Source organism: Cornus florida, unplaced genomic scaffold (genome assembly GCF_030987335.1).
Source record: "Cornus florida cultivar Cherokee Brave unplaced genomic scaffold, ASM3098733v1 CherokeeBrave_3.0.0_Hap2_Chr02, whole genome shotgun sequence".
Taxonomy (NCBI): domain Eukaryota; kingdom Viridiplantae; phylum Streptophyta; class Magnoliopsida; order Cornales; family Cornaceae; genus Cornus; species Cornus florida.
Window position 1 is genome coordinate 75,264,876 of NW_026775572.1, and position 144,179 is coordinate 75,409,054.

At 34.6% G+C, this 144,179-nt stretch overlaps 6 protein-coding genes and 1 pseudogene across 12 annotated transcripts in view; 3 read left to right on the plus strand and 4 right to left on the minus strand.

Moving 5' to 3' along the window:
* LOC132295327 (putative clathrin assembly protein At2g01600) overlaps window positions 1-7,976 on the minus strand; it is a 10,839-nt gene extending 2,863 nt beyond the window's left edge. The window contains exons 1-10 of the mRNA XM_059793543.1: window positions 7,590-7,976; window positions 7,429-7,498; window positions 7,229-7,326; window positions 5,731-5,869; window positions 5,430-5,557; window positions 2,056-2,148; window positions 1,842-1,892; window positions 428-493; window positions 265-330; window positions 1-54 (exon numbers count right to left, since the gene is read on the minus strand). The exon at window positions 1-54 is cut by the window's left edge and continues 27 nt beyond it. Coding sequence (XP_059649526.1) covers window positions 1-54; window positions 265-330; window positions 428-493; window positions 1,842-1,892; window positions 2,056-2,148; window positions 5,430-5,557; window positions 5,731-5,869; window positions 7,229-7,326; window positions 7,429-7,498; window positions 7,590-7,679 — 855 coding nt within the window. The 5' untranslated portion in view covers window positions 7,680-7,976. The remainder of the gene's footprint in view (window positions 55-264; window positions 331-427; window positions 494-1,841; window positions 1,893-2,055; window positions 2,149-5,429; window positions 5,558-5,730; window positions 5,870-7,228; window positions 7,327-7,428; window positions 7,499-7,589) is intronic.
* Window positions 7,977-13,076: 5,100 nt separating this feature from the next.
* LOC132295329 (probable NAD(P)H dehydrogenase subunit CRR3, chloroplastic) lies at window positions 13,077-17,867 on the minus strand. Its single transcript, XM_059793546.1, has 3 exons — window positions 17,605-17,867; window positions 17,276-17,415; window positions 13,077-13,554 (listed from the first exon to the last, which is right to left on the minus strand). The coding sequence occupies exons 1-3, from the start codon at window positions 17,820-17,822 to the stop codon at window positions 13,430-13,432; spliced, it is 483 nt and encodes a 160-aa protein (XP_059649529.1). The 5' UTR covers window positions 17,823-17,867; the 3' UTR covers window positions 13,077-13,429.
* A 7,243-nt stretch (window positions 17,868-25,110) lies between these two features.
* LOC132295328 (uncharacterized) lies at window positions 25,111-52,593 on the minus strand. 2 transcript variants are annotated; one of them, XM_059793544.1, is made up of 9 exons: window positions 52,000-52,591; window positions 50,147-50,497; window positions 49,842-50,057; window positions 46,580-47,229; window positions 46,315-46,411; window positions 46,170-46,223; window positions 45,968-46,071; window positions 38,017-38,225; window positions 25,111-25,965 (listed from the first exon to the last, which is right to left on the minus strand). In XM_059793544.1, the coding sequence occupies exons 1-9, from the start codon at window positions 52,279-52,281 to the stop codon at window positions 25,328-25,330; spliced, it is 2,601 nt and encodes an 866-aa protein (XP_059649527.1). In that variant the 5' UTR covers window positions 52,282-52,591; the 3' UTR covers window positions 25,111-25,327. The 2 variants fall into 2 exon arrangements, with proteins under 2 accessions (XP_059649527.1, XP_059649528.1); XM_059793545.1 differs by lacking the exon at window positions 25,111-25,965 and adding an exon at window positions 27,070-27,264 and having other exon boundaries at window positions 52,000-52,593.
* A 3,843-nt stretch (window positions 52,594-56,436) lies between these two features.
* Window positions 56,437-59,414, plus strand: LOC132295331 (NAD(P)H-quinone oxidoreductase subunit L, chloroplastic). Its single transcript, XM_059793549.1, has 5 exons — window positions 56,437-56,671; window positions 56,800-56,889; window positions 56,987-57,094; window positions 57,252-57,346; window positions 59,093-59,414. The coding sequence occupies exons 1-5, from the start codon at window positions 56,546-56,548 to the stop codon at window positions 59,238-59,240; spliced, it is 567 nt and encodes a 188-aa protein (XP_059649532.1). The 5' UTR covers window positions 56,437-56,545; the 3' UTR covers window positions 59,241-59,414.
* Window positions 59,415-59,743: 329 nt separating this feature from the next.
* Window positions 59,744-72,359, minus strand: LOC132295330 (uncharacterized). Its single transcript, XM_059793548.1, has 10 exons — window positions 71,584-72,359; window positions 71,323-71,460; window positions 67,315-67,503; window positions 62,237-62,374; window positions 61,929-62,050; window positions 61,704-61,836; window positions 61,405-61,534; window positions 61,213-61,292; window positions 60,957-61,091; window positions 59,744-60,479 (listed from the first exon to the last, which is right to left on the minus strand). Exons 1-10 carry the CDS (start codon window positions 72,043-72,045, stop codon window positions 60,246-60,248), a joined length of 1,761 nt encoding a protein of 586 aa, XP_059649531.1. The 5' UTR covers window positions 72,046-72,359; the 3' UTR covers window positions 59,744-60,245.
* A 31,887-nt stretch (window positions 72,360-104,246) lies between these two features.
* On the plus strand, window positions 104,247-104,345 carry LOC132297768 (small nucleolar RNA R71; annotated as a pseudogene).
* An 18,995-nt stretch (window positions 104,346-123,340) lies between these two features.
* LOC132295332 (protein BCCIP homolog) lies at window positions 123,341-133,842 on the plus strand. Of its 6 annotated transcripts, XM_059793550.1 has the most exons (13): window positions 123,341-123,528; window positions 123,700-123,750; window positions 123,997-124,064; window positions 124,274-124,364; window positions 130,671-130,857; window positions 131,032-131,105; window positions 131,192-131,416; window positions 131,764-131,973; window positions 132,088-132,153; window positions 132,251-132,343; window positions 132,458-132,514; window positions 133,282-133,392; window positions 133,487-133,842. In XM_059793550.1, the coding sequence occupies exons 5-12, from the start codon at window positions 130,698-130,700 to the stop codon at window positions 133,378-133,380; spliced, it is 984 nt and encodes a 327-aa protein (XP_059649533.1). In that variant the 5' UTR covers window positions 123,341-123,528; window positions 123,700-123,750; window positions 123,997-124,064; window positions 124,274-124,364; window positions 130,671-130,697; the 3' UTR covers window positions 133,381-133,392; window positions 133,487-133,842. The 6 variants fall into 6 exon arrangements, with proteins under 6 accessions (XP_059649533.1, XP_059649535.1, XP_059649534.1 ...); XM_059793552.1 differs by lacking the exon at window positions 123,997-124,064 and having other exon boundaries at window positions 124,271-124,364; XM_059793551.1 differs by lacking the exon at window positions 123,997-124,064.
* Window positions 133,843-144,179: the final 10,337 nt, after the last annotated feature.

Consider the following 144,179-nt stretch of genomic DNA (forward strand, 5'->3'; position numbering starts at 1 on the left):
TCTAGCAAGTTCCAATCCTCTGCAAACTTCATAAAAATCAGAAAGGTTCCCAGCCTGCAGTAAAAACCCATTTCTTGAGTAATACACCATAAAACTGAAATGCTGACAACCACTATAAAGGCTAGACTTCAAGCCACCACGCTTTCAATTAATTCATATCGCAAGTAATTTTGAAAAAACATAATAGCAGTCAATCAAGAAGATTCACAATGAATCAACAAACTAGATACAAACCCTACCTACCCAAAAAAAAAAAGGTATTACCTGCTGGCCAGCTCTTTTATAGATATCTAGGGCTTTAATAGCTTCATGTCTTGGCATCTCAAAAAACTGAAATAAAAATTGGCAAAACAAGTAGAAGTGTCAGGTAATACTTTGTAAAGTAATTTCGTAAAAATAAATAAATAGAAAAATAAATCCAATGTACCTTGTCAACAAGATTAATAATTCCATCATTAATAGCACAATAAATTTTAAAACTCTCCTTGAGTACCTGAAATTACAATAGTGACAAGGTAATATGATAAGTTATTATTGGAGGATACTATTCTTGACAGCTACAGGATATGAGCCATTGAGGAAGTATAAAACCAAAGTTTAAAAATAAAAAACAAAAAAAATTTGTTTGTCGCTATACATTTTTACAAGCCTGCACACAGAAATATGGCATTATCAGTTACGCATGAGCATTTTTAAACCATGTGGCAAGCACAAACGATAAGTTCTCACCTAGAGCAAGTGGGGGAAAAATATCAGGGCATATTTATAATGTTCAATCTCAAGCATGAAATGCAAGAACAGATTTCACTTATGTCTTTTCCTATTTGGTATACCCAACTTGATTATTTTTTTCCCTTTTTTCTTCAGTACTCACAACTGTCAATCTAACGTTTTCAGCAAGAAAACATAAACCACAATTTTAAAAACATATAAATGGAAAGATTGAAAAAGAAAATTTCTTCCTAGATATATAATTTCATAAACATGCACTCGAGCAAAAAAAAGAAGACGTGTTTATCAATTCCGCATCAGCATGTTAAAACCATGTGGCAAGAACGAAAAATATGTTCCCACCTAGACCAAATAAACAAATAACAAAAAAAATAAATAAATAAATATAAAAAACATCAGAAGGGAATACATATATCGTTAACTCCAAAGTATGAAAACCAAAAGAACATATTATGCTCGTGTCATTTTGAGTTTGGTAGATCCAGTTCTTGGTACATATTATTCTCACAACTGTCAATCTAACGTTTTCAGCGAGAAAACATAAACCACAATTTTAAAAACATATAAATAGAAAGATTGAAAAAGAAAATTTCTTCCTAGACATATAATTTCGTAAACATGCACTTGAGCACAAAAAAAGGAGAGGTGTTTATCAATTCCGCATGAGCATGTTAAAACCATGTGGCAAGAACGAAAAATATGTTCCCACCTAGAGCGAATAAACAAATTAAAAAATAAATAAAAAAATAAAAAAAACATCAGAAGGGAATATATATATCGTTAACTCCGAAGTATGAAGAGCAAAAGAACATATTATGCTCATGTCATTTCGAGTTTGGTAGATCCAGTTCTTGATTTTTTATTTTAATTTTTCTATTTACTTTTCAGCACTCATAATTGGCAATCTAACTTTATCATGGGCTATAAACTGGTGCTTACTTTACACATTCCTCACAAAATTTTGAGTGTCTTAGATCAGAAGACCATCTTAAAACTATTTGTAAAATCAAAACCCACACACTTTTCTATTCAAGTTAGGCATGAGTACGACAAAGCAAACAAAAACATTAAAAATAAAAAAATAAATAAAAAAAAAAAGGTGCACATACCAGAGCAAGAGCATACTGTATTACATAATTGCCAATGGCTGCACCTTCAGGCTGTAAAGTCAAAATACAATATCAATTTTCATTCATGGACGTTAATACATAATAAATAATTTAGGAATCTCCATACAAAGATCATTATAGCAAAAATACTTAAATGAATGTCTCAGTGGTGAAGGTCCTGAAGGATATAAGTTTTGGATTCAAAAAATAGTACCCGGCATCCAATGAGACGATACAGCAGCTGCTGCAGAGCAGGCAACTGCTCCAATAGTTCTTCACTGTCCAAATCCCTAGTTCTACCATAGCCCTGTTAGAAGAAAACCACGATTGACAAATGTCAGAAATCCAGAGCGATCACAAACAATGGCCCCATATATCTTCAAAACACCATAAAGCCCAATCACCATAACTCAATATATCAGTACATTATCTGCTCAATTTATCATTATCTATATACGAGATAAAAGTAGATAAATTAAACAAGTAAAACCAAAAAATTAAATTTATAAAAGAAAAGATAGTCCTGTGCATCGTTTTAAATGCTTACTTGAGGCTCACCTAAAGGCAAACCAGTTCTATAAACATCAATGCTTAAAGAATCACGCAAAAGACTAAGTTTGCATACATCTGCCAGTCAAGGCTAAACAAAAGGACATCAATGCTTAAAGAATGACACAAATTACTCAGTTTGAGTACATCTGCAAGCCAAGGCTAAACAAAAGGTCGCCTTCTGCACAGTTATTACGCCTCATTTAGTATCTTACTTTTTTTATTATTTCTTAATTTTTAAAGTCACCAACAATGTTTTCCCCTATTTATTGCACTTGTAAATAAAAATATATTAGCATCACCAATGGGACAGTGGCCAAGTGGTACCAAGCCCCTACTTCCTAAAGGGAGGCCAGGGGTTCAAGCCTCAGTGAAGGCATGTGTGTGAATAGTACCAACTACGAAGAAACAATAAATAAATAAAAATATATTAGCATCTATATTTTTCCATTATCTATTTATCATTCATAATGAAGTTCCTTAATTGAACCATGATTGACAGCTTCCGTGACGTCCCACATCGCTCACGGTGGGGCGGGCCGGAGTTCCTGTAATTTATATGCGTAGACACCCCTAAACCATTTAGACGCATTTTGAAGAAAACCATGAGCACCATGAGGAGAGTGTGCAAAGTGAACAATATTTACACGGTTTGGAGCAAGTCATGACAAAATTACAAATGCTATCAGAGGCAATCCCTAGCCAACAATGGGGGGCGTGCACAACCCATGCGTGTCAAGCCAGTGAGGACGCTAGGTCCCAAATTCGGGGTAATTGTGACGTCCCACTTCGCGCGGGGGGTTGGGGAGATTTTGTCCCCTCCGGGGGGGGGGGGGTGGGGTTGGGAAACCCCTTAATCATGTAAACGCATTTTGAGGAAAACGTTGAGCACTGAGAGGCAAGTGTGCAAAGCAGATGATATCTACACGGTTTGGGGCAGTCATGACAACTCCTACAATATCTAGAATATTTGTAAAACCAACAGCTGATGAAACTCTTTCTTCTTCTTCCCTTTTTTTTTTTCTGAAAAGTAAGTATTATAGACAGCACACACAAGGGCCAAATAGGGCCCTTAGACACTCGTAGTATCCACAAAGTCCACTATCTCCCCTATAGATTTACAAAATCTCCTCCTAATAAAAAATATTAAAGTATTAAGAATAGAGAACTTAAGCACACTAATAGGGGTTTCCTCTCCCTCAAAGGACCTCATTTTATTTAACTCTCTTTAAGGTATTCTAGAATGCTTTCAAAAAGTTCATTTAAAAGAGTTGAGCATTTTGTTTTTACGTGTTATATACTTCCCCTTTTCTAATTAAATCAAAATAAAGGGGAAGTATATAAGAGAGAGATGAAAATCCATTGTTTCTAGATCAAGCGCTGAATCAGAATATAGGGCATTAGCACACACAACAGCTGATATGCAGCGACTTAAATACCTTCTTCGAGAGTTGAAAATCCCATTACACCATCCTCCAATCCTTCACTGTGACAATATCAGTGCTACATACTTAGCCTCCAACCCAGTTCCTTATGCCAGAACCAAACATATTGAGATTGACTATCACTTCTTAAGGGAATGTGTTTTAAGTGGCTCTCTAAAAATCGTGTTTGTTCCTAGTGCTGACCAGCCAGCAGATTTCTTCAACAAAGCTCTATCGGTACCCCATTTTCAACTACTAAGAGACAAGTTGGTTCATCCTTGCTCCACCATCATCTTGAAGGGGGGTGTTAAGAGATTAGCTAATGATATATTGGATCAACCAGAAAATCAGGTGAAAGGGAAATCCAGATAGGTTTGTTGAGATAAGTTTGTTGAGACTTGAATCTCAAATAAGTTTGTTGAGAGAATCTCTCCATCGCTCTCTTATTGTTGTAACTATAAAAACACAATAGGACACCATCATTTTAGTGTGGTGAAAATTTCCCAAATTACTATCGTCTTCTCTCATCTATTCTCAAACTGCTTTATTCCATCATCGTCTTGAGGAAATACCTCTCTTGTGCAGGTGAAATGCCTCACCCTGCTTCCAACATAAATTACAAAAAGAAAAGAAAATAAAAGAAAAAGAAACTACTAAACCACATATAAAAGATCGACTTCATCAATCAATTACTACATTTAACCTAAACTTTCAATGGCCTCCTATAATGAAGGGTCGTGGGCAATAAACACCCCTATAGTATGCATATAGGGTATATAACCCCCTATATGTTCTTAAAAGCCCCTATGCTTTACTTTTGGTGCGAACAAGGGCCTATTGTCAGTAAAACAACTAAAAGACTAAAATGCCCTTATGTAACTGCACAAAAAATAAAAAATAAAAAATAAAAAAGTGAAAATCTAAATAAATGTAAAAAGACTAAACTGCCCTATGGGTTTGCAAAAAGAGTGGGAAATGTTATTTATATATAAAATGGTATAAGGGTCATTTTTGAGAGATCAAAAGGGTGTTTCAGGGATTTTATAACGTAAAATAGTTATGTAAGGATGCACATGACTTCTTAAAGGTCATTTTTTGATAAAATATAGATATTAAGCCCTTCTTTGCCACGTTTTTCAAACTCAACGGACTTGTATACCCAAAATAAAGGATAGGGGTATTATTTCCTCAAAATGTAAACATTAGGGGTGTTTTTCTCACTTTGCCCTATAATGAATCTAGAGGTTCTTCAAAGCATAAACTCCCAACGGCAAGATAAACATCCTATACTGAATCTAGAGCTTCTTCAAAGACATTCAACATCCATATACTTTACTTATATGTTATATGAACAAGAAAACCTCTAGTTTATCTTGAGAATTTTAATCAAATCTAATTGTTTAATGGCCTTACAAAGAAAAAGAAACACAGATAATACAAAGATACTGATTGACAACAAAAAAGAACACATAAGTTCAAGAAATAAATGCATTAATCCAAAATCAAAAGCTCATTCTAGTTGAGGAAACTTTATCATTAATGCCTTTGCCTTGTCCTCTAGTAAAAATATATACAGAACTAATTTTACATAAACATGTATATATTTGAGGTATACCTTCTCCTGCCCCTGGGCAGGTCTAGGAAGACGCTCAGCTTCAATATCATACTTCAGAACCCTAAAGCATTCAAGTCGTTCCTCCAAAAACAGTGCATATGTACGTACCCAGGCAGAACAGTCCCAAGCTGGAATAAAATGAAATAAAGAATTTCAATAACAGGTAATTAAAAAAAAAATCAGAAGCATCAATTTTTTTTTTCCTACTATAAAATTAAGGTGGTCAGTTCAACTAAGACCAGATAAAAGCCAGTAATGATGAAAAGGAAACAAAGAACAAGCGTAGGGTAACAAAACTGACCAATGGGGCTTGAATCATCCTTGAAATTAGACAATTGGAGAATGCGTCCCCTCTGTTGGAAATTCAGAAGTTCTTCTCTAAAAGTAGGGTCACCCTCCCTCAACGTCCTATGGATAACTATCAGAGTCTTCAATGCCACCTGTTGAACAATAAGAATGATTTCACAGATATAGGCACAATCACACGCAAGATGAGCTAGACTTCTGTTATAAATAAGCCATGTAACTGAAATTGTCAAACATTTTTTGTAGCTCTATCACCGACAATGTTAGCGGTAATTATGTATCAGTAGCAATGTTGATTGATAGGAATTTGATGCTATTTAAAGCAATATTAAATTGGTCAAATTACACAGAAAAAAAATAAATAAATAAATAAATAATAATAATAAAAAATAAAAAATGTACAGTAGGAGTTTGAATCAGGAGGACGTGGTGGTGGATAATAAAGATAATATCACATATCCATACAAATATACAATCATTTGTATTTCAGGGAAAATATAATGTATAGTAAAGAAAGAAAGAAAAAAAGGAAAAAAAAAAAAAATATATATATATATATAGACATCAAATAGAAATATACAAGCTATGGTGTTGAAGTTGGATCAGCAGATGCCAAAAAGTTGATCCTTGGATTGCGATGAAGGATGCAGCAACTGAAACACCTTTTTTTATATAATAAATAAATTTTCTTAGAGAGGGAGAAGATATACAAAAGGAGGAGGATTTCTTCATATTAACAAGTTCTTCAAAAACAAGGACCTCGATCCCCTCCTTTAATAAAATTAAAAATCATCCGAGAAAAACTTATAGTTTTAAAAACTGAATTTTTTAAATACTAAATTAATAGTACTGTAAACTTTTAATACTAATTAAAAAGGAAAACATTGCTGCGTTGAACAAATATTCTATTCAAGTTTCTTCAATATGAAGAATCAACCCAGTAATGAATCCACATAACTATTCTGAACTAAGTACTGATTTATTTTTCCTTCTAGAAGTGTTGATTTGGTGCCCAGTCCATGAAAGATGCTGAGAAAGAAGGTGGAAGCGACGAAGGTGGATTAGATTTGGAGCTCCAGCTTGGTCATGATCCGTAGAACTCTATTACATCAATACAAATTAGAGTATTGTATATCATAAGTTTGTGTGACACTTTGCAGATATAAATTCATCAGAAACTTGCAGCATTTCCTTGTGCAAGAACACCATTCTATAAATTATGTCGCTTAAGATTCAGGCAGTACTAAACAGATTTTCACATTTCAAACTATCAACTAAAAATAGGATGCAACATAGTATTTATATGCAGATACACAGAGTGATAAATTGTTTATTTAGAAAAGAAAAAAGAAAAAAAAAAAAATTGATGAGTAAACCCCAATTCATTTCCACAAACAAGAACCAAAAAAAAGTTCAATTGGGACAAACATCAAATCTAAACAATTGGCGCAAAATACAAACTAATTTTGATCTGAAAACAGTAATATACATACCGTCCAATTATGTGTCTTCACCAATCGTCTTGCAAGAGCGGTAATACAGTATGCAACATCGGCACGAGGCCGAATCGCAGACGTGGCGGCCAAAATTTCTGCAAGAAATAAACCATAAAATCAAATTTTCACATGAAATTTTATCCAGAAATTGAAAACCCACAAAACAAAATTTTGGATCTATGAATAAGAAAACTGACTTCTGAGATGCCTATCTTTGGGTGGACACTCAACGTGATTCGTAGCTTTAACGATCGCCACATCAACATCCTAATTATAGAATACAATCAAATCAACATAATCTACAAGAATCGCGCATATATATGTATATATAGAGAGAGAGAGACGGGGGATAGGCGACCTTGAAATCGCTATTAACATGGGCAAGGCCGACTTTGGTGTGATCTTTGATAGCGCCGTAGGCCTTTCGCCATGTCTGGAGAGTGCCCATTTGGTTGTCAGTGAAGCAGCGGCTGTTTCTCTCTCTAGTCCGTTGCCGTTGCGATCGGCCGCTTTCTCTGCCCTCAGGCGACGGTGCTTTCTCTCTCTAGACGTGTTCTTCAGGCCTTCTTTTTCTCTCTCTAATCTGTCTCCTACAAATTGACAAATATGCAGCAAATGAAGAAAATGGTTTACTATTCTCTCTCTCTCTCTCTCTCTCTCTCTCTCTCTCACACACACACACACACACACACACACACTTTTCTGTGTGTTTGTGAAAGAAGAAAGTCTTATTCCGACTTAGTTGGCTTTGGCTGACTGACCCCTCGTTCGGTATGTGGCATCATTATATTCTAATGTCTCTCCGTTCAGATCTACCCTTGTTTTTGTCATAATTGTGCTTATTCGGTTATTTTCTTCTTCTTCTTTTTAATTAATCTTATTATATTTGGATTGGGTGGGTCAATTGATTTGAATTGTTTAATTAAATCATGTTAAAAGAAAATTTAAATTAAATTAAATTATATATATATAATTAGTATTATAAGATAGTTGGACCATTAGTTGATGATGTGACTTATTTTGATCAAATGAAAATGATAGTAATTCCAGAATTTTTAGTTAAATATTTTACTGTTTTTTTTTTGTCTTATATTTGTATTTATAATTAAGTAAAATATTGAATGAATTATTAAACGAGTTATATGGTGTTACAAGTTATATGACGAGTCTTATATCTATTTAGATTAATTCATATAATATAATATTTTATTTGTTTTCCACTCAAAGATAATCAAATGTTACTCTAACTTGAACTAGTTTTCAATTAACATTGTATTTAAGTTGAAAACCTTAAGCCAAATTTAATTTGCATTATGGTTGGGTTGAAGTGTTTGACAACCTTTGTCATCCCGACTTTTTATAAGTAAGTTGGATTATACATACGTTCCTATCAAATATCGAACTCTCAATCTTCCTTTTGAAGTTTGGAGGACATACCATTTCAAGTTAAGGCTTTATTGGATTTTAAATATATATATATTAAATCATTTGAAATTTTAATTAATTGAGATTTTGTTAATAATTTTATTATATATTTACATCTATTTTAAACATATTTTTAAGTTGGAGTTAAGTCGCACCAAGTTCAACTCACACCCACATATATATGTATGCAATGTTCACTTTAATTTTGTACGTGTGTTTTAAAGTGAAGTGTGCATATCAATTTCTCTTTATATAATAATTGTCAAAAATATTGTTGCGAAAATGTTTTTTTTTAAAGAAAAAGAGGAAAAGCTTAATGAAATGAAATTAGCGCTTGAATTTTATTTAATGTTTGAATCTCATAAAGCACTAGAAGAATCATGAAGCTAATTAGTAACACAAATTATATAAAAATATAATACTTCTTTACCATATGCTCAACTTAATGCCTATACGAATTTTAATATAATAAGTGCTAATTTTTTATTTTATTTTTTCATTGACAAAATACAATCACCTACTTTTTGACGATGGTGAAATTATATCATTGGCTTAGATGACATGTTAAAAATATTTCCGCGTCTCATAATTTTATTACAAATAGGGCAAATTGCATAAAACACTCTCATTTCGTTTTTTGGCAAAAAAAAAAAAATCCCTCCAAAATTTTTTTGACATAAAACCACCCCAAGTTCCTTGTTTGCTGCAATACTACCCCTAATGATGAAAATGCCCATTAATATAATATAAATATATTTTAAGAAAATGGTGCCACTTAATTGAAGATTAAAGTTAATACAAATGACTCAATCAACATAGTGTTATTTAAAATTATTTATGAAAAATAAAAATAATTAATGGTGCATCTACAAAATATATATATATATATATATACTTTGGATTTTTAAAATTTTCTTATATTTTTATTTTTTAAAAAATAAAAGGAAAAGAAAACCTAAAACGAACATTATTTTAAAGAAAACCTAAATTTTCATATATTTATATAAAGGTGTATTTTGTCATTATTACATCACTTTAATGGCATGTAGTTTTCAAAATTGTCTGAAGTTCTATTTTTAAAAATTAAAAAAGAAAAAAAAATCTAAAATGAAAATCATTTTTGAAAAACTCTAGGGGACATCTTCATCATTAAGGTGCCAGGTTGCAACAATAAAAATTGTTAGGGAGTTTTATGTTAAAAAAAATTATGCCAAAAATAGGAAGTGGAGGGGGTTTCATGCAATTTGCCCTTGCAAATAATTAAAACTTTTTACCATATGCTCAACTTAATACCCAAATAAAGTCCAATACAATACGTGTTAAAATCTTTCTAGATGTCATAAATTAATTAAAAAGTAACTATAAACATTTAAAATGTGATGATCTGGACAACCAAACATTCCTATCAATGATCTCAATTAAGTTTTTTTTTTTAGTAAATGACAAGAAATTTCAGGACATGGAATGAATTAGAACTTGGTAACCATGATAACAGACTCAATTTAATTAATTAGAATCTAACCAACATAAAAAGATTTCATACCAAACAAACAAATATGAATCGTTTTACAACCATGAATCTGTTTCATTACTCTTTTGATTTAATATTGAGATATAATTGAAAACATAATAAAGTCGTATAAAAATAAGAATGAATAATAAAGTTGTATAAAAATATTAATTATTGTATTATATAAATGCTCTCACTTCATGTGATCAAGTGCTATGTTTATGTATTGGTGCGCCATGATATGAGATTAAGGACTGAATTTAGACTTAATTTGTTTCTTTAACAAGTCAGTTGTTTATCATTAAGTTATTGGGTAGTTTTGCATATTCCACGTAGGTGGAGTCTGAATCTTAATTTAGGGGTGAAGTGTAATATATATATATATATATATAATTTAAATAAGAAGACTAAAAAAAAAAAATTTAATACTATTGTTGACGCTAATATCGGTCTGTTAGAGTCGATCTTAGATTGATGTATAACAGGCGTGGCAGAACCAATTGTATGATTCGATTGTAAATAGTCAACTATAGTCTCTTTGGAAGATTGACTTTTAGACGATGTGAGAATAAAGAAAACAGTGATACTCCTCTTTGAGTTCAAGAATTGCCTTAGTTAAAAGGAACTGAGAAACAGATATAGAAAAAAATATAGAAAGAAAAATTGAGAAAGAAAGAGAGAGAAATAGATAGAGCCAGAGATTGAGAGAGATAGATAGAGAGAAATAAGAAATAGGAAGGATGCTATTCTTAGGAAGGCTTGAGAAAGCAAACAAATAAGTTAAAGGATTCTGAGGGTGATGGACTTCTAGTACAGCATGCCTCCTTGTTTATTTATAGAAAAGTACGTAAACCAACTTTCTACATACAAGCATTCTAATTGTTTTATAACACTATAATACAACTGAATAATTATTCAAATAAAATCTAAATTAACCTACCGATAACCCAACTAACTATAAATTCAAACTAAATTAACCTATTGGTAACCTTAATATTTAATTGCACCTCACTAAAAAATAAATACTGAAATTACAATCCATATCTATCATTTAAATTCAAAATATGTTTTTGCATGCAATTTGTATTACATGTGGAATTGCCCAACGCTTCCTTCAGTCAAAAGCCCAACCCTACAATTGGCCCATATACTAAGCCGAACTTCTTCTCAGCATCCAAACCCTTACCATGTCGCTACACTTCCAGCCCACTTACAGCATTCTTCAGCTCAATTGCAATCCAAGCCCAACTACCAAAATGAGTGTCAACAACAATATGCATCATTTTTAATTGCAAAAAGAAGAATTTATGAAGTTAAAAAAAAAAAAAAAAAAAACAAAGGAAGAAAAATGAGAACTTTGAAAGAAAAGAAAAAAATTAGAATTTGAGTAAAGAAGGAAATTTTAACTTTTCTTTAAATCAAAGAAATATTAAGAGCAAAAAAAAAAAAAAATGGAAGAAAAATTTAGAAGATAATTTTAGAAATTAAAAATTTTAGGGGGAGCATTATATAAAAGTTTTCCTATAGATATAAAAATAAAATAAAAAATTACTATATTTTATAGTGAGCGGAACCAGGCAGGGAGAAAAACTTAATTGCACTGGTTGTAGTAATGACAATGTATCACCAGCTTATTAAATATCGTGATGTAATGATAGAACTCAGTAAAATAAAGCACTTTTACTTATGTCAGAATACAATTGGTTGATGACACAATCGAAAATGAATAAACTTTTGTTAGCCACAAGATCTGAATCCGAAGAGGGGTCCTCCAACCCCATCAACGAGCCTTTATGTATTCTTCCTCCCTCCCAAAACGAATCCTGAGAAGTAATAAATGTGCAGAGAAATCTTTCTTCAAGCAGGGGCATGTGCCCCTTAGGCACACTAGCTTCTCCCAGCGCACATATACCCATTTCACTTCCATGGAACACACCTCTAACAGCTTATCAATCGGCTCTAACCTAGATGGTACAAACTCTTCTCTCTCTTGGGATGGTTCAGGGTTTGAGATTAAGTAGAGACACAAATAGTGAGTGTGTGCTTGCTTGAACTTTTGAGATAAAAAATAAAAAATATTATTTTCAAAAAAAAAAAAAAAAAAGTCTTCTGTTAGTACTTCAATAATCTTCTAATGATGAATCTTCTGTTAGTACTTAACTTCTAAAGGTAAGTCTTCTTGCAGGTTATTGGCATATGTTTTTTTGAGAAGGGCAACCCATTGATGACAATAGAAAAGTTGTCTTTGGAGTTGCAATTTTTTGAACATGCCAGAGGAGGGAACGAACAAAATGCAGAGTAACATTTTAGATTGTAATGTCTCGATCGGAAGTTCTTTACATAGGGTCACGAAGCAATATGAAAAATCCGATCTAAGAGACTAACCCCGGAAAAATGTAGAACTCGATATGTGGTTTTAGATATGAACACTACTTGTCTCCTCACCGGTGAAGAAGAACCTCCTCCACACACGAAATGACCAATGACCAATTTTGTATCCGAGATACGTAAAGACAACAAGCATGTTTGGTTTGTAAGCGTGAAAATAATTCTCAGAAACTCATAAAACAGATAACAGTTTCAGAGAATAATAAAAGACTGTTATCTAAAAACATGCCTTTTTATAACTGAATTTTCAAAAAATTGTTTCTATAGTTACAAATCAAGTAGGCCTTCAACTTTTCCTACGTTAATTGTATCATCGCACCTGAGAGTGTAGAGGAAGTGCCTCCTCACACAAGTACTCGCATGTAACGTTATGTGTTTTTGACTTTTTGCTCTCCATCATAAGCGTGTTATATCATGAATTGCATAAAGAATATATAAAAGAATGTCTAACAAACATTAACATTTATTTCCAAGAGGCTGTAAATGAGTGTTTTTTTCTTTTTCTTCGTAATGACACGAATATAACCAAAACCATGTCCTTGCCATTAAACTTTTCAAAAAAAGAAGAAGATGTCCTTGTCATGAAACAAACTTGGACTTAAAACTGTCAAAAATTACATATAAAGTTTACCCATGAACTGTTAATTACATCAGTGAACTGGCTATACATATAGATGCAACATATGAACATATTTTTAACATTCAATATGTTCAATCCTACCAGAGACTTCATATTTGATGTGAGATTGAAATTGGTAAACAAGTCTAAATCGATACATCACACTAACCTGCATGGCATGAAAATATATTATAGTACAACCATAATTAGCGGTAACAGTGAAAACTTAGCTCGAACCGACACAAGATTTTGTCGTTCACATAATCAGGTCATCAAGGAACGGTGTGCTGAATGGTAGCTTTACGATCCCAGAAGCCACTAGGAATGCCAAAAGCCACATTGGAAGAATCCACTGAAACACAACCACCAAAATTCTCTTTCCTGCCACCACCAAAAAAAAAAAACAGAGAGAGAGAGAGAGATGCTTAGCCAAAAAAATAAATAAAAGCCTAACCACAAGAAAGAATATTTAAAGAATGAAATGCAACATGACATTATAGCATCAATAACAGAAAATTAGATACAGTCGAATATTCAGATGACACCAGCAATTTATACCACAGATTACCCATTAGTTTGTTTATGAAAGGGTTTGAGGCTTGACTCGATTCTGAATGATTCGTGGCATTCAGCTATTAGCATACTGGTTGGGCTAGTAATATTAGGTATTTGAGCAGACACTACCATTTTAGTTAGTACAAAGTAGAGTCGGTATTCTCAAAGGAGACCTCCCCGAGAATAAAGTATGGGTGGAGAAAAGCCACCACAAAGATCGCTAACTAGAAGATGGGATACCTGCAATCAAAGTGAAAGAAGCTACCAAGGATGATGTCTAGAGAAGGCTGAAAGTGTGTTGGTCTGCCACTTTGTCATGTTCCAGCCTTTTAGGGCTCCGGTATTATGGTTAGGATATTATTATTATTACTGAGCAAAGACTAGCAGCTATTAATTTTACCACATAAAATATTTTTTAAAAAAAATTGTTTCGTCCAGTAATTATACAGTAAAATGCAATTACACAAATTTGATCCATAAACAAAAATGCATGTTATCCAAGAGACATACTGTAGAAAGTAGATTATGCTCAGTTATTCCTTCTCTCTTTGAAAATGACAATTTGTAATGCACTTTCTTGTTTACACTTTCACATTGTTCATCTACGTGGACGCGTTTGTTTACCACGTGCCAGTATGATCAAGACAAGGAAAAGTGTGTCATGCAGACACAAGAACCATGTGTCTTCAACAGTAAGCCAGGAAAAAAAAAAAAAAAATACGCCTTGAGAAAAGGATAAACTTGCCAAGAATAAGAAAACTCAAAAACGAAAATGAGAAAACTCACTTAAAACTAAGAATAAATTTCCTACCTTTTTAATGCGCACCACATAAAATTTGACCTGTGTTTCAGAGAAAAAAAAAAATGCCCCAAAGGGTCCAAACAATGATTTTTTTTATATTCCATGTGTATCAATAGACTAGAGTAGGCCTTGAAATTCTGATCTTTTAGCAGTAGATATTATTACAATTTTTACCAGTTCTTAGTAGTTGTAGAGGTTTACAATAGAAGCCTGTAAATATGCAAGGATAAACTAAAGTCAGTCCACAATGCAAATAATCGCAACTGGCAATAGCTTTAGACATTATCACAAGAGTATTCTGCATTGTGGGATAGAGGTCCCTCTAAGGATTAAGCGATCAAGTATCTTTTCACGACAGCCTAAACATATAACCTCTTGTCCTTATGGGATACATATGGTTTCTATGAAGCCCCAGTTATAGTCCCACAAAAGAAAACAGTGGCTTTAAAGATAATAAAAGGAGGGTTAAATAACAAAGAAATTCGTTCTATTGATGTTGAGCTTCGACAAAAGATATGTTCATTGTCAACCCTGCTATTAAGCTAAGGCTACAACCTAGTGCAACTCATGGCTTTTTGTGATGCTCAAAAGGACATTCACCACTTGAAAGGATGAATGCCATGGATTACTCAATTGAATTTTTTTTTATAAGTATGGATTACTCATTGAACTTAAGTTTCCAAGTATTATTTCAACAATCAGTTCACAAAGTTGGCTCTTTTCATCATGTAAGCTCAAGTTTCTGCAACCTAAAACTATTTTGATCTTTGCGAAGATTGGTTTAAAAATAAAATAAAATAAAAAATTACTAAATTACTTGTTCTGGTTCCTCCAACATGGGATGCAGGGAAGAGTAGACTAGGTAAAGGCCTATGCTTGGACATAATTTTTACAAGTTTGCCATCACATATTGGACCTTATGATATGGAACTAAAAAGTGCTCTAATACGAAACTAATGCAGGACTGGAAAGAAAGAAAGAAAGTGATGAAAAGTTAATTTTTACAAGTTCTTTTTTTTCTTTTTCTTTTTTTTTTATAAGTAGTTCTTTATTCCTTTTGGTACATGGAATATATTGTAAATCTGTGGCAGATATAGTGTGTTTTGTGGATACTTTGTCAGAATAGCTGGGCCCTCTTGGACCGTTTTGTTCCTCAGGATGCACTCACCTTTTGAGCATTCTTTAATGAAATCTTACTTATCAAAAAAAGAAAAAGAAAAGCAAAATGACAACATGATTAAGTGCCTCCTTTTAAACCAAATCTCGATGTAAATTGATTCCCAAAAGAGTGATAGTCATGGTCAAAGAATAATTCACGTCCGTCCAAGGTCTACAACTTTATTATTCACGACAAATTTATAGAAATGAACCACTATAGAAAAAGGCAACTCCGTAGAAGGCAATTCTGTCACACTTTCTTAGGTCTCTTCAGATTTCTCAATAGATAAAAATCATGCCACCATCTGTTCAGGATCCTCATTTGAAGAGGCAAAATGCTTTGTTTTTCATCAACTAATACTGTAGTCAACCCATCTTCAATCAGAATTTCTTCTTTTGAAGAGGTTCTAATCAATTTCACTTTCATTATGCTCAAGAGAATTGTTGCTAATTGGATTTTTATTATTTTTTATTTTTTATTTTTTTTTTTTGAGATTTTGATCAACTAGGACACATGATTTGTCCATTCAGTACGAAATTCCTTATGGAATTGGTCCACAATTTTCTTCAAGCTGCCACCTTCCTCTCAAGGGTTTGGACTCTATGTTTTCTGTTTTGGACCCTACGTTTTAATATAGGGCAGGAGTTGCACATATTGTATGAATCATATAGTTCTTATGAATCATACAACGGCTAAGAAGTATTCGAATCCTACAAATTAAACAAAATTAACCACAAGAAGGATAAAATAAATACAAATTGTATGAATTATACAAACCATATAAATGACACAGTCACAGGAACCACTAGAAGGATAAAATGTGTACAAATTGTATGTATATTATACAAACCATACAAATTACACATAGTCCTAGTAAAGAATCTCTCTCTCTCTCTCTCTCAGGATCTAGGTTAATTAAGTCCATAAAGATTAGGAGTTGTGGTTCACAATGAGCTTGGGTAGATTTGGGTTATGACTTTGGGCTAGGGGCAGGTCTATGCAGATCAAAATGGATTTGTGGGCCAACAAAATCACAAAAATACCACAAGACTCTTCGCATTTCCTCAACCAACATATTGTAATTTCTTTTATATTCATTTTAAACCATAAAGAACTTCCATACGTTTTTTTTGAAAAAAAAAAGGGGGGTGGGGAGCGAACCCTCAACAACAAAATCAAAAGACACCATAGGCCCCCCTACAAATACAAGTTGTCCATGAACTCCAACAGGCTAACAGTAGATGAACAACTTTTCCCGTTCACCCAAAAATAAAGAGAGCACAAAATATTCGATTTGAGTCCATGGGAAGCCACTTTGTGCAAATAACATCAAAGGTTCCATTTAACTTGCCCTTTTTAGCACCCTAGGCTAACAAGGACAAAAATGGGTAATGACATTTTAGTTTCATTCTGAAAATCAATTTTGCAACAAGTTCCAAAGATAATATCAAATCATAATTAAAGGAAACCAGCTAATAAGTAAAATCAACATCTCCAAGTAAACAATTTCTCATCTCAAACATTAAGATTCTCAAAATAAACAAAATTCGAATAGATCAGAGAGAAAGCAGAGGAAATAGAATTACCTGCAGAGTGAGTAACGCTCTCGCTTTTATCAATGATCCACTCTCCAGTCTCCCGAAGCTTCTTCTCGGCCGGTCCTTCAGTTTTGCCAATTGTATTTGACAAAATTGCATCAAACAGAGTCTCACTCTGTTTCGAGTCCCTGAAATTGGAAATAGAAACAAACCCAAATTCAGAAATTCACAATCAACAATGCCAATCAGTTCAAAACTTCAGAAATTCACAATCAACAATGACCATCAGTTCACAATTAGACATGATTCATAGTTATGGTAATTATAAATTCAAGAAAGAAAGTGAGAGTGTAGTGAGAGAAAGAATTAGGGTTTGCCTGTCGTCCGTGTCTCTGTCTCGGAAAACGCCGGTGCCGATGGCTCGTTCGATTTCGGCAACTGAGGGCTGTTTTTGTTGTTGGATAGTTGGTGGTGGTGTGGTGGAAGTTTTTATCCTGCGCACTGGAGGCGTACGCTTAGTTTGAGGACGAGGGTTGTTGGGTAGAGAGGCGAATACGAGAGCTTTGGTGGATGAAAGGCAGTTTAAACAAGCCATGTCTCTCTCTCTTGAATGGAAAAACTACCAAGCAAGTGAGAGCAACTGTAAAAGTTTGTAATGTGGGGCAAAATATCTTCTTTTCAGATATTTAATCCGAATGTGGGCTTTGGATATTTTTTCTTTTTTTTTTTAATTTTTATTTTTTATTTTTTATTTTTGTCTAATGTGGATTTGGATTGGACCGGCTTGATATGCAACTGATTCATTGATTATAGTATAATTCCAGATTTTTTTAATTTTATAATTATTATATTAGTATTATTTAAAGATGAAAAAGTTATACCATTAGAATAAAAATATATTGGTATAATTTTAATTTAAAATAATGATAACAAGTCTAAAAGTAAATATACTATAAGTAATTCAAAAGTGGATTTATTCCAGTGGGCTTTGGATTGGACCGGCTTAATATGCACCAAATTCATGGATTATAGTATAATTTAGGTTTTTTTTTTTAATTTTATTATTATTATATTATTATTTTTAGCTTTATTTATTTATTTTTTATGAACGATAAAGCAACCACACACTTTTATAGGTTTAAATCATTTTTTCCTTTTTGAAGATGAAGAAATTATAACATTGGAATAATTTCTTGGTACAATTTAAATTTTACAATAATGTTAAGTAGTCTAAAAATGAATACATTGAAATGTTTTATGTGAATGAGGATGACATTATAATGAATCGTGAAATTATTAAATATGATGATATTATTATAATGTCATCTCTTACACGATTTTAGTAAAATGATCAAAATCATTGCTATTATTATAAGTATAAATTATTATTATTATTATTATCATTATTAATACGATTAAGCACAAAAAAAAAAAAAAAAAAACACATTGCCAGTTACTTTGTTGGTATCTTTCCAACCCACCACTCAATTCTTTTGTGCAAGAGCTAATTATACCACACAAATCCACTTTGTAACGTGGGTATGCATTTGACTGTTGCATGCATTCAAATTTTCGTTAATACTTAGATGCTCCATTTATATTTTTAGTTAATTAAAAGGAAAAACCTTCTCTATTTTCCTCTTTTCGCTTCGTCCTCTTGAAGGCCAAACATGTCTTAAATTAAGAGAAATATTTGATAGTCTTAGACCATTAACACTAAATATATCAGTTAAATACAGATTTTCGGATTGAGAAAATGACCACAAGAATGTATTAATAGATTACAAAGTTTCATAATCGAAGGGTTTTCATTGAATTAGTCCACCAAATGTGAAATAGATCAAAATCATTTAATAATTTTTTCTTAAATCATGATCTTTTCTCTTTCATCACCAAATTAATTCTTCTCCAATTCATTTACCCAGATTGATAGTTTAAATCTCAATAACAAAATCAAGTGAATCACGTATGAAATTGCAAAATAAAGGTGAATGAAAAACTTCTATAAAGTAAATTTTTTATTCATTCATTGTGTATTTTTTAAATACGAGTTTTGCATACCGTTAGTGTGAAGTGTGAAGCTGTGATGACTTTGGGTTATAAAATTTTGACACTATTGTGGCCAAAGGAAGCTAGTTTGTTCACCTCATATTTCTCGGGCATCCAGTCAATTAATCCCCTCTTCCTTAGCCTCCTTTAATACGCATATGGAATGAGCCTTCAAAAAAACATCAAAACCCCCTTTGAACTAAATCAATATGGATTTGTTATGCAAATTGAAATACTGGAGAAAACTAAACAAAAAAATTTCTAATAAATAATAAAGATTGTACACAGAAACACGGAGGAGGTAATCCCTTGAGATTGAGATATAAATTATAAGTAATATTGAGAAGATTTCGTACGATAATCGAATTGGCTTCAATCATTTGTGATTGAGATGAAAATAAGAAATATAGATGAAATGTGTAAGTATAATGGAGTTGTATATATCTCATTTTTAAATTGACTATTATGTGTTAGATAGTGTTTGGGGTAACCGGTTGATAGCTCTTATAATGCCAAAGACTAATTAACTCCCTCTATATATATATCCTCCGTGTATTACAAATTACAGTTAATGGCTAATCTACCCTCTAGCACAGCTTCACTTAAATTCCCCATCTCTCTTGGCACTTAAATCTCACACGTGCTCACTTATTTTCAGTTTTTTAGATGATAATTAACAATATATATAATATATAAAAAGTAACTTGATAAAATTAGCGTACTCAATTTGAGAGCTTGACTATCATTATATACAAGAGAAAAATTACAAATATGGAAAAATTAAATCAGAATAAAGAGAATAAAATAAAATTAGAATAAAAATAAAATCCCTAAACATTAGCCTATAATAAAGACCCAATAAATCTGTCACAATCATTGAGTCAACTTATAAATATGATTTCCAACACTCCCCCTCAAGCTGGAGCAAATATGTTGACCAAACCCAGCTTGACTATGGAAGACCGGAGAAGAGAAGGACCAACAAACTTTGTGAACACATCTGTAATCTATTCTGAAGAGGGAACAAAAATATGATTAATGATACCTGATCGAACCTTCTCTCGAATAAAGTGAATGTCTACCTCAATATGTTTCGACCTTTCATGTAAGACAAAATCGGAAGCAAGCATACTGGCTAATTTATTGTCACAAAATAGCCTTGAAGAACCTTTCTCTATAACACCCAACTCTCTTAAAATTGATTGAAACCAAAGGAGCTCATAAGTACCTTGAGCCATAGCTCGGTATTCAGCTTCAGCAGAGGATCTGGAGACAACAACTTGCTTCTTACTCTTCCATAATATGAGATGATTACCATAGAAAGTACAGAAGACAGAGGTAGAACATCTCTCTCTTACATCTAGCATAGTCTGCATCAGTAAAGCATGAGAGTCCAAACTGATTTCCTGAGGCATAGAACAGACCAAGACCAGGGCACGACTTAAGATACCTCAAAATATGGTAGATTGTATCCATATGAGCTGAGCGAGGGGCATGCATGAATTGACTAACCACACTAACAGCAAATGTCAAATCGGGCCTTATACTAGTTAAGTAGATAAAACGACCTACCAAACGTTGATACACAGACTGATCTGGAAGTAATTCCCCTGACTCAACAGAAAGTTTGAGATTGGAGTCCATAGGAGTGGAAGCGGGTCGACACCCACGCATGCCAGTATCTTGAAGAAGATCCAAAACATATTTCCTTTGAGATAAAGAAATTTCACGACGGGATCTAGCAACCTCAATTCCAAGAAAATATCGAAGAGGACCTAAGTCCTTCACATCAAAGGACTTTTAAAGATGACGTTTCGCCTGAGCAATCCCTGAAGCATCATCACCTGTGATAATGATATCTTCCACATATACCAATAACATAATGCAACGACCATCATAGCGACGTCAAATAAAGCAAGTATGGTCTGAGTGCCAGCACACAAAGCCCATGGATAAAACAACATCACTTAAACGACTAAACCAAGCTCTAGGAGATTGCTTCAAACCATCAAGAGACTTCTGTAGCCAACAGACTTTCCCAGCATACTCCCCCTCAGCTCGAAATTCAGGGGGTGGATCCATATATATAATCTTATATATATAATCCATATATATAATCTAACAGATGTAGAGGCCAAGAATGGGCAGCAGACAAGGAGATAAGCAGTCGCAACTTTGCCATAGGAGCAAAGGTAGCACCAAAGTCTTTGCCCGGAATCTGAGTAAAGCCTTTTGCCACCAACCGAGCCTTATACTGATCAATAGAACCATCGGCTAAGTACTTCACATTAAAGACCCATTTGCAGCCAACCATTTTCTCCCCATCAGGTAAAGCAACAAGTTCCCATGTATTATTATATTGTAAAGCATCCATTTTTGTTGTCATGACAAATACCCAATTGGGATCCTGGAGGGCCTCTGACACTGATCGAGGAATAGAAACGGTCCCAATCTTGCCCAGGAAAGATTTATATGTACCTGAAAGACCATCATAGGAGACATACTGGGAAATAGGGTGATTAGTGCTACTAGAGAAACCATACTAATTAGGAGAGTGACGATCAAGGGTCGGATAACGGGATGTATGCTCAGGAATGGTAGGAGCCACAAGAGAAGGAGAGTTATGATTCTGGCAGGGTGAGTGCGATGGTGATCAGAGTAGACCTGCTAAGGTGGAAGGGAACCCCGCATGGATTGGACTGGCTTGATATGCAACTGATTCATGGATTATGGTAAGGCAAGCGCACACTTTATTATTATTATTATTATTATAGTGTGTAATTCCAAATTTTTTTAATTTTATTATTATTATATTAGTATTAGTTTTAGTCTTTTTTTTGTGAACGGTAAGGCAAGCATACACTTTTACGTCATTCACTCCACTTTGAAGATGAAAAGGTTATACTATTAGACTAAAAATATATTGGTACAATTTAAATTTTAAAATAATGATAAGTAGTCTAAAAATAGATGCATGATAAGTAATTCAAAAGTGGATTTATTCCACAGTGGGTTTTGGATTGGACTGGCTTAATATGCAACAGATTCATGGATTATGGTATAATTTAGGTTTTTTTGAATTTTATTATTATTACATTATTATTTTTAATTTTATTTATTTATTTTTAATGAACGATAAAGCAAGTACACACTTTTATGGGTTTAAATCATTTCCTCCGCTTTGAAGATGAAGAAATTTTAATATTGGAATAATCCCTTTATACAGTTTAGATTTTACAATAATGTTAAGTAGTTCAAAAATGATACATTCAGAATGTTTTATGTGAAGGAAGATGATACCACAGTGAGTCGTGACAGTATTAAAAATGATGATACTATTATAACGTCATCTCTTACGTAGTTTTAGTGACATGCATCAAAATCATTGTTAATATGATCGAACTCGAAAAGAAAAAAACATTGCCATTGCTTTGTTGGTATCTTTCCAACCCACCACTCTACCAGAGACTCTGTTTTTGAATTCTTTTGTACAAGAGCTAATTATACCACACAAATCCACTTTGTAACGTCGGTGTACATTTGACTGTTGCATGCATTCAAATTTTCATTAAAAGATGCTCCTTCTCTACTTTCCTCGGGAAGCCAAACATCTTCCCAAACATGTCTTAAACCATTATCTTTTCTCTTTCATCGCCAAATTCGTTTACCAAGTAATTCTTCTCCAATTCGTTTACCCAGATTGATAGTTTAAATACAATAACAAACTCAAGTGAATCACGTATGAAATCGCAAAATAAAGTTGTATGAAAAACTTCTATAAAGTAAAAATTTTATTCATTCATTGTGTATTTTTTAAAAACTACTTTTGCATACCGTTGGTGTGAAGTGTGGAGCTTGCATGGCAGGACTCTGGCTTATAAAATTTTGATACTATTGTGGCCAGAGGAAGCTAGTTTGTTCGCCTCATCTTTCTCTGGCATCCAATCAATTGATCCCCCTCCTCCTTTGCTATGTTAGCATCCTTTAATACTCATGTTGAACGAGCCTTCAAAAAGCATCAAACAACCCTTTTGGACTAAATCAATGGGTTTGTTATGCAACTTGAAATACTGGAGAAAACTAACAAAAAAAAATTTCTTCCAGAAGATAAATTTTGGACCATTTCATTATCTAATAATACGATCTGTTTCTATTAAAAACAACAAAAATCTTACACATAAAGACGGATGAGGTGATCATGAGATATAAATTATAACCACGAAGATTTCGCAGGTCAGATAAACAAATTTGGTTTCAGTCACTTGAGATTGAGATGAAAATAAGAAAATAGGGAAAGTATTTTTTTCCTTTTAAATTGACTTTTATGTCTTAGATAGTGTTTGGGATAAATAGTTCTTTGTAATGTCAGACTCACAAATTACATTTAAAATTCCCCAACTCTCGTAACACTTAAATCTCACATGTCCATAAAGCTCATTTATTTCCTAGATGATAATTAACAATATATATATATATATATGCATCAACTTCCACAGCTGCCACCATTTTTACGTAGAGTTCCCAAATCACCATTGTTGATTGCAACATGAAAGTCAGGAACGATCTTCTGTCAAATTGGAGCAAAGCACAATCTTCGTCCGTCAGATTGGTTGGGCGTGACATAGTGCCCACTAAATAGTATTTTCTAGTATAAATGCATCAACTTCCACAATTGTCAGGTGACACACCATGGTAGATGCAGAGATTGAGAAAAAATAATAGATAAAAATAAATTTAAGCTAAGAGGGAAGTGCAAAGTACTCTCCTATCTTGAAAGCAAAAAATAAATACATAAATAATAAATGATTTTTTTTTTTTTTTTTTTTTTTTTTTCCGGAAGATAAGGACTAATAATAAATGAATATTGAGAGAGCAAATTGGTGACCTTGTGTGTTTTATGTGTCAATAACATTTATAAGTATAGTTCTCTTTAGAAATATCACAAATTCAAGTTCGAATTAAATCCTAGACTTTCAATTCCAAAGACGTCAGCCCCGTTTGGGGAGCTTTCTTTTGCCTCTTCACGTACTTCCAATTTTCAAAAGTCCTTTTTTAAAAAAACAAAAATTGACATTTGGTTACTATGAAGGCCTTTTTCAAAAAGCTGATGGTCAAAAAGTCCATTTTAAAAAGTGAAAAAAATTATGTACCGCTTTTAGAACTTTTGTAAATATATAAGACTAATAACTTGCTATTATAACGAAATAGAAAGAGTATATCCAAGAGAGATTTGGAGTCTTCATATATATATATATATACACACACACACAGATGTCTAACCATCTAAGTAGTGCATAATTACAATTGTCTGCCACCTTTGATTTCGGCATTCACCACTCATTACATCACTACACCAATCTTATTTCACAGCGTCTATCATAGAGATACAATATTACATAATATTTCTCTTTGGGTCCACTATATTACACTATGAATATGCTTTGTTAAAAATGTGATACCCCAATTTTTGAGCATGGATTGATCAAGTCCATACTAAAAAAACAAAAAAAAACAAAAGATATCAAATAATTAATAATAGAAAAGCACATAATACAAATGGATAAATAAATATAAACAATAATCTAATAACCCCTGAAGAGTACACCTCGAAAATTCATCTCTAAAATTTTTTCCGTTTTAAATTTTAAATTAATCCAACCAAACACTAAATGATTATTATCATTCCATTCCTTCACATTTCCTATTTACAATCAAACTAGAATGAAAACGGCCATTCCATTCCATTCTCATTCTCACTTGCATTCCATTTCATTCATGCACACCAAACGCAGCATAAGCATAATTGATTCAAGGACTAGAGAGATTTATTCAAATAAGGCAACAGAAAATATATATATATATATATATTACTCAACATAAAGCTCAACTGTTTGAGGACATCAACAATAAACTTTTGTTTCCTCAAAAGAATTTATATTTGCTTTGAAGGCTAGAAGTTTATTGAAGTGCAGCATGAAAATGAAAATTGATACAGAAATAATTCTCTTTACATTTTTTCAGCATAACCATTGATTCAGTAGCTTTATCCCATCAGGTGGGTAAAGTCCTCAGCAGACGAAGAGCTCGCATCCACTGCGGTCTTTGTGAAAGAACAATTCTCCTCAACGCCGGCAGTGCTCCTGCAGCTACAATTGCTGAATGGTTCTCACTGTCCATGCTTAAATTATATAGTATTGCTAAACTGGCTTCTACAGCCCTCCCGCTCCCTTCTTCAATCAGCTTTACCAACGGGAATATTCCCCCCTGGGCAGCTACAGCTCTAGTGGAATCCACCACCTCTTCGGAAATTATTCTGTTGAGTTCCACAACAGCAGCTTCTCGCGCTTCTGCAGAAAAAGAGGTTCTGATTTGTTCAATGAGTCTTGGGATTGTCTCGTAAAGAGTTACCTCCATATTGATTGGATTCTCAAAACCTAGGTTGGCACCAGACATAGAGCTGAGTTTAACTAGACAAGCAGCCACCCAATCTTTGTTGTGAACAGGGATACTTGACATGAGGGTTTTACGGAGCAACTTCGTGAAATGGGTGGAATTTATGGTGCTGCGGAACTGCTCAAAATCGAGCAGTCTTGTAAGTAATCGGGAAGCTGCAGATATTGCACGACCGGCTTCTTCCACTTCTAGGGTATGTAGTTCTGGCTGCTGATAATCTATATCAGATTCTGTTTCTGCCATATATCAAATTTGACGTAAAAATTCGTTAATTAGAAACCATATAACCAATAGGAGAAATATATATATATATATATATATAAATTTTCATTTGGCATTCTGAATGTCTAATCAATTGCAAGAATGTACCACTTTCCGGAACTCAAACATGGACTTTGTTTTGACTTTCAAGTCCTCCATTTTTCAGTTTAGCGATTTACAATGCCTATTATGAAGGATGGATTATTTTCTAGAATTCTATGGGAAAAACTAGGATCTCAAGTCCATGCAGTATCAAAATGTTATTTAAAATCAACATGTTCATGTAAATAAATGAGGGTCAAGCTTGGTGCAACGATAAGGTTGCTCCATTGTGACTTGGAGGTCACTGGTTCGAAACAAGGAAACAACCTCTCCGTATTTAGAGGCAAAGCTGCATGTAACTGACCCTCCCCAAACCCTACAAGGGCGGGAGCCTCATGCACTAGGTTTGCTTGTTTACTTCTTAATTAGAAAATAATATCAGTGAAAAGTACCAGAAAGCTCCTAGAAAGCATTTGTCCATTTGAAAAACCCAAAACATGTATTCTTCATAAAGGAAACCTAACTTGTACCTTCTCAATTCGTGGTGTTACAAATAGATTTAGGACTAATATGTTATGTCACATGGGAACATGTGGCTGGAAACAATCCTTATGGTTTTTATATAAAGCAGGAATACTAAGAATCAAAGTCCAGGTTGATTGGTGAGCCTAGTTATAAGAGACTAGCTTGGTTTGAAGAGCATTTGTTGGCTTAAAATATTTTTTTGTTGCTAAATATTATGGCCTAAATGAATGGTCATTAAGCACTTCCAAAATTTGCTGGCCACAACCACTAATGAAAGTACCCGACCAAAACCAAAAGAGAGAAAGAAGAACAGAGAAAAGGGAAGAAGAGCTTTGAGGGAGAAAATCTGTATCTCAATAATTAATAATGTCAATCAATCATAAAATGAAATAATCACAATGTTTCAAGCTATATAAATAGGCAACAAAAATAAACCTTAATCAAACACTACCAAAAATAACAAGCCTAAAGATAAGGCAACTAAAAAGAAAATTTACAAAAGAAATACTGAAATCATTCTCTACACCTACGTTGGCACATGAAGCATGAGGCCCATCATGATATCCATCCGCACCACTACTCCAATTACCATTGCAACATCTAAATAACTGCCGAACATCAATTCCTGTTCCCGTCTAAAGGCAACATGACCATCACACAAGCCCAAACCAATTTCAAAGGAACAATCACACCATCATTCTTTTTTCCTGATAAATACATCGCACCATCAAAAATTTATGGTACACTTGCATTCTTGTTTAGGCTGTAAAATTTTAAACACATATTACATATTCATAGTTTTGTTCCTGCTTTCCAATTACAATGCAGCAGTGGGTTCCTGATCTTATTAGAGGAGTAGGCTTCCCCTTTAATAATTTAATAAATATTCAGACAACAATGTGCACGCGTGTGTGAGAGAGAGAGAGGTGGCCCAAGATAGATGGATACTATATCATTCTGTTTAACAGTAAGTTTGAAGGATGAAGATGGGTACTTAGGGCTTTGGTAAAGGAATAAATTAATTTTGATTTGAGATCATTCCTTTCACTGATAAAGAGATGCTTAGTGGTAATTTAGGTGCAAGAGATCTTCTTTAGTCGTAAGCAATGTTATCAAGGCCCAAGGCAAACTAAGGTGCTAAAGGTCCTTTGGAGCCTAGAGGCGAAAGGCGAGGTGCACAATTAAAAAAAATTTTTTTTTTTTTTTTTTGATAAGTAATAATAAATTAAAAAAGACGTTCAATAGGGGAAATAGACATAAGAGAAACCGGGAACTAAGGCCCCAAGGAATCCAAAAAAGAAATTAAATCATCAGAAGAGGAACAAGAACTTCTGTTCACATAACTGAAGAGAGAACGACTAATAAAAAGTTTCAGTGTCGTTGTAGACGACTCCTTTCCTTCAAACATTCTACTATTTCTCTCCCTCCAAATGCACCACCAAATGCAATGTGGTACAAATCTCCAATAATCACGAACACTTTTACTCACACGACAACCTCTCCAAGCATGAATCAGCTCCTTAGTAGAACGTGGCATTACCCAATACATGCCAAAAAGCCCAAGAATAAGATTTCAGCAGTCGTGCACTACAGAACAATGCATTAGGAGATGATCGACTGACTCCCCATTCTACTTACATAAGCAACACCAATAAACAAAATAATTTCCCCTTTTCCACAAATTATCGATCATCAGAATCTTACCCCAAACGGCGGTCCATACAAAAAAAGCCACCCTAGTAGGAGCCATAGAGCGCCATATAGTCTTCCATGGAAAATCATAGGGTGCAAAATTTGACAAACATAAGAACAAAAACCTTACTTCAAAACGACCGTGAGAAGAGGGAATCCAAATCAAATTGTCATAACCCCTGCCAATTCCTTCCTGCCGATACAATTGATCCAAAAAAAATGCTCACATCTTCAAGCTCCCAATCCTGAAAAGAACGCCGAAAAAGAACATTCCACGTAATTTCACTATTATCAAGCTGATAACAGTTAGCTACAGTGGCATGTCTATCAACAGCAATACTAAATAATCTGGGGAAAGTATGACATAAAAACTGATTCCCACACCAAAGATCTTCCCAAAAACGAACACGACTGCCATCACGAACTCTGAATCTAACATTAGGAGAAAAGGCATCCAATCCTTTCCGAATAGATTTCCAAGCCCCAACTCCTCCCGCAATAAAAACCGGACGTGTAGTCCATCCGCCAACATCATCCCCATACCTGCAGGAAACTAATCTATGCCAAGGGCGGTGTCTTTCCTTCCCGTATCTCCACAACCATTTGCCCAAAAAAGCTTGATTAAAAGGAATCAATCGTCTAATACCGAGACCCCCCAGTTTTATAGGCTTGCAGACTTGCTCCCATCTAACAAGGTGATACTTGAACTCTTCTCCCCTTCCTCCCCAAAGGAAATTCCTTTGAATTTGTTCAATTCTATCAGCAATGGAGCATGAAATTTGGAACATAGAAAGAAAATAAGCGGGGAGGCTTGATAAAGTGCTCTTGATAAGAGTAACTTTACCCCCTTTGACAAATATTGCTTCTTCCATTTGCCAACCTCTTTGCATACCTATCAATCACAGAATCCCAACTCCCCACTAATCTGGGAGAAACCCCTAAGGGCAATCCCAAATAAGGGATAGGAAAGGAACTCACCCTACACCCAAGAATTGCAGCTAGAGAAGAAATGTCCTGTACATTCTCGACCGGAACAAGCACACTCTTGGCCACGTTAACCTTTAGCCCGGAAAGTGCCTGAAAGCAAGCCAAAATGCATCTCAAATATCTAAGTTGAGACACATCTGCATCATAAAAAACCAGAGTGTCATCTACAAATAACAAATGAGAAATCTCCACCTGATTTGCAATATCTTTTCCCAAATATCTTGGCCACGTTAACCTTTAGCCCGGAAAGTGCCTGAAAGCAAGCCAGAATGCATCTCAAATATCTAAGTTGAGACACATCTGCATCATAAAAAACCAGAGTGTCATCTGCAAATAACAAATGAGAAATCTCCACCTGATTTGCAATATCTTTTCCCACCCGAAATTCCTTGATGAGACCAAGATTCTCTGCCCGGCGCATAAGTCTGCTTAAGCCCTCCATAACAATAAGAAAAAGAAAAGATGACAATGGATCACCTTGTCTTATACCCCGAGAGCATCCAAAAAAGCCAGTTGGAGAACCATTCACAAGAATTGAGAACTTAACAGACGACAAACATGTTTGAATCCATGTCCTCCATCTACTTCCAAACCCCATTCTTTGAAGCAAATAGAGAAGGAAATTCCAATTAACATGATCATAAGCTTTCTCAATATCAAATTTACACAAAACACCAGGAACACCATTACGCAACCTTGAATCCACACATTAACCGGTGATAAGAACTGAATCAAGAATTTGCCTACCTCCAACAAAGGCATTCTGGGAATCTGAAATAATCCCATCCATAACTTCTCGCATTCTTTGAGCAAGCACCTTAACTATGAGTTTGTAAATACAACCCACTAAGCTAATAGGACGAAAATCCTTAATATCTGAAGCATTTCCCTTCTTAGGGATGAGGGCAATAAATGATGCATTAAGCGATTTCTCAAATACACCTGTAGAATGAAACTCCTGAAAGGTGCTCATCACTTCATTTTTCACAACCGCCCAACTTTCCAACAAAAAACGCATAGTAAACCTGTCAGGCCCCGGGGCTCTATCCCCATTGCAATTAGATAAGGCCTTTAGAACTTCTTCTTCAGTAAAAGGAAGCTCTAGCCCATCTCTCTCCATCTCATAAATAGCCTCAAAAGGAAGAGCATCAAGCTTGGGTCGCCAACCTAAAGGTTCTGTATAAAACTTCTGATAAAAAGAAACGATCCCGCTACGCACCTCTTCCTCCCTCCACAACTCCACACCTTCTACCCGTATACGTCTTATGTGATTGCTCCTTCTATGGGCATTAGCAAGTCTGTGGAAAAATTTTGTGTTACTGTCTCCCTCTTTCTGCCCGGGATTTTTGTCGCCACGAAATCTCCTCCATACAAACAATCTCAGCTAGAACTGCCTGACAGGAAGCTCACCTAGTACAAAGAGACTCCACATTCCCACCCGCCTCCTCTAGCTGATCAATCTCAGAAAAATCAACAAAGACTCTATTCTTCCTCCATTAAAGGTTCCCAAAAACATCCTTATTCTACTGCTTAAGAGCGAGTTTGAGAGCTCTTAATTTCTGTGTTAATATTAAGCTGGGTGCACCTGTAACGATCGCTCCCACCCACCACGAACGAACTGTCCCTTGGAAGTCCTCCACTCTCAGCCACATATTCTCAAAACGGAATGGGGTTTTCCGAGAACACAAACCCCCACAATTCAAAACTAAAGGAACATGATCAGAGGTAACCCTTTCTAATACCGCCTGAACAACATCCGGGAATTTTTCTTCTCACTCCCCAGAGATCAAAAATATATCCAATCTTGAGAGAGTAACAGGGTCTCTACCACTAGACCAAGTATAGGTTGCACCTTCCATTGGTAGATCAATGAGAAGGTGCTCATAAATGAAGTCAGAAAACTGATCCATGTCTATTGACCTTCTTCTCCCAATAGACCTCTCTGACGGGAACCTGACTGAATTGAAATCCCCACCCAGACACCAAGGTAAAGAGCATAGACCTTGAACGTGGCTTAGTTCCTCCCATAAAATGGGTCTGTCAGTATCAACGACTGGTCCATAGACCTCAGAAAAGAGCCATCTGAAATTATCCTCTTCCATCTGAAACTCACAGGAAATAGAAAATTTCCCCTTCAACACATTGATTTTGGACAACCACCTACTGTCCCACATAACTAAGATACCATCTTGGTTTCTTGTAAACAAACAACCTGAGTCCCCCCATTTCCTTAAAGCTACCTTCACCACCCTCCTCTTATTCGGGTCATTGAGACCATGAACATTCCATGTAATGATTCATAGCTTCATTAAAAACCAGTTGAGATTAACTCCCCTCCCCCCTTCTTCAAACTCCTGCTCCTAGTCCTACCCCTTTCCATCACCACGCCTTTCTTCTTATCGTAGTTGACGTCAGAGATGAGATTCTTAATCTCGTGAATCCCTTTCCAAGACGATATGGGCTTCATATTTATAACTTCATTAGTGACTACTATCTCGGTTCCAGTCACAATTACTTGAAGAATAGATAAAGTCTGAGCGTTATTATCTTCTGAAGATACTCCCAACAACTCACTGGTAGCTCCAATGTTATCAACCACCCAATCCCTCCCCAAATCAGTAACCTCATCATCAAGTCTCACCACTGCCAGGGGTTCCACCACTGATATGTTATCCTTCAGCCAGGGTTGAAGCTCATTAGAACAGACCTGTTGGGTAGACCCCAATTCATCAGCCAACTCCTCTTCAATTATTCTGTCATATTCATAAACATAATCTGAATTTGTAACATAATCACCCAACCCAACAATACTGCTAACCTCATTCTCCTCGTCTGTTGCAAAAGGCATAACTTTTGAGACCTTGCAATGCAACATACAATTAAAAAATTAAATTACTATTAAAGTATATTCATATTCCATATTAAAGGCACAAATGTTGTAAAAGGCGCACCTAGAATTTTTTTTGGTTAAAGAAAGTAACTTTATTGTTTCTTCAATTACCATGACAACTGATGGATGTATAATTTAAATACCCGTGGATAAGGGAAGATTGTTAAAGTAACGCACTATCTCACAAGATTGAGATAGGCTCTACAGACTAAGATAAGGATTACAGATTACAATAAGGATTACAGACTAAGAAAAGGATTACTAATTACAATAAGGATTACGGATTACGATAAGGATTACATATTATGATAAGGGCTAAACCTACAGATTATGATAAGGATTAAGACGACGAGAATTCTACATAACATCCTGACCTAAGCCCTAAAAATAAAGGGGGGCTAATCGACGTTTTGAGGTACGCAATAAATCTTAACTCAATTTTTTGATTTCTCCAGAGAGATATTACTTTGCACACTGACTTGTTCGTCGGAGCCTACTCCACCGGTAACATATCGGTGTTTGTAGGATCACCTTTTCTTTGCTTTGTTCAGGAAGTCAGATCAAATTCGGATTGTGCAGAATTCGTCATCAATAGTTGGCACCGTCTGTGGGAACTTATTTTTGTTCTCTAAATAAAGCATGGTTCGATTGCGATCTGGTCTGGCTGCTAGCGAGGACGAAACGTTGCAGGCTTTCGATGAAGGGAACTCGACGGGGCAACCCCTCGTCGTCCCAAATGATCAAGAACACGTCGCAGCGTTGGAACAACTAGTTAACCAGTTAGTCCAGCAAAATGAGATGATTCTGCAACGCTTAGCCGCCCCCAACGAGAAGAGAAACAGTGAAGTACCCAATAATGACTCCTGTAGGGTTAACAACGATGTTGAGCTTAGTCAAATAGGGGGTCAACAGAGGAGCCATCACCATCGGTCTCCTGAACGGAATACCACCAGGCTCCGTGGAGATACTTCTAGTTATGTTGGTGATAAGATTGAAGACGCCACTCATTTCGATCTAGAGATGCAGGATCTGAAAGCTAGGGTCGACGATGTCGCAAGTTTTGCGCCTGTATAAGCCTGGAGCCTAGATTGGTCGCAAGTATGAGCTGATAGGGCAAGTTCGAGAGAAACTTTTAGCATTTGTGCTCAGCATTGTGTAATGTAATTCTTCACCTGCATGTGACGCCTAAGAGATTCACGACGTAATTCCTAACATCTCCTCCTCTTCTTATTTGCTCTAATTTCCAGCAGCTTTCAAGCCTTTGAACCCCACAACCAGGTATGTTGACCCTTTTACCATTAAAAGTTCTATTTTACAAGCCAAAGTCCCTTCCTTTCTCAATCATAAAACCCTAGCAACCAAAAGAACACACTTGGCCCTTGGGTACCGTTGACAGGACCACACACTGCCCCAAACAGCCTTATTATATTTTTGGCTTTGATTTTTTTTACTTAGCAAAACTCAAAAACTTCATCCTTCATCAAAACCTCTACGAACCTTAAATTTCATTTTTCCAGCAGTCAATAGTCAAATTATCCAACCACCACCAGCTTCAAAAATCCTTTCTTAACCTGTTATACATTAATTTTGGGAAAAGAGCATGTTGTGTTATCTGCAGTTGTCTCACACTGGATGACATGTTAACATTCGAGTTTTCTATATATAAAATTCATTTTTTTATTTTTCATTATTCATACTTCTTGCATTCTTTTAGTCCATAGATTTTTTGTAAGTCATTACATTGTGGTCCCCGTTAATGAAGGATTTTTTTTGTAAGTGGCTACCAGATATTTTTTTTTTCCCACAAAATCGAACAACGAAGAGCAATAAATGATTTACGGAGAATTTCCTTACAAAAGCATGGACAAACATCGGCTAACTGAAAAAATAAAAAGGGGGACATCACCCAGTTTTGGTCCTGCTACAGCCAGGTTCTGGAGAGGGAGGACTCGAGACAAACCTAACTTTTGGAATTTTACAAAGTGGCTTCTAAGAGGCTAAAAGTCACACCAACAACACTGATGTTCAAGCATTAAATATTTGAACCAGGCAATAGCCGCAAAACATCAGCTAATTGAAGCAACCAAAAAATTCATGTCCTTTGCTATAATGCAACTTGTGCATTTAAACTTTAAAGCCGTGAAACTTTGATATCAAGACAACATCCACTTTAAGTAACATACTGTTTTTAAATGACAAGCCAAACACGCCTCAAATGCATGATTAAATCATGGAGTTTGATATGCATCGAGGATCGTATAGAACTGAGGAATATATGTACTGTCCACAGCCCACTTAAATTGAGCAAACAACTTATTACTAGGTGGGCAAAAAAAAAAAAAAAAAAGTGTTTTAAGGACCCTATATCTTTTGGGACAACCAAAGGAAACTGGTACAATCTTCCCTCTCCTTACTATAAATATATATATATATATATATCAAAGATGCAAAACATTTGGATATCTTAGAATTTGATTTAAAAACCTTAAACATGAGTAGAAGAGTTAAAAGAACCAAAAAAAAAAAAAATAGTGAAGAAGCGGCCCCAATAGGTTATTAAAATGGGCACAAAGATGTACGAAGAAACCAATGACTGCTATTAACGAAAAAATGAAAAGGTGAAATAAAGACCTAAAAGTATTCAAATCGAATTTAGGAGATGAGATTACAGCATTTTCTTTTGTAACTTTGGGTACCAAAACACTTCAAGAATAAGAATTCTGGAAGCTTACTTTTATGCTGATTGAATATCCCCGGACAACCAAAATCAATGCTGAAGCAATGGAAAAAAGTTGCCTACTTACTGGAGCTAGTAAAAAATGAGCTATTATTTGAGTTCTAATGTCCATGTTAAGATCAGCAGAAAAAATTAACATTTGGTATGGCTAGACATTGTTTTGCAATACATCGTTTATCAACAGATCAGAAAGCATTAACATTTGGTATGGCTAGACATTAGTTTTGCAATACATTCTTTATCAACATTTTTTTTGTGCTCACATTGATTTTTAATTATACACTTCATCTTAAATATCAAATATATTATTTTAAAACTATAATGTAAATAAAATATCATAGCATGACTTGTCTTCATGCTGAGACTTTTAGAGGTCATTGTCTTAAAGGTCAATTGAGATTAATTCCATGTGTCAGACTTCTTAGGGACTCAATTACCAAAGTAGCAATTTCATTGCTGATCCCAATTGTTAGAGAAAGGCATTGTCAATACACCTAGTCAAATTCATAGCCTCAAGTCCAATTTTTCAGTTAAAAGTAATTAATCAACAAGCTAATGATCAACAATAGAGAATGACTTCATTATTTTAACTCGAGAAGACTATTGTATGTCTCAAATTCCTTTTCCTTTTGGATTTTTATTTTAAAAAAGATTTTGTTGTGATACAGTAGGCTTTGTATTCCTTGTCTAAAGAGGAACAGGGACCAGGGTTAGGAACTCTATAATTAGAGATCTAGGCTATGGGTTGAGAAATACGTCACAAAGTTGGGAGTGTTTGCGAGGGTTGGAATGTTTGAATAACTATGTTCTCTTGTAAAAACCTATTGATTTTCTCTTAGTGGATTTTGATCTCCTCTCTTTCTCGTGGACTTAGGCATCTTGTAGATCCACGCAAATCTGTATTCTTTTACTCGTTTCTGTTATTTCCTTTCAATTATTCACTGTGATTGCAAGATCCTTTGATGAAGGACCTCCTTCTTCTATAAGCAATTCTCAGGCTAGAGAAATGGTATCATTCTTTAATGCACCCCAAGCGTTATGACTGAACACAATACTTACAATCAACAAAGACCTCTCGGGATTATGCTAATGATTTCTGTCTCGACTCTCATCAGTAGAGACCATTCTCTCCATTGTCCTTATTATGCAAATAGGATCTTCCATTTAAGTGAAATTCCATTAGTATGGGGAAATAATTTTTTACAATGAAACTCGAGATTATTAACTCATTCAATATTCCCCAAGTAGATCATCTCCATGTTAATCACAAAAACATTTTTAATGAATCGAGGCTTAGGTTCGATCAATTGAGCCTAGTCCAATAATCTTCTGATGAAAGTGAATCACAAAAACATTTTTTAATGAATCAAAACATTAATGCAATGAGCCCTAACATGATTAGGATATGAACGCATAAAATAAAAACCCTAAATGGTCAATTTGTAATTCAAGAGGTGAATTTACCTATCTTCAATTTCTCTCTCTTCCAAGCCCGTGGATTCAAGGTAAATTTTAACTCTAACTAACTAAACCAACTTTTGAAATAAAACAAAAATTACAGATTCCAGCTTCTATTACGAATTTGCCAACAGTAAGTTCTAATATCCTCGTATTATGTACTTGCAACCTATTTTCTAAAGCTCTAGGCAGTAGGCAGGTTAAAATCAATGGATTTTAATCAACATTGGATCGAAATACATAGTGTCCTTTTGGAAGCTTAAGAGGCAACTTGTACTGGCTATAAAGGGTCAGAATGTTGGGAATGAGCAGTCACTAATTTATGAAGGTTGTTGAAGGATTTAAATATTAACGTTACACCCTCTCCAATAGCTTAAGCTTTTAGAGTAGATGGTGGTTAACATGGTATGAGAGCAAGCGAAGTCATGTGTTCAAACCTCACCGTCACCCTGATAATTAAAATTGAAACACTCGTTTGACCAAAAGAATGTCATACGTGAGGAGGTGTATTGAAGGATTTGAATATTAAAGTTACACCCTCTCTAATAGGTTAAGCTTTTAGAGTAGATGGTGGTTAACAAAGGTCTAAGTGCCATAAGAGACAAAAATCATTGAATGTTGAAAGAAAGGGGAAAATAGAATATTAATGCATCAGCCAACAAAGCTGGATGACACTCAAGACATCAAACAAAGTACAAAAATGCATCATATAGAGGAATTAAATCTAGTAGGACTTTCAGCAAAGAATCATGTATCACATTGACTGTGGGGTAAAAATCCTTTCTTAAGTTTACTTGAAATCATTGTTCAGGAGAGCAGAAAACATTATGCATATACTTACTAAGGATAATAAAGCAATCTTTAAGGCCTCAACGATCAATCAATTTGTGAATCATGGTCAAGAGAGGATATATTTAAAATTAGGACCTCGAGAAGGTATTTGAAGTGTGAACAGCAAAGAAATTTATTGATTGAAATGTGGGAACTTAGCATAGATAAGGAGTGTCTGAATTTGCTTTGAACTCAATTTGATGAAAGTGAAAGAGGGCAGCTGATTGGAGCTAAATCACCAAGCTCAAGGAATCCAACTGGATCAAATAAAATTGGGAACATCACACTATTAGAAGGTGAACACATTCAACAGATGCAACCTAGTGATCATCTATGTGCAATTTATCCACAATACAAAATTGTAATACATATCAAATCTACAAATACATATCTTTCTACAATATGATCCAGGCTTTTTTAAGTTTTTGTAGTCCTCCGTTGAATCCTTTCCTATTTTCAACCCTTATTTCCTACCAAAGCAATATTATTGAGAAAAACAGGTAATATTGGTGAGATGTGAAGTATGAACACAAAGAAAGAGAGGAAGGAAAATAAAGTGAAAAAAAAAAAATACTACAATGATCTGATTTTATTTTTTAAATGTTCTCCTCTCACTTCCTTATCAACAAAGAACACAGACATAAATTTGGATCCGGTCCTTTTTCCCTTACAATTTCCATTTATTTAGACCAATGAAAAGTTCACATAATCATGCTGGATATGGTATGGATTAGAAGACTGTTGTCAGCTTTAAGTTAATTCGGGTTCCTAAGATCACTGAAAATGAAATAATAAAATGACATGCATCACACTAGAACAGTAGAACAAGCTTAAGTCTTAAAGAAAAGCTATTTGTTTCCATACCATCCAGAATTTTCTGTTGAAAAGCAGCATCCAGACCAGATTCAATCTCCACCCAGGTGATTTTCTCAATGCATGGTTCAAAAACTGCCATGAACTCAAGGATAGAAGCTGCTTTTCTTTGTAAATTAGGGGATGAGATCTTCAGGACCTCGACAAGTCGTGCAACGACGGCAGAATCCAACAGATCTCTCGTATGGGTGGTTTGCAAGCTGCACAGTAGGTTAAACCAGTGTTTACTATGCAGTCAAGTTGTGGAACTATTCAAAGTACATACCATTAGAAAGCCACAGATAAAAGCTGAAACTTTCTCATGCACAAATAAAAAAATTTAAACCACAATTGAGAATAAATCCTTAGAAAGTTGGCATACATGCAAGTTTTTTATCATTTAGCAATAACTGAAACATTGCCATGACAACTGTGGGCAACAATTGAAGTAAGATCTTCCTGCACATGGCACAAGTTTTATATTTACACATGAGAGAGAGATTAAGAAGGCATGACACTCGCAGAGCAGAATCATTTCAAGCTATTCCACATTAGCTAAAGCTATTTTATTTACAAGTCACATTAACTAAAGCTATTATTTAACTGGAAAACAGATCAAGCATCGCTGTATCTGCCTATTGTTTGAAATTGGAGCATTAGATATAAAGCCAGTCCAGAAAAGAAACATAACTTTTTTTTTTGATAAGTCAGAAAAAAAAATAATAATTAAAAAAAATTAAAAAAAAAAATAACTTATACAAATCGTTAGGGATATTAGAAAATGCTAAAATCCTGCAATCAGCAATCTGGGGACATGATTCAAGATCTGGTATTATATTCAAGATTGCTAAATCTAGTAATTCAAAAGTAGTTCTTAACTTCATTTATTTTCCATTTTTGACAATGTTAAAGTATAAATAATAATGAATTGGATCCAAATAGAACAATGGAGTTGCATGTTTATTTCATTCATCACCTTGTTCTAGTAATACTATATGGAAAAAGCCAAGCAAAAAATCACTGCCAGTAGCCAAATGTGAAAATACTGCCAAAGATTAGGCTTGCATCTAGTTTGGTCTTTTACACAAAATTAAATTCTACATCCATAACTAGCCCGTTACATTCTTATAAAGTAATCTAAACAAAACACCACATGAAACAACATTAGGCAGTTAGTGGTGTACGAAGTGCACATTCCTGTTCCACCTATCAGAACCATCCATGTTTAGGGTAGTAACTATCATCAATCTGGTTGTAACGGGAGACAGGAGAGAGAAACATAGTGTCATACAACAGATTGGGTTAGAGAATTTTTCCAAAGATCCGCGACAAAACCTATATTTTTCTCCAACTTTTTTTCGATCACACAAAGCAATAGAGATTTCGGGTCTCAATGTGCCTGGATCATTTGTCAAACCATGTCAACAACAATTTAATGTAATTGTGTGCAAAAGTTTGCACCTATACCACAAGGACCTGGATATACATTTTCCATACAAACATGTAGCAAGGTCTAAGATTTGTGTAACATCCTTTAATGACCTATACCTGTATCAATGTTACCATATAAATCATGTAATAGTCATAAAAATAAGAAATTAAATTCTATGTGATAAAGGAAATATGTCAGTCATAGATTACAGTGTTGGCAAGGTAATAGCAGATAAAGGTGGATGATTTTAAACATGAGTATAAGAAGTTAGTGTTAGCATATATGATAGCCACGATTTATGGAATGACTTGCCAATATTAGCAGAGATTTAATTATGCTATAGAATATGTTTTAGAATATGTTGTGATGTGATTTGAATTAGATTTGATTTAGTTTCATTTCTTGTAATATGAGCATGTGCTCTTTTTATCTATAAATACTAGTGCTGTGAATGAGTGATTCATCTCATTCAAACCTTTACACAATTATCTCATTTTTCTTCTTTTTATATTTCTACTTGGTATCAGAGTCAAGGTGATCCGACTGCAATGAGGGCATTGCGAGTTTGGCACCACCCATTCGGGAATGGTCTAAGGTGACATCGCCTATCCGAGAGGTATCAGGTAGGCAAGGTGGTCCGACCTCAATAAGGGTGTTGCGAGTTTGGCACTACCTATTCAAAAATGGTCTGAGGAGACATAGTTGTTTCTTTTTTATGGTCTGAGGAGACATTGTTGATTCTTTCTTTTACATTGTTTAAACATATGTATGAAGGGGAATGGTCTGAGAAGACATTGTTGATTCTTCCATCTACATCTTTTAAACATGTGAAGGGGAATGGTCTGAGGAGACGTTGTTGATTCTTCCATCTACATGTTTTAAACATGTGAAGGAAAATGATCTGAAGAGATATTGTTGGTTGTTTACGGTCTGAGGAGACATAATTGGTTGTTAATGGTTTGAGGAGACATTGTTAATTGTTTATGGTCTGAGGAGACATATTTGATTTGTTGATCGTCACTTCATTCGAGAGAAGATCATCTCTAGTCAAATTTGCACTCCATTTGTCACAAGCTCTCAGCAGCTTGCAGACATTCTTACAAAGGGCATCAGCAAGATTGTGTTTGAGAATGCATTGTCCAAGTTGGGCTTTTTAGATATCCACGCACCAACTTGAGGGGGAGTGTTAGCATATATGATAGCCACGTATGAAATGACTTACCATATTAGCAGAGATTTAATTATGTTATAGAATTTAATTATGTTACAGAATATGTCATAGAATATGCTTTAGAATATGTTGTGATGTGATTTGAATTAGATTTGATTTAGTTTCCTTTCTTGTAATATGAGCATGTGTTCTTTTTTATCTATAAATACTAGAGCTGTGAATGAGTGATTCATCTCATTCAAGCCTATACACAATTCTCTCATTTTTCTTCTTTTTATATTTCTACTGTTAGGAATGATCATGTGAGAGGATTTATTCACTTTGAATCATGGTTGTTAAAATCGCGATTCTGACTCGTAGAATCGTGCGATTTTGCGATCCAACATGCCCAAATCGATCCGAATCGCAGAAAAATCGTGGCTTGTGCAGAATCGTGAGTTGAATCGCCGGAATCGTACGTAGAATCGTGGAATCGTCCGATTCTATACGACCCCAACCATTCTGAATTATCCATGATTGTGGTCTTGTTTTGGGTTTAAGAATTGTAAAGAAACCCTAAATTGATTACCACAGTGCAACAATTCCTCCTCTTTCGCGGCCTCCAGCACAGCTCCGAGAAGAGATGAGATACAGAGGGCAAAAAGAATGCTAGGGTTTGGGTGAAGAAGAAGCAGAGGAGGAGGAAAGAGGGAACAAGAGGCTAAGAGAGCTTACCTAAAAAAGACGAGAGGAGCTACCGCTGCCGCCGGGGAATTGCAACAGGGGAATTTTGCTCTCTTTGTCTGCCGCTGGGGAATGTCGCCTCTCTTCAGAATTCAGATGGCAAGTTGACCTAGGTTAGACTTGCCTAAAAAAGATTGGTCTTGGGCCTTTTACTTTTATTGTGCTCTATTTGTTCTATTGTACAGCTGGGCCAAATGGGCTTTGCAAACTTTAAAGTTTTTGAAGCCCAATGTAATATTCACATTTATAAAAAATTTGTCTTCATTCCAAAAATTAAATAAATAAATTAAATTTTAAAAGAATCCATTGTAAATTTTAAAAGAATCTGTTGATAATTTTATATCAACTTATATATATATATATGTATATATATTTGAGTTTTTTGCTCATTTTTTATTTATTTTGAAGATAATTTTTGTTGAGAAAGTTAGTTTGAGTTGTATTTTTATTAATTTGGTAGAATCTTACGATTTACGATCCGATTCTACGATTCCGATTCTACAGAATTCAAAACGATTCTAGGTAGAATCCCGATTTTAACAACCTTGCTTTGAATTAGGTGGTGGATAAGAATAGGATAGGTATATGATAAAAATGCAGTGAAAACTGTAGTATTATCATAATACTGTTCACTATGTATATGACTTTATGTGTTGAAGATGATGCACATGAAAGGAATTAATTAAGAAAAAAAAAGGAAACTAATGGTGTTTGCAACCTCAGGCCTAAGGGTTAACTGTTATTTATTTGAAGTTAAGTTTCAGATTTTTTAAAAATAATGATAATAAAAGAAGAACAAGAAGACAAAGAAGAAAGGAAGAACACTTTGTAAAGGGCACGCACGTCGCCAAACTTGGGTTTCTAATACATCAAACTCTTTCGATTTTATTTAAATTATGTTAAAAGCTTTACTTTACATATAATATTTATTATATATAGAGAGACGTATGTACATTAGGACATATATTGATAAGGAAGGATTATTCAGAGCCTAACGTTAAACCAAAGTGACAAAGATACGGCAACCTGATGAAACAAGAACTAATCTGGCTTAAGGAAAGAACCATATATTATGTATAATTAGGACATTATTTTTTTAAGATGTATAATATATGGACCCTAGCTTATACATATATGATTGGATGTATATTTGCATGGAAAAGGAAATATGGAACATTAGTTTCTACCTTCTCTAAAACTCTAGCTGTACAATTATATCTACTGTGATGTTGTGGTCTGAGAAAACAGTAATGGGCGTTTAAGGTTTGGAATGGGGTAACGAGAGAACATTGAAAACAGTACGAACGAGTGAAAGAGAGAGCTATGGTTTGGGGGTTGAAACTTGTAATCTCCTGCTTTTCGCATAGTGAAATCTTTCGTCGGATCTTAACTGTGGACATAGGTTTTGTCAAACCACATAAATCTGTGTTCTTTGTGTTTGGTGTGTTTACTTTTCTGTCGTGATCTTTGATTTGTTCATGGTTCATAACATTTGTCATAACATCTACACATTAGAATCTTGTGGCCATGAAATTAATTTTAAAAAAAAAAAAAGGTGAAAGAAAGATTGAGAAAGAGTTGCAAGCAGGAAAAAAGGGGGCCACCCCCAAAGGTAAAGAGACGCCATTAAGAGAAAATAGAAAAAGAGGATAGAAGAAGAAAGAGAAGAAGAGGAAAAAAGAAATAAGTAAAGAGGAAATAAGTAGTCCGTCTTCTTTTGCACAAGGACAAGGTAATATTTTGTTCTCCAAATTCAACGCATGTCTTATTTTATATTTTAAATATATGCATATATGTTATTTAGAAAGAGTAGTTACCCAGTGTCGTCCCATTAATCGAGGATGCTGGAAGGGCAATTTAGATACAAACCCAACCTTTTGTATTATTCGCACAAAGTGGCTACTCTCATGATTTAGACCCGTAATCTCACGCTTAATAGCCCAAGCATTTAATTCCGCACCAGGCAATGGCCCTTGTATAAATTCTATGTATGTTTTTTGTTTTTTTTAAGGTTATATGATATGCATGTTGGTTTGAATTCAGAAGCATGTTACATCATTGTTCACAAATAGCATATGTTAGTTAGATTTTTATTTCGTGATCCATAAATTGTTCACCTCAGAATATGTGATTGAAAGAATTATTTTGAAGAGATTTTGCTTAAACCATGGATTTCAATCCAAAATAGTTGTGGAATTTTAATGGATTTAAAAAAATCCAACCTTATTATATGTGGGTGGGAACCGTGAGACGGATTCCATAATGGCTCAAATCCAAAACACGTGCAGTGATTAGGAAGAACATCTCCAACGAAATGGATGCCTTTGGGTCTTCAAGTGAGATGCTCGAGATTTGTTGATTGTTTAATAAATTTATGCATGGTCTTGCAAACTAAAGCTTGTTAACCACCCATCTACTCTAAAAGCTTAAGCTATTAGAAAGGGTGTAACTTAAATATATAAATCCTTCAACACGCCCCCTCACGTGTGGCCTTCTTTTGGTCCAACGTGTTTATCAGTTTTTTAATTAGGGTGACGGTGAGGTTTAAACTCGAGACCTTTGGCTCTGATACCATGTTAACTACCCATCTACTCTAAAAGCTTAAGCTAATAGAGAGAGTGTAACTTAAATATATAAATCATTCAACAAAGCTTACATCTGAAAATATGCCAGAAAATAATTGTTTTTTGGAAGTTATATTGCTATATATTCCTTAGGCTTTAATCAAAATCTCTAGTTTCATAAAAACTTGTGTGTTTTTGGTTGATTGATTTTCTACTGGGCTTTATAAGCTCACCCCCTAACGTTTTCGAGATTTTCAGGACAGCAACTTGAGATGAACGAGGTGGTGAAATGGACTTGGAGAAAGAAACCTCATTAATTCCAGAGTAGTAGTTGTTATGTAGTTTTTTAGAAGGATAAATCATGGAATGCCATGATATTCTTATGCTTTGAAGTAAATTTAGTATAGATATTTATTTCTGGTGATTATTTAAGTAATTTGCGTACTGGTTGGATTTGTTGGTTATAAAGGTGTGGAATAGCTGTTAAGACATGCCCAGTTTATGACATTTGCGTACTAATACATGAATCTGATTTTGTTTAAGGAATTTTATGATAATTTCTTGGAAACTTAATGCAAATGGGAAAATTGTCTTCATGAATTTAGAACCATGGAAACTCGTGAGTTGAAGCAAGATTAAAAAATTTAGAAATTTTGACAAATAATTTCTCAACATGATATAGGATGGTGTAAAAAGAGTCTTGGTTAAAAAAGAGAGTTGAAAATGATTAATCTTGAATTTGGGAGATAGTTTGCAGCAGATTTGGGAAGCAAGGGTGGCTGCATCCAGGTATGGAACCCTATACAAGGGGCGGGTCTCAATCGCTGTATTTAAAAATAGACAGATTTGGTAGTGCTAACTTTTTATTCTGGCAGAGATGCAGCATAGAACCTAGTGTTAAAAGATTTTTCAAGGTGTAAAACAGCATAAAAAAAAAATTTCTAACAATATATGGTCAATAAAGCTTAGGGAGTATAATTTCCAGAACTATAAGCCTTGTCACAAATTTTTTAATAATTAATTTCCAAAAACTGAAAGAATATCAATAGGTCAGTTTTTCCACCACCCGCACAGATAACTGATAGCACTCAATTATTCCAAAATAAGTACAAAATGGATTGTTTGAGTTAGCTTCTTTTTTTTTTTTTTTTTTTTTTATGTATATTATATGTGCCCTGAATCTACATATTCACTTTCATGAATATTGGAAGCATAGTTAAGATACAAAATTTAGAATCGGAGAGGTTCAATCTAGAATAGTTTTATAGTCTGACGAAAATTGAGTTAATTTAAGCTAGACCTTGGTAATTGTGACTAAATGAAGTGGAAATTATAGTTAACCACCTCTAAATGAAGTGGAATTTGGAGGTTTGGGGAGTAATGACACATCCACAATAATATAATTGGACAAAAAGGAAGGCTAGTCCACCCATGATTGTCGATACCTGGTTTTGAGACTTTATAGTGCTCTTTTTTCTTTTTCTTTTTCTTTTATGGTTCGTTAATTTTTGATTGATCGTATGTTCTCTAGTTGCACCCATATTTTAATAGAATTTTTATTTATTTATAAAAATAATGAAAAGGCTAATAAAGTATTGTAGGGAAAATTGTTTCTTCCCTTTTATTAGATATGCCTGATAAGGTGCATGTTCAATAATAGAAATGTCTGACACATTTCCAATAGAATTGATCTAGTACAACTATATTATCAATTTTGAATTATTCCAGGTAACTAAAACTAAATCGTTGGTTGTTTTGTTCTCCTTTAGTGTTTGCATGATGGTGCACAGTGAAGACCATTAAAGTAACCTCTTCATCTCTTCCTTTTGGTAAAAAGCTTAACAAGGGATAGTTAACAACAAAAGAGACTCATGATACTCATCTACAGAAAGATGATTGCTGGAAACCACTTTCATTTGCATATAGCCAATTCGTTTCCTTTCTTACTTTCTAAGAAGGGTAACCACAGGTAAATTCGTAAACAAATAATCACACCAACTCGTTATTGTGAAGATGAAAGAGAGGAATGATGATGAAAATGAGACTTTGATATAGAAACAAACATGAAAAAACCTGGAAGCTGATTCTGATGCAGGAATATCGGCATTTCCGGTTGATCCTGTATTTCTTATTTCATATGATCTCCTCTTTGATCCATTCACTGGTCCCTCGTAAAACTGAAAGATGCCAACATGAAGGGAAAGTAAAAAAAAAAAAAATACACAAAATAAAATGTTAAATTTTCATTAAATGCAATCATCAGTAGCTAACTGACCTTTAATTTCATTTCTTTAGTAGGATCCAGAATCCGAGCAAGAATATTCAATGTCTGGGTTGCACAGAAGTATGTTTTTATTTCAGCAACACCAAATAGAAGGGATTTCCAGAAAATTTGGGTGGAAAACAAACAACTGGACTACCTTTTCCATCAAGCATTCCGAGATCTTAGGGTGTTTCAGTGAATTAAGCAAAGGATACAAAACACCTTCTGCTTCAATTATCTGGCAAACATCATTGCTGCTTTCACAAAGATAAGATAATAATATAGATTATTAGAAAACTCAGACATGTTGAAAAATAACATATTGTCTTTAAATTTTCCTCATTCACATCCAAAAGTAGTTTGCATAGGTACTTTGATTCATATTAGTATTAAGGACTAGAAGCAAGTACACAATGAATAACCTGACAGACAGCCTCTCCAAAGCATGGAATACAGCCAATTTAACAGCATCACTGGGATGGTCTGATAGCCGAACAAGATGCTTGACAGCTCCAGCTTCCTTAAAAGAGATTCGCATTTGTTCACTAATAGAAGCATCAGCAATTGACTCTGCAGCTCTGGCAATAGCTGACTCATCTTCAAGTCCAAGAATCAAAACTAAGCGAGCAACACCATCCATCCATGGCAAAAGTGTATATCGCCAACTCGAAGAGGACTCACTTTCAGATTTCTTACCATCTTCCAATTCTATAGCCCCAATACGGGCGAGAAATTGTTGTTGTGTTCGTCCTACTACCGCATTCAACTTTGATTCCTCTAGGTTGGCATTCTTATCCTGTAAGTTTAATCCAAGTAAGAGTTCAGAGGCACCATACCTAGAAGGACCTTTTGAACCCTGTTCAATTTCCGTACCATCAGGCAAAGAAGGCCATGAGTACAAAGCTGGTCTGAAGGACTGGTATGCAGCTGCACCGACTATGGGGACTAGAACTAGACCTTCCTCCATGACAAGAATTCTATAGTACTCATCTTTAGCAAGTTCCAACAATGTATTTTTCGCTTCTTTTCTAATGATTTTAGATCCTTCCACATCAGTCTTTAAGAGATTTGCCTGTATTTAGAGTATAAGGTAATTAGAAGTCAAGTCTGAGGAATGGCACCAATATGACAGTTCGTGAAGAATTAAAATGGTAATTAGCCATTGATAAGCACCACTAGATACAGACAGCAATCAGGCAACAAATGCAGAAAAGAAGTTGTACAGGAAAAATGTAAAATGCAGCCTTCTACACTAAAGAGACATATTAATAGCAGCAATGTCACCATCATCATCCTTGCCTTAATCCTATATAAATGGGATTGGCCACATGAATTCTCTCATTCCATTATTTTCTATTGCCCGTCATCTCCCATCATCCCCCATTATATTTAACTTCTTAGAATCATTTCTAATACTTTAATCCCATGTTAATTATCTATTAAACGTCATCTCCCCTGTTAATTGCAGCTATGTACCATAATTAAACCGAATATTCAAGATAAAAATAACGGAACACTGGTGTAACAATGGTGTAACACTGTTCTATTATTATTGAACAAGTTCATCCAGAAACTGATGACAACAAACCATTTTGAACCCCTATACGCAACCGCAGTAAGGCTGAGAGAAAATGATACCAGTCCATAGATTAAAACTTGTGAACAGCCAATGCAATTGCTTCAATCATTGCCTGTTCTACTATACAAAATAAGTTTATTGAACATTACAGCATGTAGATGTCTACTTTTCTTTCTTAAGTCCTGGTCGTTGCAATAGCGTATTTGGAAATTTTTACAGATTACTAATATCTGATTTACTTTAGTAATTCAATTATATCTTCACTTTCCAATACCAACTTGTGGTGACGATTGTCAAATATGAATCAACTTCCATTGGACAACAGAACATCAAATACTTCTTAATGCAATTACTGTTTTAGTTGCTCAAAAGGAAAGTCCAAAGTAGTTCACCATCATTAGGGAAGCAAAATTACATAGGGAACCAAATTGTAGTAGATTTCTTTTTCAGCCAGGTATGCAGCCAACTTGGTGAATGAAGCATATGCTAATAGCAAGATTTGCTATGATCAACTTAGAAATATTCTAAACTTTCGATGAAAAATAACTTAGAATCATTCTAAAATATAATGAAAATTACACAAGTTTTGATAAATAAATAAAAGGAAATATAAAATCAATAAAACTACCTTTCCTTACAAAATTAACACATCTACAGGCAATTTCACAGTGCCGGTCCCACCTACGGGAGATGTTGTTCTGTGTGTGGGGGGGGGGGGGGGGGGGGTTGGGTTGGTATAAAACTAGAAGCATACTTAACATTTGGAATTACTTTTCATAAAGTGATTGTCCTACAACTCGAGCCCATGTCTTCACATAACATTTCCCAGCAGCAGAGCTTTACCATTGTACCAATCAACGATTTGTGTAACACGCCTTAGGTTTTTAAATTGAGAGGACATATGACATCCATTAGACCTTTAGAATTTTTCACTACATTTCTCCCATCCTTTAACAGCAGTCTGATATTTTCTAATGCTAGTTTGTTCCAAGCCAAATGATTGAGTCCTTCTAAACCGAGTGTGAGAACATATTAGTCGGAGTAGGAGGTATTTTATCTTCATGTCCTGTAAAGTTAGGAGTTAGGAGTAAGGTTGTTGATCCAAAAATGACCGCAGCATGCAAACCTCTCCACAATGCTGGTTTGGTTAAAACCAATGATCTGCAGACACAAACTGAGGTGTTCTGTCCCAACACAATCATGAGGTGCAACACATAATAACGAAAATCTACACTTCAAAAGCGTGCACTTGCAAACGTGATATTATATATGTTTGCTACTTCTTGGATGTCTTATTGAATAACCATAGAGTGGTCATCAATGACCAAGTTAAAGTAAATAGACAACTCTAAAAACAATTTAAAACATACTCGCACGCCTCAAACAACTCTAAAAATAATTTAAAACGTACTCTCACGCCTCAATCTTTAGTAAATTATAGTAAAATGAAAAGGAAAAAAAAAAAATAGAAAATCTATAGTAGGCTCCATAAAATACAGAGCATAATCACAAATTAGTTGGTAAATTGCCTATGAAAAGTAGTTCTTGCAACAAATTTACAACTAATTCATTGACCTCTAGAAAAATATGCAGGACATGTTTTCTGAAATAAAAATAAAAATAATAAATATTCGACAAACCTGTTTACCATACAAGATCACAATTATTTACCTATTAACTCTTAAGAAAACATAGAAAATTTTGAGATTGATTAATTAAACAACAACGTCATCGAAACATTAAGATGCTGTAACTGGCTGTCGTGAGTAAAATCGACGATCTTCAATCTTCCTTCTTCTTGTATGCATAAAGCTATAAAGGGAACTCATTGAGATCATGGCAGAAGGTACCTCTCAAGCATCTACAACAAAGCACACTTATGTGAACATACGACCAGATATTTATTAACCGTATGTGAGCAATGAAACACACTTCAGGTAACAGTGTATTTCTTTCTTTCTCCTATTTCTAATCTTTATTTTATGTTTTATCCCAATTTCTTTTTACTAGGCACTGACTGGCAAAACTCAGTGCAAAATTCAGTTAGATCCAATTCTGAGAGTCGATCCCTTCAATAAACAAAGTAAATGTAAAGCAAGCCTCACCAGCTTTGGAATAACACCTGCTTCGACCATGATCCTGTGATTATATTGGCTCAATGCTAAAGTAGCCAAAACCCCGCCAGCTGCCTCCTTCACTTTTACATCCTCATCATCCAAGAATTTGACAAGCAGAGGCAGGAGATCAGAGTCTGCAATGTTCACCCGGAGCTTCTCATCTACAGACAAGTTCCACAGGGTACAAATACTTTGTTCCTTTACCTGTTGAAAGTAGTCAAGATCTACCTTAATTTTCCATATACAAGAAATTTGTGCAGATAAATACCAGTGATATGATAGCCCTTTCATACATCAGAAGTCAAGGAAGACCGGTTCAGCAAGCCAGTTATCTCCTCTATTGCCCCACTGTCTGCTACTAATTCTCTGTATACATTAACTGAGGATATCGTTCTCAAAAGACCTGCAGCTGCTTCACATGCAGAACTAGACTCTGATTTTAGAAGGTTTATGATGAGATTTATGGAGCCACGAAATTGCATGATGGCGTCAATACACTGCTTTCCTCCTAGTGAATATTTCCATAGTGCAACTATTGCCTGTTCTCTATCAAGGGGATCATTGTCTAACCCAAGCATCCGAACAAACAAGGCCACATAACCATCACCAGCACTGGATGAGCTGTTCTTTAATGCCTCAATGTTCTGAAACAAAAGTGAGAAGATGCTTAGTCATGTATAGATCAAACAGAGCTTGATGAAATATTTGTGAAAGTGAAGGCCAAGTAGATATTAATAAATAAAAAGATAATTCTTGCCAATGGGTGTGGAATTTCTTGCCAATGAAAAAAATATATACAAAGATAATTTTTATACATTGTAGATGATACAATATATCTCAAAAGACTGGTTAACAAAATAAATATGTACTAAATCTTTAAACCAGGAAGAGTAATCAATGAATGACTGCCGGTTTGGGTAAACAAGGGTACTCACAATCCAGTCAACATGCAGTTTGGGTAAATAGGTTTATTAGGAATGACCAATGAATGACTACCAGTTTGGGCAAACAAAGGTACTCACAATCCAATCAACATGCAGTTTTCCCTCGTTTGTCAAGCTGACAGAATTTATAACTAAATCACACTCTATCTGCAATCTGGATAAACATAATATACAAAAACTTCAATAACTCAAGATACACAATAGAACACGGGGGTGTTCAGCCATCGAAATGGTGGATGAAATTGGAGTAACTCCATTGTTCTCTCCGAAATACTTGAAACATATCCTTCTTTTTTCGAAATTTTCTTAAAGATTGGAGATATAACTGGTACCATGTTTCTGTTTTTGACCCACCAAATGGGGGGGGGGGGGGGGGGGGGGGGGGGGGGGGGGGTGTGGGTGTTGGTTAGCACATTCAAACCAAAAGCACATCAAACTAGAGTAGCTTTACCTCTAAATAAAATAGACACCTCAGTTTATGTCAAAATCGAGCCATGCACTAAAAGATCATCAAAAAGTTCCACAGTTGATCGAAGAATTCTAATTTTGTTCTTGAGATACTAAACACCAACCACCTATCCAATTCCCAACTCCTTTCCTTCACCAAACCAAACATAAAGCTAAATACATGCATAACTTTCGCGAAACTACTTTCCCCACCATAGAACAAACAAGTCGCCAAAATTACAAAACAATTAAAAAAATAACTAATCAGAATCTAGCAACTGGTATCAATTTCAGATAGTCATTGTTTGTAAAGGTGTACAGAAAACAACCAGATCACTGAAATTACACAAGAATACCCAAACTAATCAGAATCCAGCTACCATAATCAATTTGAATTTCAGATAATCATCATTTGTGAACCATACCGAACATCCTAAGAATTTCTCAACTAAGTTTCCATAATGCCAATAGTAAAAAGGTTTCATTATGCTTCAACCATGAACAATTCTAACAATGCCAACAATCACTGTCCCACTCCACACCAAAAATCTACCTATAACACTGAAATAGCAGCATCAGTAAATATATATCGATGTTCATTCATTCACACACATCATTGAAACAAAAACCCAATCTATCATCAAAGGGGTTTAACCCCCCACACACACATATGAGCTTGAACCCAGGTCACATACACACAAACAGATATGTGAGTATTGGAGCTTGGACCCAGGTTAAAGTTGTTGAGCACTTACAGAGGATGTAGACTGTTGTGGGGTAGCATCAACTGCACCACCGCCATCACTGCAGACCCTTGTGAGGACGGTACGGGCAGAGCAGAATTTGGGGTTGAGTCCATGATGATGATGACGACGACGGCGATGACGATGGTGGTGGTTCAGAGAGTAGGAAGCAGAGGGTCTGGTATTGGTTCTTAATACGTGTACTGATGAAACCTCCAAATGGGTTTCCAAATTTAGGGGTTGGAGATTGGGAAGCGAGTTAAACTTGAAGTGGGTTGGGATTGTCAAGGACATCGTATATTGATTGGCCTTGGAAAAAAGATTAGAATTTGAATGATAATAGCAGAGTTCTGGGTTTTCTTCTGTGGTTTTCGGTGATTGGGTTTGGGTTGTTTTTCCTCTGAGATGAGAAAATAAATATTTGGTTTTTTTTTTTTTTTTTTTTTTTTTTTTAAGAGTACCCTCTTGTCAATGTTTGATAAGAATCCGACAGAGTTCTGGAATCTGGAACAGGATTACAATATGAGAGAGAGAAATGATGGAGTCTATGACCAAAATATCAAAGATTGATGCACCAGGTGACTTACGAGTACCAAACAATGTAGGACGGACACGAATACAAATATAGAGACAATACGATAAAAATACGTTGACAGGCAAAGTTAAAAAAAATAAAATATTAATACGATCGGACACGACTATAAATATAATTTTTATCTTTATACTTTTAAAACTTTAATTCATTTATAATTTTTATATTAAAAATTGTTATGAAATTAATTAGAAAATAAAATTATGTAATTATTATAATAATTTTTATATTATATATATCATTATTTTACTACTTGTATTAGAAATGTCCAATAAGTATTGAGTAAAGTGTTCATAAAATATCGGTAAAATGTCCAGAATAATAAAATTAATTTTTATTTATAGATAAAGTGTCAGACACGTAATGTCCGATACAAATACGACTAACTCCTTCTTAGAAATGTATGTGCTTCCTAAGTACCCAATGAAACAAAGTTTTTATTTATTTTTATCATTATGTCCAATAATATTAATTTAAAACTTGTGTAATTTAGGATATTATTTAATTTTAAAAAAAAATTTCGTGCTTCCTAAGTACCCCAAATGAAACAAAGTTTTTATTTATTTTTATCATTATGTCCAAAAATATTAATTTAAAACTTGTGTAATTTAGTATATTATTTTTTTTAAAAAAAATTTCTTCCCTCATTTTTTAACGAATGAAAATTTGTAAATAAATAATTATGACACATTCCTCCTATCATCCTTTCTTTCTTTATAAAGAAATAATGATGACTATTATCTTTTCTTTCTTTATATCATGTCTATCGAAAAGAAAATTTGTTTATTCTTTTCTATTTTCTTTCCACACTTCTTCCTTCCTTCCTTCCTTCTTACGGAACAATACATACAAAATAATACAATATTATAACACTGTATATTTTTTGTGATATAATAATAAATAAATTAATAATTAGGAGTTTAGAAACTTTAATTTTGTTTTCTTAAATTTTATATATTTTTAATTAAATTGAATATTGTTTTTCAAAAAATAATAATTATAAAATCAACAGCCCGTTTTCTGAAAGTATCCAAAACGTATCCGACCAAAAAATAAAATATTCACTATTCAAAATACTTCTAGTCATATTCGACACGTGTTCGGACTGTATTCGTGTATTCAAAAGGTGTATGAGTATCCGCATATCTGAAAAATGTCCGAATATTTAATATGACTCCGACACTTTCATAGAAATATCCGCACTTCCTACCAAATGGGCCTCTAGATCCTAACCATAAACCCAAAGTGTTGATTTTGTATTTAAATTCACTCCCATCATTCCATCCTTAAATAAAAATATCAATTTTTATTCTCTTATATCTCCTCCACTAACTTAGTTATAACTTATAGGCTTCTTCCTCAACTTTAAGTGTGTTGCAGGTTATTTTGTCAAAGTTCAAAATTTTTGTAGCTGACCCTAAAGAATAATTGTCCAAGGATTACCAAGTTTTAGAAGATGAACACTAGAGTTCTATTGATTGGTTTAAAAGGATGAGTTATGGAGGTTCTGAGTTTAATTATGAGAAAATTTTAAACTTCACTACCTAATTTTGTATATTTTAAAAAATTCTAACTTTTTCAAACTATTAGGTTTGACTGTTAACTTTTTCAAACTAATTACAAAACTATACTAAAACACTATTTACCTTTTTTTATGGTTCAAAATTCCCTTCGAGAAGGTAACTATTGCTATTTGTTTTTCTCACTCTAGTCAGGACCCTTATTATTTAATCTCCTATTCAAAGAGTTTTTACTGGGAGACTGAGAACAAAAGAAAATTGTTATCTGTTGGACAACCGTGTATGAAATGTATTGAGTCACAATTTCAAGAAAAGAATGTTACTCGTTGTTCATGTTGTGTATGCAAACCTGACATTATAGTTGAAAATGTAAAAACCCACTTCCTGAATACTAAACAATTTAAAATAAGGATGAACTTGAAACTATTATTTGCTTGATTTTATTCGAATAAGTCTATCTTAAATTTCAGTTTTTAGAATGTGATGAAATGGTTTGATTATCAAACCGTCCTTTTGTAGGTCACTTATTTCTTATGTTACGATGAAATTGTTTTTCTATATGTTGTGATTGATATTGTGTGAGTTTAGCTGCCCATGTTATTATGAAGAAAATGGATTGATAATGCATTATTTATTTTGTTAAATAACATTTAAGCATGCTAACCAAATACTAGTTAATTCTTGAAATTTTTTTTGGTTGAGTAGCATTACATTACTTTTAGAATTAACTAACCAAATAAAACATTTTCCTTTTTCTTTTAATCAATGACTAGTAAAGTTTTCCATTGTACTTAATCGTGTCGTCCAAGTAATTGAGTTGCTCCTTGTTTTCACGATCCATGTCCAATCTTGCACGTTCCTCCTCCTCTAGCTACTAAGTACTAACCCTAATATTTTTACCATGAAAATAAATAAAATAAACTTTTCCTTTTAGCAAATGGTTGTACTCATTTATTGATTGGTTAACACAATGAACAATTGAACATTCCCACGGACCTACACCCTGCGAACAAACAATCATGGAACGCCATTACATCAACTTGTGAGATAATGATCATAGTGCTAGCCCACACATTCTCTTAGTTCATTTTCTTAACCTCTTGCCTTTGCTGCCTCAAACATAAAATTAGTGGTGGGACTGTGAGATGAGATTGGGTTTAAATGTTAGAGGCACTTGAAAAATTCAAAGAATCTGAAATACAAAGATAGTCTATAACTTTTATATTTAAAACTAGATTAGATTAGATTAGATTAGATTAGATTATTTATAGTACCATCAATCACAAATTCTTCATATGGGATTATATTATTGCTATAAAATTATATTACTCATAGTTTGGTTGATTTCCCCCTCCTCCCCCCTACTTGATACACACCCTTCCTCAAGGAATTATTTTAGTTTGGTCAATTTTTGTTACACCTTTGGACGGTTTAGGCAAGTGAACACAACATTTTATTTTCTTTTAATGTTTATTTGTTAGTATGTTATTGAAATTTAGGATCACCTGTTTAACTTGAAATACTCATGAAGCTCGTGTAATATGATGCGGATGAAACGTGATAGATTTCGTGGGACTTGGGCTTAATGCAAGTTAAGGTGTTAGAACCTTGAGTTTAGCATGGGCTAACTCCTTAACCCACTGCTAACAAGAATATCAAACGGATTACAAAGGGTTCAGTAATCTAAAAGCTTGAATGATCTAATCTTAGTCAAATCCCAAATTGTGAGACATTATATATGGCTAGAACTAGGATGCCAATTTTTTTTTTCTTTTTTTTTTTTTTAAATGAACAAAAAAAATTATATATATATATATATATAATGCTCTTAAAATATCAATGATATGGTATTTTGGAACCGATTAAATAGTGGCACGTAATAATGAACTATAATAGAAGAAATGCATATTGTCACATAACCTTAATAGAAGAAATGCATTTATTTACTTCTCATTTCCTTGATTTCATGTCTCACTAGTCACCAATATACCGAATTTCTTTAAAATTACGACTATTATCTAATTCAATAGACTTAATGTTTTTTCAAATTATGTGACAAAATATCATTAGTTAATGATACGAGTGACATTGCATTGCTCGTACATTAAAGTCTTTCTCAAACTCTGAATGCATGTAATAATTTGCAAATTACATGCATCATTTGAGTTAAAAATAAATAATAAAAAAAAAACTAGCTCATGGCACTAGAATGCCAACTCGTTTTGGTGGCCGAGTGGACCATCAATCTTATAATTTCAGACCATACAATGAGTGGCCTAGCTAGGTTGAATATTATTCCCCCATTTGGCAAAACCAAAGTGAAAACATACTAATATTTTCAATTTATTATTATTATTTATTTTTTTCTTGCCTTCTAAATTTCTCTCTTTCTGTGCCATGTAACTGAAACTCAAAAAGATAAGGAAGCCACACACAGAGCTCTAGAATGAGCTGCTCATTGAGCATCCAAATCCCCAAGGCTCTGCCTCCTCTCTCCCTTATTCAATCAAGATTCTCATCCCTCCCAATTGTTTCTAAACAAAAACAACCCCCAAGTTCAAAGCCAAAAAAGGTATGCATAATATGTATTTTTCTGTACACAGACATATATATATATATATATATATATATATATATATATATATATATATTATCTTCATTTTTATCATGAATTTCACAAAGCTTATTCTTCAATCACAGACACTTGCAGGCAATAGTAGAAAGCCTATCGACTCCTTTCCTCCCCAAAAAACCAGTCTTGCAGTACAAGTTGGAGCACTTTTGGCCACTGTAAGGCAGTGTTGTTAGTTTTTTTTTTTTTTTTTTAAACATATTTCTCTCATTTTTTCTTGAGATTAAACAAAATTGTATGAGAATTATTTAACAGGTAGCTCAGCCGGCTTTCGCGGTCACCGGAGTAAATCACGAAGAGGATTTCATATGGGTTTTGATTCAACTGGGCATTGCAGCCTTTTGGTACTTCCTGATCATGCCGGTGAGTGAAAATCTGCTAATTTTAGTAACCCCCTTTTTTTTCTTTTTTTTTAGTTGGTTGTCTCAAATGGTTAGGATAAGACTTTATTGAATTGACTATTTTTTTATTTTTAGAATATGAAAATTTATGTGAATGGACACTTTTGGTTTGATTGCAGCCTATTATTATGAACTGGCTTAGGATCAGATGGTACAGGAGGAATCTGTTAGAGATGTATTTGCAGTTCATGTTTGTGTTCATGTTCTTTCCCGGGTAAGTGCTTCTTCTTTTACTTAGCTTCATGTCAAACAATGTTACTCCACCAGTTTTGGCCTAACGATAAATCAGAGCCGGCCCCTAAAATTTTGAGTGATCCTAAACGAACTTTCAAATGTGAGGGTCTTGAAAGTTTGAGGCTCTTCCAAACTGGATTTGAGGTCCTTCCAAATTGGAACCCTAAGCAATTGATTGGGCCGCCTATGTCGAGGACCTATGACAAATTAAGGTTTAGTTGAATTGCTATTATTGAGTAATGATGATACAGAGTCCGAGAGTCGGACACATCCGGCTAAAGTTATGTGAGTGAGAAATGACGTCATCATGACATTATCATATTTTATGTCATCATGATGACGTCATTCTCAATAAGATAAATAATTGGATACATTCAACTTTCGGTATTTTCATTTTTCAAATACCATTCCATTAGAAGAAAATATGACAGAACAATAAATACTAAATAGCCTTTGTTTTAGGGGTTCTAAGAAACTGGTTTTGTTACATGAAGAACCCAAAAGGCTTAGCCTTTGTCAAATGTGTTTGGTTCAAGGATCTCCTTTGGGGGAATTCTAGGTGGGAATTGCAGTTGCTTTCTTTAAATCCCTTCTTTTGATGGAATTAGAAAGTGGTTCCTATAAATTCTTCTATTTTTATTTTTTGTCGATGATGACATATAATAGTGTCGGATCTTTCTTACGTTAAAATTAAAATGCTTCAATTAATAAAAAGAAAAATAAAAATAAAAAGCGAAATTATTCAGATCTAAGAATTTGGATTTAAGTTCCAAAATTTAAAGGTACAAATTTGTTGGGATGATGTAGCGGCATAATTTTAAAATTAGACAAGTTCTGGCAAAATTTCAGAAAATTTTGCTTAATTATCAAAAAGAATTTAGAGAATTTCAGACTCAGGTTGCAAAAACCTCACTTGCAAGTTCATAATTTATCCAATTTTGGAAGGGAAAAAAAAAATAGAATGTGGAGTAAAAAGAACGATTTCAACTTTGATTAATTCAACAAAAAGTTGAGGTGAGGCCTTAATTTAGTTTGTTCTTTCTAAAAATTAATGGTTGGTTGTATTATTGAACCAATGACTGAAGATAGTAGCAGGTTCTAGTGGTAGTCTATTCAATGTCATCATATCAGAAACTTGGACCCAAATACCCTTGTAAACACGCATATATAAATACTAACATGCATATATAATTAGGATTGTCAATAAACAAAAACTATTCATGAACAACTAAGGTTCATCACGTTTAAAGTTCAGGTCGAGCTCATTTATGAAGTAAACTTGCTGAGGGTGAAATTCAATTTTTGAGCTCGTTCAGTGAAGGAGTCGATTCAAAACATCATTATTAAGCTCAGCCATGTAGGGGACTCATGAACACTAAGCTTGTGTGAGCTTGCATGTGCAAACAATCATGTTCATAAAATCTGGTTTTGTGTAGCTACATGTTCAAGAATGAGTCAAAGCATTCTTGAACACTGAGTTCAAGTCGAGTCCAATTGAATTATGATATTGAAGGAACCGAACTTGAGCTTTTCAAAATAATGACGAATCAAACACACTCAATTTTTCGAGCTCGTCACGATTGAAACACTACTCATTTGCAGCTTTTTCAATATATTTCTTTGGAATCATACCGATGATATAATAATCTTTATATTGTATAATAATACTTTCGTTTATATTTTTGGTTAAAGTTTATGGATTAACATATAATTTTGTGTTGTGCAGAGTGCTTCTTTGGGCTCCATTTCTGAACTTCAGGAGATTCCCTCGAGATCCAAACATGGAGTATCCTTGGTCTACACCTCAAGATCCTTCCCAAATTAAAACTACATACCTCAAATATCCCTGGGGCAAAATTGAAGATTATGAATAATCTCATCACTTTCTTCATCGCCGAATTCCAAACACATGCTCATCCCTTGGGACTTCAGAAACCCTACCTTCTATGTATCATAAACTAACTCCATACATACATATTTATTTAGGCTTCTTTTGTTAGGATTTAAAATTCTAGTCTAAACAAATGCAGCCTTAATTTTTTTCTTTCTTTCTTTCTTTCTTCACATGTAATTCCTTGCAAAAGACAATGTACCATATTAATGTTACAAAATGAAGAAGTTGACCTTGAAGGCATAAACTAAGGGTCGTAAACCAATGGCACCTCCTCGGTTTTCAAAGGACAAGGTTAGGGTTCACATCCCCAAATGGCTCGTGACTTTCTTGCCAGGATATATATATATATATATATATATATATATATATATATCTTAAAAGAAAAACACAAGCGCACACACTACATCAAACAGTCTCTTTGCAGCCCATATCTACAATACTCTGTGCGATCAACATAGCAGAAGTAGTTCCCATTCAAGCATATCATAAGAAATGCATATTCATTCATTACCATAACACAATGAAACAAGAAATAAATACCAAAAAAAAAAAAAATCAAATCTAAAAATTGTAAGCAATAGAACTATGTCTTCAAAATCTTTCCCTGATTCAGCCACATTAATTGCACAATACACGTGTACCATATTTCATCCCTATATAAAACCATTTTGCTGGTATTAAAAGATGTTAAGAGGTGAATAACAAAGAAAAGAGGTCTACATTTAAGGCAAAAACGGAACACGTAAATCAAATCGGTGCTGAACAAACTGGTACCGATATGATCGTCTCAGACAGTAGTAGTGGCTTCCAACTATTTCTAGTTTCAGTATTACGATGGGGTTCATAAAATTGTACAAGAGAAACCTCGTTCCGCCACTTTATTATGGAGCAAACTTGATTACCTTTGCCCATGCTCAATGTCGTCAAAAAGCAAATCCCTGTGTCCATTATTGGTTACTTGTATGCTTCTCTAATACGTTTTGGCTTAGAAGGATTGCCGGGCGCTAAACATTACCGACAATTTGTTCCAATCCCACGACTCTACGCTCGGTGACATAATAGCAACGCCTACACCCACTGCAATGATGACAAAGGCCAAACCTTTCATGCACCCATGCCCACGCGATAGCCTTCCCAAGATCGCCTTACAGTACTTGTCTGCGTCCTTAAAAAGCGCTTGATCGGTAGCATCCTCTTCATCAGCCAATGCTCTCTGATTCTGTTCACACACCAGAATAAATAAATAATAATAATAAATAATTAAATATATATATATATATATATATATAATTTAATACGCACGACATTTCTAGTATGCAATCATGACGATGAGTCACCGGTCATTTCAAAAAAAATCTATATTACACCACATGCAGGCACGGACCTATTAAGGACTCAGTGGGGGCAGCTGCCCCCACTAAATTTTATTTATTTACAAAATTACTTATAAATTTTGTGAAATTTTTAAAAAGGTCCCTACATTTTTGTGAAAATATTAAAAATGCCCCGATTCAATTTCTAATGATACCCCACTGTATATTATTGTTGTTGTTCAAAGTCGCCACATCTCATACAATTCTCTACTCCGTCACTTACCACATGCACATGCATCAAATTGTGGATTGTGTAAAACAACGAAAAACAGATATATATATATATATATATATAAATTAATTAATTAATAAACACAGACTACCTTTTGCCTAAAACTTCCAAGAGTTTCCCCCAGGGTTTCAAGAGAGGACAGTTTTCCGGAGAGCTCCTTCCACTCCTCGGTAAGCTTTCTCAAAATTGCAACACTTACTTCTATATGATCCATATAAATCTTGTCCTGTTCGCATCAAATTTTGTGGCAAAAGATTGAATTCATTATGGTTAACTCTCAACAGAAGTAAAAGGAAAACCTCATGTGAAATGAATGCAAAAACACGGGTAACAAAAGCAGCACTCACCCACTGCTTGTAGCAATCAGAGTGTTGGGTCAAGCACCATATAAAAATGCTAGTAGCTTCCTTCGATAGTTCAGGGACGCCTGCAAAACGTGTGGCATTTCAAAACTGAACTTTTTGATAAAGTTTTAAAACTACATTATTGGAAAACAAACTGCAGAAATGACATGGCAGCCATTTCAAGTTCAACATTACCTTCTTCAGCTGCTTTCACAGCACAAGTCATTATCTGCTGTGAAACTTGCTTCATGCCTTTGCTTCCAGGGGCACCAGCAAGAGCCACCTCTTTGAGGGTGGGATATATGGCCTCAAACCTTTCAGTTGCCTGCATAAAATGCCACACTCAAAGAATTAAGTGGAATCACTTATTATGTCATATTAGGAACAGGAACTGCAATTAGCGAAAGCATAAATACCGACCCAAAAAAGAAAAACAGTAGAATGAATAAATAGTAAAGATTATGAACACTGTTAGTGCTCCCAATAATCCCCACCTTGACTCGAGCTGAAGATGCAGGGAAGGTTACTCGCAAGAGCATGTCAAGTGCCGAAGGTGGTATCACGCGCTCCCCCTTTCTAACAGCACCATTTACTAAAATAGTACGAGCTTTTGGGGCAGAGAGTATTCTGCAACGAAAGAAATCAAATTTGATATTTGTAGAAGATTAAAAACCAAAACAAAAATAGTACTGGGTATCTGGAAGAAGAAGAAGTCAAACCTTTCCACTAACTGCAAAACCAAATCCCTAGACTGCGGGTTAGAACTTGATTTGCCCCCAAGTAAAGGCAAAAGGTAATGTGCCCATGACAACAACCCTACAGTCAAATCTCCTTGAGAGGCCTACACATTAAGTTTTAAATTTCTCGCATAAATGCTATGTTATAGGGGATTAAAAACATGCACTGATCTCTTTACAGAAAAACAAACAAACAAACAAAATAAATGATATATATATATATATATATAAGGTTATCTTCGAACTTCAAAGCATCCTCAAGTAAAAGTGGGTTATTGTTATTCACTCACCTGAGCTATCATCCATACAGTAACTGAAAGTTTATCATGTCCTTGATACTTAGAAGTTTCCTTCAACGTTGGCAATAAATTAACTAGAACATCAGGTTTCCGTCGCAATACCATTGCTAAAACTAAAAATATAGCAACCTGCCATTTCAACAATATGTAAAAAGTACATCAGTCCACAATGAAGTAAAATACTTTACACTTACAAATCAATATGTGACAAAAGAGAGCTTCCAGAGAAGAAAAAACTAGAAATAAATAATGTCAATTCCCAGTTATGAGAATTGAATATTATGGAAGGTGAAATTTATCCAATCACGTTATTGGCAAAAAAAAAATAAAGGCTTAAAACTTTAACATCTAACATTGAAATCACTTTGGCATTCATATAGCTCTTACAGGTCGATGACCTTGGTAACCTAACCACGCGCTTCAAGGAACTGTTTGCACCCAAGAGGATTCAAACCTTAGACCTGATGCTTCCTGAAGCACCAGGGCCAAGTTCTTATCCCACTTGAGCCAACCCCTTGGGGATTCTGCTAGTGGTGGATTCTCCTCAATGTACCATGTTTGAAGGTCTTTTTTCTAAGTGTAAAATCCACTTCACTCCATGGATTTGGCTCTTAAATCATATATATTAAATAAGATTGCAGGCTCTCAGGATTGTATGTAGAAGATATCTACACCGTGTAAAAAGTAATTCTAAGAAAATTACTAGCACATTTTTTTTAATCCAAGAAAATGCCCTCCGGTTTATATGTTCAAATGAATTTGCATCGCTTATAATATACCATGTTTGGAAGTTTTTTGACTAAGAAAAAGATCCACTTCACTCCGTGCATTTGGCCTCTTAAATTATAGATTACATTGAAATTAAGGCTCTCAGAGTAGTATGTAGGAGATATCTATACCACATAGAAGGAAATGCTTTTTAAGGTAGTTTCTCATACAATTCTTTTTAATCCCAGAAATATACTTATGTTTACATGTTTATAATCGCACCTGTTTGCACAAATTTGGAAACTAATTAATTCTCCTCTAAAATCCGTAAACTTGAAATGATGATTGACCTAAAAAACTTCTTTCATATTTTGGACCTTAGCTCCATGAAAAAACAAGGAAGAATTGAAACCTTAGATCAAACCACTATGGATGGATGGTATGAACTGCCTAAACAAGAATTCTTGAACACTGAACAACCAGTTCAGATATTCACGCCCCTGACTTATCTTTCGAATAGACACCTAAAGGAGAAAGAAGGCAGGAACAAGGTCTATTATTGAATTTACCTGACCCGATGGAATGGGTAAGTCGCCAATTTCTAAAATGGACTATGTAATGTATTTTATGATGGGTTATGAGAGGCATTTTGCAGTTTCTAATTTACCCTTGTGTGATTCCTGTTGAAGCACTCGGAAATAATATTCCAAAGCTTTCATGTCTTCTCCAGGGGCGTGACACACACTAAAGGAACACCTATTGCTACACTCAAACACCACACTTTTTTATACTTAAAGAAATTGCATAACCAACTCCTATTTAAAATCTTACCACCCTTAAACCCAAAATTCAAGTAAAGAAGGAAGAAAAGGCCATATGTTCACACAAAACAAAACAAAAATAAATAAATAAATAAAGATAAAACCACAAGGAAGAGAATAATCTAAAATAGGACAGTGATATAGGGGGACCTAGGAAAAGACTGTTGAATGACATTACAAAACAGACATGTCAAATGATATCAAGAATCTATCCATACATCCAAAACGAGCAGAATTCTCTAGCAAACTGGACTGAATAAAAATGCTGTTATCTGGAAATATATCTTTGAGGGTGCATAGTGTAATTAGATGATTAAGAGTTTGTTCTGATTAAGTGAGTTAAAAAGAAACAAAAGGAAAGCTAAAAACAAAAAGGAGGGGTGGCTTATCACACGTTTGACTTAACATGAGAAGGGAAAGGAGGACAAGGAAGGGAATTGTCAACCCCATATATGGCATTATTACTATCCTTCTATAGGAACAATTGAATTCCTATTTTCTGATTTCTAATCATGTTCCCTTTTCACTCTCCATTATCTTTTCCACATAAGATTGAAGGTCACTATCTTTTCTTTCTTTCTTCCTATTCTTTTTCCTAGACATAAAGTTAAGACTATCCTTTCTTCTCTTTTCTTTCATAAATTAGTAAGATGGGCAACAGATTGATGGTATTAGCTTTGAAGAACGACAATTAATAAATATATTAACATGTCAAGTAATGGAAAATTAATTTTCGTTCACATTAACCACCTTTTCACAATGTTTCTGAAACTTTCACATTCAACATTGGCTAGAGATGAAGCATAAGGAAAGTCCCAAGGGTACAAGGTGAGACATTACACATCTTAAGCATGTAACTGAAGGTGTAAAGCAATCATAATTCAAAATTTTATGCCTTCTCATACCTCATGTCTGTAATTGTCTGTAATCTGAGGCATACATGTTAACCAAACATAAGCACGTTATTACTGTTTCTTAATGGGATATATATTTTTTGATGAGTAAAATTCTTTAAGAAATGCTCAAAAAGGAGAGCACACCCGTGGAACTACACACACAAAAAAAGAGGAAACACTACCCAATCATGCTATCCAAAAAAATCTACTAATCCTCCACAGATGTACAAAGATGCCCCCCCCCCCCAAAAAAAAAAAAAAAACAAGCACACACAAACCACACCAGCCGCGCGCACAAAAAAAAAAAAAATCAAAGATAGTATTTCAACACCATCAAAGGATATCCTATTTATCTCCCTCCACAAACCCCATCAAATACATAACGGACCAGCCCCCCAAGCATATCGAACTAACCTACCCACTATGCATCCCCTCTAAGAAGTAAGACCCAAGAGCTTCCATGGCAGTAGCGGTTAACACACACTGAATCCCGAAATTAACAAGAACATAGACCAAACATTTCTCGCTAGTGGGCAGTGCAATAAGAGATGGCTCACTAACTCCCCATCCCTCTTGCACATACAAGACCAATTAACTACTATCTGTCGTCACTTCCTCAAATTTTCCATGGTCAAGATCCTCCGACACCGGCTGTCCACCCAAAAAATGACACCTTGAGAGAGGCTTTCATTCACCCAAAAATGCCACAATTATTTGACATTTTCCATACGTATAAACACATGCGTTGATCAGAAGATGATAATGCACCATGAAATGTGAGGTAACCCCTTGGAATACCCATAAACTTCCGCAGCCTTATGAAGCCAGATTGCAATTCGAAGTCCATAGCAAAACGTAGAGACTTCACTCAAGCCAGCTGACACATTCTACCAATAAAAATATGTTTATGTCTAGATCCATAGTTACATAAATTCTATTCACCTCTAAAAAGCCTTTGTCTGGGGGAGGATAGTAAAGCATCTAATTGAGAAACAAGGTAAATCCCATGTCAATACAGGGTATACAAGACCTCCAAAACAAGGTTCAATAATAGATCATCAATTTGCTATCCATGAGGTAGACTACACAAGCAAAAATTTACTGAGAGCTAAATGATAGAGAGCACTTTCCTCAAAGCTCCGAAATTTTGCTTGAACAAAGTGAACAGGGAGGGGACTATTTGGAGCTCAGTGGGGACAGGTTCCCCTACTCAGTTTTCTTTATACATTAAATTAGTGTATATGATCTTTGATTATTGTAAAATTGCCCCTCCCAATTATTTATTTATTTATTTATATATATATTACAATCACACACTCACTTTGTCCTTTAAAGACTTGAAGTCTTGAACCCTTAACCTCTCTCTATTTAGAAAGTAGAGAAGATACCTCTCAAATAAATGTTTGGTGATTAAATACCCCCCTCAAAATTCTCAAAAAAATCCTTTATTATATAAAATATTTAGTTCTTTTTCTTCGGTTCTCTCTCCCTCTCCCTCTATATCTTCTCTCCCAACTCAAAGAGATCCTTTTCTATTGGCGATCTCTCTCTCTCTCTCACACACACACAGGAGAGTTCCAAAAACCCTCTTTTGACTGATTCCTCAACCCTGAGCCGGAACAGAAAAAAACTAATTCCTTTTTTCCAAGTAATCTTGTTCTTTTCTACAAAATAATTTCGTTTTGGAAAGGAAAAAAATGAAAAAGAAATACTATTAGAGTACAGCTAACAACAATGGATTGACAATTTTGTGAATTGGTTGTTCAAAAGCATAATTAATTGATTGACTGAAATTTCCTCCACTAGAGTAAATAACAAATTCCTATAACTCCGGTCACTGGAAGTGAACCACTAGGTGTTCACACACATAAATGCCAATTAAAACAAGGATGAGGAAACATAAAGTTATGAGCTAAATTGGCAGACAACTCCATTTCAATAAATTAAAAGTGTGCATATGATCAAGTTCTTCAGCTTTATGCTGTTACTATATACACACACACATATATATATATATTAACATTTGTTAACAGTACCAAAACTTTACACAGCTGAATTATTAGACCTCAAATTATGAGGTAAGTTAGTGAGTTCAAATTAAAATTAAATCAAAACCATCTGGAAATGAAAATGTTCAGTATTCAATGAAAACATCAAGTATTGTCTGAATTAAAATCCACTCCCTTCTCAAGTGGATTTAAGTTTTTAGTGGCTAATAATGAGTTAACAAAAGCATCCAATAGAGAAACCACTAACATTTTTTATTTTTATTTTTACTTTTAATACTTAACAGGGTCATCAAACAGCATCCTCGAGCATACTCTATTCCAAAAGGCACGTATAACAGTAACAGAGCCTACTCTATGTAGAACTTACTTTTGTAGAAATATTTACTCCTGAAATCAAATCCCACTCCCACATAACCCTAAAACTCTCTCTATAAATAACTTAACAATAAGACATAAAATACTTTTCCCATCACCCACAATGCTAGTTGTCCTAAAACACTATGTTCCGCAGTAAAATGTAATATATGTGCATGCATTAATAATAAAAATGAATTAAATATAAAAATATATATATATTATAGGCATCATCCCTCAAACATGGTACATGGAAAGAGAGGTATGGGGAGTATCGTTACCAGAGATTTTGAGGATGTCTGTTGCACACCCTTTTTGGAGCCCTTAATACCCACTTGTTGGCTTGCCAAGTCAGCAAGAATGCTGTCCAACGACCATGATACAAAGGAGCCAAGTGCCTCAGAGGATCGTTGATTGATCCAGTCAACTGATGTCTTATAAACATCATCAGATATATAAGAGACAGGAATCTGCCAGTAGCAAATGAACTAGTTATACTCTAAAAAAGGATACAAAGACTAGAAAAGAAAAAGAAAAAAAAAACCGAAAAAAACATCGGAGTGCATGAAATCAATGGCTAATAATGTTCTTCAATTTTATATTGATATTCATCACAAACATTTAAAAATGAAAAGCAACATGCTACAAGAGAGGTCAAAAATAAATAGAAGATATGTATGAACTGGTTAAATATCAATAATTAAATAGAAGATATGTATGAACTGGTTAAATATCAATAATTACCAACATTATCAATTAGGGGGGCCACTACCTGGTGAAAAAGTAAAAGCTCGAGTTAAACAAGCATGAGCAAGGACATGAATTCAAGTTCTAGAGTAGCCACTTTGTGCAAAAGATTCTCAATCGTTAGGTCTATCTCCTCTCTTCCCTTTTTCAAAACCCTTGTAGATGGGGCCAACATCGGGCAATGGTCTTCACCAAAATTATGAAATATAAAAAATTCCATCATTCTCAACTATAAAAAATAAAAACATTTTCTGGCGCCAATACAACCAGAAGTGTGAAGATCTTATAAATCTCCTTGTAAACATTAACCTCTTCATTCATTTCGTCGTGACTATGTAGCCTAGTTAGCTTCCACTGGTGACCTTATTAGCTATGGGAAAAAGGAAAAAAAAAAAAAAAAAAAGGCTAGCCCAGTGCACGAGGCTCCCGCCACTGCGGAGCTGAGGAGGGTTAGATGCATGCAGCTTGTTAGCTACAACATACGTGATATAATACCTGGACATCCTTTTGGGAAAAAAAATGACATGAAATTTAACAGGACATAAAAAGTACTCTGTTCTGCTAGTCAATTTTAATTCCACAATAATCTTTGCAAAATCAATTTAATTGCCTCAGGTGTTTGTCAATAAACACCTCATTTTGCCCCGCTACTTTTGATAGATAGGGACAAAAGCTAACAAAGCCAAGAAATACGGTTATCAGCCTCAGGCCTACCAAACATTAAGTGGTAGCCAAAACCCATAATTCAAAAGCCACAAACAAGGGAAACACATCCTTCGACACCCTCCATTGTCCACAATAAAGGCAACATTTCTTGACGGTAATTATTGTAAGGGCATATCACTAGATGCATACCAAACTCCACCTAGGCAACTCTCTGGTTGAACCTTCTAAAGCACAGGTGCAAGTGCCCCAATCATGCACTCTAACCACAATGAAAGAGAACGCATCAGTTTTAGAACTCTGGCAAAACAGACAATATATCTACGCTGCATGATATATATATATATTAGGTGTGTGTTTTTCTTAATTATGTATTTATTTTGCTTGTAAATATGATTTGTGGAGTAAACTTGGTACATTCTCCATTTCGAAAGTCTATATTATTAGAGGAGGGTCAAGATTAGCTCAAATATATCAAGAATAACCCAGAAAATAAAAAATAAAAATAAATAAACTTAAGAAAAATTTTCTTTTAAAACATATCTGTTTTCAATTTTCTCAAAAGGCATCCTTTAAAATTCCTTTCTACAAACTTCCATGATTCTCTAAAACTTAATTTCTTTGATTTTCTAACAAGGATTTTTCATGCTATTATTTCTCCATGGGTGTCAGTGTCATGTTAAGAGAGGGTAGAACAAGCATCTAAAATCTTCAATTTATATGCCACAACAAAAAGAGATGCCAGAGTCTCTAAACCATTAATCCATGTGTTCTTCCAGAAAACAATTATCTACTTGGTAGTCAGATGATGACATTGATTATGTTCAAGAAAATCCAGAAAAAGGACCATGTTAGCCAGATTTCAAGAAATGTTCCTACTTGTTTATGTTATAATCTTAGTTGCGAAATAATTGATATGTGAGAGACACCTAGAGTACATTATCATGACATCTTTTTATCTAGTTAAGCTTGTTTTACTTGTTTATGTCATAATCTTAGTTGCGAAATTATTGATATGCGAGAGACACCTAGGGTACATTATCAGGACATCTTTTGTCTATTTAAGCTTGTTTTATTTCCATCTTCCCAGACCATTTACTCTCTCTCTACACCATGAATAATTTAGTATTATGGACACAATTCTACAAATCTTGCTTTGACAGAATTACAGAGGGATCTTTAAATGTATGTGGCAACCCCTTTTTTTTTTATTTTTTTTTTTTTTTATAAGTAACCGTTTTATAGTTTTCATAGGGTGCCTAACACCTTCCTCACACACACCAGCCCCCGGACCGTAAATCTTTGATTGAGTAGACCAAATGGGATAACTAAACGCATCTTAACTCAATATCAGTGGTGACTCTATTTAATTTATAAAGCCATTTTCCTAACAATTCCAATTTGTCGCATTCAGCCTCTCTCAGTCACACTTTTCTTAACAAAATATATAAATAAAAATAATAATAATAATCATAATAAGTCAAGAGATGAATCTTGGTGCGTCACAAGTCTTACCACTCCATAATATAAAGAGAAAAAGAATCTATATATTCATATTCCGAAATCCAAAGAAATTTAATCCTTTGATATACTTTACAATTTCTTAATTTTTAAAAGGAGTTGAATGTTGTTAAAACAGATAAAAATTTAAATATCTTACTACAGTTATGAAACCATCAATTAAACTTGATATACTATGACAATCAGAATGATCATATTGCTATTGATGCATGATTACATGATCTTGCACTTTTTTTTTTTTTGATAAGTACATGATCTTGCACATATACCCCTTGATTTATCAAAGTAGAACAGATCAATATTAATTCATCATAGATTTCACAAAATCCTACAACAATGAAAACAACAAAATAAAAAAAATTTAAAAAAATATCACAAAATCCTAAAATCCGTCCTCTACACAAATGACAATTAGACTCGGCTTCATTGTCATGAAAGAGAGAAAGAATATATATTATAAAAGCGTGATAAACAGATTTTCCTATTTGATCCAAGGGAAGGTGAAACATCCACTTTAAGTTCTGAGCTGATGGAGAATCTAGAGGGAAGTTGGAAATTTTCAAAAGGAATATTCTCGGAGAAAAATAGATAAATTTTCACCATTTTCCTACTATCTGGAGCAACTTTGGAATTAATAAAAAGATTATTGATGTTCAAAAATCATTTATCTGTTATATAACAAAAGCTAAGGAGTCTAAATTGAGTAATATAAAATTGATTTACAAAAACATAATAAGAAGTCAAATAGCAATGAGTTCATATTGACCTATGAGAGGTGAACCTGAAACCTGATCTCCATGACCACTTGACCTGAACGACAAACCTAATTATATATATTCCAACTTTCTTCAATCGGGATTCGGGATGATAAATTTTCAATCATACAAGTAAACACAATTGTGTACAATACTTATAAGTACTTTCTACGTCGATTTTTTCACTAGCTTTGATCTGATTCTCAATACAAGTATGCATTATAATACTTATAAGTACTTCCGAAGATGATGGTCATTTCACTTGATTTGAATTAATTCTCAATCCCATCAACAGAAGAACTTAAAATCAGGTGTAATTTGAATTTATTTTTTTTCACTAGGTAATCAGCATCATTTTTGCAACATCATAAAAGGCTATAAATCATCAATCTCCTTGGGTTTCTTTTAACATATAGATGACATGTATGCATACTCCATCCACTACCAATGTTGCAGCCATTTGAATTCCACTAACACGAATCATTTCCACACAAAAACATGAAAAGGAAAACGATAAAGATGATAGCCTTTTACTTATAAATAAAAACAAAAAATAAAACTTAAAGATGATAGCTTTCAGAGCAGCAGAGGTACAAATCTCACATTGGCGATCTTATATACCGTAGACTCCCTGAACATTTTCGTCCACGGAAACTGAGATGCACTCACTGCCGAAAATGCACGACCAAAATAGTCCGCGAATCGCATCAGTTGTATATCCTGTTGTGATTCATAAGATGCCTACAAAAAATTTGATCTTTTCAATTAAGAACTCAATCAATCAACCTAATATCATCTGAAACCAACAGACCAAGCCAAATCATACCAAAGACGACAAAAATTCTCATGAATTAAGAAACTCACTGATACATCGACAAGGAAAGCCGACAGATCAGCCGCATCTATCTTCGCAGCGGCTTCGGCAATACTGACTTTCGGTTTCTTTGGCTTCTTCGGCTTCTTCGGCTTCTCCTCCGCTTTCCCGTTCTCGACAACACCGCCAGCCAATTCAGCATCGCTATCGTCCTCTTCGTCATCGGATCGAATCTTCGATCTAATCGGTGCCTCATATGAGGCAGAAGCCGCTGCTCTCTGAGATTCTATACGGCGGCGACGCTCCTCCGACTGCTTCTCGAGTGACCGGAAAACCTTGTCACCGCCGGCTGCGGCGGATCCGTTGGGAAAGATATTGCCGGCATCTGACGGCTTCGCCGCACCTTTTCTCTGCCGCTTGGTGTATGTGACCTTTTGCCACCCGTGATTGTTGCTGGCATTTGCGATCTCGGTCGCTTCATCGTGGTTCGATTCGAAGGACTTATCTTCCATTGTTCTGCTTTTCTTCTCTTTCTAGAGAGAGAAATTGAAGACAGAACAGAGGGATCCCTTTGTAGAGAGAGAGAGAGGGGAAGAAAATGAACTATTTAGAGAGAGAAGGAGAGATCGGAACGGAGGGAGAGGGAAAGGGTACTTTTGGTCGGAGAGAAGGGTATATAAATGGGTTGACAGTGTAAATTTGACCTCTGTTCTTGCACGAAATTGCAGGAAAGCCAATGAAAATTGGAATTGAGCGTTATTATCGAGGTGGTGAAGCTTAAAATGCTGTTTGGCAGAGAGGAAATGGAAGGAAGAAAGAGGGAAAGAAAAAGTGGAAAAAATTATTTCATCCTCCGAATGGGATAAAATGGCGATGGTAATCTAGACTAGTTTGATTAAATTTTGAAATTCAAAAATAATTTATTCTCAGTTTCGTAAAATAATATTAAAAGAGAAAAAAAGCAAAACAAAAAAACAAGTTTTCATACTTGGCATAAGAAATAATGTAAGCTAAAAACCATAAGGGTTCTATTGGTTAGAAAAGGTAAAGTTACATAAAATTAAAATTATTTTCCAATGAAAGCATCGTCATTTTATTTAGTGTTTCTATTTTACCCAACAACTTTATCATTGATAAAGTTTTAATTAATTTAACTTTCATTCATAATTATTTTTCATCATATATGAATAATAATAGTTCGAAAGGTCTAAATTAATTTAAAACTCTATCATTTTTTTAATATATTATATTACTAATTCTTTATTATTTTATTATTATTATTAAAAAAACGATAATTTAAATATCCAAACTATAATATGATATTTTTTTACAATTTTTTACAATAAATTTTAATCATAACCAAATACATACTATAAAATCAATTTTCTTTTCATTTTTCATTTTCATTTCTTTTTTTTATTTTCCATTTCTTTTATTTTCTCTCTATTTCCATCTAACCAAACCGGAGCCTAAGAAAATTATAATTTTAACTTTACTTTGGAAAGAAAAGGAAAATTATATTGACAATTGTCTATCTTAGGAAAAGAAATAAAATAAAAATTAAAGAAATAATGTTTCATCAAGTAACTAGAAAGGTTTACAAAGAAAATTGCCTCCGTCACTGTAAAGTGTTTAACAAGCTTCTTTAAATACTGTCGCAAACACAGCATATGAGTACGATATACACAAATCAAAGATAATATTAATATAATATAAATTATTAGATATGTAAATAATAATTTTATTGCCATTTTATCCATAAAATCATTAATAAAATTACTAATTTGGATCTTAAATCTGGATGTTTGTTAATTTTATTTTCTTAAGTTTATATTATTTTTTTAATTAATCCGTAGTATATTTTAGGATAAATTGCACTGACATCCTTAATGTTTCGGTCAATACCACTCAATGCGGATCAACAATTTTTTAGACGGTGACAGTCCTAAAGTTTCAAATTATTTAATTTGATTAATTGACGAAAATACCATCCATTATATAGCCTTGAAAATTGCACCAACCAGGATAATAGGTTAGTTCAGCTTTTCGATATAAACCAAGGATACCACATACCTTCAATCAAATTTTACCATTATTCTTAACTAATGCTGATAATTTTTGTTTAAATGGGTATACTTTTACAAGTTAAATGATTCTTACTGTGCTTATAAAATTCCAATATTGATGCTCATATTTAAGTATGATTGTACCAACACATGAATATGAGCATGATTTTACAAACGCGTGTATCTTTATTACAGGTCTTTGTGATCAAGTAATATTTTTTTTACATCCTAAAATGGATGGTAAAAATTCAAGACGTGTCCCAAAGGAACGTAAAACCCCATTTGAAAAAAAAACAAAAGCCATATCCATTCTAGTTGAACATAGACGTCTAAAAAGGAAAGAAGACATTGTGTGACATTGTTTTATGATTGTTTAAAAATTTAAAATTAAAAATTGTATAACGGATCATTAACACTCACATAGTGAATATATTACAAGAAAGTTAAGCCATCAGCCTATGATAGCCCTACACAATTAATTCCTGGTGCCCGTGCTCGTGCCGGTGTCGCACATTTATGAATGAAAGAAAGAAGAGAGGAAAGAAAAGGTGGGTGGTGGCAGGCTGGCAGCAACATTGTGGGTATCGCTTGAGTTGATAGGTTATTTTGGTGCTTTAAATTTATGCTTCTTATGTGTTTATTGACTAGTCAAGGGGTTAAATGGTCATTTTATTGCGTGAAGGGGGTGTGTTTGCAAATTTTTTTAACCTCAAAAAGTGTCATTGCGTAAAAAATCGTTGATCAACATCTGAGTGACATTAACCGAACTTTAGAAAGTGTCAGTGTAATTTATTTTATATTTTAAATTGTATTAAATATCATTCCTTTAAATAAATAATGAGGGTGTTAATCACGGTCGCCCGGACGACAATGAAATCTCACTACTTTAGCGGCTCACTTTTCCAATAATTAATTATTTATCTAGTCACTTTCTTTTAGGTATGTTGTTCTCTATTTTTACCATACTATCCTCTAACCCTTGCTAAGAAAATAAAAAATCAACCGCCCGGAATCTCTCTCTAAAATTTTCTTTATTTGAAGTTTATATGAATGTTTAAAGTTCAAATATGATTTTTTTTAAGATCTTTTTTCTTTGTATTCAAAGTATAGCTCTGATTTTTTATATCAAATAAAAATTAAAATTCAGATTAAAAATGTATAATCTAGTTTTTCTAGGCGGAGCCAGAAATTAAATTCAAGGGCACAGTATAAAAAAATAAATAAATAAAATCAATAATCACGATAATAAATATAGATTCTATAAATCAAGAGACAAATAAAAAAAATTACTCAAAATAATATGTCAGTAATTTAAGAAAGATAAATAGTTAACACAAAAATTTTAAAAGGAAAGAAAAATGAGATAATTTTGAAAGAGAAAAAATTTGAAGTTTGATTCAAAAAGAAAATTTTGACTTTTTTTAAAGAAAAATAAACTAATTTAAAGAGTAAAAAAAAGAAGAAATGTAAAATTTTAAAAATAATTTTAAAAAATAAAATTTTTAGAGAAACATTATATGAATTTTTTCATATATCAATTTAATATATATATATTATAATAAGTGGGATCAGGGGTACATACCCCTGACATACACTAGCTCCGCCCGGATTTTCCTATATCCCTCCTATTCTCTCTCCTGAACCTTTTCTTTATAGAATAAAATAAAAAAACACAAAACTAGCTTTCTACTTGGATTATGTCCAAGATAGTAACCGTCATAAATAATTGCAAAATTATCTTATCGTATCTTGAAAATATTCAAAAACGTATTATTGTTGCCATCATGTACAACCAAACTCGCTGTGCTCAAAAACACGTGTCCGAATATATGATGTAGCCACGTTACCAAAAGATATGCTGCTACACAAATTTGTAGACAAAAGTCATCCTTTGCACATATATGTAGTGGACAGATGGGAGATGTTAATGCATTGAGTACATTATTGGTTTGGTCATTAATTGTGGTCTTTTAGGGCTTAGATGGTGGACTGAGGAGTGCTATGGACAATGTGGTCCAAGCGAATTGTAGTTGGATTGGATGAGAAACTAGGGTTAGATGAGGTTGGCTTTTGGGTTCGTACTTCCTCATAATCATATCATATGATGACGCCTGACACTCCAGTCCCACTGACTAAACATTTGTCAACTACGGAGTATATTTATTTTTACTATTACAAAGTCAAAATGTAGGTGCCATACTAGGGCCGTTTGTAATAAATAAATAAAAAATTAACTATTTTTATACTCCCTCCTTCTGAAAAAAAAAAAAAAAAAAGAAAAGAAAAAAAAAAAGAAAAAGAAAAGTAAATTTACTATTTTTTTAATATTATTAATTTAACATTCTTGCATTAAATATTTATATTATCACATCACCCCACTAAAAATAAAATTGATAATTCATTCAACACTAATACAATTAAAAAATAATAAAAGAAACTATTCCCTTAAAAGTTTAGATTCTCAAAAAGAAATATTTTTATTAGGACATAAGTAGTAATAAAAAACCTCCCTTAACTAAGATAGGGGGTTACTTTAAAAAATTTTGCCAAAAATATCCCCACCAACCAAATTAAGGGGGAATTTTTACTTAATTTGACCAATTGTGTTAATTTAGCTAAAATGTTTAATTTGTTTTCTTAAATACTAATATTTGAATTTATATTTCCTATTACATGTATCACCATACTTTCAATTAAATAAAAATATTTTAAAAATAAAATTCATAGTTATAAATACGTGCTATATCTTTAGTATATGTATAGCATAATTAAATCATGTAATATTATTTTTTCCCCTTTTTTTTTCCTTCTTTTCTAAACATAGAGAAAATCCCACTATTTTATGCCACACATTATATAAAATCTAAAATATAATATAAATAATATAATAATGCTATAATAATATATAATTTGAGTAAACATATGAGATTCAAACTTATATGTAGTTGCACTCTTAATTATAAATTTTACTTTTAATTTTTTTTTTAAACTATTTCTTAATTAAAAGTACAGTGATGCATGTAAAAAATAAAAGAGTAATGATACTTTGTCTGATCAAATTGGCCTACTCCTAGTCCGAATCCTACGTGTAACTACCACGTAATTAACTAAATTGTTAATATTTTATTTGAGTGCTAAAGATTCCAAAAATAAATATGGAAAGAAGTTTTAACAACTCTTTATCTCTCTGATTTCTCCATTCCTCTTATTCCTATTGCTGCTTACTTGATTCTTTCTCTCGCATCCACTTTGTAGTTTTTTTTTTTTTTTTTCCTACTCAAATCTACAGAAGCCAAAATATATATTGAAATATATATATATATATATATTGAATACATACCTTCAATTTTGTTAGGTTTTGTTTTTTTTTCTTCAAGCAAATATATACGTTTATATGTATTTCCCCCTTTGATTTTATGAACCAATAGAGACTTATCAATGCTTTATTTTTCCTTCAATTTTGCAAAGTAGAAAAGAGAAAACCTTGAGTCAAGAAGAGTAATGGAGAAATCAGATAGATAGAGAAGGGTCGTCAAAACTTCTTCCGTTTCTTTCCATATTTATTTTTAGTATTTTTAGCGAGGCAAATAAAATATGAACTATTTAGGTAATTACGTGGTAGTTACACGTGGGATTCGGACTTGAAGTAAGCCAATTTGATTGAACAAAGTATCATTACTAATATATATATATATATATATATATATATATATATAAATCAAAATATTATTATTTGGCAAAAAAATAAAAAAAAAAATAAAAATAATAAAATTCAAAAACCCCCTTGACTTGATTAGTGGGCGGTATTTTTGGTAAAAATTTTAAAAACAGCCTCATAGGTTAGTTGAGGGGGATTTTTGAAGAAAATAAAAAATAGTAAATGAGAGTTTAATATAGAACGTTGAAAGTCAAAGCGGGTTAAATGCACTTTATCCAACTATGATATAATGTCACTAAATTAACTTAGAAGCACCATGATCTGAATTTGAGATTGCAACTTAAATGACCTCTCATTTTAAATCTAAAATGCTGATTTGGCGTGTTGTCAAACATAACATAAAATTTATTATATTAAATTTCATTAAAACATTATGTACATTATCTAAAAATTGCATGTATTTGTTATAAAAAAATATATATTATTTATACAAATCATGTAAAAGAATACAATCAATAAAAACAAAAAACAAACAGAAAGAAAATAATAAGAGTCAATATAATATACCTCGTATAAAAATAAAAAAATAATTAGTCAAATTAAAATTCAATCTCAAACAAAAACACATATATCATCTATAAATAAAAAATAATGTTTAACTAGGAGAAAAAATAATGTTTGCATACTAATCAATATATGGAGATTATAGTTAAATTTACAAAAAAAAAAAATTATCACAAAATTTAGTATCACTCTTTGTTCATGCAAAAAATAAAATGTAAATAGTTAGTAAAGCAAAATAATTTAAAACTATTGAAGTAAGTTATGGCTACAAAAACTTAATAAAAGATGTTCATATTTTATTCATAATACTCTTACATGAATCCTTGTAGAACAAGTTGTGTCAGCCCTCCTCGTCCCAATTCTTTCATTTCAATCCTTTCATAGTTAACATCTTTCCCTAATTATTTATTATTATTCTTTCAAGAGTTAGAAATGGTTAGAGGTAGGGATGGCAACTGGGGCAGATTTGAGCGGGTGTACACTCTTCCACCCTTGCAACCGTTTAAAACCCCCGCCATCGTCCCTGTTCAAAATCGCAAAAACGGGAAGACTTTGCACCCAATCCCCGTAATCGTTTAACATTTTTACCCCCGCGGGTACCCCGCCTCGTTTAAGACCATAATTTATTTATTATTGAAATAGATTTGCTCTTTTTTTCTCCCTCATCTTCAATTCTTCACTATTACAACTTTCCTTCTAATCAAATTCATTTTTTACTGGGTTAATTTCACTGACACCCCCTCAAATTTAGCCAAATATTACACTCAAATATTTTTTGAAAATTACTATCATTTAAGTTCATCTTTACTTTTCCGTTACAGAATCCGTTAAAAAAGTGAAAAATGACAACTTTGCCCCTAATTACCATTATACCCCTAATTATTCCGCCCTTCTATTACCTAACCCATTTATTCCCTACACCAATGTCGTGTCTGTTCATTCCCCCTCTCTTCAGGAAGATGATGAATAACAGTAACCAGAGGTCAGTGAATAAGATCGATACAAATCGTGACCTAAAAATATCGTAGATGCTCGCCGCCAACAGCACACCACTCGGACAAATTCAAAGCTCGGAGAACATGGTCCAACACCTTGATCGGGCCATCACCGGCGGTGATTGTATCACCGCTAAGAACTCCTTACTGAACGGCCCAAACACATCCTCTGCTTCGTGCGGCTGCGGCGCCACTGGCATCTCTGTTGTTGGTATTCCACCTTATTGTTTCTCCTTAACAGGGATCGTCATCATGATATTACGTCCGTACTATCCAAAATAACAAAATCAAAATTTAACATTCGGACCAATGTGAAAACATCAATAGTGGAGTCTTTTTGCCATCAGAACAACATTGGCTTTTCCATACTATAATATTCCCATCAGTGTATGCCATATCAGAGTTCATGTGTGCTGCACGTGTCTAGTAGTTTCTATATCAACTCAAACATCAATATTGTAATCTAATCTAGTTTGTTTAAATAAGGTTAATAATATATCCGTTAATTGGGTGTATATATATACGCGCACACACATAGACATGTTGGGAAACGTGCAAGTTTTTAAAACTTTTGAGGGATTTGCAATCATAGATCTTGATTCATCACACAGAGACAAGTTTTATGCAAAGATAAATAAAAGATGATGCATAATTCAATAAACAGATTGAATACTTACATCAAAGGTCTGAGTAAACCTTTTGAACTTTCCTCTAAAGTGAATGTTCTCACTTATTGTAGATCCCTTTAGCAAGATCCTATCTCCTTCCGTTCGATTATTATCTTCCCTTTAGGAATCACCAATATGCCTTGATGAATGATCTTGGAATCTAGGCTGGTGGTAGCCTCCTTTAGAAGAGAAAACAAAACCCTAAAATCTAGAAAGAGAAAGTGTATTCCTTTTTCTTGTTCACCAAGTCACACCTAAAAATATACATGAACTCATGTATATATAGGCAAAATAAAAATAAGAATAAGGAAACAATAAATCATTCTCCATCTCTAATTCAACTTTCTCAATCCTAACATGACTCCAATATCAACTTGGGCTATTGGTGAGAATCCTTTTGGGCTTACTATTTTCTTGGCTCCTATAAATTAATAATTGGTCCGGTCCATTAAACCATGGACCCAATTCAATTAATTCATAAATTAGTTTATACTCCACTAAAAGAAATTAATTGCACTCCAATTAAATACTAAATAACCTCTAAGTCAATGTTGTACTTTGACCCCTCTATGCTTAATTATTTATCAGATAATTAAAGCCATCAATCCGACAACATAATTAATATAATTATTTTGTTACCTTTGATTATTTCCGGCTCGATCACAATAAAATATTTATTTGACAAAAAATAATAATAATTTATTAAATAAATATATATAGAAAACATTTGTCTAAAACATACGAAGGCCTTCGAATTTAATTTGTGATCAACCATAATCAAAACAAAATAAATACAAATAGCACTGATGCAAATATTGAGAATATAGAACTCTAATTATTAATTACATAACTACCCAAAGTGTCGATCTAAGGATCCCGAGGTATCCGCCGAACAAATCAAAGTAATTATTAATTAATAAAAGAGTCTATACTTCTCTCATGCTTGAGAGTCAAAAGCCATGACTGTGATAGAGAGCAATTGCATACGACAGCTCTCGCAATATATTTCAATCTATCGTGGACTCGGTTTAAGTCTTAACTAATTAAATGTCCATCCATAATCACCGACTTTAAACCATTTATGATTACTAATTTATATCATAGTATTAATTGCCATTACATACATATATAAATATATTTTGTAATCAAGCGGACACCAGCAATTCCATAAAGAATCGAAAAATAATACATTCCATTCACCAATTGTATAATGCTTTAATAATAATATCCAGACAAGAAACCATGACTTTTACAATCCAAAATTAGAATTTGCTATGCTAGGGCACACATATTCTAACAGCTCCCACTTGCACTTATAGCTAATTCAAATCACATCTAACTCCCATGTTCTCCATATGACGATCAAACATCTTGATCGGTAAAGCCTTTGTGAATGGATCAGCAAGGTTATGTTCTGATGCAATCTTGGCCACAAGTATATCTCCTCGCTTTACTATATCACGAATCACATGATGTTTCCTCTGAATGTGTCTTGTTCCTTTATGAAATTTTGGGTCCTTGGTTTGGGCTATAGCTGCACTATTGTCACAATGAAGCGTCATAGGCCGATCTATATGCTCCACAACCTCCATTTCAATTAGAAAGTTTCTCAACCAAACAGCTTCTTTTGCTGCCTCAGAGGCTGCAATGTATTCTGCTTCCATGGTTGAGTCAGCAGTACAACCCTGCTTGACACTCTTCCAACTAACTGCCCCTCCATTAAACTTAAACACATATCCAAATGTAGATCTCCTGGCATCTGGATCTGATTGAAAATCAGAATCCGTATATCCGACGGGAACCAGATCATCACCTCCATAAATGAGCATTAGATTCTTAGTTCTTGTAAGGTATTTTAAGATATTCTTCACAGCTGACCAATGATCAAGTCCAGGATTGGACTGATATCTACTGACAATCCCTACAGAGTAGCAGATGTCCGGTCTGGTACAGATCATGGCATACATGAGACTACCAACTGCCGAAGCATATGGTATCCGCCTCATTTGCTCAATTTCCTTATCAGTCTTGGGAGACTGGTCATTAGAAAGAGCCAACCCATGTCTAAATGGCAAAAACCCTTTCTTAGAGTTTTCCATTCCACACCTGATTAGAACTTTGTCAATGTAAGACTCTTGAGACAAGCCTATTTTCTTTTTAACCCGATCTCGCATAAGCTTGATCCCAAGAATATAACTTGCTTCTCCAAGATCTTTCATCTTAAATTTATTGAACAACCACCTTTTAACTGATGACAATGCTTCTATATCATTACTAATGAGCAAGATGTCATCAACATATAAAACGAGAATCATAATGACATTCCCCTGTTTTTTCTTGTAAACGCAAGGTTCAAACACGTTTTGTTCAAAGCCAAATAATTTGACTGCCTGATCAAAACAAATGTTCCATGTACGTAAAGCTTGCTTAAGTCCATAAATAGACCTATTCAACTTACATACCCAGTCCTCACGACCTTTAACCACGAAACCATCTGGTTGCCTCATGTAGATGTCTTGTTCAAGATGGCCATTTAAAAATGCCGTCTTAACATCCATATGCCATATCTCATAGTCATAATAAGCACTAATGGCTAAAAGAATGCGAATAGATTTAAGCATTGCAACTGGTGAGAATGTATCCTCATAATCAATACCTTCACGTTGAGTGAAACCTTTGGCAACCAGTCTAACTTTGAATGTCTCAACATTCCCATCCATTCCTCTCTTTCGTTTGTAGATCCACTTACAACCAATGGGCTGAACCCCACTAGGAAGTTCTACAACATCCCAGACTTTGTTAGAATACATCGATTCCAACTCTGATTTCATGGCATCTTTTCAACGATTCGCATCTATATCGGTCAACGCTTCCGCATAGCTTACTGGGTCCGACTCATGCTTATCGGGGACGGCCTCATAGACCTTACCCAAAAGTGTGAGTTTTTCGGGTTGGATGATAGTCCTCCCACTACGCCGAAGGACCGGTGCAGGAATCGATGTACTAGATAATGGTAATTCAACAGGGACTTCTTGTGTCTCATCAATCTCAGTATTTATATTAGGTGTGTCCACTGGGGGTATATCTGACGTGCCAACCATCTCCTCTAACACTATCTGGCTACTAGGTCTGTAGTTCATAATATAATCCTCCTCCAGGTAAACAGCATGAGTGTTGACAATAACCTTATTGTCCCTGGGATCATAAAATAATCCACCTCTAGTGCCCTTAGGATAGCCAACAAACAAGCATGCATCTGATCTTGCTTCCAACTTGTCTGCCTGTTTCTTTCGCACGTGTACTGGACACCCCCATATATGCATGTGATTTAAACTAGGTTTACGTCCAAACTACAGCTCATATGGCGTTCCTGAAACAGACTTGGATGGAACACAGTTCAAAATATACATCGCTGATTCTAAGGCTAATCCCCAAAATGATAGAGGTAATGTAGCAAAACTCATCATAGATCTAACCATGTTAAGTAAAGTTCTGTTTCTCCTTTCTGCCACCCCATTCTGTTGAGGGCAGTCAGCTGCGGATAACTGGCGCACAATACCCTCATTGACCATATGATCCTTGAACTCCCCTAAGAGGTATTCACCCCCTCGATCAGATCGAAGTGTTTTGATAAGTTTACTTAATTTACGCTCCACTTCCGCCTGAAACTCACGGAATTTTCCATAAGCTTTTGACTTGTGTCGCATTAGGTAAATATATCCAAAACGTGAATAATCATCAATGAAAGTGATGAAGTACTCAAACCCTCCTCTCGCTTGGGTGTTCATGGGACCACACACGTCTGTGTGCACCAACTCTAATTGTTCTTTGGCTCTATATCCTTTGGCTGAGTAAGCCCTTCGAGTCATCTTTCCTTCAATACAGGATTCACAAGTTGGCATAGGCTCCTCTGCCTCACAAGGTAATAAACCTTCTTTAACCAACCTTTGAATCCTATTTTGATTGACGTGACCCAATCGTAGATGCCAATGATACAATGAGTTTGGAGAAACTGCTTTTCTTTTAACATTCAATCTAGATGAAGTTGCATTTAATTCATAATTTTGCATTTGATATGAGCTAGGAGTTAAAACATATAGATTATCTTTCAATGCACCAGAAGTTATAACACAACCATTTAATTTAATTAAAACATTTTTTCCAAAAGTAAAAATATAATTTTTGCAAACCAACGAAGAAACTGAAATTAAATTGTGCCTAACATTTGGCGCATAAAGACAATCTTCTAAAATAAGACTCCTCCCACTATCAAACTGCATATGAACCATTCCCACTGCTTTAGCTTCCACCTTGGCATTAGATCCCATATGCAAGTATATCTCTCCTTCATTGAGGCTTCTGGACTCCTGGAATCCCTGCAATGAATTACAAACATGATTAGTGGCTCCAGAATCTATGCACCAGGAATCTATAGATTCAACCACATTACATGCCTCAGCAATGAATATACCTTTTCCTTTGCCTTGTGTGCGAAATATTGCGCAGTTAGGTTTCCAGTGACCCGGTTGACCGCAATGGAAGCAGTTTCCTTCGCCTTCAACCCGCACTTTCTTCTTTCCCTTATCCTTTTGGATTACTTTGTTTGGCACAACCACAGTTTTGGCACCATCCTTCTTCTTTTTCTTGCCCCTCCTCTTGGGCCTAGAAGTGGATGGTCCAGCAGACTGAGTGTAGTTGATAGATGCACCCTTGCTTTTATTTATCCCTTCAAAGGTTACCAACTCATTCAATAGTTCAGGGAGTGTGTACTCAAGCTTATTCATATAATAATTAACCCTAAAAGAGTTAAATGAGTCTGGCAATGAAGCGATAATCATGTCAACCTGAAGTTCACCATCTAAGTTGCATCCAAGGATCTCCAGTTCATTTAAAAAACCAATCATTTTTAAAGCATGTTCCCGAACTGAAGTACCTTGGACCATCTTAATGGTCATCAAATTTGTCATAGCATTTTGGCGTGCACTCTTACCAATTTGCCCAAACATTTCCTTAAGGTTAAGCATGATGTCTGTAGAAGTGAGATATTGAAGATGCTGACTTTGGAGTACATTCGAGAGTAAAGCAAGAATGTAGCACCTAGTCATCTCATCTGCTTTATTCCATTTCTTAAATACTTCATGCTCCCCAGGAGGATCCTCAGGCAAAGGTGGAGAAGGTCTAGGAGTAGTAAGCACATAATTCAACCCCTCATATGTGAGTACAATATCTAGTTGCCTTTTCCAATCGATATAATTAGGTCCAGTTAATCGATTTTCTTTTAGTATGTTTGCAAGTGGACTGAATGGACTAGTCATGATAAATCTGAAAATAAAAGCATTCATACAATAAATAAAGTGAATAATAATAATCATGTAAGTATAAAATAATTAATTAATTGTGGGTCCCTTAACCACATTGCATGAAAAATCGGACAATCAATATGCCAATAACTTATCCGGTTGGCGGAATTCATTATTGCTTATTGACGAGAACAACCCATTATTTCCATATCTCTTTAGACAATGCCTTATCTATATATGAAATAATTCCCGATTAGATTTAACCTTTCTAAAATCTAGTATAGACCACTCCGTTGGGGAGCTAATACTATTGATTTTAGATTGAGTGTCTAACATGATTAATGCTCCAACGGAAAAACAAATATTAAATATATTGCCATTAATAGCTTAGACTCTTTAAATCATGCGTAGGGCCTTATTTTTAAAGATCTAATTATAATGGTTATTTAATAAATATATTTTCGTGAGACAACCATTCTTGTAATCTAGACTCTTTAAATCATGCGTGGAGCCTTATTTTTAAAGATCTAATCATAATGGTTATAATTACGAAGGCCATAGGGTAATGTATAAAAAAAATCCCCGCTCCCACTCAATTTTTAATAATATAAAACTAGGGTTTTCAATTTATGATTTAATGCATGCAAAACGCCTTAATTTTAATCCAATTAAATTTAGAAAATATATGAATTTTAAATGATTCACTAATCTTTAATTTGAGGCAAAAAATAATTTACAAAAATAATTTTTCTGTTTCCCAATAAATGCTCTCAAATTAATTAGCAATCTAATCCAATTTATCTTCATAATTTAATTAATATAAATCAAGCCATTTAATTAAAAATCATGGATCCAATGCATGAACAATTATAATAAGCATTAAATTATTCCATGCATCAAATAATAGACAGAAGCAATATAAATGGCCAATGGATTCAGCTTTTAACATTTAAAAACTATTCTTGCTGTACGGGCGTCCTTCAATTGTCTGTAAACACCCATAGGAAGCTTGTACGCGTCAGGAGAAGCAAAACGCCGCTTGGAACGAGCCTGGAGGACCCCACATGCGCCGGCACGCGCCTAGGGCAGGCTGCACGCGCTCCCACGCGCCGACACGCGCTCCCACGCGCCGGCACGCGCTTGGGGCGCGTGGGATGTGCCCTCACGTGCTCCCACGCGCCTGGGGCACGTGGGACGCGCCTCCACACCCCTTCACGCGCGTGGAGGGTGACACACCCTTGGCTGGCGCGTGAGATCCACGCGCCAGCTTGTCCTCTCCATGTAACTCCCTGGCGCGTGTGGAACACGCGCCAGGCTTACCAAATCCATGCCAATACCTGATCCGGGCCACCTCCGACGCCTCTTCTCGCCGCCGGCGAAGCTCCGGCCACCGGAAAAACGCCGAAAAAATTCCAAAAAATCCGAAAAAATCCCAGAAAATTAAATTAAGCCTAAAAAAATTCCCGAAAAATTCAGAAAAATTCCAGAAAATTACTGAAGCATAATTTAACCCTTTCGGACCCTCTTGAAGCTTCATAGCATCCTTTGATGAATATTACATGGCTTTAATAAATACTTACAATTTGAAATACAATGAAAAAATTAAATTACATCATTGAATTTTCAAACGGCTAAAACAAAGCCTTAATTACATTTATCCAAAAATAAAATTACATTCTATATACCTATAAACTTCATCCATGACCCAAACACACATCATCATCCATTCACAATTATACATACATCATCATGTATTAATATATATCAACATAATAAATCATACATCAACATATATCAATAATTTTATATATGTATATACGATTTGGATCCATGAATATGATTTTTATAAACACATGTTCTCTAGTAATGAATCAAACCATGTGCTCTGATACCACTATTGGGAAACGTGCAAGTTTTTAAAACTTTTGAGGGATTTGCAATCATAGATCTTGATTCATCACACAGAGACAAGTTTTATGCAAAGATAAATAAAAGATGATGCATAATTCAACAAACAGATTGAATACTTATATCAAAGGTCTGGGTAAACCTTTTGAACTTTCCTCTAAAGTGAATGTTCTCACTTATTGTAGATCCCTTTAGCAAGATCATTTCTCCTTCCGTTCGATTATTATCTTCCCTTTAGGAATCACCAATATGCCTTGATGAATGACCTTGGAATCTAGGCTGGTGGTAACCTCCTTTAGAAGAGAAAACAAAACCTTAAAATCTAGAGAGAGAAAGTGTATTCATTTTTCTTGTTCACCAAGTCACACCTAAAAATATACATGAACTCATGTATATATAGGCAAAATAAAAATAAGAATAAGGAAACAATAAATCATTCTCCATCTCTAATTCAACTTTCTCAATCCTAACATGACTCCAATATCAACTTGGGCTATTGGTGAGAATCCTTTTGGGCTTACTATTTTCTTGGCTCCTATAAATTAATAATTGGTCCGGTCCATTAAACCATGGACCCAATTCAATTAATTCATAAATTAGTTTATACTCCACTAAAAGAAATTAATTGCACTACAATTAAATAGTAAATAACCTCTAAGTCAATGTTACACTTTGACCCCTCTATGCTTAATTATTTATCAGATAATTAAAGCCATTAATCCGACAACATAATTAATATAATTATTTTGTTACCTTTGATTATTTCCGGCTCGATCACAATAAAATATTTATTTGACAAAAAATAATAATAATTTATTAAATAAATATATATAGAAAATATTTGTCTAAAACATACGAAAGCCTTCGAATTTAATTTGTGATCAACCATAATCAAAACAAAATAAATACAAATAGCACTGATGCAAATATTGAGAATATAGACCTCTAATTATTAATTACATAACTACCCAAAGTGTCAATCTAAGGATCCCGAGGTATCCGCCGAACAAATCAAAGTAATTATTAATTAATAAAAGAGTCTATACTTCTCTCATGCTTGAGAGCCAAAAGCCATGACTGTGATAGAGAGCAATTGCATACGACAGCTCTCGCAATATATTTCAATCTATCGTGGATTCGGTTTAAGTCTTAACTAATTAAATGTCCATCCATAATCACCGACTTTAAACCATTTATGATTACTAATTTATATCATAGTATTAATTGCCATTACATACATATATAAATATATTTTGTAATCAAGCGGACACCATCAATTCCATAAAGAATCGAAAAATAATACATTCCATTCACCAATTGTATAATGCTTTAATAATAATATCCAGACAAGAAACCATGACTTTTACAATCCAAAATTAGAATTTGCTATGCTAGGGCACACATATCCTAACAAGACATACATACAGTTGAAATTGGGCTCTGTGTTCCTATAATCATCATTATATATATTCAAATTGGGTAATATATATAAGTGTATCTAACTGGGTTTGGAGTAGGAATGGTGGTGGGGAGGGAGAGGAAAGAGAAAAGTAGATAGATTTCAAAGTGTTGTACATACATACATATAATTTGTAAATCTTTTAATAGTCACCGGGAAAAATAGAAAAAAAAATTCCCTGCGACTTGCAACAGGTATGGATAAAAAAAGTTTTCCCGGCGGCGACTTGCAGCAGGTACGACTTGTAACAAGTATGGATAAATTTTTTTTCCTGACTGTGACTTGTAAATCTATATATAACACTCATATATTTATATATAATTGTAAATTTACAAAACTTTTAGGGATAGTTTAGTCTTTTAATATATTTCTTTAGCTTAAATTTTTTTTTTTACAAAGTCAAAGGGCATTTAAGTCATTTTATATGATATCAAATGTCTAAAGATAAGAATGAGGCGTGAGTGAAAAACAGAACAAACGTGTTGTGATACCTCCGTATTTTCGAATACGGGTTGGCCAGGCCCACGCCTGAATATCCGAGGATATCAAAAACAAATCGGCAATAAACGAACACAGAGTACAAAAGAATAAATAGGAATAAATAATTTGCTGAAAGAAAACTAAAAGAATAATCTAATAATAAAACCTCTTAGTAAATTTCCATTAATAATAAAATCATTTTGATATAATAAATCCTCCATTAATATAACTCAAGAATCTATACTATATGGACCCCTAAAAATCAATTTGAACAAGTGACAGTAATAACTGTCTACAACTGAAGAATGAAGCATAAAAAAATCTCCTATAAAGAATCGGAAGAATAATGTAGACTGATCCCTGCTCAGCACAAACAACTTATACTCTTAACGAACACCTGAAAAAATGATGGTGGGTCAGGCTCACAAACAAGTTCTATTCTACTACAGTCCAAGCAAAGATTCTATACACGTATACATACTAGTCAATCCAATAATAACTAGTAGTCCGTATATGTATATAAATATACACTAAAGGAACCTTATTAGATTATAGGGTTGCCTCAACTTGAATAGTAGGCAACATGCAAAACGCACATATAGTGGGCCTGAGTACCTAGACCTACTAGGGCACACAACTACACTATATCTAGTTACACATCCCTGGCGATATACGCGCCCTAACCACTGATCCTGAGACTCAAGCTCATATCGTGGCACCATAATTATATATATATAATCTAGTAACCATCCTATCTAGTATAAATTAATCCTCTACAAGTAATCCTCTATAAGTCATTCAACTTGTTCAGCTGACATGACTTGAATATAAGTAGGACTTAACATTTTAGTTAATCCATTCTCTTATACAAAATAGGTAAAACTTAACTGATAAGTTAATCCGTCCCTAAAGTGCTACCATCCCATGCTGGTGCACTATATCCACACAATCCAATAGTTGATGTAACAATTAAGGAAATACATCAAATAATCCAAAAATAAATATAATAACATAATGTATGCTATCACAGAATAAGAATGACTTATAATTTATTTAAGCTTCCTATATCATATATTCTACACAAATTAAATCTTACACATGCTGATATTTTATTATACAGTTACGTAAGCATTCTCCATATCTAATTCATTACACATTTAATCTCAATTGCTAGAACAATTTAAAAGATTAAATCTATTTGTTTGTTTAAAAGATTCAAATAGCAAGTATCGTTATAATCAAGTCTATTTAAAATTAATTTAAACTCATACCTAGTTCCTATTTAATGTTTAGGACTCTCCAAAATCAATTAAGATCTATTTAACGCGGAACTTCCCAGGTAAGGCTCGAGCTTTTGTCCTAATTGCTCGAGCATCCTGTTTCAGGCTCGAGCTTCCTGTTTCAGGCTCGAGCTTTTCACCTAATTGCTTGAGCTTTTCTTTTCAAGCTCGAGCTTTACATTTATGGCTCCAGTTTTGCCTCAAAGGCTCGAGCACTGTAACAGCAGATCGATCACTGTTACACGAAACAACCGAGAAACCCTACTGTGAATTTATTCTTTACTATTTAAGGATTCTAAGACATATTTCTAGGTTCCATCAATCCACAGATATGAAAAAACATCATTTAAACATGTAAAAATTCATAAAGGAATCAAATCAAATCCATGAATTTATCACTTCATAAAACAAGACCAAATATGAACCAATTTCATAAAATCTATTTTCTAATCCAATTAAACATGCATAATTATTTAGTTTTATGTGTTTAAGAATCCTAAGATCTTCTAGGCATGTATAGAAACACAAATCAAAGTGAGAGAGATAAAAGAATAACTTGCCTTAAACTTTCGGATCGAAAGTTAAACTTTTTCTTCCTTGCTCTTCTTCTCTATAGGTTTTTCTCCTCCTTTATTCCTCTTCCTCATTCTCTCTCTAACTCTCTCTCTCTCTAAAATATATTACGTGATATATTTTAACCATTTTTTATAACCTATAGTTGTGTATTTATATACTAAATAATAACTCTATTCCTTTTCCCAATCCAAGTCAACTTAATAAATAAAATGAAAATTAAAATATTAAAAATATAACTTAAAATATGTTACGTATATAATTTACATATAACCTTATTAAATAAACAAATTATATACATCCGATTATTTATTAACAGCTTATTTAATAATACTTAAGTTACCATAATATTAAAAGGTAACTTAAAAAATGATACGTATAAAATCTATATATATCGTTATTATATAAATATATAATATATACATCAGATTAAATATTAATAGTAAAGCTATCATAAAGTAATTAATAAATTACTTTCCTTTTTATATATGTATATACATATATATCTATATATATACATATACAACTATCCATGGGTAATTATCCATACCCATTAAACCTCCTATCCAAGTAATCTATGGGACCCAATTAGTTGGCCCATTACTATTAACCATAACCATAAAATAAAATAAAATAAAATATTTAATCATTTTAATTTATAATTAATCAAGCACATCATTTAATCATTTAATTTATAATTAATCAAATACATCATTTAAGCACACAATCTAATTAAACAAATAATACAAATAACAACTATACAAAATACAACTAACACATAGACAAATAGCCAATTAATCAAGTAACGCTTAATTCAATTAAACATATAAGCAATTAGTCAAATAATCAATTAAATAATTAAAAATGCAATAAAAATAAATAAATACCGAGACTATCCTTTTGAAATTAGGGGTATTACACATATGTAGCATGAGTGATAATAATTTTCGAAAGTTGTTTCAAGGTGATATTTGGCCAAACCTGATTGTTAGGCGCTAAATGTTATACATTTTAGCCCATAAACTTACATGTTTTGTTCATTTTGTAGTAGTTTATTTTAGATTTTACATTATTTGATTGTTTTTATTTATTTCAGGGCTTTAATTGTAAAATCAGTCAAAACCAGTGATTCTGAATTTTAAAAGATGACATTCCGTGAGACCGAGAAATGTTGCAGATCCAAGTCTAATTATACTTAAAAAATAGTCCAAAAGAAGCCACAAGTTGATTAAAATGGAAAGAAGAAGAAAAGGAAAAATAATTCTCCAAAAAGGAAACTTTCGCTAAAGTTGGTAACTTGAACCCATTTTAGTAATCTGGCTGTATCTCTCTCATTGAGCATCAAAATAGCTAAATTTTCGCGATGGTTAAAAGGAAATTCGAAGAGTTACAATTTTGTATTTCATGAGGATTCCATAAAACAGCTGTTTATCTTGTCAAAATTGGGCTGGAAGTCTGTACGAATTTTGGAGTCCTTATTTGGCAGAATTTCTATGTATGTCTTCTATATGAAAAAAGGGAACTTTAGGGCTGATCTTTTATTATTTAAAAGGAGTACTCTACAGCATTGAATCATCATACAGAGGAGCTTGAGGCTAAGATCAGAGAGGAGCATTCAAAAGAAGGAAGGGATCAATCCATGGCGGTGAAGATGTCTTCCTCATATGAAGAATTCCACTCCAGTCATGCTTGGCTAAACGCATTACTAGGGTTGTGATGTAGCCCTAGCTTAGCACACTGGTTTAATTGTATTTAATTATTGGAGAACAATTTTTATCATACATGATTGTGTAATCTATAGGATTTTTAATTGACTTTTCAATAACAATCGGTTTTAGAGTTTTAATTTAATTACAAATATTTTTCTATCTTGTCTTAGATATTTTAATCTTGTGATTGAACACAACTCATTCACTTCTTGTAGTTGTGAATGAGATGATTACACAATAGTTTTTCTCTGAATATAATGTTAGAGATTTGATGGATTATGCCTAAAAAAGATAGACCATACTACACCCCAGAGTAAAGTAGTTAGGTAAATAGTTTATGCCAATCGAAGATAGTCCATGCTTAGCTTTAAATTATATTATTTTATAGCTGAATTAATATGTGCTTGTAGTCATGATTAATTCCTTGTGCATGTTATATGATATTTCTCCAATAAATTTATGCAATTGACTGATGGTGCGACGTTAGTGGTGAAATCATACCCCTAGTTCTCTCTCTATTTTCTACATCCTATTTAATCATTGTTCTTTAGTTTATTTTATTTTTCTATTTAGTTAATTTAGAATTAGACATCACAATTCGATTATCCTACTTTCAAGTTAATTTGGAATTTAAGAAACATGTTGACAAACTTATTTTACACAAGCCCTTTGGGTACGATACCCTTACAAATAAACCCTATCTGCAAAGATTCGTTGTGACGGCCCTGGTTTTTCAAGCTAGTGCGTCCTGTGATGAACCGAAAATTGACCCGATAACGGATCCAGATGCAGAAGTAAGAAATAAAATTACGGTCTCCCAAGGCACAACACACCTCTAAGACACTTTGATGACCTTCCATGAGGTTGTGGAACTCAATAAGAACTGGCACGGAAGTAAAAGATCGGAAATATGACAAATAAGCCCCTAAGGGTAAAATAGTTATTTTGTAAAAAATATGGATTCAAGTGCTACCGAGCACATCGTTGGAAAGACAATGAAAAACTAATCATGATGGACTCAAGAATCGAATGATTCGGAGTCCGGATGAAGGAGAAACGGTAAAACAAAGAAAAACGGACATATAAAGCAAAAAGGGTAAACTGATAATTATTCAAAAATATTTAGGCATAACCGAGTACACCGTTGAATAGACGACGAAAAATTAGTCAAGTTGAAAAAAAAAATTTACTCGATTTGGAGTCCGGACGCGGGAGAAAAGTCAAAAACAAAAATAATGTCGCGGCGGCCCGACGAGGGTCATGACTAGGGATGGCAATTTCCCTATCCCCCGCCTCGTTTATGGCGGGGATGGGACCCTTTTATGTAAACGGGGATGGGGATGGGGATAAGCTTTGAAAACCCACCGGGGTCGGGCCGGGGTCGAGGATGGGGTAAACCCGCCCCGCCCCGCCCCGATTATGTTATGATTTACTAAGATACCCTTGCCTATGTTATTATATTCACCATATATACTAGATATATATATATATATATATATATATATATATATATATATATATATGTTAAAACCCTCAAACTAATTCCAAATTCAGATCCGCCTCTTTCTTTCCTTTTCCCTCTTTTCTTTCTCTTTCTAATCGACGACAACAACATCGGCTCTTCCCCGTCCTTTCCTAATCCGTCTCTGGCATGGGCTCTTCCCTGTTCTTCCGAATCTGTCATTGGCGTCGGCTCTTCCCCTTCTGATTCCATATCTAATTTTGTTCATATGCATATGCAAGTGTCTTTGTGTGCGTGTGCGTGTGTGCATATATATATATATATATATGTATATATTGATTTTGAATATGAGATTCCATATATATATATAATGGATAATACAAATTACTCCTTTATATGCATATTGGGGGCGATTTTTTCTTTTCCCATTTTTTTTTTTTTTTTTTTTCCTGGAAGTGTGAATCTGTGATGTTGAGAATCCTGATATTGAGGATCAGGAAAGCTTAATCGGGGGCGGGGCGGGGCGGGGCAGGGAAGATGGTGGTGGGGATGAGGGCGGGGATGGGGGTGGGATTGAAATTTTGGTTGAGTATAGTGGCGGGGATGGGGGTGAAAATTTTGGTTGGGTATAGGGATGGGGAATGAGATCACCGCCCCACCCCGCCCCGTTGCCATCCCTAGTCATGACTGCTACAGTGCTGTCGACCCACTACTGCTGCAATTGAGAGTAAAAACGGGTATCTAAACGGACTTTTTGGAAAAACTCAAAGAAGAAACCCCCCCTAAAATCAAGTTTTCTACTCGGCCACGTGAGTGGAAAAAAAAAAATGCATTATGAAATGTCCAGAATGCCCCCAAGAAAATCAGGTTAAGAGGGTAAAAATCTGTCTGAGCTGCTGCCAAAGGAAAGAAAATAGGGCTTCGGGAGGTTTTTAAATTGTCTAAATTGAAAATACAATCTTAAAATACACCCATAAGACCTCCAGAAGTTTCGGATCGGTTGACTCGTTTTGTTTTTAAAAGTTGATAAATAGTACCAAGTACTAAAATCTTAAGTTTTAAAACATACTTGTAAACTTTAGAATTAATGACCCTTGACCTCATGTCATACATACTAAATAAGCATCCAAAAAGTGTACTTTGGTACACATTACATATTTCAAGGCAAAAATAACATTTTACAACTAAAAGATGCTACATGCTAACACTTACATGTTTTCCAAAATACATCAAAATACTTCAAGGTATCAAGGTAACTTAGGGATGTGATGCATTCCAAAACAAAGTTTCTTTACCTGCAAAATAACCCAAACAATTAGGGTGAGTAATTAAGTTACTTGTAGGATGTGGTACATGCGCATACCCTATAGTTTCAAGTATAATGTGAACTAAACATAGACTATCACAAGGGTGCATTCCACCTAACGTCTATATTTCCATTGTATTCTAAGGGATCATCTCAAGCTATACAAATGTTTGAAATGTTAAACATATAGCATCCAAGTATACATAAATAAGTACACTAACCGCATTTAAACTAAGATTACCAAATCACAAGCTACAAGAAATCCATGATTTACAACTTGGAAAGTAATGCGAAATCAAATAATGGAAAGACTATCATATGTGGCCACGAGACCATACAAGTTATTTCGGGTAATTAAGACCTACAAGGTACAACCTAGTGCGCACTATGACTTAGGAGAATTCTTACCTTTCGTACTAGAGCCAAACCCTAGCCATCAAACATTTTATATTCTTACAAGCTTCCAAAAATCAACAAGTCCATGACATTTATATAATCTCAATGCATGAAACTACCTACCAAGCACAAGTAGGGTGAAACCACACAAACCATGCCCTAAGGTTGCACGTCTAAAGTGATAAGCTAATGATACTACACATTATGCTATATGAATTTAATATTAATGTAGGCCACAATTACTAACCATGCAATATAATAATTTACCTATAAGTAATTACAAATGCTACATACAAGATTTTCATACTAGACTTTCAATGAAATTTTCATTACTTAACACATAAGTGCAATTTCAAGATATTCATAATAAACCCTCAATGAAATCACAAATATTAGGCAAATCATTAAATAATAACTTACCTATACAATTTAATAGTCATATACATGCTTTATTCCACAAAACCTAAATCAAGCATATAAAATCTCTATTTACATGCAAGTACAATAATTTAAAAGTCATGTAATCAATATATATTAAGCTCCAATATATATAAAACCCAAAGAGGATAAACATACAACCACCCCTACCTCAATAGAGAATTGAATCTCTATAATCCAAAGCAACCAAGCTTAAAATGGTTGATCGGTGTTCTCGTCGTCCTACACCATCAAGTTTGAGAGTGTGCATTAAGGCGAGGGCCAAGTTTTACATTTATTGAAGCCACTACTATCTTTCACTATAAATATAGTTAGGGCGAGTAGGGATCGTCCCAAGGGATTGTGAGGGTCGAATAAGGTTGTGGAATCGCTATTAAGGCTAGTAGGTCGAGTGATCAAACAATTGGTTAGTGGGTTGGTTAGACTAGAGAACAACTAAATTAAACTAAGTGATAACAAAATAATGCAATTAAGAGCAAATAAGAGAGAGAAGAGTCTTGGGGTTTAGAGATCACCACCAAGCAATGCATTTCTATACCATTGATAAGTGACTAATGAGGGCAAATGGTGCGTTGCAATATTGGTGTGTGTGTGTGTGTTTGGTTGATTCAACAAGTAAGGATGACTAGTTAAGCATGTATTGTTTAAACATCATGTGAAAGACACAATATATCTAAGTAATGAAGCACATATTGTTTAAACAATATGTGAAAGGCATAATAGATCAAAACAAGTCATTAATCCTTTCATTAAGCTTACAATCCAAATACAACACAAGGTTAGAGACATATGCTACTTGCATTCAAAAGCTTGGATCATCAAACAACAAGCATGGATTGTCCTCCCATTTAACACTACACTGCAACTACACTACATGTACACTACTAGCATGAAAATAAACTAGGGGAGAGGCACAATCTATCAAGGAATAAGTATGAACCATCAAGAAAATCACAAGAGCATTCCATTAAGCACTATGTTTTGACAATCTCTAAATCTATAGCATCAATACACATAGACATGCATCAATAACATAAGAAATAGGGACAACACATGAACATCTATTCTAACATACATAGACATATGGATAGAATGAAATGATCAATTGAAAGCATTTAACCACATAAATCATTGAACAATCAAGATCTATATATATCAAAGTGTCAAAACAATAATTACAACACTAATCCCTCAATAATACACAAGATTAAGATATAGAAAACATGCTTGGGGCTAACTCTAGCCCCAAGAGGATGTCTAGCCACTCATGGTGATGTTGCTCCAACCCTCAAGGGCTAACTCCATGGAAGAAATCTGCTCCTTGTTGATGAAGAACTCCAATGGTGTCTCTAGCCTCCTCCTTCTCTTTTCTTCTACACTAAGAATAACCTCCCAAGCTGTATCTACCAAAAAATGCTAAGTATATCAAAAACTGCATCATATTCCTTTTATAGGTAGGTCAAGTGACACACAAAATGAGCTAGGGTGGTGTAAGAATATTCTCTAATGATTGGATAGAGGACGGATTAAACAAGCTGGCTTTTTAACTTTTTCGCACTGAAGGAAGTTCGATCGATCGAACCATGGACTTGGATCGATCGAACTTGGCTGAGATCTATCGAACTGATGCTGGATCGATCCAACTGGTTGAGCTTTTTGGGAAAAGACAAATCCGAGATATTTTGGGAGATATTTTTGGGTCAAAGATGGAAGCATTGTGTAATGTGTTGATCTATTAAGCTTTCTAGTGATTCATGAGGTCGAGCATTAGGTCAATGACTCCCAAACCAGACGGCTTTAGGGCATTAGGCATTCAAATACCCCTACGGACTTACAAACTCAAATCAACTAGGTTATAAATCAAGACAACCTCCATCTAATCATTTCCCATTTTTCACCTTTTAGGAGAAGTCCTCATTTTTTATTACTTTTACTTTTGCTCTTTTTTTTTTTTTTTTTTTGAATAAGTTCAATTATTAACCTAGAGTTTGGGCCCTCCACCTTTCGGCGCGAGAAGTTCAGTGCTTGATGAGGCTAGAATCCCTGCTACTTAGTGAAAAGGGGTTGTTATCTACCTTTATCGAGAATGAAAGCTTTTAATGCACTACTAGCTTAATTGGGATATAACTAATTCAATAATCAACAAAGTATATACCCCATAAATGAATGCTAGTGTGTGCCTGTGCTAGTGTAGAATCCTAAAATGAATCTCAAAACAATCACAAAATCAGGATGATGTGGACCACAAGTGCAAACAAGAAGTCAATCTTTCGAAAAATTTACTCCTAAATGACTTCCATAAGGTATACAAGGAGTATTGGACTCTCAAGTCAAGTAATTTTTAAAATTTAAGCAATATAGTCCTAAAAAGATCAAAATCATAGCTAGATATGGACCAATCATAGAAATATCCCTCAAATATACAAGTCATGCTCAAAATCTTGAAATTTAAAGCTAACACTGCAAAGCACCATCCCCCTCCCCCCAAACTTAAATGGCACAATGTCCTCAATGTGCAAGAGAACAAGGGAAAGAGTATACCAGTACAACTAATGCATAGAATGATCGGGACTGAAGTATTCGAAGTGGGTGGCATACCCCCCCCCCCCAAACTTGGGATGAGCTGTGGTCCTGAAAACTGGCACTTGGGTAAACTCATCAGATAACAAAATGGGATAATTTGTGCACAGTGGATATGCAAGTGTAAATGGGATAAACAGATAAAGAGATGAGAGTGGTATAAGGGTGGTCCTGAAAATCGGTAGCACTCTCTCAGTGAAGTCACTGTGATGCACCTGATGGAGTCAAATATACAGATATGAGAATATAATCATATGACATCCATAGCAAAAACAGATATATAAAACAGATAAAGTGCAGGTACAACAGAAATATCAAAGCCGACAGACCGGCTGCAAAAATAATAGTACTGTACAGTGACAAAAATATAGATCAGAGATCAGAGATGGATCAAAAGATAGAAGGAACTGGGAACTCAGACGATGAGTAGGACGGGCAGGTGGGGCTCTGCGGATATCTCTGGATAGATCTTGGAACATAGTCGCGACATCCGTACGGAAGGTAGCAAAATCAGCTCTGTAGGCCGTAAGATCAGCTCGTATAGCAACAACAGCAGACTCAAGAGTCTGCAGGCGTACTCCAAAGCCGGGGGTCTGATCTAGAGCCTCAGGTGTAGAAGAGTAAGAAGAAAGATCCTGAGTCTGCTCCTGCTCGTGAATGGGCGATCCAGCTGGAGAGTGCTGCTCTGTAGCGTCTGCAGGGCGCTCTAAATCAACGTCTATATGCTCGGCAGCTGGATTGACTGGTGCATCGTCCACTGCGGGATCTGTTGTTACTGCCTGAGCTGCTGCCTCTGCCTCCTCCTCAGCCTCTAGCTCCTCTGCAGCCACTATCGCGTGGTCCTACAGTCTAGTAATGATGGCATTGTAGCTCTTGTTCCAGTCCTTCTTCAAGAAGTAACAGGAACCTCTCTCGGGGTGCTCCCGAGGATGAATAGGGTAGCGTTGGTCGATCAGAATTAGGGTGATGAGGTGGCCGAACGGGAGAGACTTAGCCCGTCTGGGCATCTCCTTGCTAATATACTCGTCAAATAGCTTCCTCATCATGCTCCAGATGAGCGCGGGAATAGATACCCAGTGGCCTGTGTAGAAAGCGTAGAGGGCTGTCAGATAGTCTCATCTCCGTTGGATCTTGTGCCCGGCCATATATATATTCTGAAAAAGAACAGAATCAAAGAACCATAGGTCATCTGGAAGGAATGTGTGGGTGGCAAAAGTCTCGCCATCGGCATAGTGATCTGTAAGAAATACCGCCATGTCGGCATAAGAAGGCTTGTATAGCCTCGAATATAGCTCATGTAGTTTCGGAGGGCATCTGTGTGGACAATAGCAAGAGCGGGCTAGTGAGTCCACAGTGATAGTGATCTGATGGCCATCTATGGTAGTGACCAGCTCTGCTGTGGTACGCTGGGATAGTCGGAGGTTCTAGAAGAACAACCGTACTAGCTGTGGGTAGACTGGCTCTGTAACTGGGGCAAGAATAGTTGCAAGGCCCCTCTGAATGATGTCATGGTAAGCTGATCGGGTCAGCACCGATCTGGAGAAAAAGGCTGAGTCGAACACCGACTCATGGTCGACTGCCATATGCGCATATCTAGGCGCGGGCCTATCACGCTCCTAAGCTGGCTGGCGTGGTGGAGATGGTACTGGTGAATGCGCAACTCCAACATGTGGTGGAGATTGTGATGGTGTAAATGCAGGCTGAGCTGCAAAGGTAGATGGAATATAGTCATCCTCAGCCTCATGAGCAGGTGACTGAGGTGGAGTAGGCTGTACTGGCTCCTCCTGTGCATGAGAGGGCTCTGTTGGCTCTTCTATCCGTGGTCTGATATGTTTTTGAGGCCCGTGTTGCCTCTTGGCAACTGTCTTGCGCTTAGTCATAGCCTGAAAAATAATTTAAAAACTTGTAAGGGGAGTTAGTACCAGAATTAAGAATTGAAAGCACAAAATAGAAACATACATGTTAAATAAGATAGACAAATCATATAGATGACATGAATCTATGCGAGTGATAGGATATGAAACATGCTAAACAATGTAAGTATGAAATGTATCCAATGTGGAATATCACAGGCATTGGGTATATATGAGATAGCATGAATATAAGGCATGATGAATGAAGTGTGTGTGTGAGATCTGTGAAGTTCCATCGATCACAAAAAGGTTTGAGATCAATCTCAAAACTTCGATCGATCTGAGGTATGAGTTCAATCGATCTCTCAAGATTGGTCTGAGATACAAGTTCGATCGATTGAACTGTGCGATAAATGTAAACAGTCACAGATCTGTGACTTTGGAAGCGCGGGGCCCACACGAATGTGTTCGTGGGCCCATCAACACAACAAATCAACAATAATCATCACCTAATCATGGCCTATCCTCCCAAAGATAGATCAAACACATATATATACATACGAAGCATATATATATATATATAAACATGTAAACTCAGTGCTTCGAAGCTCAATAATGGCGTATTTATCATGAAAATGGCATGGATTGAACATTTTAAACATGTAAACATGAGATATAAGCCAAAATCAAGCATAGTGCCTCGGATATTACCTCAACCGAAGGAGAGAAATGGATGCGAAGAGGGAAAGATGAAATCCGAGATGTGATGAAGAGAGAGAGAGATTTGGGGTGAGCTTGATGTCGCCGGAGGTGTCACCGGAGATGAGGAAGATGGAGAGTGCACAGTGGCGATGAGAGAAACAAGGGTTAGGGGGGTTGGATCGATCTAAATAATCGATCTTGAGACCCTCCAGGTCTATTTTTAAAAACATTTCCCAATTAGTTCGATCGATCGAACTGAGATTTCAGATCTATCGAACTTTGATGAACTCTCCTCAAGTATTTTTATTTATTATTATTTTTTTAATTTTTAATTGAATAAATAATAATAATTAAAAACTAAATAAACTAAAATATTTTTGTATTTTTGAAAACTTTTTGAAAAATAAAAAAAAATGAAATGAAATGAAAATAAAATAAAAATGAAAATATTTTTGAATTTTAAAAAGTCAAATAAAGTCAAACAAGGTCAAAATAGAGAAGTGAAGAACTGAGATCGATCTGAACAAAATGTTTGATCGATCAGACAGAGGGCAAAAATATGCAAGTTTTTGGTTCAAAAATTTGGCTAAGTGTTGGAACTTGAAGATCGATCGAACTTTAATGTTGGATTGATCGAAGAAGTTTAGATCGATCTTGAAATGTTTTCGATCGATGAGACAGAGAGCTGAATATGCAGGTTGATGCAGGCTCAAAATTTTTCTAAGTGTTGGGTCATGAGATCGATCAAACTTTGAAGTTGGATCGATTAAAGGGCTCCTGATCGATCTAAGAATAAGTTCGAACGATGGGGCAGAGAGGTGATTTGGATGCAGGTGGAAAATTTTTCTAAGTGTTGGATGCAGGTGGAAGTTCGATCTATCAAACTCTCATTTGAGATCAATCGAACTGATGCAAAATGCTCAATTACAACTCAAAAATTCATGCAATCCTAATCACAGTTCCTATAAATGTATATGAACCAAAAACAAGTATCTAGACTTCGCAAGAAATGAAATTTAAGATAGAAATGGGGGAGGAATAGGGTTTTGACACCCTATGAAATGTTTTTGCTAGTCTTTAACGTCTCTAGCAAGACATTGGGTTCTTTTAGCCCAGATCAAAGATCTTGTAATGCATCCCCTCCTTGTTGGGGTGATAGATGTTTTGAACTCCACCCAACAAATGGTTCTTTGAAGAACTTGTTGGATTAAACTCAAAAGAAACTTTTGATCCTTTGTCTATGCAATCACAACCTTTGGGCTTCCATGCCCTTTCAAAGTAAGAATTCGAAATAATACTTTGAGAATGCAAGGTTGAAGATGATCCCTTTGAAGTTTTGGTCTTATACAAAAGCTCACTTCCTTGACATTGAAGATCATGACATTTATCTACAACATTAACCTCTCCTTCATATTTGTCAAATGAATTGGGTATGGGATTAAAGATATTCAACTTCACCTTCATGTGGCCAAATGAGATCTTCATTATCCCCATTCTACAATTGATGTTGGCATTAGCGGTTGCCAAGAAATGACAGCCAAGGATAACGGGAATTTGGCTTTTAGGATTGGGGACCGGTTCCGCATCTATGACAACAAAATCAACCGGGAAAAAGAATTTATCAATTTTAATCAAAACATCCTCAATGACACCCCTAGGCTTCTTGATAGATCGGTCGGCAAGTTGTAAAACTACCGACGTCGGTTTTAATTCACCTAGGCCTAATTTGACATAAACCGAGTATGGAAGAAGGTTAACACTTGCTCCTAAGTCAAAAAGCGCCCGATTAATGATATGAACACCAATAATGCATGATGTAGTGGGTGAACCGGGGTCCTTAAACTTTGGAAGAGTGTTATGTTGTAAAATTGAGCTTACTTGCTCGGTTAAAACTACTTTTCTTGGTGCTTGGCTCTTGTTCTTCCACTTTTGGGTGCACAAGTCTTTCAAGAATTTGGCATAAGCCGGAATTTGCTTGATTGCATCCAAAAGTGGAAGATTGACTTTTACTTGCCTAAACATTTCCATAATTTCATTGGTTTTTGCCTTTTGCTTGTCTTTTGAAATGGATCGTTTTAAGGCATCCGGAAATGGAACTTTTGGTTCAAACACTTTCTCAGAATTTCCTTTTGAACTCTCTTCAACACAAGAAGTTTTCAAATCAATTTGTTTCAAATCATTTTTCAGCAAAACTTTTTCAACATCATTTTTGAAAGCTTATTTTTCAAACACATTTTTCAAGACTTTCTCATTCACAAGATCATGTATATGCAATGAAGGAGGAATGGGATGCGAAATGGGACGGGTGACAACTTGAGGTTTCACCGGTTCACTCTCTTCATTGGACATTTAAACTTGATTGTCCACAATCCTATCACTCCGCAAGGTAGTCACCGCATTACAATGTTCAATGGTGTAGCCTTTCGATAAGGAATGGGTTTCCACAACACATTGTTGCTTAGGTGGGGCATTTATAGGCATCTTTCCCTTCTCTTTTTCATTGAGAGTGCTTGGTATTTGCCCTACTTGGGTTTCTAGTTTCGCAATAAATTGAGAGTGAGAATGAAACAATTGAGTGTTAGCCTCTAAAGTGCCCAAAGCATTTAAAAATTTTTCTTCAAAGGCGGGACTTCTAGTATTTCCTTGGAAATAAGATTGGTTGGGAAAATGAGAATTAGCAAATTGATTTCCTTGTGATTGATAAGGTCTATAACCTTGGGATCCTTGGTTTTGAAGTGGAGGTGGAATGTACTTCTTTTGAAAACCGCGTTGGGAAGAGTTTGAGCCCTCTCCTTGGTTTTTCCAAGAGAAATTCGGATGATTTCTCCAACTTAGATTATAGTGAGTACCATAAGGATTGTTCCTTTGGTTCACAAAAGTTGCATTGACTTGTTCATTAGGTTCATTTTGCACTTGTCCGTGAGGGCAATGAGAAGTAGAATGAAGAACACTAGAACAAGTCATACATGTTTCATTTGATGCACGATGAGAATGGTTAGGGAAGGAAGATACTTGGTTCGCTGAGTTTTGGTTAATAAAAAATTGATCAAACCTTTGAGATAAAGACTTCATTTTGGCGGCTATTTCATTTGAATGGTCGATATGATGTAAGCCAACACTCTTCCTACCTTGTGAATTTCTACCATTCTTGGATGATAATGTTCTATGCAAAGAATTTTCACTCATGCTCTCATAAAGACGCCACATGTCATCCTCATGCCTATCAATGTATGAGCCACCCATGGAAGCATCAACCATGCCTTTGTAATTGTCCGATAAGCTCTCAAAGAAATATTGAACTAATTGTCATTTGGGCATGTCATGATGTGGACACTTCCTAAGCAACTCATTGAAGCGTTCCCATGCCTCATGAAACGTTTCTCCATCCCCATGTGAAAATTCTCTAATTGAAGTTCTTATAGCATTGGTTTTAGAAACCGGATAGTATTTCTTCAAGAACTCTTGTTGCATTTCTGCCCAAGAAGTGATTGAAAAAGGCCTAAGATTGTTAAACCAATACTTTGCCTTATCTTTTAAGGTGAATGGAAAAAGTTTGAGTCTTAAGACCTCTTCCGGCATGTCCGTATATTTTACGGTGGAACATACTTCAAGAAACTCATCCAAATGCTTGTAAGGTTCTTCACTTGGAAGTCCATGATAGTTAGGAAGCATTTGAATGGTTTGTGGCTTAATTTCATAATGATGTGCTCTAAATGGAGGTAATTGGATGCATGTAGGTGCATTATACTCATTAGGCACATAATGGTCTCTTAAAGTAAGAGGTGGATTAACTACTTGAGGTACAATATGGACACCTTGGTTTTGAATTCCTTGATTGATGATGGAAGGTTGTGGAGCATACCTTGGCCTTGGCATTCCATATGGAACTTGGCCTTATTGTTGTGGTGGTTGGTGAATGTATGGCCTAAGCATGCCTAATGGTACTTGTATATTCTCATTGTGCACATTAGGATGAAGAATACCTTGTTGGTCTATGTGACCATGGTCCTCAACATGATCATCATTATGGTCATCCATTGATAGGTTGGTTCTATTTGAACTTCCTCTTCCCCTAGGATTTCTAACTATGGATTCAAGATGCAAATCTAAAGGGACAAGAGTGAGTCTCAATGAACGACATCCATGCATGCACAATGCAAAACACAACAAGCACAAAGAATGACAAACACTATGCCTTCACAACAATGCAATTAGACTTCTTCCATAAACACTTAACCCATACTCCTATGCTTTTACAACAATGATGCAAAGAACAATTAAAAACAAGCCTACACGCGGGCCGACGATTTAATTAAGGGATTGAGTAAAGAAAGTCTCACAAAGGTCCTATAGCACTTCAACTCCAAATTTAAAGCTTAGCTTAGCAAATTTTTTAAATTTTTAGAGCTTGAATGCTCCTTTGCTTGCTTCCTCTCCAACAATGCACCTAGTCAAGTAAGAACAACACAATAAGTAACTAAAAAGAAAAATAAAAATAAAGTAAAGACACAATCAAAAGAGTACTAATCCTAATTGATTCCACAATTCCGACGTTGCCAAATCAAATCAATCCCCGGCAACGACGCCAAAAACTGATCGGTGTTCTCGTCGTCCTACACCATCAAGTTTGAGAGTGTGCATTAAGGCGAGGGCCCTGTTTTACATTTATAGAAGCCACTACTATCTTTCACTATAAATATAGCTAGGGCGAGTAGGGATTTGATGAGGGCTGAAAAGTACACATTTAAACCCCTTAAGCTTGAGTATTTTAGGACCTTTATCTATCTTATTTACCCGTTTTAGTACTTATTTGTGTTTTTGTCTATTTCAGGTCAATAATGTTAAAATGGGCTAAAAATGAGTTCTTAAGGCCTTTTTGGAGTCAAGCTAAGTCTTAGCGATGATCCGGAGCAAAAAGAGGCTGATTTGGAGCAAAAAGAAGCTGATACTGAAAAACTGAAAAGTTGGATGGATCGCAGAAAAAGTTGGATCGATCGAACTTTTAGTTGGATCGATCAGAAAAGTTGGATCGATCGAAAAATAAGTTGGATCGATCGAAAATAAGTTGGATCGATCGAACTGGACATGCTAGCAACAAGCTGTCACTTTTTCCGTGCGCGCCCAAAAGTTCACCTACCAAAAAGTTGCGGGATTAGATATTTTTGGGCATATATTCTAGACTTAGTGACTAAGAAAAGGACCTTCTATATAAAGGGAAGCAACCCATTTGTAAAAGAGGATTCTTTAGGCTTTTTATCATTTTTTATTTTCTACATTGTAATTTTTATTTCTCTCTCTAGAAAAGTTAGAGATTAGGGTTAGAAGAAAAGAGAGAAGTGGAGGCACATCTCAAGAACACATCTCTAAATCCACTATCTCTCCATCTCTAGAGCTTCAAAGAAGAAGAAGTAGAAGAGGAAGAAGAATATGGAGCCATGTTTGGAGCTTGATTCCATGACTACATCCACCTCCTCCATGATTGACTAGATCTACACTTAGGGCTTGGATGAGCCCTAAGTCTTGTGTAATCTAAACCCTTGTATTTCTATTTTTGGAGATTTATATATATATTATTGTTATTAGTGTTCTAGCCTTGTGAATTTCATGAATCTTGGTATATTTCTATGATTTCCATGGTCTAATTCTTCCTATTAATTCTCTAGTTTATTTACATGTCTATGTGTGATTAAATTAGGAATTATGTCTCACATGATCCATATGGGTTAATTCTTCCATTGATTCTCTATTTTAATTACATGTTGTCTTATGTGTGATTATTTGGGGAATTGATCTCTACACTAGTTTTTCTATATTAATTGCATGTTTATGTGTGGTTAATTGAGAATTTAGTGATGGCTAGACATTAGTGCTTAATGGAATGCTCTTGTTATGTCTTTTGATGGTTCATACTTATTCCTTGATGGATTGTACCTCTCCCTTAGTTTATTTTCATGCTAGTAGTGTAGTTGTAGTGTAGTGTTAGATTGGGGAGACAATTCATGCTTGTTCTTTGATGTTCTATGTTTTTGAATGCAAGAAGCATATGCTCTAATATTGTGGTGTAATGGAATTTTGAGCTTAATGAAGGATTAATGACTTGATTTGATATTTTGTTCTCTTCACATGTTGTCTAGACAATATATTCCTCTTCCAATAGATATATTGTAGCCTTTCACATATTGTTTAGACATTATACACTTGTTAAGTCACCTTTGCTAGTCGAACCAATTTTGTTCACAACAATGTATTCCCCATTAATGGAAAGCAAGTGGTTAATTACATGAGCTTAGTGGTGATTCCAACACCCTAAGTCCTCTCTTCTCATCTCTTAAATCCCTATCTCTACTTAGTTTTATTTTTATTGCATTTTAATTAATTCTTTTCTAGAAGTAATCAACCAACCCAACTCTCTTTTGCAATCATTTGGTACGCTAGAGTCGAAGTTGAAATTCCAACACGTATAATCCCTTGGGACGATCCCTACTCACTCTTGCTACGTTAGTAGTGGTGTTGGTAGTGGTTTTTATAAATTTAAATTTGACATAAAAGGCTTTTCTTGAACCACACATTCACTACATTTAGTTTGGCGTTTACAAGCGATGTCGTCAAGATCGTCCCAAGGGATTGTGGGGGTCGAACATGGTTGTGGAATCGCTTATGGCTAGTAGGTCGAGTGATCAAATAATTGGTTGGTGGGTTGATTAGACTAGAGAACAACTAAATTAAACTAAGTGATAACAAAACAATGCAACTAAGAACAATTAAGAGAGAGAAGAGTGTTGGGGTTTAGTGATCACCACCAAACAATGTATTTCTATACCATTGACAAGTGACTAATGAGGGCAAATGGTGCATTGCAATATTGGTGTGTGTGTATGTTTGGTTGATTCAACAAGCATGGATGACTAGTTAAGCATGTATTGTCTAAACATCATGTGAAAGGCACAATATATCTAAGTAATGAAACATATATTGTCTAAACAACATGTGAAAGGCACAATAGATCAAAACAAGTCATTAATCCTTTCATTAAGCTTACAATCCAAATACAACACAAGGTTAGAGACATATGCTACTTGCATTCAAAAGCTTGGATCATCAAACAACAAGCATGGATTGTCCTCTCATTTAACACTACACTACAACTACACTACATGTACACTACTAGCATGAAAATAAACTAGGGGAGAGGCACAATCCATCAAGGAATAAGTATGAACCATCAAGAAAATCACAAGAGCATTCCATTAAGCACTATGTTTTGACAATCTCTAAATCTATAGCATCAATACACATAGACATGCATCAATAACACAAGATATAGGGATAACACATGAACATCTATTCTAACATACATAGACATATGGATAGAATGAAATGATCAATTGAAAGCATTTAACCACATAAATAATTGAACAATCAAGATCTATATATATCAAAGTGTCAAAACAATAATTACAACACTAATCCCTCAATAATACACAAGATTAAGATATAGAAAGCATGCTTGGGGCTAACTCTAGCCCCAAGAGGATGTCTAGCCACTCATGGTGATGTTGCTCCAACCCTCAAGGGCTAACTCCATGGAAGAAATCTGCTCCTTGTTGATGAAGAACTCCAATAGTGTCTTTAGCCTCCTCCTCCTCTTTTCTTCTACACTAAGAATAACCTCCCAAGTTGTATCTACCAAAAAATGCTAAGTATATAAAAAACTGCATCATATTCCTTTTATAGGTAGGTCTAGTGACACAAAAAATGAGCTGGGGTCGTGCAAAGAATATTCTCTAATGATTGGATAGAGGACGGATTGAACAAGCTGGCTTTTTAACTTTTTCGCACTGGAGGAAATTCGATCGATCGAACCTTGGACTTGGATCGATCGAACTTGGCTGAGATCTATCGAACTGATGCTGGATCGATCCAACTGGTTGAGCTTTTTGGGAAAAGACAAATTTGAGATATTTTGGGAGATATTTTTGGGAAAAGGACAAAAGTGGTTAGTGGGTGGTACAGCTGTGGATAAGATCAATCATTTGAATAAGGACAAAAGTGTTCGATTGATCGAAGGGTGGTGTTGGATCGATCGAACTTTGGACTTTCTGCTTTGGGTCAAGGTTTGGATCTATCTTGAAGTACTGAGATCGATCAGTGTTCGATCGATCGAACCTTGAAGTTGGATCGATCGAACGTTGCTGCTTCCCACCTTTGGCTTCATTTGCTTCTTTCTTTCTCCACTTTGCTCATTTCTTTGTTTAATCCCAGAATTGCTTCAATTAAGCTCTTATTTGGCTGAGTTAACTTATTTTCGAGATAAGCGCCTAAAAATGGAAATAATTTGAAATCAATCTAAAACGATAAAGTAAAATAGATAAAGGTACTAGAATGTCTAAGTTTAAGGGGTTTAAATACGCACTTTTCAGCGCCCATCACAGGTAAACCAATTTAGGGTTTTGTAGAGAGAGTGAGAGGAAGGTAAAGTACTCCAAGGTTTAGGTTCTAAGGTGAGTGGAAGGTGGCCAAAATGAAGCTTAAAGTTCTAAACTAAGCTTTGCTTCAATGGTGGCTAGGTTGAGGTTTGAGAGGAAAGAGATAAAATGAAATAAAAACACAAACCCTAAACTAAATGTGGTGGGATTCTCCACTCACTATGTACTTTTGCACTACCTTTCACACACACACAAATGCAAGACAAAATATGGTGCCTACACTTGTCACCATCCTAAGTAATCATCCAATGCTTGATATTAAGCCTACACTTGTCAACCATCCATGCCAACAAGTGCTCCTATCCTAGGCCAACAAATGGTTGAATCTCCACCCTTCATGTGTCATCAAACTAAGCCTCCAAGTGGTTTCGCCACAATGCCAACAAGTGGCTCCATGAAAGTGTGACACTTGTCACACTTTTCAAAAATTACAAAAAGGTCATTTTTTAAAATATCTCCGAAATTAAATTACAAAATGGTCCCTAAAATGAAAAATAATTACTTTACATAATTACACTAAAAACCCCAAAAGTCAAGAATATTTTTAAGAAGTTATGTATCGATACCCTTTACAAGAAAAGTAAACATCTAGCATACTTTTCTACAAAAGTAAAAATGTAGATATCATGAAAATTAAATATCATGGATGCATGTAAGGCCGGAATCAAATCCGAGCACAAAAAGTGAGGTTATGCAAGGAAAAACGATAAACGAGAAAAAGACGAAATAAGGAAAAAGACGAAAAAAAAGAAATTACCAAAAAATGAAAAGAAGAAAAATGACCGGGTCATTACATTCGTGCACTTGCGAGTGGTACATATAATTCTCACAACAAGTTTTTGGCGCCGTTGCTGGGGACTTGTTTTAGTTTTTGACAAATAATATTAAATTCTACAATTAATTTCAACTATGATCTTAGTTTATGATTTTAATTTAATTTATTTATTTATTTTGATACCGTTTTCTTTTAATTATTACAGGTGACATTATATGCTTGGAAGACGTTCTTTGTCACTCCTTCAGCTTCCGTTAGACCTATAAATCGAAAGGACTCTCAGAAACTTGAAGAAAGATTTTGGAGGCCTTAAAAAGGAAAAGATGGCGGATGATCCACCAGCTGCAGAAGCAGTTCGCTGTTTAAAGGATCACTACGAACCATGTGCATACAACTCTTCATCTGCAGTTTGGTATCCTTAAGTGAGGGCCCCTCACTACGAAATTAAGGCCAGTACTCTTCAGTTACTGCCTTCTTTTTATGACCTATCAAAAGATGATGCATACCGGCACTTGGATGACTTTGTAGAGGTGTGTAGAACAATAAAGATTCAAAACTTTGACGATGATGTGCTCAAACTACACCTTTTATCCTTTTCATTGAAGGACAAGACAAATGATTGGTTTAATTCATTGCCAGCAGACTCTATCAGTACATGGGCTGAATTGCAACAGAAGTTTTTAAACAAGTACTTCCCCATGGTGAGAACTACTCAATATCGAGACGCTATTACTCGTTTTGCTCAAGGGCCTGACGAGCCTTTTAATGAGGCTTAGGAAAGATTCAGAGACCTCATTCGGAAGTGTCTTCATTATGACATGCCAAAATGCTAGCTTGTCAACTTCTTTTATAAAGAGCTCAATGAGGCACAAATGTATATGGTGGATGCCTCTTGTGGTGGAAATTTTATGTTGAAGAGTGTAGAGGAGGCATGTCAGTTTTTTAAAAATATATCTGATAATTCTACACAACATGTCTTACCTCCTGTAGCAAGACCTCATACCATATTGAGGAGAGCAGAAAGTGTGAATGAAGCAGGAATAAATCAAGGGCTAGTGAGCCAAATGGAGGCATTAACCAAGAGGATGGATCAATTGATGACTTCACAGTCAAATTTTACTCCTCCTTCGACTAATGATCAAGGCTTTGAAGTGTGCTCTTTCTGTTCTAATCCATCTCACCATGTGTCTATTTGTCCAAGTGCAGCTCAGTATTCAGGAATTTCACAAGAGCAAGTTAATGCTACTTATGGAACGCCCAGAGGGAATAATATGTATTCAAACACTTACAATCTAGCTTGGAGAAACCATCCAAATTTCTTATGGAAAAATCCAGCCACAAGGACATCAGCTCCTCTACCTCAAGTAAGGCAATTTTCAATCTCAAGTTCAGACTTCAAATCCTCCTGGATTCACTCCTATGAATGCTTTTAGTCAACTTCAACAATTCTTATCAATGCTCAAGGCAATGATAACAAAGCAGTTAAAGCCAACTAATCAACTTGTGCAGTCTCATTCTCAATCCCTTGCCAAGTTAGAGACTTAAGTTTGCCAACTAGCTCAAGCCTTGAATTGAAGAAAGGATGACAAGCTTCCTAGTTAACCAGTGGCTAATCCAAGAAGTGTGTATATAATTGATGACATTACTGGCCGAGAAGTCTGCTATGAACAAGTGCAAGCAATTACTACTCCAAGAAGTGGTGAGAGGGTTAAAAACAAGGTGGAAGAATAAGAAGCAAAGAAGGATGAAAATTAGAAGAAAAGACTTGAAGAGAAGAAAGAGCATAATGAAAAAGCACAAGAAGTACCTTAAACTACTGAGCCATCTCTTAAACAAAGGCATGTTGTTGTGCCATTCCCTCAGAGACTATAAGAAACATCAAAGACAGCGAAGCAAGCAAGCAAACTTTAGGACATAATGGAGATATTCAAGCAGGTGAAGATAAATCTCCCATTGCTTGATGCAATTTAGCAAATTTCAGCTTACGCCAAATTTCTGAAAGATATGTGTACTCAAAAGAGGCGTTCAAATAGTCATGCTCCTAAGTAGGTGCTACTAACTGAGCAAGTCAGTTCCAGAATCCAGTATTGCACTGCTCCAAAATTCAAAGATCCAGGCGCTCCAACAATTTCATGCACAATAGGGAATCATCAAGTAGAACGAGCTCTCTTAGATTTGGGTGCAAGTGTAAACCTTCTTCCTTATTTGATTTACTTGCAACTCAGATTAGGAGAATTGAACCCTACCTCAATTATTCTCCAATTGGCAAATAGGTCAACCAAGCAACCCTGTGGTGTCATTGAAGATGTGATCATCAAAGTAGATAAATTATACTTCCCAGTGGACTTTATTATGCTAGATACCGAGCCAGTTCTAGAGTCAATGAGGCACATTCCAGTGATCCTTGGTCGTCCTTTCCTTGCGACAACAAATGCAAACATAAATTGTAGGAATGACGTCTTGGACTTATCTTTTGGCAATATGAAGGCGCACTTAAATATTTTCAATGCCAGTCAATGCCCTTTAGATGATAAGGATTGTTTTCTTGTCGATACCATTGATGAATATGTTGAAGAGATGGCCCTATTTACCTTGATAAAAGATCCACTGGAAGCATGCCTATCTTACTTTGATACTGAGTCCTTTGATGTCGACAAAAGCATTAAAAAAGTGAATGTCATTCTTGATGGAGCCAATATGTATAACATTCCACCATGGAAAATTCCTATTGAGCCACTTCTACCATTGTTAAGTGAACCATCTACGCCATCTTTGAAGTCTCCACCAAAGCTAGAGCTGAAGTCGTTACCCTTTCATTTGAAGTATGCATATCTTGGGCGAGAAAACACTCTTTCATTGCATAATTCATTCCCGGATAAGCAGCTATTTCAACTTTAGAAGGAGACTTCACTATGCTATGCAGATATTATGAATTGGAAGGCGTCAAGAAAGAAGACAGTTCGGCCAGATCGGAAGGATTGGTACATTGAAGATTCCGTGCCTACGGAAGGAGTTGAATTTGTCAATTTGATGGATCCCATTTACTCCACCTAATTATCCAGGTACCACGTTGCCTACTGACGTTAAATGTTGGAATTGTAGATAGGATTTTTCGTTAGACCCAGAAATCGAAAAGACTCTCAGAAACTTGAAGAAAGATTTTAGAGGCCTTAAAAAGGAAAAGATGGCGGATTATCCACCAGCTGCAGAAGCAGTTCGCTATTTAAAAGATCACTACGAACCAGGTGCATACAACTCTTCATCTGTAGTTCGGTATCCTTAAGTGAGGGCCCCTCACTATGAAATTAAGGCCAGTACTCCTCAATTACTGCCTTCTTTTTACGGCCTATCAAAAGAGGATCCATACCGGCACTTTGATGACTTTGCAGAGGTGTGCAGAACAATAAAGATCCAGAACTTTGACGAAGATGTGCTCAAGCTACCCCTTTTCTCCTTTTCATTAAAGGACAAGGCGAATGATTGGTTTAATTCATTGCCAGTAGACTCCATCACTACATGGGCTGAATTGCAATAAAAGTTTTTAAACAAATACTTCCCCATGGTGAGAACTACTCAATATCGAGATGTTATTACTCGTTTTACTCAAGGGCCTGACGAGCCTTTTCACGAGTCTTGGGAAATATTCGTGACTGATTCGTGCACTTGCCATAAACATGCATAGGGAATTAATCATGTCTGCAATAAACATGCATAGCTGAATTAAGATTTATGACTGATTCGTGCACTTGCCACAAACATGCATAGGGAATTGTATAACATTCACCACCAACGTCGTACCCCGAGTTAATTGCATCAATTTATTGGAGATATATCATATAATATGCATGGGGAATTAATCATGGCTACAAGTGCATATTAATTCAGTTAGAAAATAATATAATTTAAAGCTAAGTATGGACTATCTTCGATTGGCATAAACCATCTACCTAACTACTTTACTCTAGGGTGTAGCATGGTCTATATTTTTCTAGGCATAATCCATCAAATCTCTAACATTATATTCAAATAAAAACCATCGTGTAATTTGATGAGCGTTTGAAAAGTGCGTATTTAAACCCCTTAAGCCCGAGTATTCTAGGACCTTTATCTATCTTACTTTCCCGTTTTAGACTAATTTCATGTTATTGCCCTTTTTAGGTGCTTATCCCTAAAATAAGGTAATTCAGCCAAATTAGAGCATAAAAGAAGCAATCTTAAACTGAATGGAAGAATAGAGCAAAGTGGAAGCAAAGTGGTGGAAATCAGTAATCTTCGATCGATCGGGAATATTTTCGATCGATCTCACATTGATCGATCTCACCTCACCAAGATGGATCAGACCCCTTGTTCTTATCCTCAAAGAATTTCCATCTTCGATCGATCCAACTTTCTTCAGATCGATTGAACTTCCTTGATACTATCCCCACTTACCATTTTTGTCTTTTTCCCAAAATATCCCAAAAATATCTCAGATTTGTTTTATTCCAAAAAGGCACCGCCAAGGATTGATCGATCTGGCCCAACTTCGATGGATCTAGCCACAGTTCGATCGATCTCATCTGAATTCGATCGATCGAACCTCCTCAAGTCTGAATTAAAACAAAGGCCAGCTCATTAAAAGATGGCTCATGGTGTAATCATTGAAGGGACCCTAGTGCACGAGACCTGACCATTGGGTGTCACACTTAAGTTACCTATAAAAGGATTTCAAGCCATTTTTACATCATATCATCATATCTTGATAGAAGATAACTTAAAATCACATATCTTGGAAAGGAGGCTAGAGCTTAGAGAGACATAGACTATTTTGGGAGTTCTTCTATTCTTCTAGGGTTTCCATCAAAGAGAAGAGCATTTCTACCCTGGAGATGGCCCTTGAGGGTTGGATGACTACATCAATGAGTGGCTAAACATCTTCTTGGGGCTAGAGTTAGCCCTAAGCATGCCTTATAGACCTTAATGCTCTGTATTTTGAGGGGATTTCTGTTATAATGTTGTCTTGACACTTGATTTATATATGAATCTTGTTCTTACAATGATTTGTGTTGATTAATTCTTCCAATTGATTATTTCATTATATCCATATGTCTATGTATGCTAGAGGAGATGTTCATGTGTTTATCTCTTGGTTTTGTGATATTGATACATGTCTATGTGCATTGATGCTATGAATCTAGAGATTGTCAAGGCATAATGCTTAAATATAATACTCTTGTGGTTTGTTTGATGGTTCATACTCATTTCTTGATGGATTGTGCCTCTACCTTAGTTTAATTAGTTTAATTTTCATGTCCTTAGCTTAGAAGTAGTGTAGTTATTTTACTTTCTTAGATGTGAGGACAATCCATGCTTATTGTTTGATGTTCCATACTTATGAATGCAAGTAGTATAATTCTCTAATTTGTTAGTGTGTTGATTGTGAACTTAAAGGAAGGATTAATGGCTTCGTTTAATATATTATGCTATTCACTAGGTTGTTTAGACAATGTATGCTTAATTAGTCAATCCATGCTTGTTGATTCAATTAATCACACCTCTTTGAATTGCAACACATGTTTCCCCTCATTCATTACACATTGAATGTCAAGAATGATGATATTTAGTGGTGACTTCTAGATCTCAAGACCTCTCTCTCTTATTCTCTACCCTTTTATTTTCTTTATTATTTGTTTAGTATTGAATTCATTTACATCGTAATTTAATTAACCAACAAACAATCTTTTGATCATTCGACCTACTAATCCGATCTTGTTTCCATATTAGCATAGCCCCCAATCCCTTGGGACGATCCCTACTCACCCTAGATATATTAGTAGTTAGAGGTAGTAGTGATACTTTATAAATTTAAACTTGGCCACACTTTCATTGCAACTTTGGTTGGTCGACACGACTAGACACACACCATAATTATCTCATTCACAACTACAAGAAGTGAATGAGTTGTGTTCAATCACAAGATTAAAATATTTAAGACAAGATAGAAAAATATTTGTAATTGAATTAAAACTCTAAAACCGATTCTTATTGAAACATCAATTAAAAATCCCATAAGTTACACAATCATGCATGATAAAAATTGTTTTCCAATAAATAAATACAATCAAACCAGTATACTAAGCTAGGGCTACATCACAACCCTAGCAAAGCATTTAGCCAAGCATGATTGGAATATAATTCTTCATGGTTGAGGAAGACATCTTCACCGCCATGGATCAATCTTTTCTTTCTTCTGAATGCTCCTCTATGATCTCAGCCTCAAGCTCCTCTGTATGATGATTCAATGTTGTAGAGGACTCCCTTTAAATAATAAAAGATCAGCCCTAAAGTTTCATTTTTCATATAGAAGACATACATAGAAATTCTGCCAAATAAGGACTCCAAAATTTGTACAGACTTCTAGCCCATTTTTGACAAGGTAAACAGATGTTTTAAGGACTCCTACTGAAATACAAAATTGTAGCTCTTCGAATTTCCTTTCAACCCTTGCTTGAATTTAGCTGTTTTGACACTCGAGGAGAGAGATAAAACCAGATTACCAAAACGGGTTCAAGTTACCAACTTTGATGAAAGTTTCTTTTTTGGAGAAAGATTTTTCCTTTTCTTCTTCTTTCCATTCTCATCAACTTGTGACTTCTTTTGGACTATTTTCTAAGTATAATTAGATTTGGATCTTCAACATTGCTCGGTCCCACAGAATATCATCTTTTAAAGCTCAGAATTACTTGTCTTGACTGATTTTATAATTAATGCCCTGAAATAAATAAAAATAATAAAACAATGTAAAATCACAAATAAACTATTATTAAGAGAATAAAACAAGCAAGTAAAGGGGCTAAAATGTATAACATTCAGCACCTAATCCATGCGCTCATCTGCTCATGCCGCACCGCTCCAACCCTCCCCTGGGACTTACTGTTTGGATATATGACTTATTGTTTGGATCTAGACTCACATGAAGAAATTAATAACAATATGATAAGAATCAGATAACAGAATGTTCAAAATGATGAAGAGGCTGATGATGCTTCCTCAGATGCTGCATCAAGTCACCCAAGGAATCCGTACAATGATTACCTGAACCAAGATAGCCAGGATCCACTTGCCTAATCCGGGCTATCCAAGTCAAAATTTGTTACAGTACAAGTCAAAGTCACTATTTCTACAGGAACTGTCGGCAAAATTATTATTTCTACAGTTCTCCCGACAAGGTACTATTCATCTACAGTAACCGTCGGCGCAAAACGGGCGCTGAATGTTATACATTTTAGCCTCTTTACTTGCGTATTTTATTCTCTTACTAATAGTTTATTTGTGATTTTACACAGGCGCTGAATGTTATACATTTAGCCCCTTTTACTTGCGTGTTTTATTCTCTTAATAATAGTTTATTTGTGATTTTACATTGTTTGTGTTAGGCGCTGAATGTTATACATTTTAGCCCCTTTACTTGGTGTTTGATTCTCTTAATAATAGTTTATTTGTGATTTTATATTGTTTTATTGTTTTTATTTATTTCAGGGCTTTAATTGTAAAATCAGTCAAGACCAGTGATTCTGAGCTTTAAAAGATGACATTCCGTGGGACCGAGTAATGTTAAAGATCCAAGTCTAATTCTACTTAGAAAATAGTCTAAAAGAAGCCAAAAGTTGATGAGAATGGAAAGAAGAAGAAAATGAAAAATCAATCTCCAAAAAGGAAACTTTCGCTAAAGTTGGTAACTTGAACTCATTTTGGTAATATGGCTGTACCTCTCTTCTCGAGTGTCAAAATAGTTAAATTCTTACGTTGGTTGAAAGGAAATTCGAAGAGCTAAAATTTTCTATTTCACGAGGATTCCCTAAAACGGCTGTTTACCTTATCAAAATTGGGCTGGAAGTTTGTACGAATTTTAGAGAGTCTTTATTTGATAGAATTTCTATGTATGTCTTTATATGGAAAAGAGAACTTTAGGGCTGATCTTTTATTTTTTAAAAGGAGTCATCTACAGCATTGAAGGATGATATAGAGGAGCTTGAGGCTGAGATCAAAGAAGAAGCATTCAGAAGAAAGAAGAGATCAATCCATTGAAGATGTTTTCCTCAACCATAAAGTCCACTCTAGTCATGCTTGGCTAAACGTTTTGCTAGGGTTGTGATGTAACCCTAGCTTAGCACACTGATTTGATTGTATTTAATTATTAGAGAACCATTTTTGTCATGCACGATTGTGTAATGTATAGGATTTTTAATTGAGTTTTCGATAAGAATTGGTTTTAGAGTTTTAATTCAATTACAAATATTTTTCTATCTTATCTTAGATATTTTAATCTTGTGATTGAACACAACTCATTCACTTCTTGTAGTTGTGAATGAGATGATTACACAATGGTATTTCTCTGAATATAAAGTTAGAGATTTGATGGATTATGCCTAGAAAAAATAGACCATGCTACACCCTAGAGTAAAATAGTTAGGTAGATGGTTTATACCAATCGAAGATAGTCCATACTTAGCTTTAAATTATATTATTTTCTTGCTAAACTAATATGTGCTTGTAGCCATGATTAATTTTCTGTGCATGTTATATGATATATCTCCAATAAATTGATACAATTAACTGGTGGCGCTACGTTAGTGGTGAAGTCATTCCCTTAGTTCTTTCTCTCTTTGTTTTCTACATCCTATTTAATCATTATTCTTTAGTTTATTTTATTTTTCGACTTAGTTAATTCAGAAGTAATCATCACAATTCGATTATCCTACTTTTAAGTTAATTTGGAATTTAAAAAATCTGTCGACAAACTTATTTTACACAAGTCCCTTGGGTACGACACCCTTATAAGTAAACCCTATCTGCAAATATTCGTGCACTTGCGAATGGTACATATAAATCTCATAACAAGTTTTTGGCGTCGTTGCCGGGAAATTGTTTTAGTTCTTGATAGATAATATTAAATTTTACAATTAATTTCAATTAGGATCTTAGTTTAGGATTTTAATTTAATTTAATTTAATTAATTAATTAATTAATTTTGATATTGTTTTCTTTTAATTATTGCAGGTGACATTATATGTTTGGAAGATGTTCTTTGTCACTCCCTCAACTTTTGTTAGACCCAGAACTCGAAAGGACTCTCAGAAACTTGAAGAAAGATTTTGGAGGCCTTAAAAAAGAAAAGATGGCGGATAATCCACCAACTGCAGAAGCAGTTCGCTATTTAAAATCTCACTACGAACCAGGTGCATACAACTCTTCATCTGCAGTTCGGTATCCTTATGTGAGGGCCCCTCACTATGAAATTAAGGCCAGTACTCTTTAGTTACTGCCTATCAAAAGAGGATCCATACCGGCACTTGGATGACTTTGCAGAGGTGTGCAGAACAATAAAGATCCAGAACTTTGGCGATGATGTGGTCAAGTCTCCTTTTCATTAAAGGACAAGGCGAAGGACTGGTTTAATTCATTGCCAGTAGTAAAACATTAAAAAAAAAAAAAAAAAATCAATTATTTTTCTTTGGCATATTGACTTTAATTCAAGTATTTGAGAATTGTTTGTTGGGGGAGGGGGGGTTTAAGACACTTAAGTACTTTAAAAAATTCTTTTCTGAGTTCATCTTGAATCCCTAATTTTCATGCTTTATTTTATTTGGGTTCCATTATCTACTATGATAGGAATTTTAGTAATTGTCAGTCTCTGATGGATTTCATATGCACACTAGAATTTTATCTATGGGTATATATATTTTTGGTTGAATTCTGATTATTATGGATAGATATGAATTGGTGAACTTTGAAGGTTATTACTATGGCATAGATATTAAATAATAATAATAATAAATTTGGAACCCGTTCATGGAGTAATCGGGGCTCATGTCTTATAAGCATAGAGTGTTCGCATGAAGAAGTGGGGGTAAGGATAAGTGAAAAAAAAGAAAAAAAGAAAAAGAAAAAGAAATAAATAATAATTTGCAATAGAAAATAGCTTAAGAAAAGATATGAGGAATTGAAGTTATAGAAGTTGGGTTCAATTGAAAAGACATTATTACACAGGTGATTTGCTAGTTCACAAATTTCACAACATTGGGGATTGATTTTGCTATTGTTCTTGTTACATAAGTGTGTGGGAACATTGAGATGAAGTATGAAAATAGAGACTAAAGAGTATAGTCAGATGATAATTTTTAAAGTACTTTTGTGTAGTCTTCCCCTTGATTATTGTGATGATATGCGAATAAGTTAATTGCCAAAGGATTGAATTATGTTGTATGTTTGTGGGTATCATCTCTGGAAACTCTCATGAGACTTCACTCGTCCACTAGGGGTAACCTAGGGGTTTAAAAGGCTTGTTGCATACGCTAAATGCAATCATGATTGCCACGAGAGCGGCATTTATGTTTTCTTTAGTTTTATTGCTATGGGACTAGCAATATGTAAGTTTGGGGGTGTGTTAGGCGTTAAATGTTATACATTTTAACCCCTTAACTTACATGTTTTATTCATTTTGTAGTAGTTTGTTTTAGATTTTACATTGTTTTATTGTTTTTATTTATTTCAGGGCTTTAATTGTAAAACCAGTCAAGACCAGTGATTCTGAGCTTTAAAAGATGACATTCTGTGGGACCGAGTAATGTTGAAGATCCAAGTCTAATTATACTTAGAAAATAGTCCAAAAGAAGCCACAAGTTGATAAGAATGGAAAGAAGAAGAAAAGAAAAAATCCATCTCCAAAAAGGAAACTTTTGCTAAAGTTGGTAACTTGAACCCGTTTTGGTAATCTGGCTATATCTATCTCCTTGAGCGTCAAAAACAACTAAATTCTAGCATAAGTTGAAAGGAAATTTGAAGAGCTATAATTTTGTATTTCACGAGGATTCCATAAAACAGCTGTTTACCTTGTCAAAATTGGACTGGAAGTCTGTACGATTTTGGAGTCCTTATTTGGCAGAATTTCTATGTATGTCTTCTATATGAAAAATAGAGCTTTAAGGCTGATCTTTTATTATTAAAGAAGTCCTCTACAGCACTGAATCATCATACAGAGGAGCTTCAGGCTAAGATTAGAGAGGAACATTCAAAAGAAGGAAGGGATCAATCCATGGCGGTGAAGACGTCTTCCTCAACCATGAAGAATTCCACTCCAGTCATGCTTGGCTAAACGTTTTGCTACGGTTGTGATGTAGCCCTAGCTTAGCATACTGGTTTGATTGTATTTTATTATTAGAGAACAATTTTTATCATGCATAATTGTGTAATCTATAGGATTTTTAATTGACTTTTCAATAACAATCGGTTTTAGAGTTTTAATTTAATTACAAATATTTTTCTATCTTGTCTTAGATATAATCTTGTGATTGAACACAACTCATTTACTTCTTGTAGTTGTGAATGAGATGATTACACAATGGTTTTTCTCTGAATATAATGTTAAAGATTTGATGGATTATGCCTAGAAAAGATAGACCATGCTACACCCTAGAGTAAAGTAGTTAGGTAGATGGTTTATGCCAATCGAAGATAGTCTATGCTTAGCTTTAAATTATATTATTTTCTAACTGAATTAATATGTGCTTGTAGCCATGATTAATTCCCTGTGCATGTTATATGATATATCTCCAATAAATTAATAGAATTGACTGGTGGTGCGACGTTAGTGGTGAAATCATACCCCTAGTTCTCTCTCTCTCTCTATTTTCTACATCCTATTTAATCATTGTTCTTTAGTTTATTTTATTTTTCTACTTAGTTAATTTAGAATTAGAGATCACAATTTGATTATCCTACTTTCAAATTAATTTGGAATTTAAGAAATCTGTTGACAAACTTATTTTACACAAATTCCTTGGGTACGACACCCTTCAAGTAAACCCTATCTGCAAAGATTCGTGCACTTGCGAGTGGTACATATAATTCTTACAACATTGATCAGTGAAATTAACCCTTTACTTTAATATTATTATAAGGGTACTAAATATATACTGGGAAATATATATACTGATGAAATAAGGGTACTTAAGTAGTTTGTCTATCTTAAAGGGGCGGGACGACTCCCCCAGCCCCGCACGAGTTTTTATTACATCAAATCATTCTGCCCCAAATAAGCTAAACGGTCCCCCAAAATCGTCAAAAACGAGACGGGACGGGGTGAGTCAAATTGCCATCCTTAGTTAGAGGGTTCGTAATTATGGGAGGGGAGTCGAACTCACCATAGGGCGGGGGCAACTAAAGGTACTTGGGGCAGCACCACCAAACCTCATCATGTTATATTCCAATAAGTCATAACCTCGTCATGCTCAAATAAATTGGTTGGATTAAAATTTATATTTTTTTAGTATTTATTATTTGATCGAGTATTATTAATAATTTAAATAATATAATATTTTCTTTCAGTAAATAGGTCATTAAACGGGTTATTAATAAATAGGTCGTGTTAGTATTGACAGATCCTGACACGATTATTAACGTATCATATTTGGATTGAACCGTATAATATAATACCTTTAGGACTAGTTTGGTGTGGTTGAATGAAATAAAGTAGGAATTGAATGAATCAGAGAAGGGAATGAGAATGGAATGTTCATGTCCATTCTCATTCCCATGGTTGGTTGTGCAGAAAAAAATCATATTTTTGTAAAACATATATAAATATATATATATATATATATGTGTATATATATATACATATATATAAACATATATTTGTTTTCATTCTTTAGTTTAATAACTTACTTTAAAGTTAGAATGATGATTCTTGTCCATTCTCCGAGAATGGTAATTCCCACTAATTCATTCAACTAATTCCATTCCCACTTTAAAAATAATAATAATAAATATATGAATAAAAAAAGTATTTAATAAAATGTCGACTACATATCGACTACATATATATATGTAGTCGACATTTTATTAAATACTTTTTTTATTCATATATTTATTATTATTATTTTTAAAGTGGGAATGGAATTAGTTGAATGAATTAGTGGGAATTACCATTCTCGGAGAATGGACAAGAATCATCATTCTAAATTTAAAGTAAGTTATTAGACTAAAGATTGAAAACAAAAGCATTTAATTCCCACCTCATTTAATTTCATTAACTGACATCAAACATGGACTTAGGTTGATAAAGAAGACCCGCGAACATGCCACCCCTCTCCCTTTAATTAGGGCAAGGCTTGGTCGGCTTGGGCCTCAAATTTTAGAGGCCATAGCGGAGGCTGCGTCCTGCAAAGTGTCGAAGCAGATTGTGTTGTCTGAAAAACTTGCCCTAACTTAAATTTATTTATTTTTCTCATCCCCTACGACGCTCCGCAGGACGCAGCCTCCGCTAACGCCTTAGGCTCAGGTGACACCGTGACAAGGTATGTTCATCCTCTCTCTCTCTCTCTCTCTCTCTCTCTCTCTCTTTCTCTTCTCTCTCCTTTTGCATGAATTGATCTTTTTTTTTTTTTTTTTTCGTCTCCGTAAGTCCACTCCAGTCTCACAACAGCAGCAACCATACCTCTTTTCCTCATAATTTTTTGCATTTTCAGAGTCAATCCTACGAAAATTAAGGATTCCTTCTAGTGAGTTGAGGACCTGAGGTAATAATTAACTTTTTCGATCTCTAAATTATGCTCCTACTTAAAAGTGCCAAATTAAGGGTTATTTTATTTTATTTTTTTATATGAAGATACATACCACCATTATTGATGTTATTTGAAGTTGGCTCAGCTAGAATTTCAGTTAATAATACTGTCAAAGCACTTGCCATCAGAATGTACAAACACGTGGAAATCAAGAGCAGGCTTTAAACAAAAGTTAATGGTTTTTTCTATTAATTTGCACAGGTTTTCTGTAGCAATGATCAATCAATCACTGCTACTAAAGTTGATTCCTCATCCTGAAATCAAGAAAGGTTATTTGGCTCCCAAAAAAAACACACACACAAAGCTCCAGTGAAAACTCCAGTCAGGAGATCATTCGACCAAACTGCTTGATTTTAGATTTTTTATTTTATTTTTATATTATATTTATTGTATGATCGGCAATGCTTAGTTATTATTGTTTACATTTGATTCTCCATCCGTTTTATGTTAATTGTGATCTTCTTTCACATGCTAGCAGGACACTCTTCTTAGGATCTGGTGAGGTTATTTGCCTTGAACTCGAATCAGATCATTGCATATTGAGGACACTATTCTTAGGATCTCTTGAGGTGATTTGCCTTGAACATTTACTTTGATATAAAATTGAATTTTGATTTTTGTGACTAAATTGTGATGAATATTTCATTTTAATTTTTTTGATGTAAATTGGATTGTGCTCTTTTTAAAGCTCCAAGACTGGGTTTTCTTTTGTATGCCTTTAACATTAATATATTTTATGTTCTTATCATCTCATATTAATGAAAATTCTGCATTCTTATAAATTTTTTGTGCCTGTGAAAATTTTGCACTCTTTAATTGATAGATTTGTTGTTATTAGTTACCTGCACATTGCACAGGCACACAATTATTTATTGGTGGTGTTAGATTTATAGTTATTAGTTAGTTGTCTTATGCAAACTGCACAAGTGCACAATTATTTATTGGTGGTGATAAAAATTTATAGTTATTAGTTAGTTGTCTTAAGCACACTAGCGCACAATTATTTATTGGTGGGGATAGATTTATAGTTATTAGGTAGTTCTCTTATGCACACTGTACAGGCGCACAATTATTTGTTGGTGGCGATAAATTTATAGTTATTAGTTAGTTGTCTTATGCATAATACACAAGCGCATAATTATATTAGCTATAAAATTTTAAAACATTGTGTGAAAATTCCGCACTCTTATAATTTTTTTTTGCACATGTGAAACTTAAGGGCCTCACATTTGAAAGTTCGCATAAGGCCTCTCAAAATATTTGAAATCTTAGGGTCGGCCTTGAGTTGGTGAAGGAGGAAATTTGGGATTTATATTGGGTTGGATAGAAAAGAAAAGAAAAGAAGATCAACCCAATTAACCCGTCCAAGCCGTCAATTTTTTGGATTTGGATTGATCCGGCCCGTTCATAGGTCGCTGGGTTGGCCCGTTATGGCTCGTGGTCGGGCTGAGGTTTGGTTGGTACCAGGTTCAGGTTGGGCCGACCAACTTGCACCCATGACAAAGCCCTAGTAGTTCGACACGACTGCATTTTTTCTTCTTCTGTTAAAACCTTCCCTCTTTTATTACTCACTCACTCTCTCGCTAGAAGACTCCGAACTCAAAACCCTCCGCCTCTCCCCAATCTCAATCTCTCTCTCGCCTCTCCTGTTTGCTGCTCTGTTCACAGCAACTCAGGTACACTTCTCAACCTCTTTTCTTTGATTATATTGTCTATTGTTATCTTATTGTTATTGTAGTATATATTTATTATATACGTATAGTTCCATATCTATGCATTAGCATGTGTGTGTAATATATATATATATATTTATTTATTTATTTCTGAATTTAGCATCTCACCCTCTACTTGAGCAATTTTTTGTTTACTTCGTATTGGGATTTAAATTCCTCAGGGAAGCCATTGAAGGTTTAATTGATATATTTACTTTGAATAAGTAACTTATTGAAGCGTAGATGTTAAAAATAACACCCAAGCATAGATTGTTGTTATTCAAGTGTAGATGCTAATTTTTTTTTTTTTTTTTGATATCATGGACAAATATTTTTTGGGCTACATTATAAAATGCGAGCAATTCAACCCATCCCAGGAACTATTTGTCACACCCAAAACTACCAATGAATAACAACAGTTGAATGATTTTAGACAATTCATCTCCTCGATGTTGCCATCGTGAAGCATTGGATGATGTTATGAAAAATCTGCAATGATCTGACCAAAATGACAGGTCAGAGAGAGTCAATAGTGACGACATAAGATATTTTGTGTGTTTAGATATGAAAAGAAGATGAATAGCATTTAAATAGAAAGATGGGAAGTGTTTGTATAAGGTTTATCAATTTTATACTTTTTTTTTTTCTTTTTTTGTTGCAGGGCTCGTACCGTTATTATTTATTTAAATTTACTTATAGTTAATTTTATCTTTCATTGGTTGAATTTCATTAATTTATTAATGATTGGAAAAAAAAAAAAAAAAAAATCACTGGCAAGTAGCTGATTCCGAGTCGACTTATGAACTCTCCTGATATTGTTACATTTATGTGACCAATATTCTTCATTTATGAGTAATCTAAGAATGATCTTGATTGGAAGCTTGTTTGGGTCCCTAGACACTGTAACGGGGTAGCTCATAGTGTGAGTAAGTGGGTGTTAAGCCAAAAAGTCACAGATTATGAGTGGCGGATTTGGCCTAATTGGCCTTTTGATGTTCTGAATTTTGATTCCTCTTCTTCTGAGGTTATTGCTGGTTGGGGTAAAAAAAAAAAGATCTTCATGCTAAGATCATTAGGTGTTTAAACGATTGGGCATGTTTAATTAGGATAGCTGAAAACCAAGAAATCAATAATACTTTCCCACAAACCAAATGCAGAAAAAAGCGTACAAGGAACATAAATGAAATGCATGACAAAAAAACAAACGTTGCTGTCATTTAGTACTTGATTAGCAATTGTCTGTCTCTTAAATATTTCCTTTTTCATAGTAAACCTGCTAACCATAGTTACGTTAATTGCGTCATCATTATTTATTATATCTTTTTCAAATGCATATGAAATATTAAATCTTAGGTATGCTGGTTAAAGATTTATTTAGTTCTCTAGATGCATTCATATTTTGTGCATCACCTTATGCATTCAAAGAAATTCTTGATGGACAGACATATATTAGATTATACAAGTCCACAATTGTCTTTCTGCTGCTAATTGTACTTGATCATTTGGCAGTCACACAATGTAACTGACCTGGGTACAGATAAATGAATTTTAGCTGCTTTCGACCTTTATTAATACACTATTTCCTTTTTTATTTGCTTAAATCAACATGTAATAAATAATAATTCTGTCATGAGAGTAATCAAGCTGCTTTACAAAAAATTAGCCTTCACACCAGTGGCTATTAATTCAAAAGTAACTCAGTGTTGCTAAACATGAGAGTTGAATCAATTCATCTATTGTATGTCGAAAAAAGTTGGGGGAAAAAAAAAAAAATTCACCAAATTGTTAAATCAAATTTTTACAAATGTAAACATCAGTCTTATAGAGGAATAAGAAAATTTTGAGTTGAGCCAAAAAAATTAAAGTTTTGATCTTTTTTTTTTTTTGATAATTAAATATGAATTGAAAGCGTACAAAAGGGGAATGCGTCTCTCAAAAGCTAAACAAGGCCAAATAGGGGCCTTAGACCCTCAAAAGAGTTAAAAAAATCAACAAGTTCCTCCATGGATTTACAATTTCTCCCTAGAACCCAACAAAAAAGGGTACTTAGAATAGAGAATTACAATGACCCAATAGGATTCCCCTTTCCTTCGAAGGATCTCCTATTTCTTTCAATCCAAAGACACCACCATACCGTACGCACAAAGGCGTGACCCTCCAGAAGTCACGAAGCCTCTCGAAGCCTCCAGAAGGCGTGACCCGACCATACAACCTCTCCAAGCCTCAACCAAGCCTCTCGAAGACTTGGGCATAACCCATTGAACCCCAAACAATCCCAACAATCCCGAGCCACTGAACAATGCAAAAGGAAATGATAACTGTTTCTTCGTCATCATAGTTTTGATCTAGGGCTTTTGTTAACTTTGGTACTTCGGAATTTATGATTAATTGTCACAGGCCACTCAAATTTACAAAAGAGGATCTAAGGAATAGCCCTTTCTTTTACAAAAAAACGATAAAAAAATTCTATCTATTGATTGTCTTTGGTTTATTTATTTATTTATTTTTTATTTTTGTCTTCTTTAATAATAGAAAATTTTGAGTCCACTAATTTAAGAAAACCATATAAAAAAAGGTTGATGTACATGTATACGTTGTATAGTTGATTTACATCTCATGACTGTCGAAAAAACAAAAACTGGGGATTTCCAATTCATGCAACCAAGCAGTGAAGAATAATAGTGAGCAGTGGGTGCGAGTTCACATGAAATTCTAGATTGTGCGGGAAACGATCAGCAGTGAAGAACGCTGAAGTCGTTAGGTGATTTCTCACTTCTTCTCCTCCTCTGATGCAAACCCTAATATCCAATAAAACCCTAGTTTCTCTTTTTCTTTTTCTCCCCCTTTTACAACATAAATCCTCTATTTGTTCTTTTCTCTATTTTCCCATCGTTTTCTTCACATCACAGAATCTTCTTTTTCCCAACAGATTTTCCTTTTTTCTTCTCCCTCAGCAAAGCCTTAACTCTCTCTTTCCTACTCTTTTTCTCTCATTATTTCTTCAACAAAGCCCAATTTTTTCCTCTTTCCTCTATTTTTCTCCTCTGTTTTCAACAGCTTGGTTGAGTTTTCCCTTATTATGTTGCATACTTCCAGTACTGCATAGTTGTTGCTTCTTTTTTGCTCTGCCTTTTTATTTATTTATTTATTTATTTTATTATTTTAAAATTGTTGCTTCTGTGTTGCTGTAACTTGTTGCTTCTGTGTCACTGTAAATTGTTGCTTGACCACAAGGTAGTTAAATGTGCAAAATTAGGGTACTTGGTTATTCTTGTTGTTAATTCAGATGAAACTTTGCGAATTTGTGAACATAGGACTATACTAGTGTAAATGTATGAGACAAGTTTGTGTACAAGCAGTACTATCTGTGGATATTTTACCAACTTCTTATGTGAGGAAATTTTGGTACTTTTCCCTGTCTTTCATTGTATGGACACTTTTTTCATTGCTGAATATGTAATATGTTGATGATAAATTATCATATGTGAATTTCAAAATTTTGCATGTGCTTTATTTGACATGTTAATGCTCTTGCCTTAATGACTCTTATAAGCTGTGAATCTTGTGGTTATATAATTCATAATTAAAATTTAAATAATTGTATTATTCCCTTTTTTTGTGTGTGTTTTTTTGCTTTTGTTTTTTTCCTTTCCAAATTTGAAATACTGTATGATTTATTTGCATGTTTTACACGAGCCTTTAATCAATCAGGCTTGCGCCTCTCCTTGTGCCTAGGCTCCAAGAGACCCTTGCGCCTTAGTTTGTCTTGCGCGTTTAATAACGCAAAGGATTGGGGATTCAGTGGTGTAATGTTAAGAGGTCGTGCGACATGAAGACATTGATAGCAATATGGGGGAAGTTCCCATCAGGCAACAACGGTTCTGCCTGACCCTACTTAAGCATGCATATTATGTCAGTGAAGTGTGAAGCCTTGGAGCTGACGTTAGAAGAGCAAAAGGCCCAAGGGCTATGGTGAGCTGAGGGAGGACAGTGTAAGTGAGCGAATGCGTGTAAGCCCAGTCAAACATGGACTGTTCTAGGCAGGCCACCCACCTTCGAATGGTGTTGGTCCTACGGACCGTGAACGGATTCGCCTATGGCCTCTGGGCACGTCGGAACCACATGAGTTCACCGGGGTGGAGCACGGTCCGCCAAAATTGGCATAGGTTAGGTGCTACTATGCATTGAGGTGAGTATTACCTCCCCTTTCTTGGTTTTCTAGAAACTAGGCCTCAACTATTTTATAGGCAGAGTCATGTCTCGACTTAAAGTAGAGGAAGACATCCACCGTCTAGTCAAATACCTTTTTGAGTTTACAATATTTTAATAGGTTACATGACAAAAAGCATTGTACATTTTGTTCCAATATATCGTCTTGACTCTTGAGTAAGTTGAAGTTGTCTATTTGGTAGGTGTTGATATAGACGGTGGTTACAAATATATATGTAATCCCATAGAATTAGTGACTCTTAACTCAGTGATGGGAGTACTTCCCTCCACATAATAATTTATTTTGGCAGTTTGGAAGGTTAGTGTAGCAGTTACATTAGATTAATCGTTCTTGAAATTTGTCTCCCAGTGCTTAGCACCTGTACTTGGCAAATCCTGCCACTCAGCTACCCGAAAGATTGATGTTTGGAAGGTGTGAACTTTCTTTCTTTGTGCTTGCATGTTATTCTGTCAAAGAGTGGATCATAGTTTTTCAAAATGAAGTAGGATTCCTCACTTTTGGAATTTTACTTGTTTTTACTTTTGGCTTGTTCCTTTTTCAATTTATGAGCTATATTGTTATATCTTTGAATCATAATTGTTTAATGCAATATGCTGCCTAATTTTTCTTTTGAGCTGTCTCCTGAAATGGGAATATTGGTTCAGGTTCTTGATGCAGCTACTTTTCATTTGTCATTTAAATTCCTTTGAGATTGAAATTTGATTTTAGTACAAAAAAATCTGTTGTGATGCTTAGTCATATTACCAAATCTTGTGCTCATTAAGTACTGCAAAGATGCACTCTATATGCTCTCCCTGCCCATGCCACTCACTGATGCAGGAATTTGAACATTGCAAATATATGCCAAGTTTGCCCAATGACGTTAAAATTTCAAACCTTGTTTGGGCATCAGGTCTATTTTATAATTTTCAATGACCTTAACTTTGCTGCAGGTATTCAGGTTGCCACCGATTAATGAGATGCCTCGAAAGCCAGCAAGACGACGCCAATTATTGAAAGCTCAGTCGGTCACCTTCTCCCCATTTGGTCGTTCAGTCGCTCGAGTTGCCTCTGCTTACAAGGTCAAGCGTCACACCCATAACTCCAAGGTCCGCAGAAAATCATCCCCCGAATCTACAGGTATCATTGTATTGGTAAACCTCTCATAGATTAGTGTATTATCTACTGTTTACTTGGAGTTTCTATATTTTTCTTTTCTGATATGATCAAAATGCTGGCATTCTTTATTGGATTTGTCATTGATTTCTTCAATAAAGTTTCTTATAGTTTTAATGAATTAAAATGTACTGCTAGGTAATGGGTTTATCGATTATGCTCTTGCTAATAGGAGTGAACAATCTGATTCTTCTGACGAAGAAGAGTTCGATGTAAGCACAATTATTAGTTTTGGTCATTGTTGGTTTTTTCATTTGTAGTTTGTGATTTAATGGGATTACATTCTGTATTTTTCAAGGGAGTTGTCCAAGCAGATTTCGCTTTCTTTGATCCAAAACCTGATGACTTCCACGGGGTGAAGGTGTTGCTGCAAACATACCTTGATGATAAGGAGTGGGATTTAAGTGGTTTTGTAGACTTAATATTGGGACAAACAACGGTAGGGACTGTTGTTAAAGTAGAGGGAGACGAAGATGATGGAGTTTACTCTGTTGTTACTGCCCTTAACTTGGGAAGATACAAGGCAAGAAATATAAACTTCTAATATTTACTATTGGTGCTGTTTTATTGCTTGACAATGTTCCACATAAATTGTTGCAATAGCCAGCCAGCTACCAATGACATGGTTCCAAATTGGAGGGGGAAGGGCGCTGCTATCGTTTTTATAAAAAAATGATGGGCAATTGGCTATTTATTTGTTTTCAATAAGCTTAAAATGCCCCACTCCTCCCTCTCCCTCTCCTAGTGTAATCTGGTGCCATGTGGTTAGTGATAGACTGGCGATTGGGACAACTGTAAATGACCTTGGCACCAATATATGGTCGTATATAATTTGTACTGTCTCAGAAGTCATGGTTTTGTTGTTACTAGGATCATAAGTGTGTTATGGAGCTCAAGGAGTTCCTGCTTGAAGTATGTCAGGAGAAGGATGTTCTTCATAACTTGAGATCACTTGTGGGACAGCAAGCACAGAGTGTGGGTCTCTTAGTTTCTCAGCGTGTTGTCAATCTTCCTCCACAGCTTTTGCCACCTCTTTATGATGCCCTCTTTGATGAAGTATCATGGGCTACCGAAGACGAGGTTAGATGAGAATATTTTACAAGATGGGTGAGCTTAACAGATATTTCTCTTTTTCCTCTAAACCCTAAAAGTCTCTTCCAAGAAAACTTATGTATCATTATTTCACTTTTGAAGCCGACAAAGGAGCTCCAAAATTCCTTTTGCTTTAGGTTTTACCTGCTGGTCTCTAAAATCTACAAGGTATTTATGGTCATAGAGTATATAATATTCCCATTGTATTTTTAGCTAGTTTTCATATGACTTAGAGAAGTTGATCTTATTTTTATTTCTTGTACAGCACAAAAGTGCAGACCAGAAAAAGATGGCTAGTAGTAGTAGCAATGATGAAGCTATAATATATGTTAAGCCTGAAGATGAAATTTTTCACAAGGTACCGGGTTTTTATACACGTAATATAGAACTTCCACTGTGTATTACACGTTATTTTGGCTAATAACACCATCTCACACTTAATGTCCGGATCATTTCTACAAACGCGTTGCAGCTCAGCTTGTGGTCTTTCAGTTTTCCATTGCGCACTCAGCAGCATGTACCTCATGAGGCAAGTATTAGTGATGTCAGCCTATTACAATGGGTCTGTGATATTTTTATTGAACTGACTTGAACCTCATTTTACTGGTTCCTTTCACTTGTTTTATTTTATATTTTTGGATTCAAAGCTTCTTGGAAATATACCTTGCATTATTTTGTTCTGGGTGTTAGTATTAGATACACTGCCAAATGAACTTGACACTATGCTACATGTAAATTGGAGATTCCAATTACTGCTCTCTGTAGACTGTAGTCTGTGCTTACTCCCTAGATGTGTTATGAGTAATATACACTGTTTGTTGTCAAGAAAGCTACTTTTTATTTTAACCTCATTTCTTCAGTTGAGAAGAAAACAAAAACCACTGTTCTTCCTTCTTCTTCTTCTTCTTTTTTATTTTTTATTCTTTTGCTCATTTCATTTTATTTTTTTAATTGTTTGGTTTGTGTGTGTGTGGGGGGCTAAGTCACAGACAATTATTCTAAACTGGTGTCACTCTCACGCTTTGCTCGTGCTTTCGCTCCCATTGCCATTATTGCACTCCCGCTCTGTGTGACTTAGGTGTGGGGGTAGTGGGTTGTTTTTTTGGAAGCAAATCTGACCTGATTACTGAAACATATTCCTGTTATAAGGATGAATGTTACATTTTCCTTTTGTACCTTATTAATTTGGTTACTGGCAATTAAAAAGTTATAAGGATAACTTGCTATGTGGTTTTGCGCCGGTTAAGTGTGGCTGACAGAATGTTCATTTCCTCTGCCTGATAACTATCATTGCAGCTAAGAAGTTACAGGCTAATGGGTTTAGTCATGGTTGTTGAAGCAGACAAGGTTTCTACATTCCGACAACAATTGCAATCTTTGATAAATGAATCATGAAACCATCAGAAGGTGCACCAATTCAAACGCCTGTCAGTTTCTATTATATTTCCTTCCAAATGTTTCTGCCTGACCTTGTCGATTTTGTTTCACTTCTATTTTGCAGGTCTCCAAGGTGCCAGTTCTGATGTGTCTTTGTACTTTTCTCGCACCACAGGCGCAAAAGGATTCATCTGATCCAAGACCTACCCGATATCTGCTGGCCATTTGGTAAAATTGTAGCCAGAAATTACTTTTTTATTTCGTAGTGTACCTTATTAATTAGAAAGTTTTAATAGGGCATGAGAAAATTTTTGTTTACCCTCGTTGGCCTTTGAATTTTGATAAACAGACGGCAAAGACTTTGTAGACTTAGTAGTGCCTCTTAAGGACTCGATAAAAAAATTGAGCCCCAAATTTTGTTATTACTTATTGGCTGTCACTTAGTTAAATAGAGATGCTTCATGGAGAATTCTGTATGAACTTCGGTGCCAACAATCTTATATGCAGTGAGACACTCAGATTATGTGATGATGTAAAGAAGAATTTGTTGTAACACTGAAAAATATCGCAACAACAAACCCTATCTATATAGCAGATTGATCCTAAGCTTCTCGGGAGTGTTTTCACTTGGTCATTAAGATCTTGTCCAACGGACATTATCCAGTGGCCTAGTTGGTAGAACGTTCAGCTCCCCGAGTGGGCGGGTGTGCGTGTGTTCGAGTTTCCCGTGTATGGACAAAAAACAAGAAAAAATGAGTTAGGTTTTAAAACAATGTAATTGGGATTTGCAGTTTTACAACCTGGACTACCATGCTTTTGCGTTACAAAAGTCTGTTTGATTCGGTTATTTGGGAATAATTTATTGTTCTTGAAGGTAAAAAAGGGAGGAAAAAAAAAAGGTTTGAAAACTTGTTTGGTAAATAGTGAAAATTAACCTGTTTGACAACTGTTTTTGTTTTGTGTTTTTGTTGCCAAATAGGTGAGAAACATAAACAAATGAAGAAAGCTTGTTTGACAATAATTGCTTACTTTTGCATTAGTACTGCATCTGCTTTAGAAAAAGTTTCAAATCTTTAAGTAAGAAAAATATGTTTTCACTTTTTTTTCTTACTATAACTAAAGAATTGTGGAGAGATTCTTTAAAGAAAGCCAATATAATGTAAATATTATTTCATCCAAATATTTATTTATTTATTTATTATTATTTTATTTTATGAAATATCATGTAACACAGTACCAAACGTGATTCTGTTTGGAAATAAGTTACTGCGCAGTAAAAACATTGCTTCTCAAATGTGATTCTGTTTTAGAATAAGTTATACAACAGCAAAACAATTGCTTCTCATTTGTATGAAATGAAAGACACAAAATAGAAAGGGTTGCCAAACGGGTCCTAAAAAATAAACCTGAATTAGGTGAGTGAAAATGTATGTGTGCAAACATTCAATTCTTGGATTATTTATAGGGGTGTTTGTGTGTGTGTTGTTTGGGGGGGGGGGGGGGGGGGGGGGCGTACAATTATATTACATTGTTATTTCATGACGTTGCACTGTATCATGAGATTGTTGTACTACGATGTAGGATGTAGGGAGGCCTAGGGGGCACGTGCGCCCTGGACGTAAATTTTGTGGTTTATAAAATTATTATTATTATTTTTCTTTATTTTCTATCCACTCTTCAAATTCCTTAAATTTTCTTAAAAGAAAAAGTTAAATTTTCCTTCCTTCAGTAAAATTCTTAACTTTTTCCTTTTTAAAGTTCTCTCACTTTTCTTTTCTGTTTTTACTTTTACTTTTGAAAATTCTTCTTTTTAACGTGCACATTTGAATAATTTACCGTGTCTCTCCAGACTTGAAATCCTAGCTCCGTTCCAATAGTATTTCTAGAATGCAAAGCAACTCCAAATTTTTTTTAAGACCATGATAAGTTGTTGAACTCTTGATATTGAAATTGAATTTAAATCTGAGAGTCCAAATTTATTTTGGATAAGACAACTTGAAATTAAGAAAATTTTATAACTTCTCTATATATATATTTTTTGTATTGCAGTTAAAACAATATGAATACATGTGTCCGCGCATATATGGATTGAATTTTTAAACAACTTTTTTTTCCCGCATCCTAGCAAGTGTGTGTGTGTGCATATATATATATATATATATATATATATATTTAACCATGCCTTCATAAAGGCTCGAACTCCCGATTTAGGGAGGAGGGCTTGTACCAACTTGGCTATTGCCCATTTGGTATATATATATTATGGTACCTTTGTTTTTTTTTTGGCCAATATACATTATGTATTTGAGAATAGTCATTTTTTTTTTTTTTTTCCTTGGCAAACATATAACATTTTATAAAAACATAAAAGCATTACATGAGTCATCCCTTGGTAAGGTAAGACGGTGGTCCTGACCACATACAAACTTATCAAAAGTACAACTAAGCATACTCCACAACATAATATGAAAAGGCAAATCCTTTATATTGTAGACCCACTTGTATTGACCAAGTAGACTGCCAAGGAGCCAGAAAAGGCAGAGAGCTAGGACCACGTGAACAATTAGGAGCCCTCAAAACATTGCTTGTTCACAATTGACCAAGTCATAAGTGCCTTTGACAAGTGCATGGTATTTCTTATTGATAGAAGACAGGAAATGATCACCAGAACCCAAGCGGACAAGGACATGTTTGCCGACGATACCTGAGCAGCGGAGACACCTTTGGCCACAACAAACCGCCGCCAATCCCAGAAAGCATTAGAAATTCCATGAACCAAAAGCTTGCCCATCGTTGAAAAGTTTCTTATAACACCCATCTGTAGTTCAAATTCCATAGTTTGAGAAGGAAGCAAATCACTACCACTATTGAGCCGTAAATTCGTCATGGAAACCATAGAAAGGTAACACTTGGATGTAAAGAAACAAAGGATGTCTAGTAAAGAGGGCAGGACCCAAAACAACACAAATAGCAATTTAGCACAAAAAATGGAGAATAAAACAACTATAACAATACCTGGATCAAAAGGAAAGAGAGGCAAAGATGAACCTGCTGAAATTGCCGATGATAACAACCGAGTAACGGCACAACCCCCAGTAAAAAGTCGGTACCGGTGTAACCAAGTCGGTAAACCGATTTGATCTTCAATATGTACATTGATGATAATAGGAGAAAACATGGAACTCAAATTAGAGAACTTTAGACCATAAAAGGATGGAAAAACAAACATGAGGTCTCAAAGATGTGATGCCACACCCAGAGATGTATATAGCAAGCACCATGAAAGAAACCCACATGATCCCATGGTTGAAGAAAACCATGAACCTAGAGGCCATCCCCAGGATCCCATGGCTGAAGAACGACGATAGCCTGTAGCTTAGCCTAGAGGACACCGAAAACATCCGGCACGCCCGTGTGTAACATGAGAACACCAACCCAAAACGGAAGATAACATAGACAGGAACAGGTCAAAGAGTAGATCCACTCGCTATCCATGATGTCTCGACAAAACACGAGAAAACTCTGCACCTACAAAGAAGCCTCTACACAAAGAGGAAAGCCCCCCGTATTTGAGAATAGTTACTTTGTACACAATTGATGCTATAAACATTAAACATTATATTTTTTTACGAAAAGTGTAATGTTTAGCACTACTGTGTTTAACATAGTCCACCTTGCCAAAAGCAATACTAAACATTAAGATTATTTTTATACAAAATTGCTTAAGCATTATTAAAAAAGGGCAAATTGCTTAACCTCCCTCTCCTTTCAATTTTTGGTGGAAAACCACCTCCAATTTATTTATTTATTTTGACATAAACTACCCCAAGTTCTTTGTTTGTTGCAACACTACCCATGAATAACGAAAATGCCCTTATTATAATATATATATATATATATATATATATATATATATTAAGAAAATGGTGCTCCTTAATTTAAAATTAAAATTAATACAAATAACTCATTTAGCATAGTTATATTAAAAAATTATTTCCAAAAAAAAAAAAAAATTTAACCGTGCATCTAAAAAAAATAAAAATAACTTGGATTTTTAAAATTTTCTTAAATTTTTATTTTTAAAAAATAAAAAAGGAAACGAAAACCTAAAGAGTTAGATTAGTTGATAACACAAGCCATTGAAATAAGGAAATTTTGGAATGTATAAAATTTATAAATAAACCCAATAAATTATATAAATATCAAAATTAAATCAACCCAATAAATCACATAAATAGCCAAATTAAATAGAGTAAAGAGGCCCAATAAAATCAAAATAAATAGGGCACTAACATAAAAATAAATAGCCCCAATAGAAAACTTATGCAATAAAGAATTTTTAAGAACTAGTCAAAGGTGGAACATTATATATATATACCCTTCTTAGAACATACGAGAGACACGTATAATTCATTGTAATCTAGCAGCTATCAAGATCATAATTCAATACGTATAGATCGAGTAGATGGAGGGAGGAAAATTAAGGGCAGTTGTAGTATTGTTTGTTTTGGTGGTGTTTGTAGGGCAGTGTAGTGCCTCTATTTGGAAATTCCCGAAATGCTATGGTAAATGTTTTGCTTCGTGTGTGTTTCATATTCCCCCTCAGTTAAAGACATGTGCAGCTGTGTGCTTGGCTAAATGCATCTTTACAAAGGTTCCTCCTCAAAACTTAACTCAGTCCACTACTCATCACTTTTGCAAGCTTGGTTGTGCTTTTTCATTATGCACCAATATCAGCACATTACAAAACCCAGGTAATTAATCTCTCTCTCTCTCTCTCTATATATATATATATAAATATATATAATGTCTCATTTATTTATTTATTGTCAGGGGAAGAAAAAGTTGAGACCTGCGTGGATTCCTGCTCAGAGACATGCAGCAAGAATTACTTATTGCCTTAAGAAGACAATCGTTGGACTTGTAATGATGCTATTGTGTCGAGTAGAAACTCCTTGTTTTATTGTTATTTCATGGAATTAATTTCATATTGAATCTAATTAAAATGAATGATTAAGTTGTAAGTTAACCTGCACTGTGAGTGCTTCCTCTTGTTTGTACTTCCATTTGAATGCTATCTTTTGTTACAAGTTCCAAAAAATCTATAGTATTTGGCTTGATTCAATAAAATTTGTAGTGCTGGAAAATATAATTGTTGGGATGATGACAATATTCCCCATGCGGACTGTCAATAAGAGGGACGATAAATATTATCCATAAGAGGGACGATAACTATTGTGTGTCCAGAACAATATTTTTGAAGCCCTATTTTATCATCAATAAGGTAAATTTCAAGATTTTAAAATATTTTCAATTATTTCTTAAAATTTGCAAAAAGAAAAAAAAAAAAATCAAAACTAAACTCAAAGCATATATAGCATGAAAAGAAAAATAAAAGAAGAAATTAATTACCATCCCCATTAGGATAGAATGAATTGAAGGCCTCTCGGAGCTTGAATAGTTCTGCAATGCTTCCTGTGCTAACAAGTTTAAGGAGTTTGTTCAGCTAAACCATTTATTTGTTTGTGAGATTTTCCTTTGTTACTTACAAAGATCAATACAAAAAAAATATTAGGGGAAGACAAAAGATAGTAGTGAAAGAGAGTTGAGAGAGGTTAAATGAAAAACGTTAAAGATTTGAGAGGGAGAGAGAGGAAGAGACGAAAAGATAATTCCCTGAAAGGATAGTTGTAACATTTGACAGAAATAATAATATTCATTAAAAAATTAGTTTTTGATTAACAAAATTGAAAAAACAAAAAAAGGTGTTTTGAAGTGACCTTATTTGAGAAAGACTTGCATGCAGTTTACACTCTTAGGCTATGTTTGGTAGGGTGGGTTTGAAGGGGAAGGATAATATTAGTTATGAAGGAAAGAGAAAGAAAGGGAAGGGAAGGATAATTTTAATTTGGCATTGTGTTTAGTTAATTAAGGAGGGAAAAGAAAGGAAATGATAATAATCATGTTATTAATTAAGAAGGATTGGAAGGAAAATTATTTTTATAAATTTACTATTATGCCCTTTTATATTTTAAAATATAAATTTATATATATATATATATATATATATTTATTTATTTATTTGTCTCCTTTTATATATATATATATATATAGCTATAGATATATATATTCGTTCCAAAACCCAGATTGGTCAAAAAAATAAAAACCCAGATTGTTCAAAGAATCAAAACTTCAAAACCCAGATTGTTCAAAAAATCAAAACCCAATTTCAGATTGTTCAAAGAATCAAAACCCATATCAATCAAAACCCATATCAGTTTCCATCGCCGCTGTTCCAATTCCGGTTCGCCGTTCGCAGTCCCTTTCTCTCTGCAACTGCTACATCAACTAATCAAGGGTAAAATTGGTATCTGAAATCACACACCAAGCCTCTCCTTCCCTTTCCCTTCATTTCCTTCCAATTTTGGAAGGTTAAGAAATTCACTGTTCAAGGCATAAGTTCACCCTCCAAACCCTTCCCTCTCCTTCCCTTTCCCTCCACTCACTTTACCCAAACACAATTTTTTTATAATCCTCCATCACCTTCCCTTCCCTTTCCCTTCAAACCCACTCTACCAAACTGAGCCTTATGGTATGGATGCAGTGTGTATAACTCTTTATTATTTGTTCACCTTCCTTACACTTTAAAAATGGTGATACGGATTAGTGCCTTTTGATTGGTGACCTCTATTGACCGGTACCGGAACTACAAAAAGACTAAAATAATCCTCTATTTATGATGTAAAAATAATAATAAAGAAATCCTTTGTCAACATGAAGGCGTTTCAAGTTTTCAAGTTAGGGCATATTCATATTCTTTCTGTCACCTCAGTTTACACCCTTGCACTCTCTCTCTCTACAACAGAGAGGTATTTGTGCTGAAGATCCTTCCTGACTTGGGGGTTATTTCCCAAAGCTCAATAGTCGTGATAAGGCCATCAAGGACCCCAACTAACAGAAGATTCGGGAACGAATCGCCTCCTTCGAGTTACAGATGCAGAGCCGGTGTTCGCCGGAATGTCAACCGCGCCGGACAAAGCCTAAGTCCGCAGCGAAATCAGCCGGAAATTGATCGGATTATGCTGAATCAACCGAGACCTTATGTAGAGAAGCGCCACAGGATTCCCAACAGTAATGGGTCTGCTAATATTTACTAAATTTGTGCCCTAGTGTTTAGATACTGTACTTGATCCCCTTAAATTGATCCTGATTGTGGCTCTAGTAAATAGTATATTCATATTTCACAAATTGTTTGTAATTCTTGTGTTCTGATTTCTGTAGGAGACTCTGGCCGATGCAAAAAAGTTTTTAGTTCATTATGCGCATGTACTGTTTCAAATTCCTTCTGAAATATACCACCACAATTGTTGATTGATTTATTTATTTTTTCTTATTGTTGTTGTTATTATTATTATTATTATTATTATTATTATTTTGGTAAATGATATATCAAATCTGGATCAAACAACATATATAGATAGGAAAGGAATATAAGAAGGGTAATTTTGAAAATAATGGGTTTAAATGCACATGGTCAACTACCGTCCATTGTTTTTCGAAATCCTAACTGGGGGTGCTTAGTTGCACATTTTGAAATTTAGTATGGATTTATATAAACAAATTAAATTATAAGGGTGTAATTCACACAAATTTAAAATTATAGGGATGTTTTTCAAACTTTCCCCTTTGAAAAAAGGTATATAGTTACCAAAATTAAAAGGGTTGTGTGTGAATAACCCCCTATAGTATTCATATTGTGTGTATAACCCCCTATTGTTTGTTAATTACCCCTCTACGTAAAAATAGGTGTGAATTAGCTCTTTTTGTCTGTTTACCGCTCCCAAAACTGCAAATAGACTTAAATACCCTTTTTCTATTTGATTTTCAAAAACAATTAAACTAACATGAACTGTGAAAATACAAAAGAGGCCAAGTCAATACAACATGATTCATAGTTAGGGCATGTTAAGCTGGCTCGATGTCCTGATGTCCTTTATCTTCTCACTTTTTGCATACAAGTTTACAACACTCTCTAAAACATAATGTCTCTCTCTAAAACAGAATGAGATTTAGGCTGTATGCCGACTGCATATTCGATTTTTAGGTTCTTCACAGCTCTCCACAGCTATTTAGCCATCATGCTACGAACCACCCTCCCATCGCTGGATCTATCGCGTCGGCCGCCGTTCCTCTCACGGCCAAGCCCTCCACCAATTGAGCTCCCCGCTGTCCATCACAACCGAGTTAGACCATCACGGGCCGAGCTCTCCACTGCCATTCCGCGCTCTCTGCTGCGAACTGTCCATCTCTGCTGCCGTCTCTGCCGTTCAGTCCACCTGCCTCGCCGTCACAGACAGCCCATCTCCACCTCGCTGTCATAGCCAGCCCGTCTCCATCTCGTCGTCACAGTCGAGCCTGTCCTCACCACCATCCATTTGGTTTGCTTTGTGAAATCGAAGCACAATGGTATTTTTTTTGGTAATGTTGAACCTCTGAAGATGCTTGGTTGTGAAGATGGGACTAAAGGGAAGGGCAGTGCAATGTAGTGATTTAATTTTTATTTTTGTATATCATGAACAAGTGCCCTTAGCTCTGATTTATTTTAACTTTTGTATGTCATGAACAAGTGTAGTGGTTCCAACATATTTTGTTAATGATCAAATTGATTTGTAATCCATTAATCGTGTATGGTTTACAGGTTTAGTTGACTTTATTGGTTTCATTTGTGAATGGTTTTTAGGTTGAATAATTGAATGAATGGTTTCCAGGTTGAATAACTTAATGAATGGTTTACAGGTTTTATTTATGTATAAACAATACAAAATTCATTTCCATTCAATAACTAGTTTCAGTTATATATAACTAATAGAAAATCTATTCAATAACCAACAAACTGAGAACATTATATTGGAAATTTTATATATATAAATAATAAAAAAATATTTATGGTCCTATACACTACGTTTTCTAAAATAGGATTACAATGTGATTATTGATACTTGATGAATTGGGTTGTACTTTCCAATTTGGTGATCTAATTGGGAGTATGGTTTTATACTGTTGGATCGTGCTTTTTCAACTTATTTGGTATGATTTAATTTTAACCATTTATATCTAAGCTTCCATTATAGAAATGGAGACTTAGGTATGTTTATTTGTAGAGAAGCTGTCCCCACTGTTGTTGTTATATATAAGGGTTTTAAATCCTTATTCAACCCTATCGAAGAATAACTCCCAGAAGGAGGTAAAATACTATAATGTTTTGCAGAATCACAAAGAATTCTACGGCTATCCTCCAAAATCTAAAGGTATATGTGCGTTAATCATCAATTAGGTACGAAACTAAATTATTACTTTAATTAATTGTAGTATTTTTTATTTCTACATGCAAATTATTTGATTAAAACCCAACAATTGGTATTAGAGCCAAGTTAGGATTTGTAGAAATAAAAAATAGTAAAGATTAATTTATGGTGTATTTGAAATCAAACTGATTGCATAAATTCTCAATTTTCATGCGTGATGAATCAGATATGAGGTTAAAAATAGTGTGTGTTTGTACTGGTTACATACATGGATATGTAATTAATATATATATATATATAAGCATATATGGTTTTGTATTAAAATACTATCATATGATGTGCACACCGAACCGGAACCTTTAATCAAGTACATATATTTTGTGTTATGCACATCAATCAGAATTTGTTTTCTTTTGTAAAGCATGCGTGCCGAACGAGGAAGACCAATTCAAGTGTTAAAAAAAAAAAAAAACGGATACTCTTTTGTGTTTATTGTTGCTATAAGGTTTTAGTATTGACTACTGTTTTAGTGAATGATGCACAAAAGTGGGAAAGGAAAGAAAAAAAAATCTTAAAGATTTGAATAGTAAAGCTATTGTAAAGCTTTGAAGTTTACCACTATCTTGTTGGTTAGATCAATCAATTATAGTGGTGTTTTTTTTTATATATAAAGCTGATTCATATATCATTATATATAAAACAAATGCATTAGTTTTATACCTAGGCCATTTATTTAAATATTATAATATTATATTATGATGAAAGTTTGCTAGGAAACACTACCAACGAGTAGAGTACTAGAGATACATTTATTGGTATGCACTCATAATTAATTCATGTATATATATATATTCATGGGTTAGAGATATACATGTGCAAGTGATGTAAATCTTTTCATGCCCTTTTGCCCAGGTGCTTGATTGATTGGTTTTGTGAGAAAGCTTTTATATAGTGAATATATATGTTTTGATATTTATATATATATATGTGTGTGTGTGTATATACAAGATTGCATGTACAGTATAATGCGATTAATAGTAAAAAAGAAATAATAAAAAAATAAAGTTTCTACTTTCATGAATTTAAAGTGGACTTGTTTATTTGAATGTGTTTATACATACATGTATCAAATGCATAAATGGACAGTGAGGTATTAAAATGTGATTTGTTTTTGCCTAGTTTATATCATGTATGAATAATCTATTTGATGTCAGGTTGAGATTTTTAATTCATGTTATATTACATGAATCAGTGACATTTGAGTGGGACACGAGGTTATGTGGCTATTTAGTCACACCCTACCCAGTGTTTTTATTAAGTAATTCATGATACTGTTAATTTTAGATTGAAAAATCCACAGGACGTGAATATGATAATCAAGCAATATTAACTTAATTGATTTAAAGATTGAAGTACTTTAAATTATTTATCGGATATATAATATACATGCATTAAGTTTTATTATTTTCTTTTAATTAAAGTAAAGAAAGAACTAAGATTTTTTAAATCTTG

Coding starts and splice junctions, on each gene's coding strand:
- LOC132295330 (XM_059793548.1), bottom strand. CDS start 72,045: ATGGAAGATAAGTCCTTCGAATCGAACCACGATGAAGCGACCGAGATC. Junction 61,837..61,928: donor GTTTTGCAGTTAGTGGAAAG/GTTTGACTTCTT, acceptor CTTTCGTTGCAG/AATACTCTCTGCCCCAAAAG. Junction 61,092..61,212: donor CTGATTGCTACAAGCAGTGG/GTGAGTGCTGCT, acceptor TGATGCGAACAG/GACAAGATTTATATGGATCA.
- LOC132295329 (XM_059793546.1), bottom strand. CDS start 17,822: ATGGCTTGTTTAAACTGCCTTTCATCCACCAAAGCTCTCGTATTCGCC. Junction 17,416..17,604: donor GACAGAGACACGGACGACAG/GCAAACCCTAAT, acceptor TTCCAATTTCAG/GGACTCGAAACAGAGTGAGA. Junction 13,555..17,275: donor GAGCGTTACTCACTCTGCAG/GTAATTCTATTT, acceptor TGGTGGTGGCAG/GAAAGAGAATTTTGGTGGTT.
- LOC132295332 (XM_059793550.1), top strand. CDS start 130,698: ATGCCTCGAAAGCCAGCAAGACGACGCCAATTATTGAAAGCTCAGTCG. Junction 130,858..131,031: donor ATCATCCCCCGAATCTACAG/GTATCATTGTAT, acceptor ATGTACTGCTAG/GTAATGGGTTTATCGATTAT. Junction 131,417..131,763: donor TTAACTTGGGAAGATACAAG/GCAAGAAATATA, acceptor TGTTGTTACTAG/GATCATAAGTGTGTTATGGA.
- LOC132295328 (XM_059793544.1), bottom strand. CDS start 52,281: ATGTCCTTGACAATCCCAACCCACTTCAAGTTTAACTCGCTTCCCAAT. Junction 47,230..49,841: donor CAGGTGTTATTCCAAAGCTG/GTGAGGCTTGCT, acceptor CTCTAAATACAG/GCAAATCTCTTAAAGACTGA. Junction 38,226..45,967: donor GCATCAGAATCAGCTTCCAG/GTTTTTTCATGT, acceptor CCTACTGTGCAG/CTTGCAAACCACCCATACGA.
- LOC132295331 (XM_059793549.1), top strand. CDS start 56,546: ATGAGCTGCTCATTGAGCATCCAAATCCCCAAGGCTCTGCCTCCTCTC. Junction 57,095..57,251: donor GGTACTTCCTGATCATGCCG/GTGAGTGAAAAT, acceptor GTTTGATTGCAG/CCTATTATTATGAACTGGCT. Junction 57,347..59,092: donor GTGTTCATGTTCTTTCCCGG/GTAAGTGCTTCT, acceptor TGTGTTGTGCAG/AGTGCTTCTTTGGGCTCCAT.